The following is a 144,179-nucleotide window of genomic DNA, read 5'->3' on the forward strand; positions in this document are numbered from 1 at the left end:
CAGGTCAGAAATCACTGCCCCATAGAATTCCATGTGATGATGTAGGACCATGAATCAAGGCCCCTACATCTCAGCAACCCTCAGTCTCCGCAAAACCAATTTGAAATGCCCAAGTATGTATTGGGGATACCTCAAAGCCAAAATGTTTACTACACAACCATTCTTCTAATTTTAATGGTGAGTTTCTGTTTCAAGAAACAATCTACAAAATTTCAGACTTTTTATTGCATATTATTCCAATTTAAGGGGGGTAATACAGACACTACTACGCATTCACAAAATACCATTTTTTTTCCTCCTGAGCATATAGCTGGATTACAGTTAGGAGTGGTTATGTCATTGAATCTGGCCAATGAAATCTGGGTGGAAGCGATCTATACCACATGATGGACAGGGACTGGATCCCTGAAGGACTGAGTGGAGTAGAATCACCCACATTCCCTATCTGAGTTAGACTCTGACATGAACAATAAATAAACTCTCATCGTATTAAGGCACTGAGATTTTTGGAATTGTTATGACACTATCCTACCTCGACTCATACAGAGGAATAAAATAAAGACCCTGTCATAATAATAATGTTAAATTTTCAAAGAAAAGACAATTCAACTTCCTGCAATCTCAGCCATTTTGGGCTGTTACAAATTATGTAGTTTTAACATCAGTGGAAGACTAGCAAAAAGCTTGCGACTTCTTAGATGACATAAACATACTGTATTTGCTTTTCAAGTGCTGGAAATGTTTCTAACTAAAACATGAAAGCAATATTTTAACAGGCTGACTTGGGGAAAATGCTCAACATGAAAAGACCAAAATGTTTTTCAAAAAGGGAAACAACTCAATATGCTCCCAAAACCCTGCCCAGGCTTTAATCAAGGGACATCCAAAGGGAAGCAAAATGGCTGGACTTAGTCTGAAAGTTATGAGAAATTTTCTGGTAAGGGTAGGATACTATTTACTTATCATTTAATTTAATATTTACTTCTAAAGGTATTTTTTAAATTAAGGAGGCTATCCAAAATCTTTATCCTGAGAAGATCCTTATATCCTTAAAAAAAAAAAAAAATGCCTCATTGGGATTCATAGGATCAAATGCAATCACTCTTTAACGTGGCCACACTTTACCTATTTCTTGCTAACACTGCATATTCAGCCCATTATATCTTCCTAAAGAATTGGAAGACATTTCTGTAGAACTTCAGTTTTTCTTACGTTGACTTCATTTCCATATATTTAGTAATAATAATTAATAGTCATAATAGTATCAGTGCACATCAGAATTGACAAAAAAGCTTTCATAGCCATTATCAAGAGTTCTAGTGCTTGATAATACTGTAATCCATTTACTTCTGTATTCCATGTGTGACATTTGTACATTTCTAAGTTCCCAACTTCCTAATGTTTCCTGGACTACCACAGCCCTACACACTAATCATATACAGTAATTAGTATACATTACAATGTATTTTATTCATAAAATATGGATGTATTTTCCCAGAACAAAAGTATTAATTATTGCTAACAAAAATTTAACTAGTAATATCTTTTAAGAATACATTCACCACATTTCTGCAGTTTCAAAAAATCCTTTGTTGCACTTCTCACTTTTATTTTTTTCTCTTGTCCAGCAGTATCAAGTTTCCAGGTTTCAGGTCTCTGGTTTGAAATCCACAGCCTGCAAATGTTTTAAATAAAGCAGCGCCATATGAAAAGATTAAATGGATAGAGACAAGAAAGTTACCTTTGGGCGGTGTCATAGATTTCTGATTAGTGTTCATTTGGCTTTTCCAAATTTTTTGCATTGAGTTTATAATTTGTTTCATGAGTGAAGTAAAAAAATAAATAATTAAACAGAAAGCACTTCTTTTAGTCACCTATCTTTGGGTACACAGTTATATCTTAATTCATTTGGCTTCATTTGGTTTTAGTAATCCCTTATCCTCCACTCCTGCTGAAAACAAGTGATACAGTAAACTGCCCTGTGTCAAGCAGAATTCTTCTTCCTCTTTCAAAGAAGACTGTCTAGAAATGAACATTTTTTTCGAGGCACCTGTTTCCTTTCAACGGGAATGACAGATAAAGTTTGATTGAGAGAAACGCCAATCATGTCATGAGGCAGATGGATTAACTTTCTAATGTTTCTTTCCTGACAGTAAATCGCAAGTTTTACTCCTATGCTTAGCAAAATATTTTTAGAAATATCGTTTGTTCAATAGAGATGATGCATTTTACTACTTCTTAGAGCAAACCATTGATCCCTATCACCATGGCATTAGGTAGGCCTCACAAATCATCCAGGCATCTGCCCTCAGTCTCGAATAAATCACTGACAAAGCAGTAAAGAAAAGGGAAATGCCAATCGGAACTAGGCAGTCAATAGGACAAGATTTTTCAGTGTCTCTATTTATGACATTTCCTTTCACTTAAAGACATTGGTTATTCTAATTCTTTTTTTTTTTCTTTTTTGCAATTTCCTCTTGAGAACTTATCCCATAAACTATATTTTAGCACAGTACGAATTTTCCCAGCTGGCATTTTTGAGTTCTTAAAAAATCCTATAGAGATTCATACTAAATATCATCTAGAGTAAATTTTAAAATAATAGGTTATGGGTCAGGCACGGTGGCTCACGCCTGTAATCCCAGCACTTTGGGAGGCTGAAGTGGGTGGATCACAAGGTCAGCAGTTCGAGGCCAGCCTGGCCAACATGGTGAAACCCCACCTCTACTAAAAATACAAAAAATTAGCCGGGCGTGGTGGCGGGCGCCTGTAATCCCAGCTACTCAGGAGGCTGAGGCAGGAGAATTGCTTGAATCCGGGAGGTAGAGGTTGCGGTGAGCCGAGATTGCGCCATTGCACTCTAGCCTGGGTGCAGAGCAAGACTCCGTCTCAAAAGAATAATAATAAAATGATAGGTTAAGCAACTATAAAATGTATAAACTTTACATAAATGTGCAGACACACATATTGGTATTTAGTGATTGAATTTTGAAGTTCCCATCTTTAAAAAGTATCAATTCTCCAACTTAAAAATTCTCTACTTTGTTTACATTCATTTTACTATCAGGGAGGCCTGGATTAAATTCTTTCTGGGATATTTCATTATCTTGTTTATATTTTATGTGTTACGTATTATGTTATATTACTATATAATTTTATATATTTAACTTAATATTTAATTAATATTAATTTAATGGTAAGATAGTATTTCCTATTTTTAAATTCCAATCTCATATTTGATTCAAAGTCTTCATCCAAGCCAGGCTTATTAGTGGCACCAGAGGCCTGGAGCAGAGGTGAGACCAAAGTGAGGGGACCTTCTGTCTTCTACACTATCTTCTTTTCTTCTCAGACTCCTCTGAATTGAAGGTGGTGGAGAGGGATAAGAGAAAGAATTTTTGTTCATGTCTTCCCTCTGCTTTATTGGTTATAATTGCAATTATCTTAACAGTAGTGGCAATGGTGGTAAGGTCACCATCCCTTTTCTATTGGCGTCACTGTTGTCCTGTCTAACTCTGACTGCCCTGGGTTCCCTCTGTGAGGCAAGAATTAAAATGCTGGCTCTCTGAGGGGAAAGAGCATATTCATTCTTCAGAGGACCCCGTGGGAGGCCTCCCCTGAATAGCACCCTAGAATGGAAGATCCAGCTGAAGTTGGCCTCGTTCTTGCCCCTCCTCAGCACCCTCCCCATGGTGACTTGCTGGTGGGACTCCCTCACCAAGCTAGCAGCCCTCTTAGGGATATAATCAACAGAATATCATCTCTAGCCACCTTCTGTAGTAACCACTCAGGCACAGGAGACTCCCACACTCTGGCCATGCCAAAGAGTGGGAATGCTCACACATCTAGCACTCTGCCTCTCAGTTCTTAACACCTCACCCTAGATCGTCAGACAGGAGATAACCTTACTCCCTGATTTAGAGCAGAGGGGTTGCGACACTTCTCCAGCCTCAATCTTGTACAAAGGAGATAAATGAGTTCTCTTTGTCAACCGAAACTCTGACATCTTGAAACACTGAACTTGATTTCTGGCTGCCTAATCTGTGGGGTATCTCTAAGGGAATGAGAGCAATCCCTTATTAAAAACAACAACAACAACAACATAACTACTGTATTTTGTACAGATAATTCCTGCCATCCCATCCAGAAAAGTATTGCTGACCTTTTGGACATCAGCCCTGCAAAAAGCAGAACCCAGAGCATTTTTTGCTCACAACCTTTTATCTAAGATAAACACAGAAACAGCTATGTGTAATTCATGTAGCACATGCTTAGAAAATATCATCAAATTGAGCCAAATTATCTGCAAAATAAGAAGCTTTTAATTATTCTATATAACTTGATTATGACCCCCACTCCATAGCCCCTTGGGAAGAAACTTGCTAAAATATGTGTTAATACTTTGCTCCAGAAGTAGGTCTGGGAAACCCCAAAAGTGGTCCAAAATTTGAGATTCTTATCACAAGTGCTGTGGAAAATACCCATTTTGAAGAGTAACTTGAAGTGGGCTACGCAAATACGCCCTCCCCAACACACATATATTATCTATAGATATATACACTCTGTATATATAAATATATATATTGACAACACACACACTATATAGAGTGTGTGTGTATGTGGTATGTTTATTTACAACAGTTAATAATTTTCTGTTTATTAACAACAATTCTCTAATGGGATTCTGTGTTTTTAAATCTTTTTTTACACCATTGTATATTTTTCAAATTTCTACAATGAATATACTGATAATAAGATGAATGATGACATTGATTAAATTATTACATTTGGCCGGGCGCGGTGGCTCAAGCCTGTAATCCCAGCACTTTGGGAGGCCGAGACGGGCGGATCACGAGGTCAGGGGATCGAGACCATCCTGGGTAACACAGTGAAACCCCGTCTCTACTAAAAATACAAAAACTTAGCCGGGCGAGGTGGCAGGCGCCTGTAGTCCCAGCTACTCGGGAGGCTGAGGCAGGAGAATGGTGTGAACCCGGGAGGCGGAGCTTGCAGTGAGCTGAGATCCGGCCACTGCACTCCAGCCTGGGTGACAGAGCGAGACTCCGTCTCAAAAAAAAAAAAAAAAAAAAAAAAAAAAAAAAAAAAAAAAAAAAATTATTACATTTGCCAAGCACAATGATAAACTTTTATACATATAGCTAGTTTAAACCTCAAAACAGGACAATGAGATAGAAACTATGACTAACCTCATTTTATAGATGGAAAAACTACTACCTAGAGGTTCTTCATTGCACAGCGAGGAAGACAGAACAATTAACAGGTGGCAAAGCCACCGTGTAAGTTCATGTCAATCTGACTCTACATTTGTGTTCTTTCCACTATACCATGTGACATAACTGAAGTGAAAGATCCTTAGTGGGGCCACAGATCAGAAGTGGCTCAATCATAATCAGCACACCCAGGAGGTTTCTTCTCATGACATGGGATGTAAAATAGCGCTCTCCACTAGAAGTCGGAACAGGAAATAAGCAGAGGAGACGAAGATGAGGTGTCTGAAAAGTCAGCTTTGTTTCTTCTACAAAGCACATAAAGCAATGTACAGTGAAGGGAGGGGAGCAATTTGGGTATAGACTCGAGATTATACTAAAGCATGGCTGTGGAGAAAAGGTCAATTCAGGAAAGCCTCGCCAATCAGAGGTCCAATTTGCAGCTGCCTCAGTCAGCTGTAACCCAGGGAACCCCAAAATTTGTTTAAAGGACTTTCAGCAGCACATATGCCCCAAAAAGCTAGGAACTTAATCATATGAGAAATATGTAGTGACACCACTGGCCTCCTCCAAATGACTATGTTTGCAGAGAACAGCAGTAGATTAGAAATAGCAACACACTGACAACCAACGAAAGTCCACCAGGGCAAAGGAACATGAGATCAACAGAACAGGTGGAAGAATTGTTCAAGCAGAGCAGTTGGGCCGGGGTTAGCCATTCAGTGAAAGGACCACCTGAGTTCTCCATATTTTGGCAGCCCCTGAAGACATCACTGCAAGGCAGCACAATAGAGAAACAACATTAGAACAAGAAAGAATAGAAGTCACTGGAGGTATCCTAGATCCCACCTTGTTTTACAGCTAAATTGATGAAAGGAAAAAACTCTTGCCACTCATAATCACAACCCTGAGTCATTAAGAAGCAGTGATTTTGTCAAAATATTGTGTTTAAAATTGTTACAAAAAAAGTAAAAATAAGCCTAATGGCATTTACACACACCAACTTCTATTTTGTGAAAAAACATTACTTTGTAGGCCGGGCACGGTGGCTCAAGCCTGTAATCCCAGCACTTTGGGAGGCCGAGACGGGCGGATCACGAGGTCAGGAGTTCGAGACCATCCTGACTAACACGGTGAAACCCCGTCTCTACTAAAAAATACAAAAAACTAGCCGGGCGAGGTGGCAGGCGCCTGTAGTCCCGGCTACTCGGGAGGCTGAGGCAGGAGAATGGCGTAAAAACCCGGGAGGCAGAGCTTGCAGTGAGCTGAGATCCGGCCACTGCACTCCAGCCTGGGCGACACAGCGAGACTCCGTCTCAAAAAAAAAAAAAAAAAAACATTACTTTGTAAAATATCTTGTGCTCTGATGAGGTCAAACATATGAGTCTTTACGGTGAAACCTGGTAATAATATTAGTAGAGGACATTTAACTTTTTCAAAGAAAATCTCTTTTCATCGTCACACTTTTCATATGAGATTGCCAGGGCACGGATTTGATATAATTATCTTGACTTTATAGATTTGTCTCAGTGAAGCCACTTAAGATTGGCAGAGCCACTGTTAAAACCCAGGTCTCCTAATGCACAACTCTGGGCATTTTCTTCTGCGTTTCACTGCCCAATAACTTCTTTGAGTGGGTACAGGGGAATGCTAGGAAATTAAATGAGTATATAAGGACAGCTGGATATGCAATACTATGTATGCATTCATTCATTCAACAAGTATTCATTAAGCATCTAAATCAGTTAGCTATTGCCACAAAAATACCACTCTGCCAAAAAAACACCCCCAAACTATGTAGCTTTAAACAAGTCATTATACTCTCACAGATTTGAGTGTTTGATGAGAGTTAACTAATTTAGGATGGACTCAGCTGAGTAACTCTGCTGATCTCAGCTGGGAGTGAGCTGATCTGGCCTGGCTTGGCTGTGGTGGTTCAGCTCTGTTCCACATGTCTCTCCTTCTCCTCCTGGGACTAGAAGGTGAGCCCAGTCCTGCACCTCTTATGGCAACAGCAGAGGCACAAGAAGAAAAGCATCATTTTCAGGTGCTTTCTAAACTTTTGTTCTGCCTTTTAAGCCTCTGGCCTGCTAACATTCCATTGGCCACAGCGAGTCACATAGCCAAAGTCAAAACCAACAGGCAAGAACACAGCATCTGTCTCTTTAATGGGACAAACTGCAGAGTCAGATAACATAGGATGTGGATAGGCGGGAGTGAAGAATTGAGACTATTAATGCTGCCAACATCTACCATAGTCCAGGCACTGTGCAAAGCCCTGAGGAAGCCCCAACCATAACAGAAGCTGGCCTCCTGACGCTTACAGTCAAAAACAATGATTAAACATCCATGCATATGAATTCCACTGCAGCCTGCTACAACTGTAACAACATTTAATAATGAAAGTAAATCTGCTACCCCCATTATATTTTGCATTTCTGGAAGAAATATGTGCTTTGAGGGGTTATCCATTATTTTGAACTCTCTTCACACTGCTTCCTTTCTATTGTCATACATTATCAGGATGATCTCATATGATGTATTTGTTCAAGTGAATAATGGTATTTATTTAGAGAACCAATGACGTAGCACGTCTCCGCTGTTTTGGCTACACGTTAGTGTGAGATTCAGCAGGTAGGATGGAAAAATTCTCACCTTAAGAAGCTAAAGATCCACATTCCAGGGCTCCACCCCATATAAGCATCCTGACAATAATCTTGTTTGCATCACAGGAGTTGTTACTTAATTCAAAAACATTTACTGAGAGCCATCTATGTCCCAGGCTCAGAGATCAGGGTTTTTCCATCTAATGACTCATCTAATACTCGGGATAACCTTGAAAAACTAGTACAAGATTTATCCCATATTCAACAAATGGTTATTAAAGCACAATTATATGCCAGCCACTGGGTCTGCCAGATGAGAAATACATATTTCTGGCCCTCCAGAAGTACACATCCCATTAAAAGACAGACCTGTAAACAATACAATTAAAATATAATGAGGTAAGTGCCTTTATAGGCGATAATGTACTTTAAAACATTATGCAAATATAAGGCATTATAATTAAGCATAGCTGTAGGTCTCAAAGACCTCATCCTGTTTTCAGAAGTGCGTCATTTATCTACAAGGAAGTCTGTGGTACTGAGACAATTTGAAGTGGATGGAAGAATACCCTGATTCCAAAACCATATGCCATCACCGTTTCCACTTTCTGAGAAAACACGACTAAAAGGAAAAATAAAAGCATGATGCTTGCCAGCCAAGCAGATAAATGACAATCTTGAGGATTCAAGTGGAGACTCAAGAAACGTATGTGCCCAGGACAGGGAATAAGAAAAGAGCAGTGAAAATTTCAAAAAGCTCAGAGATTGAGAGAACCCAGGTCATAAACCTAAAAAGAAAAAGAAAGTGGAACATGGGGTGACCTTTTCTGGGCATCAGTTCTAACTTCCTTGATAGGAAATCAATGTCCATTCCAGACACAAGTAAGAGTTTATCACCTCCAGCACTGTACAAATAATTGTTTAAACAACTAACCAACCTATATATTTATCCCCCCTACAAATTGTTCCCTCCTCTACTTCTTTCCTTCCTTCCCCAAATATTTCCTAAAGGAAGCATGCTAATTGCTGGAAGATACATGATAACATCAGCCACTGAATCAGCTTATCTTATCAAAAACTTTCACTGACAAATATGAAATGTTTTTAATAAAACACACACCCTCGGACATAAAAGAAGTTATTTATCATAAACTTAAAACCCCTATAAAGCCCAATCGCTGATGATTAGAAATGTTACTTAGTATATCAGTGCCACAATCTCAGTACTGCTTTCATTAAATGACTTTGCCAAAGTTATGAAACCTTCATAATCCATGAAAAATGGGTGTTTCTAACAATACCATGTATAATTAAGCATACATTGCTGTGCAGTTGGAATATTCCATTGTCACCTGCATCAGCCTCAAAGATCAATTTGCATGCATGGATCAAAGAGAATCTTACAGCTTGCTGGTTCATTTAAAAGTGAACCGGGAGGATTTTAAGACCTTTTTACATCCTCAAATTAATAAAATAAGAATGTTTTTACTTGTAAACAGCCAAGTATTTCATAAGGGATTATATGGGAAATGTATTTATCTATTGCTTGAGTTTAAGTTTTCTGATAAGTGTACTTTCATTACTTATCTCTCTCAAGCCTCAATATTCTTAAATCTTCTTCAAATTAATGATATATTTTAAAGTCAAATCAAAATTACATCATTCCGGCCGGGCGCGGTGGCTCATGCCTGTAATCCCAGTACTTTGGGAGGCCAAGGCGGATGGATCACCTGAGGTCAGGAGTTCAAGACCAGCCTGGCCAACAGGATGAAACCCCCCTCTCTAGTAAAAATACAAAAATTAGCCGGATGTCATGGCAGGCACCTGTAATCCCAGCTATTTGGGAGGCTGAGGCAGGATAATAGCTTGAACCCAGAAGGCAGAAGTTGCAGTGAACCGAGATCACGCCACTGCACTCCAGCCTGGGCAACAGAAAGAGACTCTATCTCAAAACAAAAACAAATTATATTTTTCCATTCCATTTAACATACAAGGTTTCAGTGGGTCCTCCAGAAGTGCAAGACTGGAGAAAATACTGCCGACATGAAGTAGCAACTAAAGTCCTCTCATCTGCATTTTGTGCAACATCTTTCCCCTAATGGAAGCCAAGGCTTCCAATAGGCCAGACTGAATAGAACAGGCTGAATAGGCCAGGCAGAATAGGCCAGGCTGAATAGGAATGGAAAGTAGAAACTAAGGCAATGGACAAAGAAAGACCCACTCCCATTGGTCACCAGGCATCACTGCGATGTTCCATTACCTATTGTCTCTCAGCTCCAAGCCCACCATCCTATACTCTCCCCTGTGATCCTAGAGCTGGGACTCTGCAAGCCATGTTTCTCTGAGTCCCTTGCTTGCTGGCTTCCTGTCTAGTTCCACCATCAGGAGATTGAATGCATGTGGAGGATCTCCCAGAGGAGTGTGGCTGGACGGGGAAAGGGACTTCCTACTTCTTTCCCAGGTTCTGTCAGCATCTCTCTAATAGCAGCCTCACTTTACACCCTCAGAGGTGCCAGCAGCAGCTGGAGGACCAGCCATCTGTGCTCCCTAACTCACTGGGCCATGCCATCTGGGCTATTGGAGCACCCACTAGATCACCCACTCGTTGGCCCACGTACCAGAGGCAGGGCACCTACTCCACAAAGGTGCAGTCACCAGCCCCAGAAGGGCCCTTCCCCAAGCTCCTGGATTCTAAAACAGCACATCTTCCCTCTTGTTCTCCTAGCCCAGGGGCATTGCTTCCTGCAATTATTATCTCTGGTTCCCTCAGCTTCCCTTTTTGCTCTTTAGCCTTCCAGTGCTGGTGTAGCCAATTCCTGTGTTAAATCCCTTCTGTTTGAATTCCCAGTGTACCTTTTTTTTTTTTTTCCTTAACTAGATCCTGACTGATATATTCATCCAGGCAGTGATGCTCAATGAAGAAAAAGTGGATTTTTCCATTGCTGGTGAGAGATTGGGGAAAGGATGAATATGCTATTTTTAGAAGCTGTAGAGGTGATTCTGATAATGCTTCAGTTCCCTGCCATTGTTCTTTCTTATCCTTCAACTGTAACATGGTTTTCCAGTCATCTTACAAGGTCATACTGGGTACATCTAAAGGTGGCACCAGTGGAAGAAATACAGACAGTTTGACTTATGATGGTTCAACTTACGATTTTTCAACTCTATAATGGTGTGAAGGTGGTATGAATTCAACAGAATCCATAATTTGAGTACCCATATGACCATTCTGTTTTTCACTTTCAGTACAAGTATTCAATAAATTACATGAAATATTCAATACTTTATTACAAAATAGGCTTTGTGTTAGATGATTTTGCCCAGCTATAGGCTAATGGAAGTGCTCTGAGGACATTTAAGGTAGGCTAGGCTAAGCTATGATGTTTGGTAGGTTAGGTAAATTAAATGTATTTTCCCCTAAACGATATTTTCCACTTAGGACGGGTTTATCAGGATGTAACTTCATCGTAAGTTGAGGAGCACCTGGATATGACAGTCTACAAGGAGTCCCTTTATCCATTAACCCCCCAGGTAAATCCACCCATTGCATGTGTCAATAATGGTGATTTGAAATGATGCTAGACCAGGTACAACCATATCTCACTCACCATGCCTTTCGGAGGCTGCCCCCACCTGCCAGTTAAGGGAGGTGGCACATAAGGTACCAACCTTCGTAGGAATTAAAGGCCACCCATATAATCATGCTTATACTCTGACATGAGGACATAGTCAATACTACAAAGGGAAAAAATAAGCAGAACTTCAGCCCACAGCTTAGGAAAAGGTTCCCAGTCCTTGATCCTTAACAACCTCATCAGTAATTGCACTCCAGAAAATAGCACTACACACTTTCACCGCAGCATAGACCTTAGCCCAGAAATAAATTCAAGCTAAAAGAGTCATTTAGAAAACTGGATATTCTTTCAGGGTATTCACACAAGAATACCATAATTATTTGTTATATCTATAGAGTATCTTTATTTCTCTAGTGTGTTCGTTGTGTTGTATTTCAATTAAATATTAACCAATGAATCTTTCAAGAAATATAAAAAGATAATTCCCTAGGTAAGTAACTTTAGTTTTTTAAAAAAGATCACTTCTAAAAATATTAATGCAATGCATCAAAGTGAGCATTTGAAAACTAAACTCAGGCAGATGTCGACTGCAGCATTTAGCCCTCTTTCTGAGCATCACTAGGCCCCTCATGCCCAGAGCTAATATGGCCTCAAGAAAATGAAGCCAGTCTTTGGCTCAGCAATGTAGAGCTGGTAGGGGGAGTTGGGAATAAATGCTAATGGTTTGCAGTCAAACTCAAAGCAAAATACAAGCCAGCCAAAGTAAATATTTCTGTTTCTTACGCTTCCAGTTGACATTTGTACGTCAGGATAAGGCCTTACCCTGATAAATAATTTTTTGAGTTAACAGCCCTTGCTTTAGTTTACCTTTTAGTGGGGAAAAAAAACCATACATATGCATACAAAGGAAATGAAGCATAAGACAAATGTTTACAATAGTTCTATTTTATTTACCAGTTCCTTAGGCTAGTTACTGGTTCATCTTAAATTCTAGTCCTTACCACCCCACCCAGCCTCCACCGCGCACAACATGCATCCTCTTCACACATCTAAAGCTTTTCACATCAGTATTTCCTCCGGTATTTACCGCTATTCATCTCAACTCTTCTGTACAATACGCCTTTCAAGTAGGGTCAGTATCATAAACCCTAATTTATAGAGCAATTTGCATTCAGTGTAACAGCTCTTCAGTTATAGCAAACTATAGCAGGCAGAAAAAATATTTTTTGACAAATTTGTCAGTTTAAGTCTGTTTTTATCTTCCCTGTCAACTGTGGGAAAGTTGTATGTAAAGTACGATTGTTTACATACAATTGATTGTATATAAACATCGATTGTCCTGTGATATCTTTGACAGATTGTTAAATCTGTCAAAGATTGTTTGTGATATCTTTGACATTTGTTGAATCTTCCCCCCAAAATCCTGCCAGTTTATCTATAGAACAAGAAAGGGGCTAGTGTTGGCTGATATAACATATCTGTTTGCATACAGGCCACATTATTTCTTAATTCGTCTACTTGTTTGTACTTGTTGAAGATAAGCATGTGTCCCGAACATTTATTACATGTTATATGTCCTGTAGATCTGCCTGAATTGTCACTGGTTGGAACTGTAAGCCTCAAAGTAACAAATTTTGTGGCCATTCCTAGCATGGTGACAGATACACAGAGGTCCTCAGTATGGCAGATTCTGTTGGTGCCCTATCTACACCCTCCTGCTGCTCTTTGTTCTCTCAAACACTTAATGGCTTTTGAGAAAAATCTTTGTGGCTCTCTGCCTGAAGGTTCTGTCTAGCCGCAGGAACACGCTCCGTGTGCAAGTGGGGCAGGCTGAAAGGGCCAAGAATCAACATCCTTCCTCCAGCGGCTGTCAACCAGTGAAGGATGGAAGTGGATGGATACATACCTCAGCTTCCTCACCTCTTAGGTGGGACAACTCTGAAGCATGTTGTATACATCCCAGAGGTCCGCATAATAGGACTGACGGTCAGTCACCCACAAAGGTAACCCTATCGGTAATGTGCCTGTATTGGCTTCCTTCTCTTACCTATCTCACTTCCCACCTCTTTTCTCAGTGCTTCCTGGAATCACCTCCCAAGTAAAATATTTATATTCATGTTTTACCTCAAAGTCAGCTTATGAGGGACTTCATCCCACAACTACTCAACAAATGTTTTCAATGATGTGCATAGGTTTTTCTGCCCTACAAACTTAAATTTTTTTTGTTTTTGTTTTTGAGACAGGGTCTCACTCTGTCACCCAGGCTGGAGTGCAGTGGCTCCATCTCAGCTCGCTGCAACCTCTGCCTCCCAGGTTCAAGCAATTCTCCCACCTTAGCCTCCCCAGTAGCTGGGACTACAGGGTACACCACTATGCCCGGCTAATTTTTATATTTTTTGGTAGAGACGGGGTTTCACCATGTTGGCCAGGCTTGTCTCAAACTCTTGACTGCTGATCCACCCGCCTCCGCTTCCCAAAGTGCTCAGATTACAGGCATGAGTCACCGCACCCAGCCTGCTCTATAAACTTGACATATGAAAGGTCTGATATTTGGCAATGTGGCAACAAAAAATGACCTTGGAGCTTTATCTTCAAAACACACCACCAAATCCCTTATAGAAAGTGTAGGCAGGCACTAAAATTTACCACGTATTATTACTAATAAAAACACACTTTTGACCCACAGGCCAGTGAAGCATTTGATAATGAAAAACCTTAATTAAATTGGGACCTGAGCCAGTGGAATTTAGTCAACTGCCCCACTCCACTCCCCGCCCTCACCACATCCCACCACCCAACACAGACATTGGTAATGCGGCCTAGACAAATGGTCCCAGCTCCTCAAACCACGAATCAATTAATATCCAGGAATTTACACAGAAGCAGAGGAGGCTCACATAAACAACGAAGATTCCAACCCTTTCTGTGTGGGCATTTTGATGTTATTGAAACCACTGCGTAGTCCTAAGGCCACATAACAGGAAAGCACAATGAGGCCATAAGGTGGCAGAGAGTGACCACTTGACTGGATTCAGCACCAAGAACCCAGCTTGGAAGGGGACAGTCACTCAGAGTCCTCTGGGAAGCTGCCATTGGAATTTGTCCCCGGCTACAGACCGCTCTTGATTGAGTCTAGTACTGAAAAAAGAAGTGTCCTCCCTTGGGCTCATTCAACAAATATTAGCAAGCCAGTTAGGCACTGAGGATTTAATGGTGAACAAAACAGACCTATCTCACCTTTGTGGAGCTTACAGCATAGTGTGGAAGACAGATATTAAGTAATGAAATACCCACAAAACAGTAAATGCCTACAAAGATGAAGGGTGAAGGGAAATCTAAACAATATTAGGAATAAGAAGTTCTCAGTGCAAAAGGGGCAGGCCAGAAGAAATAGCATGTGTGAAGGCAGGGAATGTGAGATTTTTTAAGGAACAAGAAAATTAGCTAAAAACCTTAACCAATGTGGCTAAGGTCAGGGGAGAGAGAAAAGGCAGGGGGAGGACTTAGAACATTGTCCGACACATAGCTAGTGTACAATAAATATTGGCTATTGAGGGACGCTTTAGAAAAGCCTTCCCTTCCTCCAACGAAACTCCAACTCGGGGTAAATCTTCACAACTCCACTATTATTCTAGAAATGCTACTGCCTACTTGATGGTCATTAACTAAATTAAAATCGTCCACGGATTTAACAGTGGATCTCTAGCTTCTCATTAGAAATACATGGGGAGCTTTTTAAAAATACTGTTTCTTGTAAAGATGAATAGCCTCAACCATCCAGACTGAATGCAGGAGCAGATATGAGAATCCAGCTATCTTCCATTCAGCCAAACATTAAAGAAATTTGCAGAAATATAAAATGATACCACTCTTTTCACGACTTATTTTTTGTTTTGGAAAACACATTTTATAATAAATATTTATGTTAATATGTTAAAAAAATACTGCTTCTTTGACATCCCCGCTCCACCCAACCCACTAAATCAGAAACCTTAGGAGATGCGGCCTGAGTATTTAAAGTTCCCCAGCTGCTCTTACATGTGGCCAGCTTTGTGAACCAGGACAACATTTTAACATGAACTAGTTTATTAGTGAACAGCTAGCCAGCCTGTCACTAGGCCAGGCCCCAAGTGGGATACAAGAAAGGTAAATTAAAATTTAAGTCTGGGCTGGGCATGGTGGCTCACGCCTGTAATCCCAGCACTTTGGGAGGCCAAGGTGGGAGGATCACTTGAGGTCAGGAGTTCAAGACCAGCCTGACCAACATGGTGGAACCCCATCTGTATTAAAAATACAAAAAATTAGCTGGGTGTAGTGACATACGCCTGTAATTCCAGCTACTCAGGAGGCTGAGGGAGGAGAATCACTTGAACCCGGGAGGCAGAGTTTGCAGTGGGCCGAGATTGCACCACTGCACTCCAGCCTGGGCAACAGAGCAAGACTCTGTCTCAAATAATAATAATAATAATAATAATAATAAATAATAATAAAATAAAAAATAAAATTTAAGTCTGGATGAGTTTACTGAGAGCCTGCTCTAGGGTAGGCACTTTTCATTCACTGTGTTATTTGGTCTCCAAAAATTCTATAACGCATTTCATCCCATTTCATAGACAATAAACAATTGCTATCCAGAGAAGCAAGTTTCCTAGATCACACAAGAAATAAATGGGGGAACCAGGATTCAAGAGCTAGTTCTTTCGCATTCCAAATCCTACCCTCTATCTGCTACCTCAAAGAGCTTTCTAAGAAAGTGGTACATGGTTGCAGCCCTTGGGAAGTAAAAAAAAAAAAAAAAGGAAATTAGAGACTGAAAAAGTGGTGGGATTGAGAAGAGTCGAAGGGAGAAGTATCAGAAGACATAAGACAGACTTCACATAACCTGACATTTTCCTCACAGACACTGCTGCTAGGTATGGCAAATCTCTGGGTACCCATCCTCACCCAGAAACTTCTCTCCACGTTGCTGGGGAGTCATCCTTGATACTTTGCTTTCTTTTATGTCCCATATCTAATTCAACGGTAAGTACTCTAAAAGCCTCTAAACCGTCTCCAGAATCTGGCCACTTCTCACTATATGCACAGCTACAACCCTCGTCTTACAGATTAAATGTTTGTCCCCGCCCCCAAATTCACATGTTGAAGCCCTTTCCCCCAATGTGATGGTATTAAGAGGTGGGGCCTCTGGGAGGTGACTAGATTTTGATGAGGTTTTGAAGGTGGGAACCTCAGAATGAGATGAGTGTCCCTATAAGAAGCGGAAGAGACCTCAGAGCCCTCTCTCTCTCCATCAGGTGAGGAGTCAATGAGAAGGTGGCCATCTGCAAACCAGGAACTGAATCTGCCAGCACCTTGATCTTAGACCTCCCAGCCTCTAGAACTGTGAGAAATGAATGTCTATTGTTTAAGCCACCAAAAATATGGTATTTTGTTAGAGCAGTCCAAGTTGACTAGGACACCCACTCCAAGTCACCACAACTCCCCATTGGGATGACTGTCTTCACCTCCCTTGTACTCTTGCTCCCAGACAGTCTCTCCTCACACAGCAACAAGAGTTATCAAGGGAAAAAGAAATCAGAGCATGCTGATCAAGCAAGCTGCTTCTCTTCAAACCCTCTAACAACTTCCCATTTCAACCAGACCAAAATCCCTACTCCTCCATGGCCCTCTGAGCTCTGGGTCTGCCTATTGCTCCAGCTCCATCACCTGCCATGCTCCCTCTCATGCACACTGGCTTTCTCCCATCCCTCACTATTTGCTGCTATGTCAGGGCATTCCTACACTCCGTTCTCTCTAACTGGAGTGCTTTCTCCCAGATCTTTGCATGGCAGCCTGCTTTTCATTTTGCTCTCAACTCCAACTTCACCTCCCCAGAGAGGTCTTGCCTGACAATCATAGCTGAAAGAGACCCCCTTCCTCTGCTTGCTAGTCATGTGCCAGACATTCAATAATTACTTGCTTACTGGTAGGCTTTTTTAAAAGCGTAACTAACTGCATCCATGGCCAGAAGGATTGTGATTCTTTAGTTGGAAATTCTATTCAACACACCCTGACAGGCTCTTCAGCCTTGAACTCATGGCTAGTTCTCATTTCTGTTTGCAAAATGAGAATAATGATTAACATGAGTCTTGAGGTGACCTTCTGACTGAGGGCTCGATGTGGATTAGTAATTAGACTCCCAGTGCCCTACCCAGAAAGAGGGAGAACCCAGAGCCAAATCCTTTTCTTGCACCTTTTCCTTTGCATTTGATGTTGGCTTTTCATTTAGCACATTCAGGGAGGAGGCAAATAAATATTACATTGGCTGACACTGTGTGAATGCTCATCAGATCCAGTCAGGGCAGAAAGGCTGGGAGCAAACCATTATGAGAAACCCTCATAGGCTTGGACCAGACTCTAAGTCCATTAATCTCCTGCAAGATAACCAAGTCCACTGTCAATAAAAAATTAACGACACCATTTCCTGAACTTGACACTATCTAAGAGTCCAAACAGACCCAGGAAATGGAGTGTAGCTTCTACTCCAGATCCTTCATGAAAAAAAAAAGGGATATTGCCCAGGACAAATAACAGAACTGCCTCCACAGTTAGTGTCTAGTCTTCTGCCTGCCCTCCCTAATGGCAACACTGATCTGCTGTTATATAGTCCCCTCTTTTCTCCTCTCTGCAGCCAGAAGCTCTAAACTTGTAGACCCTCATGAGGACTGTGGGTAAAATTCAGGGGTCTCTAACTTGGATGGGAAAATTTTACTTTTTTTCCCTCTAATCTCTAACTGAAATTTGGCATTTCCTTTAAATCAACATAGGTAACAAACTGCAGCACTACTAGCAGTGCCTGTGACTTTGTCGCCAATAAAATTCACTGTTATTTTCATATCACATTTCAGTCGTTGCAGATATCTCAAAATCCTGTTAATACTCACACTACTTCAAAATTACTGCAGTTATTAGACCTGTTGTTAGATCTTGTTATTTAACGTGTCAAGAAAGAAGCACCTGTATTACTGTTTCACAAACCTGTTTTTAAGATATATTTTGATAGCTGTATTTTGATATAATTGATTTCCTTTGTTATCCAGTGTATTTTATTTTATGCTTTTAAAAACATCTTCTGAGAGGGAATTCATAGGCTTCACCAGCCTTCCAAAGCTGTACATGGCACCAGAAAGATTAAGAATACCTGCCCTAGTTCCCACCTTTGGTCACACAGTAAAGTGGCCAAGTCTTCTCACTGATGTAGAAGAGAAGTTTCCATCTTAGGCAACTTGCAATACAGACAAGGTTTGTCATCTAACCTGTCCCCACGCGACGCCCCACTCTGCCCTGCCTCACTGTCCCTAGCAGTGTTTCTTGGCTTTTGTAGGCCATGCTACCCTTTACTAAACATTTATGCCCACCTTTAATGCTCTCTGAAATGTAAAATAAACACTGTGATTAAAAACCACTCGACAGAAAGAATGAATAAGACCTACTATTTGATAACACAACACGGTGACTATAGTCAATAATAACTGTACATTTTTAAATAACTTAAAGAGTGTAATTGGATTGTTTGTAACACTAAGGATAAATGCTTGAGGGGATGGATTCCCCATTCTCCATGATGTGATTATTACACATTGCATGCCTGTATCAAAACATCTCATGTACTCTGTAAATATATACACCTACCATGTACCCACAAAATTTTTAAAATAATTTTTTAAAAAACACTAAGTAGGGCAAAGTATTTCTTTACTTTAAATCCCCACATGTCAACTTCACCAGAAATTTCGATTCCCCCATCTCACTAGCAACTGTGGCGGAGTGGCTGAGAATCACTTCTGAGTGAATCACTTCTTTTTTTTTTTTTTTTTTTTAGATGGAGTTTCGTTCTTGTCACCCAGGCTGGAGTGCAATGGTGCGATCTTGGCTCACTGCAACCTCCACCTCCTGGATTCAAGTGATACTCCTGCTTCAGCCTCCCAAGTAGCTGGGATTACAGGCATGCACCACCACGCCCGGCTAATTTTGTATCTTTAGTAGAGACGGGGTTTCTCCATGTTGGTCAGGTTGCTCTCGAACTCCCAACCTCAGGTGATCCACCCGACTTGGCCTCCCAAAGTGCTGGGATTACAGGCATGAGCCACCATGCCTGGCCTGAATGAATCACATCTTTTTTTTTTTTTTTTTTTTTTGAGACGGAGTCTCGCTCTGTCACCCAAGCTGGAGTGCAGTGGGGCGATCTCAGCTCACTGCAAGCTCCGCCTCCCGGGTTCACACCATTCTCCTGCCTCAGCCTCCCGAGTAGCTGGGACTACAGGCGCCCACCACCTCGCCCGGCTAATTTTTTGTATTTTCGGTAGAGACGGGGTTTCACCATGTTAGCCAGGATGGTCTCGATCTCCTGACCTCGTGATCCACCCGCCTCGGCCTCCCAAAGTGCTGGGATTACAGGCGTGAGCCACCACGCCCGGCCTGAATGAATCACTTCTAAATGAATTCTACTGAAAGGACAGTAGAAACCACCCGTGTTCTTGGTTACCTCCTAGGTATTTACCTGAATAACTGTCCCATTCCTACCAGTATCCGAGGCTAGGATGGGTTGACTTCTATTCCTAGCCTGAGATGTAAGGATGAGGGTCTCAGTGGCATGGGGTGGGCAATTTCCCTTTCTCTTTTAGTTATGAGATAACGAGGGTGGGGTTTCTGGAAAACAAGTTTACCAAGACACTAAAGGAAAAGGCAGAAACCATGTAGACAATGCAGAAGTCTGAAATCAAGCTTGTCTTCAGAGAACAGATTTCTTATCCCAGGGTGACTCCAGTCTGGCTTAACACTGGCCTGGCAGTCATCATTGGGCACTCAAGCCCCTGTTATTTTCTTCCTCTCTCACTGGGATGTGAGACTTGGCAACTCTAAACCCTACCCAGAGGGAGTTCATGGTTGGCACAGCTGCTAGGCCTGGCAGGAATCTCAGGCCCTTCCAATGTCAGCTTCCTGAATTCTCTCCAGGTGTGGGCAGGGTGAGAAGAAAAGAGGCCAATGGCAAAATCCAAGAAGAAACTAACATATGAAAGGTAGGGAGAGGATATGGATCCACGGAAGGGATAGAGAAAGAATGATAGTGGAGAAGAGCTACCCCAAAGAATCATGAAAAGAGCACTGTGTGGGGGCCCAGCTGAGTGGCCTTCTCTTTGGCTCCCCCTTGAGGGCATTTCCTAGTACTGCACCTAGCCCTGGACACCCAGCCTAGGCCACAAGTAACCCTGGCACTCCTACAAGACAAACATACACAAACACACATACACACACACATTCCTGCCTGGTCCTCCAAATACTCATTTCCAACCTCCTTCTCCCTTCTCTGAGAAGCTGAAAAAGCTAATCTTTTCCCAATGTCTCTTGAGTGTAGGAGTGGCCATGTGCTACAAGTATGACCATTAAGATATAAAAGGAAATTTACTAGAGTGGTTCTGGAGAAAGTATTATGTTTCCTTATTAAAGGAACAGACACAACTTTCCCCTTCCCTCATATCTTAAATACAGACCTGATGTGTCTAGAACTGTAACAGTTATATCTTGACCAGAGGCAATGACCATGGTGGGAAGGCCACAGGGATGGCAGGGATGCCAGCCCTGACATTTTTGAGCCATTGAACCAAGACCACCAGACTTTGGGCTATGCAGGAAAAAGCAATCCTTTTTTGTTAAAGCAATTCTTAGTTAGGTTTCATTACTTGCGGACAGAAGCATTCCTAACTCATACACCAGAATAGTCCTTTCATGCCAATATCTCTTCATCAGCTCAAAGTAGCCAACTACCCACTTCCCACACCCATCTTCTGTGAGATACCTCTCCATAGCAACCCCTTAACACACACACATACTGATGACTCAGGAGACACCATTTAGATAGCAATACCAGCTATCAGATTCAATGTCAAGCCCTTCTCTTCTGGCTAATTATATCTTGCTCTGACCATACTAGACCCCAAGCTTGTCTCATCACCAGAACTCCCTACAGAGAGTATCCACAATGCACAGGCACAAAGCAGCAAGGTCTGTGAAATTTCTGACATCAACTTTCACAGTTTATCTGAAGTCCAACTCCTCCATGAAGTCCCTCTTCATCACCGCAACATGAGGTGACCTCCCCATCTTTGAATGCCTCTTATGCCTGCACCCCTCTGTTAGTGCTGAACACTTATAGCACTGGTATACATTGGTCTTAGTTATCTTCCACCTCCACAAAGCCTCCATGTTCCCTCTCAGTCTGAGTTAGATACCCCTAATACCAATTCTTAGAATGCCCTGTGCTTCCCTCTAGTAAAGTCTTTACTAAACATTTGCCACCTTCTGTCAACTTCTCTACATCCTCCAGTAAACTATGACCTTCTTGAGATAAGGATGGATTATGGCTTACTTGTCACATGTATCAGTCCTTAGGTTGGGTCTGGAACATATTAGTTGCTTTAAAAATATATTTGTTAAATGAATAAAGAACATTAACTCGTCACCAAGATATCAAGCTCCTTGAGAACAGGAATCTGGACTTGTGCCTCCTTGCATCCCCCAAGTGATGCACACAGTGGGCTTATAATAAGTATTTGGTCAGTGATTTGTGTAAAGAGGAAACCATGTTTTACTTCAATAGCTTTCACTCGACACCTAAGGAACATGATTTTGTTTATATATACCATATAAAAAATCTAATCATTAAATATGTATTTATAAACATATACAACACATAATCAAGAGTGTCAAATGGAAGCTTGGCCTGACAATTTTCTCCCACCAAATGGCTCGGTGGTTTGACTTGACCCTCCAACTGGTCCTGCATCACGCTGACATAGCGTCTATTATTTTCTTATTAGATCTTTGCAACAAAAATCAGCAGTAATTAAAAGGAGTCACTTCTGAAGAAGCTATTAGACGAAGGAGAGCAAGATGGGTGTGGCCGTTATCATAGGTAAGAGCAAGGTGCCTTCCAAGGATAGCTTAATACTGATACATATATCCTGTGACATTACTCACAAAAAGTCTACAGTCTACCAGGATACTGCTGGTGATTTTCTCAAGAGCGAGCGAGCCTTGCAAAGTGCAATCCATCATTTACAGCAAGGGCTGATTATTCAGACATGATGATGCTAACCTAGGTGTTTAGGATACTTAAAAGGATGACTTTGGTCTCCTTTTTTCCAGGTGGGAAACAGTAGCCAAGTGATTCTCCCAAATCCAAATCCAAATACAAAGTCACGTTAGGGTAAGGATGGGATGGAGATGGCCATAGTGCTGATGGGGCAAAAGGATGTGGCAGTTAAGCTGGGAAACTAGGGCACATGTTTTCAAATAAAGGAGAAGAGAAGATTCTGAGAGGGCATCTGTTAGGTTAAGAAAGTGAAAATTCTTGCGAGGTGGGGAAAATACCTCCTATAGGAGAGAGCAGTTTTATACAAAGTAAAAGAAAATACCTGTGGGTCTTCTGACACAAAACTTCAAATTGGACTGGAAAATATATGAACACCCAAAGTATGAATATTATCATATTATAATCTTCAAGCCTAGAAGAGACCTAAGGCACCCTCCAAAAACTGTGACAATTTTGCCAAAGTTTGAGTTTCTCTCGGACCCCAAATATTAAAGCAACTTTTAGTCCCAGTCCTCTGAAATGTGGAAGAGATGCATCAAAGGGCATTAAGTAAAAACATAGAATTTTATGTTCCTGGCATACAGTTGACAGCAGATTTATACAAAACTGGATTAGTCTTTCTACTTTGCCCTTATCTCCACCCCAAAACATCCAATCAAAAGTGACTTTTGCCAGAGATCACAGAGACTGCTGGGCCTCTGTGAAGGTGCTATTGATCTCTTACCAGATGTTACGGGTTGAATTACATTAAACATTTATATTTATAAATTTATGTCCCCCCAAAAATGTGTATATTGAACTCCTTACCCCCAGTACCTCAGAATATAACCTGACTTGGAAATATGACCTTATTTGGTTCATTGCAGATGTAATTAGTTAAGATGAGGTCATACTGGAGTAGGGTGGGCCCCTAATCCAATATGACTGGTGTCCTCCAAAAAAAAAAGGGTAAATTTGGACATAGACAGGCACACAGGGAGAACCTCAAGTGAACATCAAGGCAGAGATCAGGTAATGAATCTACAAGCCAGGGAAAGCCAAAGTTCGCCAACAAACCACAAGAAGCTAGGCAGGTAGCGTGGAACAGATTCTTTCTCTCAGTCCTCAGAAAGAACCAATCCTACCCACACCTTGATCTCGGACTTCCAGCCTCTAGTACTGTGAGATGATCAGTTTCTTTTTTTTTAAGCCACCTAGTTTTTGGTATTTTGTTACGGCAGTCCTAGGAAACTAACACAACAGATTAACAACCAAGATCTCCAATGTTGCATTGCCATGGGCTCTCTTCCACAGATTATGTTACCACCACTGAAGAATTACCACTGCCCTGATTTCCAGAGTTATCTTAAGTTACCTTCTCATAACTCATGTTGGAAACCTCAAGTATGCATAATCAAATTTATCTTAACAAAAGCTTCTTTTTCTTATAGCCCCTTCTTATGTATGTACTTCTGTTCCATGGGTGGTAAAATCTGTGTTTACTAATTTCTAAAATGAGATTGATACGAAGCCATCTGTTCAATGGGAAATATTCCTGTATATATGAGATAGTCAACAAATATGGTTCCAATTAATGATCTTTTAATTAGTATTTAAATATTTACTCGGATGTGCCCATATGATGTCAAAATAACTGATTTACATGTGAATATTTCATCCAAACAAATAGCTGTTTGTCTACATAACACTAAACAATGTGGCTGACTGTTGTTCTATTAAAAGACTGACTGGATTGGCCAGTGGTTTTTGGCATCATGAAGCATAGCCTAGATTCCTTTATGAACACCAGGAGACCAAGCCAGAGAAATAAAAAGGTTTTTCTTTTCTTGAAACTCCCAAGTACTATTAATAATGAAATATTACAGTGGAGGGGATGTTTCACTTAGGAAGTATCACTTAATAATATTAGTTAATAGTCCTTCCTGTGGGATTTTGTCACTACCTTATTTCATCTTTATTGTTCCATAGGGAAGTTCATTTCCGTGGCTTAGGTGATACTAACTGCTTTATAGAGATGAAAAGTGTTCTCTCTCCGGATGAGGCAAACTAGTATGCCTACCAGACTGATAATAAATAGGGAGGCAAAGAAGTAGGGGAGGGGTCATGAACACGGTTGTTCTCATTTTCCTCTTTTTCCCACTCCCTACTTTTTCTCATCACTCACTGCCCACAGTGATGGGGACTGGATGGATAGACGTAGGGTGAAACCGAAAGAAGTAAGCTGGGAAGAGTAGCTTGAACTTGAGAAAGAGGATGACATGAATTGGACAAGTTTCCCAAGGGATCCAAACCAGACCCATGACTGTAACTCAGACATTGGCCTTCTGCCTACATCAAAGCCATAACAGTGGGCATGTTATGTCTTTGTGGTCTTTTCACAACTCTCTCTGAGTCTTCCACTTCCTTTTTGCTTCTACCTCCTTTCTTTCCCCTTCTGACTATAAGATGAGTGGTCCCTATAATCCATCTTTACCCCCTAATTAGAGATCCTATAGATGTGGGATGCCATAGCAAGATGTGGACATCGCAATCTGAAATTCAGGATCCCTAAACAAACAGCTTCTCATATCTATCTAAGTAATACATTGGTCTAATCCAATACATTTTCTAGACAATCTCACTGATTCTTATTAGGATAGTAAGGGGATTTTCAAGTAACATTTTAAGATTTTTTAAAATGTTTTTTACAAGAAGGAGAATTTAAAGATATATCAAGAATGATATTGCAAAGGTTTGTGAAACTAACATCTAGTAATAAGTAGAGAAAAATTTAGCATATATAATGGTATAAAAACAAAAACATAGCTGGTGGGAATATATGATGGTTCAGGTACTTTTGAAAACAGTTTGGCAGTTTCTTAAGATGTTAAGCATGGAGTTATGAAATGACCCAGCAATTCCCCTCCTGGGTATATATCCAAAAGAAATGTGGACTTATGTCCACATAAAATCTTATACACGAATGTTCATACCAGCACCATTTATAATAGGACTAAAAATACGTCATTAAAATGGTCTCATATTTATAGTGCCCCGACACAGGTGTCAATGAAAGAATGAGTGTCTAATACTATAAAACGTTGGTCCTGTTTTCTTCAATGTGTTTGCTGTGTAAATTAAAGCAAGCAAGTGTGTGTGTGTGTGTGTGTGTGTGTGTGTGTGTGTGTGTGTGTTTCCTAACAGAAGTATAAGCTGCCCTCAGGTAATAATAGGGGCCTTGTGTATAGAGTGCATGGTGTTTGATCACCTTCAGGGATGGATTCTAGCAGGTCATCAGAAGGAAAATCCCCAATCCCCACCTCTGCATTGTAAAGATAAAAAGAATCGAGATGAACCAAAGACAGGAGGTTTTCCAGAGACTCTCACCCACGAAAGCCAATTATTTCCTCCCCCTTCTCCTTCTCCTTCTTCCTCCAGATTTATCTCCTTTCCTTCTTCAAATGAAGTTGTCTCAGGTAAGCAACTGGCCCTAAAATCTAACTCAATTCTTTGAGAAGCAAGGACATTCATTAATCCACATGAATCTCTACACTGTGGATTTGACCTAATGAACTGTGGCCTCTACCCTGTGGACTCCTCCAGGCCACTTTCCAGGCTGCTGGTCCCTATTGTCCAGCTTTCATTCCCAAAATATTATAACCACCCCCTATTTGTCATAGTCTAGAGCTAAACATAGTCCACCTTTTTTCCTTCCTCACTCTGATAAGAAACTCTGTTCTTCAGTTGAATTTGGTAAAAATAAAAAATAAAATAATACTTCTGGGGTTGGATATGGTTTGGCATGGCTATTTGGAATGACGTCGTGTCATCAGAAATCACGATGCAGTATCTTAGCTCCATTCTTCAATCATCCAAGTCCTGCCAATTCTATCTCCCTAAAAACATATCAACTCTTCCCTTTCTCTCCATCCCACTGGCCTCTACCTTGCTTCAGGCCCTAATCCTTTCTTGTCATAGTTATGATCATGACTTCCTAATTGGTCTGTTAGCCTCTAGTCTTGTTTTCCCTTATCCACCTCCTATGTGGCCACCAGACTTGTAAAATATAAACAAACATAAACCTGACCACAAACTCTTTAAAGCCCTGAAATGGCTCCCTGTCATCTCCAGAATAAATACCCAGCTCTTTATTTGAGCTTAAAAGTTCCTTTTTAACCTAGTTCCCGTATACTTTCCCAAACTATTGCCTATCCATCCTGAGCTATTCATAGTTCTCAAAACAAGCTAAGCCCTTTATCCCATCCTTATAATTTTGAATGTTATTCCCGCTGCTTGGAATATTCTTTCTCTCCATAGGTGGGTTAGCTAACTTTTACTTAACAGCTTTACTGAAATATAGTTTACATACCAGCACGTTTACTAGGCTTAACTAACTGCTAACCTTTGAGACTCCATTTGGATGTCATCTCCTGTGTTTGGTTGGGTTCTACCAAAGACAGATCCTGAAATAAATATGTGGAAGCAAGTGGTTTATCTCAGAGAAGATTCCCAGAAAGCAGAGTAAGGGAATGGAGAAGGGAGACAGAGAGAAAAGTTTATAAAGGATGTGTTAATGAGCATGAATGTGTTATTGCTGTGGGCAACAAAGGTTCCACTCCATTGGAATTCTTTGAGAGCCTGTGAGAAACACATCTCTGAGTTGTCCCATTGCAAGACAAAGAAGCCTGGGTATTTATCCATTTATCTTACCCCTCATTAATTTAAGGTCATTTCTAGAGGTGTTAGCTCTCTGGCATTTGCAGTGTGTCTCATGGCCAGGAAATAGCTCAGACAGAGAGAGGCAGGAAGACTTCAGTGTAAATGGAAACCACCTAGAGTGAACTTCTGGGGGTGGGGGAGGGGATAAGGATGGAGCACCAGATGGCATCTGTGCACATCTTCTTGAAAACTTTTCCAACCTCCGCGCCCAACTCACCTGGCTCTGCTTCTCAGGCTAGGTTAAAGGAACCTTCTCACTGATTGCATAGCACAACAAAGTCCTTGCCACACTACACAACTTTCTTGTTTCACTTGTTGGCCTCACTCCACTGCACTGTGGACACCTTGAAGGCAAGGTCTTTACATCTCTTCATGCTCTGCATTTAGCAAAGTGCCCTGGACCTAGAAGGCCCAATAATGTATGTGTTTGTTTCAAAGCATTCTACATTTCTCATCAACTTTTACATCTGAAACCCTGCTTAGGAGGGAGACAGCATAATCATCATCTTTATTATTCCCATTTTAAGGATAGAAATCTTAACTGAAGTGACGTAACAGAGCTAGATGAAGGACCTTATCTGTTGATGACTAGGCCAGTACCCAAACTACTTTAGTTCCTGTTGCTTAGCACACTGCAGGAGGTAATGGCATTCACCTGAGGCTAAACCTTTCAACCCATGGCAGAACAGAGTTCTCCATGTCCAGAATAATCCCCTTTACGATACTCAGAAGATGCCTGAAGGTGGAAGCAGGGCAGCCCTAGAAATGCCAAGTTCTGTGCTTTGTCTAAAAAAGGAAGCTTTGATTTTTTTTGTCTTCCCACACTTAGCCTCTCCTTGGAGCTGCCTCCTGATTTAACTTTTCTACAATTTTAATATTTGTGAATATGTAAATCAGATTTTACTATTAATTAATTCACTAACATAATGCCATTTATGAGAAGGAAGTGATCAGCCATGGGGAACAGAATGCTTGCAGCTCTGTCATTTTTAAAAGTCAAAGCAAGAAGTACACAATTCTAATAACAGAAGGGATGAAGTGCTTTGTTCTTAGGTTAGGCTCTGGAGTACGAGTTTTAAAAGGATTAAATATATAAACATCAAAGAAGGATTGCCCCGAAGCTAAGAGTTGTATCAGGAAGCCCCCTGCTTTCCTATGTCCCCTATGTTCAAACATAAGACAATGGATCTGGTGATTAGAATGGTCTCTGTTCACTTTACACAGTAAAGGAAGAGAATTAAAGAAGCTTTCCCTTAGCAATATCATGACTACTGGTGAACCACTAAAGCAATGGAAAAATTTTAACATGCGTAAGGTCAGAGTCTATTCAGTTACTTTTTCTGCTATGTATTTTGGAACCACTTGACAGTTTTCCATTTTAACATTTTGAGGGATTTTTCTTGGTAGAATTCAGACAAGGACTGCAGAAGTTTTGCCATCTGCAAAAAGAGTGGGTTGGATTAGATTAGCAAACACTTTGGGTTCCATACAATATTTTTGTTGGTCCACAGAACTCCTCTAAAGAATACCAACATTAGAAATGAATCCAAACACTGAAACCCCAATTAATGGATAGGCCACAATATTGCCATTTTACAGTACTATTAAATGAATAGCAAATACAGAAATAACATTAAATTGTTTATAATATTCATGGCATATTATGTTTTCTGATTAGAACGTTTTTAAATCTAGTCAAGGCATTTTAGAAATGGAATCAAGTAATTTTTTGCTTAACAGCAGAATGAGTGAATGGAAAAACATGGATTTTGATATCAGATAGTCCTGCACTCTATTTATACTTCCATTATGGTGTAACCCTGCACAAGATATTTAATCTCCTTAATCCTCAATTTCCTCTCTTTAAAATGGGTTTGACAATGCTTAATAGCCCACAGAGTGATTTTGCAAATCATACAGGCTAGATATTTGAAAGTGTCTAGGGCTAATCTTGGCATACGAAATGCATAAAAATATTCTTTTCCCATTTTCTATCATTCCTGTAAATTTTCAGCACAATTACTCCTCAAATGCAAGAGATTATATTTTAGAGTCATTTCTAACATTTCTCTTCAAATGTCTCCCTCCTCATGCAAACATCACAAGGGTATAAAAGTAATGGACACACTTTGAAATATGATCATATTGGATTAGTGGCCCACTGATTTAAATTTATTTTCATCTTAATTGGCCTTGTTTAGAAAAAGATGATCAACCCCTGTATTATATTAGTTTATAAAACTTCTTTAGCTCTAAAAATTTTCTAAAACCAACTTACAAGTGATGGAAGCTGGAAAGGGTAGGGGTAGCTAGGTTGTTTCAGATCTGTCCCTGGTGCTGAAAGTGAACAATGTGCCTAAACTCTCCTCATTTAGACACAGTAGAGGGGAAACTAGTGCGATTTAATGAAAATCCTGAATCGTGCCTTGTTTGCTATGAAGAAAGTGACAATACTCAGGCATCTCCAGAATACAGTGATCATCCTCTTTGATCAAGTTAAAACTTTAAGACCACTCCAAGGGAAGAAAGAGAAAGGAGACACCAGCCCAGCCCAGTGATCAAAAGGCTGATGCATGCTGAAACACAATTACATGCTCATCCACTTGAGTTACAGATTAGTTTTTAAATGCATATGCACTTTGCTGCTTTCAATGTCCCAAGTGCCTCTAAGTGTTCCTTGTAAAACGTGTCTGAACCAGTATCCCATTCAGCCCAGTTTAGCAAAAAGATACTCATTTATAGTTAGCAACATTCCTTCGCATATTAAAATATGCACATTGGATTTAAAGGGTTTCTCTTAAATAAGCACTCCCCATCTATCTTATTTACAGCTCGAATTTCTCATGTGGACTAACAAATATTTTGAATATGTGAAATCAGAATTGTTAACTACTTTTTAAAAAATAACTGATCATTGGTTCTAACAAAATGATTTTAAAAACCATTTATCTGAATGTGGCAGCATCCTTATCTTCCTTGGGTGATTTGTGTATTTTACGCTAATAAGCCAGTAACATGCATTTACTCAAGCCTGCTCTGTGCTCAATCCTAGCACCAAAGGTCTGAAGGTGAAATCAAAAGGTAAGGTTCTTGGCCTGTAGGAAATCAAAATCTTGTTAAGAGAATAGGAAAAATATATAATATATATACATATATATGAAACATCAGACAACAAAGAAGCTCAAAACAGCAAGCAAGATGCTAACTCTAGGGTTAAAGGTATTCTAAGACCAGGGACCAGCCAGATATCATTTATGATTTCTCTGAATCCTACACACTGATGGGACAGGACTTCACTGAAATTCACCTTATACAGGTTCATATTTTAATCCTCTATATTTTTATTCAACCATGTTAGACTACAAATCCCTTGAGAGCAGGGAATTCTTTGCTCAATTTCTCCTAGTTGCCAAGCACAGTAGGAACTTGCTCACTGAAATAATTCAAATAAAATTGCTCAGAGTTAATAGAGTTAAATTAATCAATGTTGGTTGTGGCAATCAGAGAAGGTTTATTGGATGTGTAAGCTGGGATTCTGAGAGAACCTTGAAGGAAGGGAGCATTTTGAAAGGTAGAGAGAAGGTATGGCCATGCTTTCTGTTAGGAGAAAAAAGCAAAGCAAAGGTTTAGAGCTGGCCACCTCAACTCACCAGTGGCATTGTGAGCATAGACATCCAGAGAGTGTGTGCCAAAGTGTTTTCCCCTGAATCAGAATATGAAATATCTCTCTTTTGGTCCTGAGTCCTGTGTTTATTCAGGAAGATAATTTGGAATAATTTTTTTCCTTACATCATCACAGATCATTCTTCTAAAAGACTCATGATGCTATTGAGAGCATGCTGAGTTGGCAAAACATCCTGAAAGACCCAGACAGAACAATTAGCCCACTTTTCAGCAGGGATCATCTACACACAGCAGTGTGTCTCTTTATCTTAAGCAAACAATTAAGGTTTGCCACACATGTTTTCTCTTTTCAATTTCGAGTTTAAACTATCTTTAGAAATCTCTTTGGGTACCATTTCAAGGAGTACAGTGTTGTTGCGTGTAAAACAGCTTCTTGGTCAAAACATGGCTGAGACCCAGTAGATACTTCATGGAGACATCCCCATTCAAGGGAGCTCTGATGTTTGCCAGAGGAGCTTCCCCACTTTGAAAGGATAATTCTTGTTATACTTTTACCTTCTCTGCATGCACTTCCATTCTCCAAGAAATCTTACGTAGATCTTTTAGGATAGCAGAAACACCCACCACTTGGCAATATGTCAGAACTACTGAGATTGGGATGGTATAAAATAAGAAACACACTACACTAAGTGCCACCCTCAATTGCAGCCTCCCAAATATCCTTTGTATTATATCACCTGCCATGCATAGTGATTTCATGGGTGACATAGAACTGTTTAGATTTAAGACATATGCATGAAAATATTTTGTTGTTTCTCAGGCAGAAAATGGTGGTGTGATTAAAAGCTAACGCTTGAAACATTTGCTAGACAAGAGCAGGCCTCTTTTTGTAACCTTATCAAACCAAATAATCTTTTCTTTGGAATCCCTACTCCACATTATGATCAATCTCTCTGGCATATCTGAGCAAGACTGAGCCAAGAAACGGATTCCAAATGTAGCACAGGATAGAAATCCCTGTAAAGTAGGACTAAGTCGGTATTTCATCAAAGAATTTAATCCCTGTGAAGGAATGCCCTTGTCCCTTCCAATTTAAAAATTATTACAAAGGCATTTGTTAGGAGCTGTCTACTTAACATGTAGTGGCAGATATTTGATCCTAAGAAAATAAAGATACAGCCAGAGATTAATGTACAGGATGTTCATCTCAGTGTTATTTATAGTAGTAAAATTTCTAAAAACTAAATGACCAACAACATGGCATAAGTTAAATTATGGTTCAGCCGTATGATGGAATTCTATGCAGCCATAAAATCTTTTATAGCACTAATAATTGAAATGAGAAAATGTTCATGGGAAATATTTAATGGGAAAAAATGGTTATCAAACAGAATGTTTACTATGATCCTTAATTTTGGAAAAGAAAGTAAATAAACACTGTATATACATTGTCAGTGCCCTCTTGCCAAAGATCTGAGGACCACACCAAGTAGTGGGCCAAACTGGGTTTCCTTCTTGTTGCAGTGAGGAACACACACCATGAAGACCTAAGAGGTGTCTCAAGAAGGGGGTATTAGAAAGGACTTACAGGATTTGGGTTTGTGTTAAGTAATCTGGGAGAAGGTTGTGGGTTGTGTGTATGGGGGGCTTACACCAGATTGGGTGCCATTAGGAAGCAGGGGTAGTTTTATGTCTGAGTGTCTTAATCTTTTTTCTAGAGGGAGAAAAGACTAGAATGAGGCTAAAGCTGCAATTTTTTTTTTTTTTTTTTTTTTTTTTTTTTTTTTTTTTTTTGAGACGGAGTTTTGCTCTTGTTGCCCAGGCTGGAGTGCGGTGGCGCAGTCTCGGCTCACTGCAACCTCCGCCTTCTGGTTTCAAGCAATTCTTCTGCCTCAGCCTCGCGGGTAGCTGGGATTACAGGCACTGGCCACCACGCCTGGCTAATTTTTCTATTTTTAGTAGAAACGGGGTTTCACCACGTTGGCCAGGCTGGTCTCTAGCTCCTGACCTCATGATCCACCCACCTTGGCCTCCCCAAAGTGCTGGGATTACAGGCATGAGCCACCATGCCCAGTCGTAACTGGTTTTTAAAAGACCACAACTGTCCCCCATATTAGCCAGGATGACATACTTCGTCATTTTTTGTGGTTTGGACAGGGTTCATGTTTTGTCTGTTTTCAGATATGATTATGGAGTGGTCCTAATTTTATCTTAATCCATCATAGTTACAGAATGTGCTTATCTGACATTAGTGTTTCAGGAAATGGTTTATGTTGGGTGCGAGAACACCAAACTTAGTTGTGAGTGCCAGGCTAGCTTCTGAACACCAGGGACTGATTTTCTTTTCACACTTGTGTATAGAATAGGATTATAACAAATATCATTTATTATATGTCTGTGGTATTTCAGGCACTGTTTTAAGTGCGTTACATCTTCTAATCTATTTAATCCTCACAGCAATTCTATGGGGTTAGTACTATTGTTATTCCCATTTTCCAGAAGAGAAAAATTATGCCATAAAGAAGTAAAGTTATCCATTGCATTTTAGCTAATAAATAGTGGAGCAAGGATTCAACTCAGGGGCTAGAGAACCAAAAGCCTCAACTTCTATATTATATTGCCTATGTGTACAATAAACGATCAACAAAGGTTGAAAGGTAGTGTGAGTACACTGATACAGGTGTTTTTGTTTCCTTCTTTTTCTTGTTCTTACTTTCCAAATTGTCTAAAATTAATATGTATTAATTTTAAATAAAAAAGTAATAATTTATTAACGTACTGGTGAAAGCTCTGATCACAAAGTCATTGGCCCAAATGCAAACCCAAGTCGTTGGTGGAGGCAATGCTCCCCAGAACTTCTACAAAAAGAGAAGAAAAATTGGGGGGGTGGGAGGCAACACCCTTCCTGTACTCTTACATGTGGGCTCTCTTTCTCTTTCTCCCCTCTCTCTTCCCCCTCTCTCTCTCCTCTCTCTTCCCCCTCTCTCCTCACTCTCACTCTCTCTGCTGCTCCAATTCAATTTAAACAACACTAACGGGATTGCCTGCAGTAAAAGGTGGCCCAAGTCCACATTCAGTTGGTTCTGTCTCCAAATTGAAACATACAGGGTAGAAGCTCCTCCAAATATACATAAGGACAGTTAGGAATAGAGTTGGGAGGACTAGGAGAATGCCTTGGTCCCAAAGGAAAGGCCTTTTCTGTGTGGGGGGACAACACTCTCGCCCTGGCCAGCTGAGCAATGCAGTTTCTCCCGCTCTAAGACTCAGCCCAGGCGCTGAGGGAGGGCACTCTGTTCTTCAGCCCTTGTGAGGGCTGACATTAAAAGGCCGGAAATTCTAGGGATGAGGGCGAACCGAGGTTGGGAGGGAGCCACTGGGAGGGTCAAAGACTTCAGAATGAAAAGAGCTTGGCCAAAATGTTAAAGGCGCCCAAGCAGACGTGACGGCTGGTTTTCCTTCTCTTACTTTTATCCCTGCGCTGGCATCGGGGCACATGAAACAGCTCTGTTCATTCCCTGTGCAGCGACCGATTTTAGGCCTCCTGAGAAGTGCCCACCCACTAGCTGCCGCTGGCTCAGTCGCAAAGAGCTGGGATCGCAGTATTTCCCACCGCCACCCCGCCTCCCCGCCCTTCCATCTTTCCGTCTGCCCGGGCTGAGAGCCACGCAGGGCATCCACCCTGTCATTTAGCACCTCGGCTACGCAATGGTGGGTGGTTTCCCAAAGCGCGTGCCTTCGCAGCCACTCGCTCTCGCCTCGCCGCTTGCAGGGGCACAAGTCAATGAGGCTTTTCCCTCCGCGATCATGGTGAATCAGCAAAGCGCTGCAGAGCAGCGGCATCTCCACGAGCAGAAATTAAGATGCTGGGGGAATGGCACGAGTTGAGTGTGGCATGGGAATTTCTAGCCCCTTCCAATGTGTCCCTCACAGGGATGGCGATACTGGAGGAGGGGAGTAAGCTGGAAGCTGCTGGGGAGCCTCTGGAAACAGAGCAGTGTAGGGAATAACGAGGATGAGCACAGAAAGTGGATGAGAAATGGGTGGAAGGATCTAGGGAGCACAAGCAGAGCAGGGCAGGTGCGCCCCCGGGGTGGGCAGCGCAGCAGGTGCAGGTGTTGCTGAGGAAAGGTACGAAGAAGGGTCCGGTATGGGGGAAGGGAGGAGATAATCAAATAAGGATTTCCCAAACCGCGACTTGCTGTTTCCAACTGCAAGTTCCCAAGTTCAGTTTGAGAAGTGAAGGGCCGCTAGGTGTAGGGGAGTCTGGAATGGGAACGTTAGGGAAATGCCTCCCCGAGGCGCATTCTCCTACCCATTCTCCGCTTTCTTCCCCCACCACTCCCCTTCCTCCTCCTGTCCCTATTCCGTCTTCCTTCAGCTTTGATTAATATGCATGTCTATGCTCCGTAGTGCGGGCCACCGCCTCCCGTTCGACCCCTGGCACAGGGAGGCTGAGCTGTAGCGACCAAAGCCTTAGGATGGGGAGGCTGAGCGCTCAGAGCGCGGAGCCTGAGGACCCCTCGCCGCGCCCTGTACCCCACCCCCCTGGCTGGAGAGAGCGCTTCAGTGACCCAGACTCCGAGATCCCGCCCGGTCTGCGTTGCGGTGGACAGACCCAGGAGCTTGGAGCGCGAAATGAAACGCGCTAAATTGTACCTGTGCGTGGCCGTTCCCGCCGCCGCCGCAGGTCTATCCCGGGGCCGAAGCCGGCGCCCGCCTTCTCGGGGAATTCTCCGGAGGGGGAGTGCGAGGGAACCACGGTGACTGCCTGCTAGCTCACGGCTGGCGCGCACACGCACACGCCCAACTTTGCCAAGCCGTCGGCGCCCCCCGGGCTCCCCCGCGCCCCCTGCGGCTCAACACGCTCGGAAACCTGTATCTCTCCTGGTCTGAGATAAGGTTCCCTCCACTCTCACACCTTCGCGTGTAGGGGAGGAGAGGGCGGAGTGAGGCAGAGAAGGGGGTTAACGCTACTGACTCCCTGGCCAGCCTTTCTCAAACACTCTACGCCCGCAGGGGCGCCCGCGCCAGCCACGCCGCACCAGGTCCCCCAGACCTGCTGGTGACGACAGACCGAGGAGGAGGAGGAGAAGGCAGGGCGAAGAACCGGGAGCCCGGGAGCCCCGGAGCCCAGGCGACCGACAGTTCCATCGACTGACCGTCATTATCAGCACTTTTATTACTGAAGGACTGGGTGGGGAGGTTGGGGGGGTGTGCAACAGAGCTGGCCAGCCCCAATCCACTCTGGAACGACCCTAAATTAGAGCCAGAGAGAAAGATTCTCCACGGATACCTTTTGAGTGGACGTGCTCCAGACACACACCCGGACCCCGTGGTCCCGCCGAAGCTGCAGTGTTGGGGGTATTTTAAACGGTTCTTATTTGGGAGGAGGCGTGATTTCCACGTTCGAGCGTCTTCGCTCCCCACCCCCTCTCGGCACCAGCCAGTGCGCGCCACCACCTGAGCCTGGCGAGAGCCGGGACGCACGCAGTCTTCAGCCTGCTCCTTTCTGCCTCTGGGGAGACTCGGCTCTGAGCGGGTCCGCCCGACGCCCGCCCCCTCCCCCCTCCGGAGAACTCTTTACTTTTTGTTTGGAAAATCGGGGCCATTTCTTTATTTATCTCTGGGTCTTCCCGGAGGAGGGCAAAGAAGGGGAGAGCTAGCTCAGCGGGCCGGGCCGGGGGAGGGGAGCGCGGGGAGGGGAGGGGACTGGGTGTAGCCTGGAATTCTCCGTCCTCGTGTTCCTAGGCTGGCGCGCAGAGTCTCCTGGCTATACCGCCGTCGCCGCTCCCCGCGCCACCCCGTCGTTGGCCTTGGGGGTCGGGTGAGTGGGGTCATGACGAGCCGCGGGGGCTGCCCCGGGCCCAGCCAGCGCTGAGAGGGGACGCGGCCGAGCGGCGCGGAGCCCCCCGGGCGGGGAGGCGGCGGGGGGTGGGGAGGGCGCACGCGGTAGGGCGGAGTGGGGGCGGCGCAGAGGCCGCCAAGCTGGGGGGCTCTCCGGGAGGGCGCGGCCGCGGGCAGGAGGGCGTGTCTCCGGCCCGAGGGGACCCTCCCGAGGCGTGGCGCGGGACTCCCCGATGGTGGTGCCGCGGCTCCGGGAGAGCTCAGGGTCTCGCCTCCGCCGCCGCCGCCGTCGCCGCCGCCGCGGGCGCCACTGCCGCCGCCGCCGCCGCCGCCGCCGCCGCCCGAACCCGCGCCGAGCGTGCGCCTCGCCCTCCTCCCGCGCCCGCTCTGCTCTAGGATGCTGCGGCAGGTTCTGCACAGGGGCTTGAGGACGTGTTTCTCCCGGCTCGGCCACTTCATTGCCAGTCACCCTGTCTTCTTCGCCTCGGCGCCGGTGCTCATCTCCATCCTGCTCGGCGCCAGCTTCAGCCGCTACCAGGTGGAGGAGAGCGTGGAGCACCTGCTGGCGCCCCAGCACAGCCTGGCCAAGATCGAGCGCAACCTCGTTAACAGCCTCTTCCCGGTCAACCGCTCCAAGCACCGTCTCTACTCGGACCTGCAGACCCCCGGGCGCTACGGCCGGGTCATCGTCACCTCCTTCCAGAAAGCCAACATGCTGGACCAGCATCACACCGACCTGATCTTAAAGGTGAGAGGGGGGCGGGTGCGGGTAGACTCCACCAGCGCCGCGGCCGCGGTCGGGCTGGCTCTGCGCTGGGGTCCCGGCTGAGAGCGCCACCTCTCCTAGCCCAGGCAGCTGTCGCAGGGGCTCTCCTGCACCGCGCGCCCCAGGGCGGCCGACTGGAGCCTCCCAGCCTCCTGGACAGGGAGCGTCGGGGTCCGGGTCCAGCCCTGCCCGCGTCGCCTCTGCCGCCACCCCGCAGCTGCTGCAACAGTTGGGGCGGCGGCGGCCACAGTGCTGTGGTCGGTGCGCTTGTTTTGGTCGCAGTGGGCTTGGGGGTGGGGAGGCTTTGGGGTAACTGGGCCAGGAAGGAGCAGAATGAGAGAAGACATTCTGGAAAGTCCTACTAGAGAACAAAATACTATGCTTGGAGAGGATCCCGAGATACCCCTCCCTGTCCTGTTTTGTTTCTCCCTTTTTCTGGCCCCCCGGAGTGTTTGGGGAAAGGTTGTTGGTGGGGGAGGTTGGGAAAGGACAAAAGAATGTGAGGCGGAGGGGTGAGGAAAATGCCTCCCACCCAGCCAGAAAGAAATGTGGTCTCTGGCGAGAACAGGGGGCTGCCCTGCTGCTCTCTTCTCTGGAGCGAGGTAGCCATCTCTATCTTCTAGGGTATGAAATTATGTTTGTAATTCGCAGTTACTTCGTCTTTCACCGTAGCTCCTCAAGAAATGCCAAAACTTTGGGAAAAGAAGGAACCGATCAATCCACTTTTATTTGGGTGCATCTGAGCGTGGGGGTGAGGGGCAAAGCCAGAAGGGTGAGAACAGAAGCCGGGCTGTGTGGCCCCGAGAAGAGCACAGGAAACCGAGCAGCTGGTTAGAGGGTGACACTCGCAGAAACCGGTTGTGCCATCAGCTTGAGGTGGGAATTTGATGTGGAAAGTGAGGTTAATGGTGGTAACTTTCAGGAAGTTCCTAAGAAAAGCCGAGGAGTGAGGACTAGAGATGGAAAAGTGGAGACCTCAGGAGAGAAAAGTAAAAATAGGTGAGAATGTTCCATCTGAATTCCTGATGGGGATTGTGGGGCTTGTTTACTTAAGGTTCTCCTTTGGGGAGGGCAGACAAGAACCAGTCCCAGCTGGGACTCTGGTGCAGAGGGATGGAAGGTGATGGTTTTGTGTGAGTCTCTAGTCCCGATCTGGTACTACAGGCTGGTTAGATTTCTAGTCTACTTATCCCAAGGGGGAGTCTGTTGGGAAACCTGGGGAACTCTTTCCTCTTCTTTTCCTCTACAGGTAATAGTTTGTCCCTAGAGACAAGCTAATTTTCATCCATTATTTCCCTACGTCTGTTTGTTGACATGTTATCAATCAGCAATTAGTAATGAGGGGAATCTGACTAGGGGCTCGATGGAATTAGGATCTTCCCACACTGAGTAGCTCATGATATTTTTAATGGCACACAAATCACACAGTTACTCATCAGAGAACCTTAATAACATTAATCCCGAGATGTTTGTTTTTCTCATGATTAGACTTCCAGCATCAAAGTGTTTTTTGTTTTTTGTTTTTTTTTTCTCAATACTTTAGTGACTATATTTTGGGACACAGATAAATACTGCTCCAAAAGCTTTCCCAAGAAAACACGTAGTAGATTCATCATGGGCACAAGGAAACTATAATTTAACCAGTTCTGACAGTTGGAAATGCCCCATCTTTCGATTGATGATCTACTAAATGATATTTCTCTTTTTGTGTTTTTTTAAGGTGATGTTTCCATTGGCTTTTTCCCCCCCTCACAAACCATCACACCACTGTGACAGGCAGTCACCAGTTACAGTCACTCTCAAGGTTAATGAGACATCAACAAGCGCATCAGATCTCTTTTCAGCTGGATTACTTCCTCCCTATTTGATTTTGATCAGTTCAGGACAGAAAACAGTGTGATAGGAGAAGGATGAGACTGGAGAGAGGGAGGCTTGTCTTTGCCTCCATATCTAAAGGGCAACTTTAAAGGACAATGGTCAAATCAGTGGATTGTTTTAAGAAGTGGGATGGTTTTTCATCTTCTAGGTGTCTGAGTAAAGTCAAAACCAAGCCTAATAGTGGTCCGAACTTATTTCTAGCTGATGACTCTCTGGTCAAGTGAGTTCATACAGCTTATAAAAACCCAGACTTACGAAACCAAGGGAATTAATTGTCTTCAATTTTAAATTATATATTTAATTTTTTCTTTCTGCATCCAGCCCCTACTTTTGGTAGGTATGGAGCCAGGGGACAGGAAGATGGACCTTCATTAGTCATGGTAATGTAAAGTGTGGGAGTAAGCACTTATTTTTTTTAATGTTTTTCCATTTAGAGACATGATGACTTGTCCTTTACAAAAGGTGTCAGGAGTGAAAGAATCACTGTTATTGTCGTTACTAGTGTTATTCTGATACTTTGTTACCGGCATCAAGGATAGCATTGACAGTTAACACTACACAACACCGAATGGTCCCTGCTGGTTTTATGGCATCACATTTGAAATGAAGTGAAGTGGACAGATCATAAGCAGGTCTGAGGCTTTTTCAGACTCCAGTACAAAACTGAGGAGGTGACTTGTAGGATGGTGTAGGGTGTTGCTTCAAGCATGAAGAGTAGCCCCATTCTCTCCTCTTAGTGTTTTGGGATTGTACCTGTGCAGTGAAGGAGATCCTTCTTGCGATATTGGTCCCACTATTTGCTGACAAAAAAAAAAAACAGACTGGGAGGGAGTGATGACAGAAAACGAAAAGCCAGGTTGACATTTTTAAATGTAATTGAGAGTATTACAGAAAAATATCTGTGTTTGAAAATCCAGCTGATCTGGTTTGGAGGAGCTTTCTCGAATTTGCGCAAGTGATATGATTACCATACTCTGACCACTATAGTTGACCCCGCACTTTGAGGCATGACAGTGAGGCACACTGTGAGGCATGACTCCCCCTAGCATCGGTTTCCCCTGAGGGCTACAGGGCAAAGATGCAATATTAGGCAAAAGTGGGTAGGACCTGGTGGTGCTGATAAGGGCTCATGCAGTAATTTCTGAACCTCTTTAAATAAATGCTGCTCTTCAAACGTCTTCCTTTTCCTAGAAAATTAAATTTAGCTGATTATATCTTTTAACAGAAAATCTATGATGTTCATCTCAAAGCAAATTTCAAAGTAGGGCCTCACAAGCTTTTACAGATACGTTTCTTTGCGATCACCTAAAATGAAGTGTAAGTAGGTCCCTTTGATAACTGATGCAGGCTGTTAACAAAACAATTCTTGATTTATTCCAGAATCATCTCTGTAAAGTGAAGAATCAGTACAGCCCAGTACTTATGATAATGACATCATCTTTATAGGACTTTATAGGTTATAAACATACAGTATGTTTAAATACAGCAAATTAGGAAAAATGCTATATCCCGTTTTACATATGAGAAAACTACTTCTTAGAAGTTAAGTGACTTGTCCATGGGAAAAAAAACAAGGCTAGAACCAGGACTGGACTGGACCCAGGGTTTTGGACTCCAAGCCCAGTGTTCTTTTCATTATAATTTACTTTCATATGATACACTACTTGAATGATTTAAAATATACATTTTTGTTATCCAAATGAAGTACAGTTGACCAAAGTTTTATATCCCATCCCATCCAGTTGTTCTAATAGTGGTAATTGGATCATAAGAATATTTTTCTTGACTGATTCTGTCTAGTGTCAATTAAAATCCACATACAGAAACTCCAAATACCCAAAGTAAAGCATAAGATATTTATAATTAATAATATACAAGAATAAAAAGAAGATTTTATTGGAAAAAAAATCTCTGGATGATTGAATGTAGCTGCTTCCTGATTGAGTGCTGCTCATTGGTAGGGTCCAGGTTGATTGAACTTTAGTTCCTTACACAGTCCCTGGCACGTAGTAGCTACTCAATAAATACTTGTTGAATAGACCTCCTTAGTTTACTCAGACATTTATGTGATGAGTTAAGGAAGATTCCATAAAAACGAATTTGAAATGTATTTGCATAGTGAGATTTTTATTTTTACAACTTTACATACAGTTTCTAGGATTCTTTGTTTGCAAGATATCATTCTTCCCTCCTTGATAACCTCTGTAGTCATATCAAAGCATATTTCAGTTTGAAAATTGGGTAGGGGCATTCATTGCCTTTGTACAAAGTCCTCTTCTTCAGGGGAAGCTCAGAATGGTTTGTTCCAAACCACGGGAAGGACGCATCGTCACTTAGCAAACATTCTTCCATTTACTAGGAGATCTCATTTCTTTCAAATATCAAGTTTCTGTTTTATTTAAACCTTTTATGTTTAAATACATTAAATAGAATTAAGTTGCAGACAAGATTAATAAAATCTAACTTGAAGTTATTTACTTCAGACTTTCCAAGAAGGGCAGCATAACTGCTAGCTCAGGGTCACAAAGACTGGGTAGCTAGATCAAGATCATAGTTTTTCCAAATACTGTCTCCACACTTTCAATCATTATGGGAATCACCATCATTTCTTCCTCTACAATCTAAGGATCAGCAAATTTCAGCCTATTTTTGAACGTAGATTGACTTTTTACAGTTTTGAAAGATTATAAACACAACAAAACTAAAACCAAGAAGGCTGTATAGCAGAGACTGTGGCTCACAAAGCCTGAGGGATTTGCTCTCTTTATGTTAAAGGTTCCTATGTTGTATTCTAAAATTTCATTACTAGAGCACTTTCAAGAAGTTAATACTGTTAACCTGTATGGCAGTAGTTCTCAACTGGGGCTGACTGTGCACACACCCAGGGGACATCTGGCAATGTCTGGAGACATTTTTGGTTGTCACAACTTGGGGAAGGGGCTTGTGCTACTGGCACCTAGTGGGTAGAGGCCAGGTTTGCGGCTAAACATCCTGGATGCACAGCATAGCCCCCACAACAAAAAATTATCCAACCCCAAATGTTAATAGTGCCAAGGTGGAGAAACTCTCTGCCTTGCATGTTTCTTTTGTTTTTTAAAGATTCTTTTTTGCTACATTGATTATATAAAATGAAAAAATGCCAAAGAAAAGTTCATAGAACTCTGGGGACAAATATTATGACCTCTGAAGTGATGCTCTCTTGGGCAGTTGAGCAGAGACCAGATTTTCCAGATTTTCCCCAAAATGCAGTTCCCTCGCTCTCTTCGATACTCTGTCCCTTCAGGTCTAAATCCCACCTGCTGTAGAAGAGCCCAAGAAACTGAATACAGTATAACTGCTTGAATGACAAAGTGGCTAAGTTGACACTGGCCTTTGAGACTTGTCAGTTACTAGAGTGCCCATTATTTGCATGCCTTAAGCATCAGTCGGTAGCAGTTGCCCACTTAGGTTGGGCTTCTTCTCACTGTGTAAGACCCCACTGTGAGCAGTGACCTGATGAGGCAGGAGGCAGTGCTTTGTTGCCTATTCCAGCCTCTGCTTTTCCAAGTATAAAATGACAATAGAAGAGCTTGGATCTAAGAAACACGGAATCAAAGAACCTTGGGTTTAGAAGGCACCTTAAAGGTCATCTCCACAAAGGCTGATGCTAGAATCTTCTCTTAGCATCTCAGGGTGCTTTGTTTGGTGACAGGTACTATGAAGCCTTGGGCAGTGCAGTCCCTTCTGGTGAGTTATCCAAGTGGCAGATACTCTTAGAAAAGATTGAGCCTGGGCCTGAAAGGGCAGCATTTGTGCATTTGCTGGGTCAATTGACTTTTACTCTTTATTTTTGTACTAGGGGAAAATTAAGGAGAGACTGAGATAGGTTTTCATTCTCCTTTCATTTCATAGGTAGTGTATCCAAATAATCTGAGCACAATCTCATCCTGGGGTTGTCTGACTTTTTTTTTTTTTGAGATGGAGTCTCTCTCTGTTGCCCAGGCTGGAGCGCAGTGGCGCAATCTCAGCTCATTGCAAGCTCCGCCTCCCAGGTTCACGCCATTCTCCTGCCTCAGCCTCCCGAGTAGCTGGGACTACAGGCACCCACCAATATGCCCGGCTAATTTTTTGTATTTTTAGTAGACACGGGGTTTCACCGTGTTAGCCAGGATGGTCTCGATCTCCTGACCTCGTGATCTGCCTGCCTCGGCCTCCCAAAGTGCTGGGATTATAGGCGTGAGCCACCGCGCTCGGCCATGTCTGACTTTTAAGTACCTTTCATTTGTGTGATTAGTATGTCAAATGCCCTCTTGTCTCATTGAGATTTGGGGAGCAATCTTTCAATTCTCCATTTAGGTACACATTTGAGACAAACTTTGGTTAAACTGAAATTTAGATATAAAGCCCCAGTGGGAGAGGAAGCCCACCTTTGTAATGACTCATGACATCTTGATAGATGCCATATTAGAGTTAGAGAAGGATGATTATATTTTAAATGGCCACAAAAACTGTGCCACTCAGGATTCACCAGACCTATAAACCTCACAGGACAGTCAAACACTGAACTGGTGACTCCTTGTAAATATGAGAAGGAGGAATAAGCTAACAGAAGTTATTTGTTTTCTACCTGAGTGGTTCCAGTCCCTTGGCACAAGAGACAGGGAAATGTGAGATGCTGGTGAGCTGATCAACTTTGACTTTGTGAGATGTGCCATCTGGTACCTGATTTCGGGGCTCAGTGTGAGCCCCAAGTGATACTTGAGATAGGCTTAAAGCAGACCTTTGAAGTCACCTGCTTGATAGCACATCACAGCAAGCAGGCCTGTCTGCAGCGCTGCCTGTGTCTCCGCCACATACCCGGAAGGCCACAGAACTACCAAGGAATCCTGCCAGACTGATTTAATGACCAGCAGGGGAGGTGAGTAATCTCTAACCTTTAAAAAGGAAATCAACACCAGTTGTTATTTCTTACGGGAAGCCCTGAATAATATGTTGTGCTTGCAACTTCTGAGTTCATATTTTGAACAAAAGGAGGCAGTGAGGACATAGAAAAAGCTCTTTTTATCTTCTTGCTCTCTAAGAAATCCTCTTGAGAATATTGTTTCTGCTATTTTGAAAGATCCCCATTGTTAGGTCTTCCACTTTAGGTTTAATTCATAGGCTTCAAGTACAGTTAAGATGATTTATTTAAGTGCAGTCAGGTATCTTGGGAGGTGATATCAGAAAAGGCTGATAGGGGAGTGGGGAAGTAAAACAGTGAGTAGCAGGAAGCCAATCAAGAGAGTATTATTAAGCAAGTGTCTACTGTGGGCAACTGGGGCTCAGTCTCACTAGGGAATTCTGGGAGACACTGTAGAATGTGTTGGAGAAATCTCAATTGTGGATAAAGAAGCTGAATATTTTTTCCCCAACTGCAGCCATCATTGGTTAATTCAACTGCATTTAGGAGCATTAAGTTTCTGGCATTTTCTTTTTTTTTTTTTTTTTTTTTTGAGACGGAGTCTTGCTCTGTCGCCCAGGCTGGGGTGCAGTGGCCGGATCTCAGCTCACTGCAAGCTCCACCTCCCGGGTTTACGCCATTCTCCTGCCTCAGCCTCCTGAGTAGCTGGGACTACAGGCGCCCGCCACCTCGCCCGGCTAGTTTTTTGTATTTTTTAGTAGAGATGGGGTTTCACTGTGTTAGCCAGGATGGTCTCGATCTCCTGACCTCGTGATCCACCCGTCTCGGCCTCCCAAAGTGCTGGGATTACAGGCTTGAGCCACCGCGCCCGGCCTTTTCTGGCATTTTCATATGCTGTGTTTCTCTATATAATTTTTTTTTTTTAAGAGAATTGGGTACAGAGCTACAGGTGTTTGTAGCAAGCAACCTTAGCATGGAGAAGTGAGTGTGAGCTGAGACTATATGGGTGGGACCCTGAGAGCATCTGCCCTAAGGGTCTTATATTCATCTAGAGTTATACATCTAGAGATTTAGGGCCCTGTTTCTAGGGAATGGATATTCATCCCTTTACTCAACAAGATGGCTATGACCCTGTCTCTTTAAAGCTTACAGTTAAGAATCATCCAGCATAGCTATTTAGTTATTCTCAAGTTTGACAAGTGCCAGTGGATGCTGGTAAAGATGATTCCAAACAGGGCCTAGACACCAACAGGATGTGTGGTTTTAGATGCCAAACCTCCACATTTGAGAGGCACATATTCATTCTCACCTTTATGAATACAGAAGTCTGCAGACGCCATCTTCACACATTTACTTCTGTTGTTCTCCCTAAAAGTGCCCTCCCTCTTCTCTTTAAGGACCAGTTCACATGCCTCTTACTTCATGAGGCTTTCTCAGATTCATGGCTTCTTCTCACCCTTAAATCTATTGGGCTTTCATTCTTATCCACATTCTTTAATGCGGAGCTGTAGACTCTTATGTAATTTGCTGTATTGTCATGTGATAGTTTCTCTTAAGCAAGATAACGAACTCTTCAGGGGCAGGAACAATGTCTGAAACTGCCACATCTCTCCTAGAGCCTAGCATAATGTGGAGTGTGCAGCAGGTGCTTCATAAATTGTTACTGGTTGATAGCTTATAAGATGGAAAATGTGCTCTCCCTCCCTATTGATTTATTTTGGTCAAATATAATTTTGCCTGGTAGCATGACCATGTGATTTCTTTTGCTCTATATTCATTTTTCATCCTTGACAAATCTTGGTTTCAAACTTGTCAATAAGCAATAAGCATCCATTCTGTTTCCAGATCTGCTGCCATTTATATAAGGAGAAATTCTTTGAAAACCAAATATCTGATGACCTTCTCTGGTCCAAGTACAGTTTGGGAGGGTATAAACTTGACCTCAGTCCCCATTCAGTGGTCCATTTCCATGTGGGAGGGTGGAGCCCTGTGCAGTTCCCAGTGAGCAACCTGGAAATCGGGTCCCCACACTACACATTCCCTTATTTACTTGAAGCAAAGTCTCAAAACATTGGCCACACCCATACTCAAATGTAAATAGGACACACACTTAAAAGAAAAAAAATCAAGGACAAGTGGTTTTTCTGACCATAGCACCAGTGTTCAAGAGATCACCATTCTGATGTTGCTCATTCCCACTCTCCTTAAAAATTAGCCCAGAGTAACATAAAGAATTGTTCTAAAAGACAAACTCAAAGAAAATGATACTGGTACAAAATCAGCACATTTCTGTGAGTTTAATGGAAACACTAGAACTGCTAATTTTTCAGCGTGGAAGATACAGATTCCTTTACCCATTCTTCCATGAGGCTCTCCTGCTGTGACTAAAACCATGGCTTTGTCAATTCTTTCTAATTGTCTCAAGAAAAAAAATGCATCTCTGCTATAGAGCTGTCATTATAAATGCTCAAGAACATTTTGTGATATTTATACCTTAATTGTGTGAGGGTTGAGTTGTTGGATTTTGTTTTCGTTCTTGTGGTATAGGCAAGTAGTCATACTGAGTAAAGATTGTTTCATTGCTCTCAGACTTTTTAACATGCATACACATCACCTAGGCATCTTGCTAAAATACAGACTAATTCAGAGGGTCTGGGGTGGGACCTGCAAGTCTGCATTTCTAACAAGATCTGAGGTGATGTTGATGCTACAGATCAGCAGAACACACTTTGAGTAGCAAGGCTCAAATTTAACTGTTGTAAACAGAAAACTGGATTTAGAATCAGGAAAGCCAGGCTCAAGTCCCAGTTCTCCTAAGTATGTATCTTTGGGCAAGTCACCTAACCTCCCTGAGAAACAGGTTCCTTATTTGCACTGGGTGTAATAGCATCTCCATCACCCACTTAAGGTAAAGACAGAATGAGATAAAGTATGTGAAGGCACTGTGTAACCATAGCCTTCTGTAAGGTGTGTTATCATTATTACTATTTACTTTGAAAATGACTGCTATTTCCTCACATGTGCCAGCTCTTTCAAAGCCATTATTGCCTGTTGAGTAAATACACATGTAGCCACTTTTTTTTCTTTGATCCAACAGGCAATAATGGGTGCTCAATCTACATTCAATACTCATATTGCCAATTTGTTGGTCTTTAATGACTCCATCTGAGTCATTACAGACAATTGGATTCATCCTACTGCTGAGCATGCAGCTCCTCTTCCTGCAGAAAGTTCTTAGGCAGGCAGAGCTGCAGATGGGGATGGGTGCATTGCATTCCAGCACACCAACGTGGTTTCTCTGGGCTCAGAACCTCCTCTTCATGCCTGATGGGGCTTTGCACACAAAAAAAGCCTTTACTTCCTGCCCAGGGAAGTGCCTTTTGAATTAAAATTTCTGAGAGGCTGCCTGCTCTGGTTTCAGGGCTCTTCTCACCACATCTCACAGCACAGCATGCCAGAGAGGGATTCTCCAGTAATTTAGGTGAGAACGTTGATCATTCTCCTCTCTTACTGAATTTACATGACTACAGTGTTTCCCTGGGAAATCTTGTCCACATAAGTAGACCTGCAAGCACTTCACAGGGAAGAGTGTCATCAGAATTGCCAGAGATCAGGAGCGCCAGGCAAAGTGATAATTGTAAAGCCCTTTGAAACTGGAATGTTGCAAAATTTTGCTGACTGTGAATTTTGATCATTTAGTTCAGTGTGCTTCCCCACCTACCCCTTTAGAAAATTTCTTTTTATAGGATCCTAAAAGAAATTCACAATTATTCAGGCTCCACATCAAATCCACCAAAGAAGATTCCTCTGCCTATCTGGTTCTCTATCCGTAATCTCTTCAAACAAAATTAACCTCTGTGTAAGTGAGGGTTAGCAGTACTTCTCAAACTTTGTGCTTCTAAATTCCCTGGGAATTTCAGCATGCAGATTCTGATTCAGTAGGTCTGAGGCAGTAGCCCTGACATTCTGCACTTCCAGCAAGCACCCAGGGATGTTGATGCTACTGGTCTGCAGACCACACTTTGAGTAGAGCAGTGGATTAGTGGATCTAAGGAACCCTGCTGAACCTTTGTATATCCTGACTACTCAGTTCAATTTAATTGCCTCTATAAGCTAAAGTAGTGGCTCTCCAACCTGAGCAGATAGCCATTGGAGAACTTGTTCAAAACAGATTGTGGTCTCCACCCCACAGAGTTTCTGAGTCAGTAGGTCTGGGGTGGAGTCTGAGAGTTTGCATTTATAACAGGTTCACAAGGTGATGCTGTTCTTGCTGGTCCAGGGACCACACTTTCAGAACCACTGCTATAAAGTATCCTAGAAATTAGCTACCAGGACTGCTTCCAAAAATGCAGTCTCTCTCTGTGGAATCTGGCCAATAAGATACAAGCAGAATGAAAAAGTTGTTTGCTCAGCACTTAATTCTGAATGATGCTGTAATAGGTCTTCTACAAAGGGTATTACATAAATCTGAATATTTGAAGTTTGCACTGTAAGGCAAGCATGTTGAACATAGGGCCATACTCCACTGCCTGTCTCCTGGTGTTGGAGTTCAGGAGAAAGGGGCTGAGTAGAGGAAAGGACACCCTGAGATGGAGGAAGAGAGATACACCTCCCCCTCAGTACACACACACCATGGGTGTTGTTGCTACCATCTCCACATATGGGATTGCCAAAGCTTTCATTCTTCCAAAGACTTCCCATACGGGGTCATCTGCCATTTGTCTTTTCCAGAACTTTCTTTATAGCAAACCAGATGGTATAGCAGGCACAAATAGGAGCTACATGCTGCATTTCTGAGACAGGGTCCTAGTACCGTGGTTCTGTTAAAGAAAAAGTTACTCAGAACCCTTGGTAAAGAATGGTAAGGCAGAGTTTATTCAGCAGGAGCCACTGACATAGTATAGAGACTACTGCAGTGGGGTTTTGCAGTAGGGGAGAGATCCGACCCACTCTGAATATGACAAGGAAGAGTGGGAATTTATAGCCAAGGAGCAGGGTGGGATCAGTGGATAGAACATTATTAAAAGGAAACATCACGGGGAAGGGGCAGATTCTGGCTAAACCAATCTGACAGGATTCTTGCTGAAAGCTGGCCAGGATGATCAGATATCATCTGAGAGATGGTCAGAGATAAAGAATTTGGTCAGATATCTAGAATGATCAGATACAAAGGGTGGGGGATTATGGTTAAATGGATTTAGCAGAAGTCTTGCTAAAATTGTATGATGTAAAGACAGAAAAGGAAATCTGAATGCTGAGGGTTAGTTGAGAAGAAGGTTCAGAGGAGCCAGACTAGAGTTTGGTAAAGGAGAGTCGTTGTCAGAGGTGAGGTGTCCACAGGGAGGGCCCTGGCAGCTAATATTCAGTGTCAATTACTATTTGATGTCAAGTGCTGTCAGAGAGAGGTGACAGTTGCAACCAAAATTCAGTGGATACCAGTTTGGGCAGAGTGGAAAAAGCATTGCTTTAGACCCCAAAGTTTTGTGTTTGAGGTTGTGAACTATTAATGTGTCCTTGATCAAGTCACTTAACCTCTCTGGGAGGTCTCAATCTCTTCATCCATACAATGGGATCAGCAATATTATCATTGTGAAATCTACCCAGTGTTCTCCATTAACAAATGCTTACTCTCCAGGAGAATGGACTTGCCAGAGCACGATTCTGAAACTTTATCCTAGGTTCTTTCCCATTTCAGCCCCCTTCAGCCTTTCTGCCTTATCTAAGAGTTGGTGGGGGGAGAGTCAACAGGGGTCAGGGATTCAAATAAATCAATTTGAAGCACTACAGCCAGGGAAGGGAATGGAAGACAGGAAAAAACTATACCACTAGAGAAATACTTGTGAAGGTCACAGGTCTACTAAACGACTGAGATTTCATTGGAAGATTATATAGCAATTTCCCCTTACCACACTTTACTACCACATCAGCAGAGCTCCAGTTTAATAATAGTGGATTACAGCTGAAAGAACAAAAAGACACAGACCCTTTCTGAGGAGAAGTATGTGGGGAAATCCAACGTCAACAAAGACAAAAACAAGGACAGTAGAGAAAATTAAAGCTTCTGGTACCTATAGCTACAACAAACATTAAATACATTCTGACCCCTAGATTAACATAAATCTTCCTTGTAAAGTCCTATTATCTTAGTTCCTATTAACTGATATAACATGTCTAGCCTTGAAGAAAAAATTACAAGGCAAGCCAAAATAAAATGCATATAGTCTGAAGAGACAAAGGAAACATCAAAACCAGACTCAGATATGGGAATTTAAATTCAATACCAGACAGAGAATTTAAAGTAACTATGATGGCCAGGCAAGGTGGCTCATGCCTATAATCCTGGCACTTTGGGAAGCCGAGGTGGAAGGATAGCTTGAGGCCAGGAGTTCATAACCAGCCTGGGCAACATCGCAAGACCCCGTCTCTACAAAAAAAAATTTTTAAATATTAACAGGGCATCGTGGTACATGCCTGTAGTCCTAGATTCTTGGGAAGCTGAGACAGGAGGGTCATTTGAGACCAGGAGTTCAAGGCTGCAGTGAGCTTTGATCACGCCACTATACTCCAGCCTGGGTAACAGAGTGAGATCCTGTCTCAAAAAAATAAAGTAACAATGATTAATATGTTAAGGGCTTTAGTGGAAAAAGTAGACAACAAGACCACATGGGTAGTGTAAGCAGAGAAATGGAAACTCTCAGGATGAATCAAAAGGAAATGCTAGAGATAAACACTGTAACAGAAATGAAGAAAGGCTTTGATGAACTCATCAGTAGCCTTAACTGCCAAGGAAAGAATCAGTGAGCTTGAATATAGGGCAATAGAAACGTCACAAACTGAAACACAAAGAGTTAAAAGAGGAAAAAAAAAACAAACGGAACATCTAAAAATTGTGAGACAGTGTTATCAAAATATATGACATACACATAATTGGAATACCAGAAGAAGAATGAAGCAGAAGACTTTTGAAGTAACAATGGCCAAACACTTTCCAAAATTAAAGACACCAAACCACAGATCCAGGTAGCTCAAAGAACACCAAGACAGATAAGTACTCATAAAACCACACTTAGGTGTATCATAATCAAACTACAGAAAACCAAAAACAAAGAGGAAATCTTAAAGACGCCAGAGTTGGGGGGACACCTTATATATAGAGGAACAGATGATAAGAATTACATTAGAGTTATCAGAGAAAAAAATTGCAAGGAGAGAATGAAGATAAATAGTTAAAGGGTTAAAAGGAAAAAAAAATCAACCTAAAATCCAATATCCAGCAAAATTACGCTTCAAAGTGAAGGAGATATAAAGACTTGCTCAGACAGAAACAGTGAATTCATCGCCAGCAGTCTTGTCCCACAAAAAGTGTTATAAGAAGTTGTTCAAGAAAAAGGAAAATTATATAGGTCAGAAACTCAAATCTATATAAAAAAGAGTATTAGAGAAGGAATAAATGAAGCTGAAGTAAAATATTTTTATTTTTCTTTTTTTTTTTTTTTTTTTTTTGAGACGGAGTCTCGCTCTGTAGCCCAGGCTGGAGTGCAGTGGCCGGATCTCAGCTCACTGCAAGCTCCGCCTCCCGGGTTCACGCCATTCTCCAGCCTCAGCCTCCCGAGTAGCTGGGACTACAGGCGCTGCCACCTCGCCCGGCTATTTTTTGTATTTCTTAGTAGAGACGGGGTTTCACCGTGTTAGCCAGGATGGTCTCGATCTCCTGACCTCGTGATCCGCCCATCTCGGCCTCCCAAAGTGCTGGGATTACAGGCTTGAGCCACCGCGCCCGGCCAAAATATTTTTATTTTTCTTACTCTTAATTGATCTGAAACAACTTCATTTAAATCAATAATAGTAACAATATATTGTATGATTATAACATGGATAAGTGAAATGAATGGCAGCCATGTCACAAAGCATGTGAGGGAGGAATTGGGAATACCCTGTTATAACTGCACCACATATAAACCAGTATTATTTAAAGGTGAACTTAAATTAGGTATAAATGTGTATTGTAAGTGCTATGGCAACCACTAAATTTTTTTGTAAAGAAGTAAAATTGATATACTAACAGAGAAGATAAAATGCTCAATTAAAACCAGAGAAGGCAGAAAAAGAGGAGGTAAAAAAAAAACAAGAACAAATGCAAAAAAAAAAAAAAAAACACAAAACAGAGAACAGTTACCACCATGGTAGATATAATAGATACTAATTCTATCAATAATCACTTTAAGTGTGAATGGTATAAATATGCCAAGTAAAAGATGATGACTGTCAAAGTGGATAATGAAAAAAAGAGACCTAACTCTGTATTGTCTATAAGAAACCCACTTTAAATATAAAGAGTCATACAGTTAAAAGTAAAGGGATGGAGAAAGATATACCATGCTAATACTGCTAACCAAGAGAAAGCTAGAGTAGCTATGTTCATTTCAGATGAAGCTAACATCAGAACAAGAACAATTATCAGGAATAAAGAGGGGTATTACCTAATTATAAAGAGATCAATCCTCCAAGAAGATACAACAATCCTAAATATGTATGTACTTAACAACAGAGCATCAAAATACATGAGGCAGGAACTGATAGAGCTGAAAGGAGAAATAGACAAATCCATTATTATAGTTGGAGACTTCAGCATTCCTCTGTCAGTAATTGATTAAAAAAAAAAAACAGGCAGAAAATAAGTAAGGATATAGATGATCAAGACAGAGTAAGGGACAGCATGTCTACTACTCTGGGAAGATTCATGATCCAACTCTAATAAGGGTACCTGTTGCAGAGTGGAGGGGTTAAATTAGAGAATCAAGACACTGGAGATAGGGAGACGCCTTTTGTGCACCCAAGGAGCTGTTGTAAGTCTGCAGGCAGAAGGCTTGGAATAGAAGAGCTGTAGAAAGAGAAGAAAGGACATAGATCAGACCACCATTTCCCAAAATGTGTTCTAGGAAAGCTCCCTTTAGTGCTGTTAAAAAAAAAAAAAAATGAGCTCTGTGGCCAAATAGCTTTGGCAAACAATAGATGTGGTACCCCCATATCAGATCCTCATATTGCATGCACATTATCATAGTAAAGGCTCTAAAAAGTTCCTCTGTAAAGAAACCTATTTAAGTCTGTCCAGTTTGGCATTTCTCAAATCTATTTGATATGAATATTTTTTACTTTTTTGGTGGCCCCTATCAACATCCCAAGAATCTAATGTGCTTCAGAACATACACTAAAAATACCAGCCCAAAGATTGGGTGATAGAATTAATAAGACTTGAAGATCATTGGCTCTGGGAGTCATCAAAGGGAAAAGGGTGACGTTGGCTTAGAAGTTTCCCAGCTGGGTGAGTAGAAAGAGGATGATACTGTGTTAACCATTACAGGAAACAGGTGGAAGAACAAATTTGGAGAAAAGGATTCAGCTGTTGTATATATGCCAGTTGAAATACTCCCATAGCATTTATTTGCAAATCTTCAGGAGGCAGATGGAAATTAAGATCTGGAGTTTGAAGAAAAGGTGAAGTGTTGATGTGAACTGGTGATTGGTCTGTGTAAAGGTGACAAGTCAAACCATGGAGGTGGAATTCATTGCCTGTGAAGAATATATTCTGTTATAACAAGATCAGAAGTGCCAAGGACCATCTTGAGTAACATCAAATTTACAAATAGGCAAAGGTAGAGAAGTCAGATAGAAGAATACTGAGAAAACTAGGTCGAAAGATAGCAGGAGAGGAAAGAGTTGAGTCATGTATTCGTTATGGGAGAAAGAAAGGGTTTCAGTCAAACTACAAATATTTACTGAGTACCTTTGTTTGCTGGGCATATAGTAGAGGATGCAGCAGTGAAGAAAGCATGCTCATGCCTTACCAGAGCCTACTGGATTCCCATGAAATTATGGATTCCATTTTCATGGGACTCTAGTAGGCTCTGTCTACTTTTCCTATCCTGATTCAAATGGGATGTCAGTATGACAACTCCTATGATTTGCCATGAATGGGAAACCAAGTGCCATCTTCAAAATTTCAGGTCTTAAATCTATAGGAGGAAGCCAACATCATTTTGGAGCCATGAATATTGTCCAAACTCCATCTGTTGCTCAGAATGGAATTTCGGGGGAATCATTGGACAGTATGGCTCAGCAGACTCCTGTAGGTAATGCTGCTGTATCCTCAGTTGACTCACTATGTTCACACAAAAGATGTTGGACAACTTATACAATTTTACTTCATCGTTTGCTGTCTCTCAGGCCCAGATGACACCAAGCCTATATGAAATGTTCATTCTGGAAAATGTGTTTCTGAAATGGTATGAAAACTTTCAAAGATGACTAGCACAGAACCCTCTCTTTTGGAAAATATAATTTGAATAAAATAATTTTTAATGGATTCTGAAATTTGCCATGTTTTGAAGATAACTGACTCCATTCAAAAGTATGAAGTCAAAGAATCATGAAACCTAGGTTTAAAAACTTAGTGACTGAAGCTTAATTAAAATCTTTATTAAAAATTAAAAACATTGAAAAATGAAAAAAATGCTTAACCATCTCAAGATATTTTTAAGTACTCCCTTGACTTTTTATTATTGACTTAACTGTGTGCCTCTGCTCAGAGTTTAAGGAAATGAAAATTTAAAAAGTAGCCATTGAATTTATCTTCTTAGAAGTCATTGTTGAGTTTTGGTTGAGTGCTAGGATAGAATCTAGACTGTAGTGGTTTGAGAAGTGAGTGGGAGGTGAGAAAATAAAGTTAGCAAGCACAAATCACTCTTTGAGGTATAGTTGGAGACATCAAATGTAAAGGGTTTATTAAAGAAGGGGAGGTGTGGCAGAAGGTGGAAAGGACATGGGGTTAATGAGGCCTTTTTTAAAATATGGGAGAGACATGAACATATTTTAAAGCCCATGGGAAAGAATTAGTAGAGTTTGAGGACATGGGAGAAGAAGGAATAAACTGTACTAGAAAGAAGGAAAGGAATCGTTTGTAGGGACATGGATGCAGCTGGAAACCATCATTCTCAGCAAACTATCGCAAGAACAGAAAACCAAACACCGCATGTTCTCACTCACAGGTGGGAACTGAACAATGAGATCACTTGGACTCGGGAAGGGGAACATCACACACCGGGGCCTATCACGGGGAGGGGGGAGGGAGGAGGGATTGCATTGGGAGTTACACCTGATGTAAATGACGAGTTGATGGGTGCTGATGAGTTGATGGGTGCAGCACACCAACATGGCACAAGTATACATATGTAACAAACCTGCACGTTATGCACATGTACCCTAGAACTTAAAGTATAATAATAATAATTTTAAAAAATTAAAAAAAAAAAAAGAAGGAAAGGAAAAACAAAACCCAGTGAAAGCAATTGAACTTAAAGAGAGAGACAGAGCCATGGCCTTGATTTTCACAGGAGGGCAAGAAGGGAGCAGGCTTAGGTATTTATATGGTGGCAGCAAGTTGGTAATTCCCATCTGGCTTGGGTTTGCTCTGGAAGATAAAAAACAAGGTCAGCAGCTGAAAATGAGTTTTGTCGAGTACTAAAGAAAGAACATTCTAATATCTGTGAGCTTGGCGACCAATTGACAAGGGAATGAGAAGAGCCTAGGTCCTAATGTGGAAGCAATCTCTTACAGAATTTGAGTATGAAAGCAAAGGGACAGTCTCTCCTTCCCTTTTATCTCAAGATGAGCAAAAGTATAGAGAAGAAATTGAAGTGGAAGTATGTTGAGAGAGTTCACATAGGGTATATTTAAATTTCAGAAGAAGAATATGGATTATAAAGTAAGAAAGAATTATTAACTCCAAGAATTATTTGGCATTTGAATAGCTCATCAGAGGAGACTGGAATGACCTAGAATGGTTTAAACAGAGGTTGGGATGGTGTGGCCTCCGAGGATCACACAGCCTTTCAATTTCATCACATATCTCAGTGGTTCTCAACCCTGGCTACATATTAGAATCACCATAGTAACTCAAATATACTGTACCCAGGCCTTAAACCCATGGATTCTCATTTCATTGGTCTAAAAACAGTGGCCTACTCCAAATACAGTCCCACAGACTGGCAGCATCAGTAGCACTGTCAGTCACCTGGGACCGTGTTAGAACTGCAGACTCTCAGGCTTCACCCAGAACTACTAAATCAGAATCTGCATTTTAACAAGATCCTTAGTTGATTTGTACACATCTTAAAGTCTGAGAAGTGCTAGACTAAAGCATGGTCTGAAGTGGGGCCAAACTTTGGTACTTATTTGAAGCTCCCCTAGGAAATTCTAATGTGCAGTTAGAGTTAGGAACTGCTGCTAGATAGAAAAAGAGATCATTTTAAAACTGTATTAAGCGCATGTGATAAAATCTCATTGTATTCTATATACACACAAAAAAAGAATGAATGTAAAAACTGGTCAAAACCAAATAAGGCCTGTCACATTGTACCAAAGTCAGTTATGTGGTTTTGGTAATTTACTATAGTAATGAAAGATATTAGGGGAAGCTGAGTAAGGGATACATGGGAACTCTAAACTATATTTGCAACTTCTCATGAGTCTTAAATAAAAAGGTTTTTTTTTTTTTTTTTTTAAATTTAAGCTAGGCCGGGCACAGTGGCTCATGCCTGTAATCCCAGTGCTTTGAGAGGCCAAGGCAGGCGGACCACCTGAGTTTGAGACCAGCCTGACCAACATGGAGAAACCCCGTCTCTACTAAAAAAAAAAAAAAAATGCAAAATTAGCCAGGCGTGGTGGTGCATGCCTCTAATCCCAGCTACTCAGGAGGCTGAGGCAGGAGAATTGTTTGAACCTGGGAGGCGGAGGTTGCGGTGAGCAGAGATCACGCCATTGCACTCCAGCCTGGGCAACAAGAGCGAAACTCTGTCTCAAAAAGAAAAAAAAAAAAAAAAAGATTTAAGCTAAGAGAGCCTGCCTAAGATGAAGAGTAACTGTTTTCCATCATCATCTAAGATGTACATGGGCTCCATCATTTATTCGTAGGGGAGCCATTAAAGGATTTAAAGCAGAGGAAAGACAGATTTGGATTTGTGTTTTAGAAAAACAAGTCTGGTGGCATATGAAGGGTTGATTGAAAGCAAAAAAGCTAAGTTAAAAAGCTGTTTCTGCCATCCACATAGATTATAAGGGCTAGAACCAAATCAGGAGCAATGGAAATGGAGTAGGAGAGGATGGATTTGAGAGATTTGGGAAGCAAGGTCAACAAGATTTTATGAATGATGCAGGGTTTCTCAATCTTGGCTGTGTGTTATAGTCTCCTGGGAAGCTTTTTAAAATACAGATACCTAAAACCTCGCCAAGAGATTCTGATTTAATGGTATGAGGGTGGGCCCATGTATCTGAGTTTGTAAAGTTCCTCAGGTGGTCCAAATGGTCAGGGTTTAGAGGGGCTAGATCAGAGACTCGGGCTGAGGAAGCGGGAAGTACAGCCTCATAGGTTTTTAATCAAGTATTCCAGGAACCAGCATGGATGAGGAGGAGGTAGCAAAGGTACAGCCTGGGAAAATTAGAGAGGTAGCCCTTCCTCTTCCATTTGTTTTATGTTGAGAAAAACCACAAAACTTTGAGATAACATGTGTAAAGCTATAATCCTTCCAACCTATCTATCTTCCCATGGCCTGTCTAGACAAACAGATTTAAAAAAAAAAAAAAAATTGGCCGGGCGCGGTGGCTCAAGCCTGTAATCCCAGCACTTTGGGAGGCCGAGACGGGCGGATCATGAGGTCAGGAGATCAAGACCATCCTGGCGAACACGGCGAAACCCCGTCTCTACTAAAAACACAAAAAATTAGCCGGGCGTGGTGGCGGCGCCTGTAGTCCCAGCTACTCGGGAGGCTGAGGCAGGAGAATGGCGGGAACCCGGGAGGCGGAGCTTGCAGTGAGCTGAGATCCGGCCACTGCACTCCAGCCTGGGCGACAGAGCGAGACTCCGCCTCAAAAAAAAAAAAAAAAAAATTCAGTTGTTTGTGCCATCTAAACATAACCTCAGCTTGTTTTACACACACAGAAACACACAACTTTCTTGTCAATCCCAAAATGTGAAGTACATATATCTATAAAGAAATCGTCCGGAAATCATCAGGAAACTGGGCTAGAATGGTTTGGGAACAAGGTGACATTCTTTTTTTTTTTTTTTTTTGAGATGGAGTCTTGCTCTGTCACCCAGGCTGGAGTGCAGTGGCACGATCTCAGCTCACTGCAACCTCTGCCTCCCAGGTTCAAGCAATTCTCCTGCCTCAGCCTCCCAAGTAGCTGGCACTACAGGCACGGGCCACCATGCCCAGCTGATTTTTGTATTTTTAGTAGAGATGGAGTTTCACCATGTTGGCCAGGATAGTCTCGATCTCTTGACCTCATGATCCGCCCACCTCAGCCTCCCAAAGTGCTGGGGTTACAGGCATGAGCCACCGAGCCCGGCCAAAATTCTTGTTTTTGTTTTTTTTTTTTAACTGCTGCTAGCCATTCTGCATATTTCGGAAAGCCCCTCCCAAGTTGTCTCCTAAAGTCCACCCAAACATTGTTCCCATCTTTCTCCAGGGAAATCTTTGATTTTGTGTAGGTTTGCTTTTATTCATGTAAGGCTTTTTTTTGGTGTGGTCGGGGGGGAGCCAGCCAATTGATGCAACAGGTATGGAGTGTGGTTGCTCCTGCTCCCTGCCCACTGGGGCAGCAGGGTAGCAGGCACAGCAAAGCTTCCTCAGGACTCACTGCTAATAGACCCCGAGCTTCCATGGAAAGTGTCCTGTGAGTATGCACCCTACCCTCAGATTCACACGTTGAAAGCAGCCAGTGGCTGACAGATTGTCTTTTACAGGGTGATCTGCCAAAGCCACCAGTCTGCCTGATAAAAACAGAGGTTTCCCTACTGAGAGTTGCTTGCCGCCTATTGGGGTCTCTCTTTATAAATTTGTGTGCAAAGCACCATGAAAATGTTTCCACCTCAAAATGGTCTGCTCTTTAGCATTTCACTTTTCCCTTTTAGGACGTTTTTGCTCCTTTTCAACTGAAAAAAGTTACAAAGCCCAGTAATAGCCATTATAATAATGCATAAGCACATCACAGATTTTAACAATTATTTTAAGTGGTTAGTGTGAGAAAACATTAAGGTGGCATTTCAGGGCTACTGCTATGTTCCAGGTTCTTCTGTTATGTTATGTCTCAGCTTCTATGAGCTATGTTATTTACAAGGTAAAAGAGTAACACCTAATCTCATTCATTTCTTAAGTGAACCCAAACTTAGTTTGAGATCTGTAGGCTGGTTTAAATTGATTCTGGTAAAGTTACTTCAGCCTGGAAAAGGAGAAAAGAAATGATAGACTGAGAATTTTTAAATGTTTTATTCTCATTCCAATGTGCTAGCCGTTCTACAAATGCATATATTAATATCTGCCTGTGTATTCCCTTGAGAGCTGGGCTGCAAAAGCGTTGCTATACATTTTGGTTTGGTTTTGTTTTTAAACTGCCACAGTATCTTTACTTTTACAAACATAAAAGTATATATACTTATTTTAACAATCATCCTTTCCCACATGTTCTGTTTCCTCTTGTTTGCTTGCTTTTTTGTTTGCTTGTTTTGCTTTTTTTTCCCCTGAGTCTTTCAGACTTAGCTAGTACTTTTGCTTAATCACTTCTCAATATTTAACAAGGTTTCAGGACATGCAAGGGGAAGCTGTTTAATGCATGCTGGTGATGCCAAGGAGATTGTACAACAGTATGTTGGCTTGTCCAAAATGTTTCTATCTTGAGTATTGTGTGCCTACTCTCCACATGCACCGTGCTGGGAGCGGGGATGTAACAAATAACAAGATTCAGCTCCTTTCTTCAAAGAGCTGAAAGAAGATGCCATTATAATATTTCAAGTGATAAAACAGATGTGTATACACCCTGGGGACCAGGGAGGATCTAAACTGCATTTCTAGGGCAGGCTTCCTGGAGGAGGTTATGCCTGAGCTAAGCCCATCACTTCTCACAAATCCAAACTCTTACAAGGGAGGGCAGAGGACTACAACTTGACTGCTCACTCTGCAGCCCTTTCAGAAACAGCCCCAGTTTCTTATTAGTGCTGATTTGCACCAGCTTCTTCCCCAGAATAGAGGACAGGGCTCTAAAAAGTGCCCTGTAAATCCCTTCCTGCCTCACATCAAATCAGTCACTGCAGAATATCACATCCAGTAAACGTTGCCATTGTACCTCCAGCAAAAAGAGAAGTGCTGCTTCTCAAAAAGAATACCACCCTCACATCATGAGAGAGGCAGTTGCTCTATGACAACGCCACTAGACAGCCAGGACAAATACGGGATTTCCAGGCATTAAATTAAAACCATCATGCACTTCACAAATAGCAACTTTTGGGTGAAGGTGCCAGCTACATTTTCTGATTGAGATGGGGAAATGTTTCTCAATGCACAGAAGAGTACTGAACACCTGTGATGGGCTTTTCTGCCAGGCATTTCATCTATGTTGTCTCATTCTGGAGTCAACAAGACAGTAATCCCATTTTGATGATCGGGAAGCTGATGCTCAGAAGGGTGACTTGCTCAAGGTCGTCAGGAAGTGACTAACGTAGTTTGGTATGAATACAAGTCTGTATGACTTAAGTGTCAGACTCTTTCTACCATACCAGGCTGCCGCTGGGACTCTTCTTTCTTGCAGTATTTACAGTTTAGCTCACTGGTCTTGAAGTTAGATACTCTCTCACAGAACAGTAAGGAAAAGACAAAGCAGCCTAATACCCAAGGGGCAAAAGGCTTCATTAGGTACTTTGGAAAAGAAGATAGCCACAGGGGTAATGAGCATGTGGAAAGTTGCCTAGTTTCAGTCATCATGGAAATGTGAATTAAAATCAAAATGAGATACCAGTACACACCCATCAGAGTGATAAAAATTAAAAAAGACTGACATTACCAAGTGTTGCTGAGGATATGGGGTAACTGGAACTCTCATATATTGCTGGTGAGACTGTAAAATGTTATGATCACTTTGGGAAACTTAAACTAAATATATGCCTACTCTGTGATCCCAAAATTCCAGCCCTGAGTCTATATACCCAGTGATGTGCTGGGGCTGGCTCCTACTGACTCCTGAAAGCTGACTGGGTGCATCTTTTCCTAACTCCCACCCCCTTGGTAGCTGAAAATTGGCCATGGTGGGGTATTCACAAACCAGAGCTATTATTATTATTATTATTATACTTTAAGTTCTAGGATACATGTGCACAACATGCAGGCTCATGACATAGGTATACACATGCCATGCTGGCCCGCTGCACCTATCAACCTGTCATTTACATTAGGTATTTCTCCCAAAGCTATCCTTCCCCCCGCCCCCCACCCCACAACAGGCCCCAGTGTGTGATGTTCCCACCCAGTGTCCAAGTGTTCTCACTGTTCAGTTCCCACCTATGAGTGAGAACGTGCGGTGTTTGGTTTTCTGTCCTTGTGATAGTTTGCTCAGAATGATGGTTTCCAGCTTCATCCATGTCCCTGCAAAGGACATGAACTCATCCTTTTTTATGGCTGCATAGTATTCCATGGTGTATATGTGCCACATTTTCGTAATCCAGTCTATCATTGATGGACATTTGGGTTGGTTCCAAGTCTTTGCTTTTGTGAATAGTACCACAGTAAACATACGTGTGCATGTGTCTTTATAGTAGCATGATTTATAATCCTTTGGGTATACACCCAGTAATGGGATCACTGGGTCAAATGGTATTTCTAGCTCTAGATCCTTGAGGAATCACCACACTGTCTTCCACAATGGTCAAACAAGTTTATACTCCCACCAACAGTGTAAAAGCATCCGCATTTCTCCACATCCTCTTCAGCATCTGTTGTTTCCTGACTTTTTAATGATCGCCATTCTAACTGGTGTGAGATGGTATCTCATTGTGGTTTTGATTTGCATTTCTCTGATGACCAGTGATGATGAGCATTTTTTCATGTGTCTGTTGGCTGCATAAATGTCTTCTTTTGAGAAGTGTATGTTCATATCCTTTGCCCACTTTTTGATGGGGTTGTTTGTTTTTTTCTTGTAAATTTGTTTAAGTTCTTTGTAGGTTCTGGATATTAGCCCTTTGTCAGATGGGTAGATTGCAAAAATTTTCTCCCATTCTGTAGGTTGCCTGTTCACTCTGATGGTAGTTTCTTTTGCTGTGCAGAAGTTCTTTAGTTTAATTAGATCCTATTTGTCTATTTTGGCTTTTGTTGCCATTACTTTTGGTGTTTTAGTCATGAAGTCCTTGCCCATGCCTATGTCCTGAATGGTATTACCTAGGTTTTCTTCTAGGATATTCATGGTTTTAGGTCTAACATTTAAGTCTTTAATCCATCTTGAATAAATTTTTGTATAAGGTCCATTAATTTTTGTATAGGGATCCAGTTTCAGCTTTCTACATATGACTAGCCAGTTTTCCCAGGACCATTTATTAAATAGAGAATCCTTTCCCCATTTCTTGTTTTTGTCAGGTTTGTGAAAGATCAGATGGTTGTAGATGCATGGTGTTACTTCTGAGGCCTCTGTTCTGTTCCATTGGTCTATATCTCTGTTTTGGTACCAGTACCATGCTGTTTTGGCTACTGTAACCTTGTACTATAGTTTGAAGTCAGGTAGCATGATGCCTCCAGCTTTGTTCTTTTTGCTTAGGATTGACTTGGCAATGTGGGCTCTTTTTTGGTTCCATATGAACTTTAAAGTAGCTTTTTCCAATTCTGTGAAAAAAGTCATTGGTAACTTGATGGGGATGGCACTGAATCTATAAATTACCTTGGGCACTATGGCCATTTTCACAATATTGATTCTTCCTATCCATGAGCATGGTATGTTCTTCCATTTGTTTGTGTCCTCTTTTATTTCACTGAGCAGTGGTTTGTAGTTCTCCTTGAAGAGGTCCTTCACATCCCTTGTAAGTTGTATTCCTAGGTGTTTTATTCTCTTTGTAGCAGTTGTGAATGAGAGTTCATTCATGATTTGGTTCTCTGTTTGTCTGTTATTGGTGTGTAGGAATGCTTGTGATTTTTGCACATTGATTTTGTATCCTGAGACTTTGCTGAAGTTTCTTATCAGCTTAAGGAGATTTTGGGCTAAGACGATGGGATTTTCTAAATATACAATCATGTCATCTGCAAACAGGGACAATTTGACTTCCTCATTTCCCAATTGAATACCCTTTATTTCTTTCTCTTGCCTGATTGCCCTGGCCAGAAATTCCAACACTATGTTGAATAGGAGTGGTGAGAGAAGGCATCCCTGTCTTGTGCCAGTTTTCAAAGGGAATGCTTCCAGTTTTTGCCCATTCAGTATGATATTGGCTGTGGGTTTATCATAAAAAGCTCTTATTATTTTGAGATACTTTGCATCGATACCTAGTTTATTGAGAGTTTTTAGCATGAAGGGCTGTTGAATTTTCGTGATGACCTTTTCTGCATCTATTGAGAAAATCATGTGGTTTTTGTCGATGGTTCTGTTTATGTGATGGATTACGTTTATTGATTTGTGAATGTTGAACCAGCCTTGCATCCCAGGGATACAGCCAACTTGATTGTGGTGGATAAGCTTTTTGATGTGCTGCTGGATTCGGTTTGCTAGTATTTTATTGAGGATTTTTGCATCAATGTTCATCAGGGATATTGATCTAAAATTCTCTTTTATTGTTGTCTCTCTGCCAGGCTTTGCTATCAGGATGATGCTGGCCTCATAAAATGAGTTAGGGAGGATTCCCTCTTTTTCATTGACTGGAATAGTTTCAGAAGGAATGGTACCAGCTCCTCTTTGTACCTCTGGTAGAATTTGACTGTGAATCCATCTGGTCCTGGACTTTTTTTGGTTGGTTGGCTATTAATTATTGCCTCAATTTCAGAGCCTGTTATTGATCTATTCAGAGATTCAGTTTCTTCCTGGTTTAGTTTTGGGAGGGTGTATGTGTCCAGGAATTTATCCATTTCTTCTAGATTTTCTAGTTTGTTTGCATTCAGGTGTTTATAGTATTCTCTGATGGTAGTTTGTATTTCTGTGGGATTGGTGGTAATATCCCCTTTATCATTTTTTATTGTGTCTATTTGATTCTTCTCTCTTTTCTTCTTTATTAGTCTTGCTAGTTGTCTATTTTGTTGATGTTTTCAAAAAACCAGCTCCTGGATTCATTGATTTTTTGAAGGGTTTTTTGTGTCTCTATCTCCTTCAGTTCTGCTCTGATCTTAGTTATTTCTTGCCTTCTGCTAGCTTTTTAATTTGTTTGCTCTTGCTTCTCTGGTTCTTTTAATTGTGATGTTAGGGTGTCAATTTTAGATCTTTCCAGCTTTCCCTTGTGGGCATTTAGTGCTATAAATTTCCCTCTACACACTGCTTTAAATGTGTCCCAGAGATTCTGGTATGTTGTGTCTTTGTTCTCATTGGTTTCAAAGAACATCTTTATTTCTGCCTTCATTTTGTTATTTACCCAGTAGTCATTCAGGAGCAGGTTGTTCAGTTTCCAGGTAGTTGTGTGGTTTTGAGTGAGTTTCTTAATCCTGAGTTCTAATTTGATTGCACTGTGATCTGAGAGAGTTTGTTATAATGTCTGTTCTTTTACATTTGCTGAGGAGTGCTTTACTTCCAACTATGTGGTCAATATTGGAATAAGTGCGATGTGGTGCTGAGAAGAATGTATATTCTGTTGATTTGGGGTGGAGAGTTATGTAGATGTCTATTAGGTCTGCTTGGTGCAGAGCTGAGTTCAAGTCCTGGATATCCTTGTTAACCTCCTTTCTCGTTGATCTGTCTAATATTGACAGTGTGGTGTTAAAGTCTCCCATTATTATTGTGTGGGAGTCTAAGTCTCTTTGTAAGTCTCTAAGGACTTGCTTTATGAATCTGGGTGCTCCTGTATTGGGTGCATATATATTTAGGATAGTTAGCTCTTCTTGTTGAATTGATCCCTTCACCATTATGTAATGCCCTTCTTTGTCTCTTTTGATCTTTGTTGGTTTAAAGTCTGTTTTATCAGAGACTAGGTTTGCAACCCCTGCTTTTTTTGCCTTCCGTTTGCTTGGTAGTTCTTCCTCCATCCCTTTATTTTGAGCCTATGTGTGTCTCTGCATGTGAGATGGGTCTCCTGAATACAGCACACTGATGGGTCTTGACTCTTTATCCAATTTGCCAGTCTGTGTCTTTTAATGGGAGCATTTAGCCCGTTTACATTTAAGGTTAATATTGTTATGTGTGAATTTGATCCTGTCATTATGATGTTTGCTCATTATTTTGCCCATTAGTTGATGCATTTTCTTCCTAGCATTGATGGTCTTTACAATTTGGCATGTTTTTGCAGTGGCCGGTACTGGTTGTTCCTTTCCATGTTTAGTGCTTCTTTCAGGAGCTCTTGTAAGGCAGGCCTGGTGATGACAAAATATCTCACCATTTGCTTGTCTGTAAAGGATTTTATTTCTCCTTCACTTATGAAGCTTAGTTTGACTGGATATGAAATTCTGGGTTGAAAATTCTTTTCTTTAGGAATGTTAAATATTGGCCCCCACTCTCTTCTGGCTTGTAGAGTTTCTGCTGAGAGATCTGCTGATAGTCTGATGGGCTTCCTTTTGTGGGTAACCTGACCTTTCTCTTTGACTGCCCTTAACATTTTTTCCTTCATTTCAACCTTGGAGAATCTGACAATTACGTGTCTTGGGGTTGCTCTTCTCGAGGAGTATCTTTGTAGTGTTCTCTGATTTCCTGAATTTGAATGTTGGTCTGCCCTGCTAGGTTAGGGAAGTTCTCCTGGATAATATCCTGAAGAGTGTTTTCCAGCTTAGTTCCATTCTCCCCGTCACTTTCAGGTACACCAATCAAACGTAGATTTGGTCTTTTCACATAGTCCCATATTTCTTGGAGGCTTTGTTCATTTCTTTTTACTGTTTTTTCTCTAAACTTCTCTTCTCGCTTTATTTCATTAATTTGATCTTCAATCACTGACACCCTTTCTTCCACTTGATTGAATTGGCTATTGGAGCTTGTACATGTGTCATGTAGTTCTCATGTCATGGTTTTCAGTTCCATGAGGTCATTTAAGGTCTTCTCTACACTGTTTATTCTAGTTAGCCATTCATCTAATCTTTTTTCAAGGTTTTTAACTTCCTTGCAATGGGTTCGAATATCCTCCTTTAGCTTGGAGAAGTTTGTTATTACCAACCTTCTGAAGCCTACTTCTGTCAGCTCGTCAAAGTTGCTCTCCGTCCAGCTTTGTTCCATTGCTGGTGAGGAATTGTGATCCTTTGGAGGAGAAGAGGCATGCGGTTTTTAGAATTTTCAGCGTTTCTGCTCTGGTTTCTCCCCATCTTTGTGGTTTTATCTTCCTTTGGTCTTTGATGTTGGTGACCTACAGATGGGGTTTTGGTGTGGATATCCTTTTTGTTGATGTTGATGTTATTCCTTTCTGTTTGTTAGTTTTCCTTCTAACAGTCAGGACCCTCAGCTGCAGGTCTGTTGGAGTTTGCTGGAGGTCCACTACAGATCCTGTTTGCCAGGGTATCACCAGCGGAGGCTGCAGAACAGCAAATATTGCTGCCTGATCCTTCCTCTGGAAGCTTCATCCCAGAGGGGCACCCACCTGTATGAGGTGTCAGTCGGCCCTTAGTGGATGGTGTCTCCCAGTTAGGCTACATGGGGGTCAGGGACCCACTTGAGGAGGCAGTGTGTCTGTTCTCAGAGCCCAAACACTATGCTGGGAGAACCACTGCTCTCTTCAGAGCTGTCAGACAGGTACATTTAAGTCTGCAGAAGTTTCTGCTCCCTTTTGTTCAGCTATGCCCTGCCCCCAGAGGAATCTACAGAGGCAACAGGCCTTGCTGAGCTGCGGTGGGCTCTGCCCAGTTTCAGCTTCCTGGGCCGCTTTGTTTACCTACTGAAGCCTCAGCAATGGCAGACGCCCCTGCCCCTACCAGGCTGCTGCCTCACAGGTCGATCTCAGACTGCTGTGCTAGCAGTAAGCAAGGCTCCATGGGCATGGGACCTGCCGAGCAAAGCGCGGGATATAATCTCCTGGTGTGCCATTTGCTAAGACCATTGGAAAAGCACTGTATGTGGGTAGGAGTGTCCCGATTTTCCAGGTACAGTCTTTCACAACTGCCCTTGGGTAGGAAAGGGAAATCCCCCAACCCCTTGCGCTTCCTGGGTGAGGCAATGCCCTGCCCTGCTTCAGCTCACCCTCCATGGGCTGCACCCACTGTCCAACTGGTCCCAGTGAGATGAACCAGGTACCTCAGTTGGAAATGCAGAAATCACCTGTCTTCTGCATCGATCATGCTGTAAGCTGCAGACCGGCGCCGTTCCTACTGGGACATCTTGGAACAGAAGTCAACCTATTTTTTTTAGAGAACTGATTGTTCAGCATTTACCAACACACCACTATATACACCTGAGAGAAGTGAGTGCATATGTCTACCAAAGGCTATCTAAAAGAAAGTTTATAGCAGTTTTATGTATTAAAGAAAAACCAAACTGGAAATAACCCAAAGGTCCACCAACAGGAGAATGGAAAAGTAAATTGTGGTCTTTTCACACAGTGGAATACTGCACAGCAAAAATAAATAAAAATAACAGAGTACTGATAAGCACAATAATGTGGATAAATCTCACAAGCCTGTTAAGTAGAAGATGTCAGACACAGAAGATCGCATTCTACATGATTCTATTTTTAGGAAGCTGAAGAACAAGCAAGACTAACTGAAGTTGATAGAGTCAGAATATCTTTCCTCTGGGGATAGTGGCGGTATTAACTGGGAAAGGACATGAGGGGGCCCTCTGGGTACTGTAAATATGCTATGTCTTGATCTGAGCAATGTTTATGGGTATGTATATATAAAAATTCATTAAATATGCACTTAAGATTTGTACAATGTACTGTATATAAATTATACCTTAATTATGAAGAGTGTAGACACTCACACTCACACACACCAGACACCACACATACACACACAAACACACACACATATCCTATTCAGTGACCCTGTCAGTAAGGTGGAAGAGTTAGACTACCATCCCAGCAGTGTAGAACATCCAACAATGGTGAGTACCAAGAAGAAGAAAGGCAGCCTAAATCTTGGCAGACAAATCAGCCCAGTTTTACTGACATCCAACGCACTGCCATCATGGAGACTTTCAGCACCTGTACTGGCAGCAATGCCGATGCATGGAGAATTTGTCTCCATCAGCACATATTCCCCAGGCACATCACTGCCTGGGAAGGAATCCAGTGAACACATCAGCTGTCTCTCCCACACACCTACTGCCATAACAGCAGAAATCCAGAAATGTAAAGATAGGGACTTTCATCCAACTTGGGCAATATTCCAGCATTTGCTGTCAACAGAGAACACTGAAGCCCGAGACCTTACCTGTTGAGATGATCCGGAAGGTTGCAAAGAGGCTTCTAACTATGTCTCTAAGCTTTTATTCCAAATAAAGTAAAAGCCAAACAAATGCCTGCTTCCTTTATCATCAGCAAGAAGAAAAATAAGAGATCATGCCATCTCACAGCTCTCCATTCCTGGCAGGATGCAGGTCTAAGCCCTTCTTGAAGAATTATGGTGCATTCTCATCACCAGTATACCCTAGACCCAACATGTGATTGGCTTTAAGCCTTAACGAAAAGATTGGACTGTGTCCCAAATGAGGGTGAAGTGCAGTTGATAGCATCAGGCCATCTACACTCGTGAACTTGTCTGGGCCACTTGGAGAAATATTTATTGCATACCTACTGTGTTCATCATCATAAAAATGTGCCTACCATCAAAAGACTGAGTATGAAGAGAAGCTCACAAGATCCTAGCTTTATGCCCTAAGGGTTGAGTGTTGTGTATTCAAATATGGCTGTGTGAAAATAATACAAGACTTTGGGGAGTTGGTTTTAGAATGGTTTAGTGTTTTGAGGACACTAGGAAACTCTAATTCCAGAGGCTATGAGCATTATTGGACATTGTCTTAGTTTGGGTTCCCCCAGAAGCCAATCCGGAAACAAGAAATCAAGTAAAGGCAGCTTACTCGGGAGGTATAGGGCAACCAGAAGGGAGCAGAGGGGAGAGACAGAAAGAGGAAGGAGCCTAAAAGGGCCTGTAATTAAGCAGGCCACTTCTGTGGGCAACTAGAGCACAATCACACTGGGGGAAGCTCTGGGAACCAGTTTAAAACACACCCCAAAGTGATCCCACCCATGGGGAGGGAGCTGGGTATTTATAGGCCAAGTCCCATCTGTCATTGGTTGAGGGATGCTCCTAAGGAGTGTTAATTCCCCAGCACTTCTGGCCTGCCAAGCAGATGGTGAAGTGGGCTCTGTGACAAAGAAGTGTGGGTGCTGGCATTTGAAGTCGGGCAGGTGTGCTCTCAAGAGATAAGGGCTAGAGGATATGAGCAGAGTACCAGCTGCATCTGCTGCAGAGGAACTTAAAGCAATTGGCCAGGAACTTCTGTGCTTGTATAGTCTATGACTGCACTTTAGAAGTATGCATACAGAAAAGTGAAAAGCCACACATCAGCTAAATCTACATATCTATAAATCTACAATTGATAGATGGCACATTAAGATCCAAACCTGGGAAATGCAGCCCAAATGTTTAATCAGTACCATGGAGCTGAAAGTTGTCATCCCGTTCTATTACCTGGCTTATTGCCTTGGCTAAGCTGTCCAAATCTATAAAAAAGTAAAGGCATAAACCTTCTGTCTCCTTCAAGCTAGTATGACCCCCACAGTTCAGACCTTCATTTCATCAGTGAACTAGTTGTTGCATTTGTGTCTTATTTTGTCTCCCTGGTTACACTCTTCATCCCTTCCAATCTGTCTACCACACTGCAGGCAGAGTGATCTTCCCAAGACACACTTCTGATCATTTCATCCCCTGACTAAAATCTTTGATTGACTCGCAGTTGCCCACAGGACAAAATCTGTCTTCCAAGTTCAACTAACAAGGCCTTGTGTGATTGGGACCTTGCCTGCCCCTCTGGCTTTCCTCTCCGTTTTCCGACCAGCCTGAATTACTTCCATTTCCCCTGACATCCTTTTTGTGCCTCTGAAACTTTGTCCATGCCTTAGCTTCCACCTGAAATACTCTGTCAACCAGTTCCACACCCTGAGCCAAACCTCTGCCCAGAATTAACTTTTCCTCATTCTTGGGTCCTAATTTAAAAGTCAGTTCATCCTAGAAATCATCCTTGATGTCTGCTAGGCCAGTGTGGGTGCCCTTCCCTTAATACTCTGCACTTCTTTTGTCTTAGAACTCCACAAAGGTTTTGTAATTGCCTCGTTGCTTGTCTTTATCTCCCACAGTTTGAATTTTCTGTGAGGGCAGAACCATGTTTGTCTTGTTCACATGGCTTGAGGTAAGATTTACTAATAGTTACTAATAAACTTCAATGAATGAATGAATGAGAAGATCCTCCCTCATCTGGCCCCTGTCTCCTTTCCAGCTTTTATTCCGTTGCACACTCACCACTGCTACACACATGCTCCTGGTACACACACACACACACACCCCTGCATCCCCCTCACATACGCATATATCCTAGACAGCAACATACTAGACTCCCTATACCTCTTTAGCCATTCCTGTCATAGCACTGTAACACTCACTGCACTTTGTGGTTCGCTTGTGCTAACCAATTCTGAGAATCTGCCTGAAGTCCCTCCACTAAACTCTAAGTTACTTGAGGATAAAGTTATGTCTTAATGTTCTTTATCTCTCCAGGGCTTACATAATGCCCAGTATGGTAGAGACCCTTAATATATGTTGAGTAAATGCATCATTGCTATCATTGGTGATGAAGTGCAGAAGACTTTATCAGCATGACTTCTAATTCTCAACAAAGCAAAAAAGCCCTGGCCTCCCACCTGCCCAGTGTCTGAGACCCATCACAGACTTCACATCTGCGAGCCTCGCAAATTTTCATTAGCCAAATTAGCAAGCCATTGTCACCATTAAAGCAAGATAGAATCACCCAGAGTGACATCTTTGAACATGAAAGCAATCTTTGCTCCTGGCTGGGCAAATCACTTCCAGAAGCCACATGCCAGTGAGACAGCTTAGTAGAAGCTATCTGTCAATTTCAGTAGGGCTGGTGTGCTCAGGGAAGGTAGGTGAAATGTTCTGAGGGTCCTATGGATGCACTCCACCTCTAAAGTAGCAAGCAAAACCAGGCTGCAGGATAACTGAATCTTGCCAATACATCAGAGTCTTCACATGGAAGGAAGTTGCAATAGTGGGAGCATAGGTGTGGTTGGAAGTGGTTACAGACAGAAGTTTTTCCAAATTCTTTTCCTGGAGACCTTTATGATGACAGGATAGGGTTACATGCAATATTCTAGGTTCCATCAGCAGCAATGGGCTGCAAACCAAAGGACTGTCACCTCAGGTCTGCTGTGAGGCATAAGCAGATGAAGTTACATCAGTGCTTGCATCGTCTGAGACATCCAAAGATAGGAAGGGTATACAACCTAGTTTGCTTGTGATAGTCCCATTTTATGCCTATTGTTCCTGTGAAATTAACACTGCCCTCTTGCACTCCCAAAAGTGTTCCAGTTTGAATGAGAAATTATATGGTCACACTACCCATCAACAGCATGAACAGGAGGACATGGCATTGGATGGAAGGTACACAGAAATTCTTACAATAGGCTCCAGACTTCTGTATTTTAAAAAAACAAAACAAAACAAAACTTTCTCTTCAAAATAAAAAGAAATACAAAAAAAAAAATACACATGAAAAATTCAAACTACCCTATAATTAAGCATAGCACATAATTACTTCAGTCCCCAGTTGCCTACCTAAATTGTTTCTCTGCTCTTATTTTTTTAGATTATAGTTTAACCATATCCATTTGTCTAACGAGACCAGCCATTTGACTGCAGCATGTAAGCAACAGGACCAAATTCAATGTCATCTGTTTATTTAAGATGTAAATGATATGCATGTAGCACAGTAGCCTTTGGGTACAAATGAAGTATCATTCAATGTCACCAGAGAAATATAAATCAGCAAGAAGGAACAAACACTGAAGGTTTCATCAGCACATCTTTGTTGGGCTCCTTTTATGTGCCAGGCACTACTCTAGGTAATTGGAATAGGATTGAGCGAAACAGACAAAATCCCTGCCCTCGTGAAGCAGGTATATTCTAGTGTTAAACTGTTTTTGGGGAGAGATGATACCCAAGTCCTATAACAGCCCTAACTTCAATCTGATATTTTCAGTAAATCCACAAACTGCCAGCCCTTTATACAAGTATGTTCTGTAAAGTTTTGTTTTGTTTTTTCTTTTTCCTCGTGTGTGTCTGAGGTCAAGGGGTTGTATAAGAAACATACATGGCCGGGTACGGTGGCTCACGCCTGTAATCCCAGCACTTTGGGAGACCAAGGTGGGTGAATCATCTGATGTCAGGAGTTCGAGACCAGCCTGGCCAACATGGTGAAACCCCATCTCTACTAAAAATACAAAAAATTAGCCGGACGTGGTGGCGATCACCTGTAATTCCAGCTACTCGGAAGGCTGAGGCGGGAGAATCGCTTGAACCCAGGAGGCGGAGGTTGCAGTGAGCTGAGATCACGCCATCACACTGCAGCCTGGGCAACAAAAGGAAAAACACTCCGTCTCAAAAAAGAAAAAAAAAGAAAAAGAAACATACATGATGCAAAAGATGCTATTTTGACTGATGAAAGTCTTCTCTCTTCACATCTGTTTTCTTCATCTCCAGCCGTTTGCGCATGCTTGTCATTGATAATGGGCTTGTGGCTTCTCTCTGAAGTTTCTGTTGTAAATATCTGGCATTCACTGGTTTTCACTGTTTAGTACTGTTTAGAGTCTTGTTACTTTTCCTAGGCTGTTTTATCATGGTTGACCTCCGACTTTGCTACCTCATCACCATCTCATGCTGTGAGTTGACCATGTTTAAGCCTAATGCCAGAAAGCAAATGTATCAATATCCACATGTCCAAAGCACAGAGATTAGGGGATAAAGTCTTTACTTTTCCAGAAGAACTCTCCTTAGGGGACAATTTTCTGAGCCCAGGATTTAAATCTGGGCTGATCCATTACTAAATTTGTGGCCAAGGACAAGTTATTTAAGCTCCTAGAGGTTCAGCTTCCTCACCTGCAGATGGAGGTGTAATATCTACCTCCCTGATTTGCTGTCAGGCTTATATAAGATGATAGATTGTAGCATTCTTTGCACAACGTCCAATACTTAGCAAGCACTTAATACCTTTTAGTTTCCTTCTTTTACCCCCACCATCTTTTCCTGCCTAGACTGCATTCCCTTAGTTGATGTGCACAGTAATCTAACTAGAGAGCTAACCTGCAGATGACGGGACAATTTTCAAGCTTGGAGCTTATACTGGGATTAAGAGTGCCAACTTTAAACACATACTACCTAGCCGTTCTCTTCAAATATTTATACTGATCCATGCTTCTAACCCCATTTACCCCTTAGTCTTTCAGCAAAGATGTGAGCAAAAATCTGTCACCTTTACATTTCATTGAATATACTTTTCAAGAAAAATGGAGGAAGTTTCACTATTTAAAGGGAAAAAAAGTTGAATTAGACAAGACACAACAGAAAGTAGAAATGGGGTTTTCTGTTTGTTCATTTTGTCTTTGCTATCAGACATTTACTGGGTACTACGTGTGTGTCAGAGACTGTACAGAGCAATTTACATTCAATTTCTCATTTATCCTTCAACAATCCTAATGAGATGGGTACTATTATTGTCCCCATTTTACAGATGAATAAGCTGAGGCAAGGGATAGCTATTACATAACAGCTTAGTGTCCAGGATCACACATCTCCTTAGTGCCAAAGCTGGGATTTGAGCCTAGGCAGTCTTGACTCCATCATGCCAAACCACACCACCAACATCAGCACCTCCCAGAAGGGTCAAGGTCTTAGCAAACTGAATCACAGAAACTATCATAGTTTGACCTTTTGCCCTGTGAGACCTCTTTTCAGATCAGAAAAGGGAGGGCAGTGGCTGAAATGCTCCTGTGATTTTTAAGGGCAGTAGCTTTGTATGAGAACCTTGAGAACAGAGAAAAATTATTGTCAGGAAAAAATGCACTGTCCTGTAATACATTCTTTTATGAATTACATCGAGTACTCATCCTTGGTAAGGCCTATGGTCCATCATTCAGGAGAGCTGTTACCATATCATTAGGTGGAACTTTCTTATTTTTTCTTTCATCAGCCATAATTTCCATTGTTCTCAAGTTCAGTGCCCATTAGAAACATAGCAAATCCTTTCAAGGAAAAAAAATTGCCAAAGAGCTCATCCGATGAAGACATTTATATATTTTTTGATTTACCAGTATTATTAATTATTCAGTTTCAATATCTTGGGGATGTAGGTTATATGGCATTTTGATTTTTTTTCATAAGTTGAAACTACTAAAATTTTGAATTCCAGTCGCATGTGGGGACTCACGCTCACAATGTGTGCAGCCCTGTTTTTGCTTGTGGAAAAGGGAATGAGAAGATTTGTGAGATCCTTCCTAGCCCAAAACTGTTGTCTTTTTTCTAAAATCCTGCCCTGATACCACCAAACTGTCTCTTGGCAACAAAACAAAATTGTCTGATAGCCCCTCAGAAAGCTCAGGTTCTGACAGGACTCTTGGGGAGAAGGAGAGGCAGGAGGGGAAAGAACAAACACTGACGAAAGGTCAGTTAAGTGACTCACATAAAATTGCCACGATTCAACTACTTTTTAACCTATAGAAATGGCAATTTCACACGGTTTAACCTAATACTAAATGCCAGGCCAGACACCTTTTATAGGTTATCATAATGACTTTATGAGGTAAGGATTATTCCCATAATTCAGATAACAAAAGTGAATTAAATACCTAAAGTCATTGTCTTAGTTTGAGCTCCCCCAGAAGCTAACCTGGAGTCAAGCACTTCATGAGAGTAGAATATTTGGAAGACAAATCCCAGGAAGCATTGAGAAGAGAACAGCATCATGAGGCAGGGAAGAAAAGCCGTTGGCTATGGAGGCATTGTCAAGTCAGCTACTGTGTGGGCAACTGGAGCTTAATCCTGCTGGGGAACTCTGGGAAACAGTGAGGAACACATGTTGCAGGGTTATCCCATTTAGGAGGACATGTGAGTTGGGCTGTTCATACACTAACTGTCTTTAGTCATAGGTCCAGGCTGCTTGGAATTGAGATAGTATGTTAGTATTTCCACATCAGGCTGGAAATAGGTATGATGTGCACTGAAGTGGTAAGGATGAGGGGATATGTGCAGGGCCCAGCTGTGTTATGAACAGAGGCAGGATTTGAACTTGTGGCATTCTAACCTCATAACCCATGTCCCTCCCACAAAAGCATAAGATATTGTCAAGTCGGGAAGGATTAGGGGCTCCAGGACTCAATTGTAGATTACATTTGGACAGCTGTAAGACCACTCACCAGAGGAGCTACCATCCATGCTTCCTGCTGTATAATAATACAATTTTATTTGTGTAGCTCTCAAGAGTTTACAGAATGCATGCACATTCATCATCTCATTTGGCTTTCGTCATGCCCATGATGAGACAAACTAAAGTCCCTTTACTTATGAGATTATTATATTCATGTGTTTACTTCACAATTGTTATGTGTTCCAGGCACTGTTCTAGTTAATGGAGATGAAGAGGTGGACCAAACAGAAACACATTCCGGCATGACAGAATTCATATTCTAATGGGGGCAGCAGAATAAAAACAGAGATGATGATAATGTCATGTCATGATTGGTGCCATGAAAAAATTAAAACAAGAAAAAATGATGGTGATGGGCAAAGATGCTAGTTTTGTTTTTTTTTAAATTGGGGGTGGGTTCAGGAAAGATGATTGCATTTAAGCAGGGAAGTAAAGGAAGTGAGAACACAAGTTTTGTAAGTGTCTGGAGGAAGAACGTCCCAGGCAGAATCAAGAGCAAGACGAGCACTGCAATGTGAGAATAGTGAAATAGTAGTCCAGAGAGGTCAGCAAAGACAATGTTTCGTGTCAGGGGCCACAGTCAGTGCTCTGAGCATGATGAAGAACTCTTGGGGGATTTAAAGCAGGAAAGTGATGTGTTTTCATGGGTTCATTTTTTTGTTTATCTCTAAGTCATGTGGTCAGCAAGACCCAGAACCAGGACTAAAATTGAAGCCTTCTGACTCCTGATACAGTGCTCCTCCCATTCAGGTCCGTGGTTGGTCATTCTCTAGACCTGAATGTCCTTGGCATCCTGTTTTTCCTGTTCCTTGCATGGTTATTTGTGGTCTGCTAATCAAATCTTATAACAGCTGTTGCCTGTTCCCAAGCCCAAGCATTTGGCTCCTTGGGACTTCCCTTTGCCATTTGCCCAGCCAATCAGCTTTAACATTCTCCCGTTTCTGTGAGCATCGGGTCCTCTTAGAGCTATCCAACAAAACTCTTCACCCACAAACTAGCTCAACTACAGTTTAAGCTTGATCATGAAAATCAAGTGAGGATTTAGGGAATTTAAAAATAGCCACTCTATCAGCCACTCTAAACACTCTAATCAGAAAGTTCAACTTTACAGCTTGCCAAGTATCTTCATAATATGAAGGATTTTTTTCAGAACTCAAGACCAAGTGAAATTTTCTCCCAGACTATGGGAATAAAGAGATTGTTGAACCGGTGGTTCACTGTACTGACTGTCTTATCCATACCAATGTGGAATCAGGCAGGAGTTGCAATGAGATACTGCAATTGCATTTTCCTTCACCATCACTATTTTTTGTTTCTAAAATCTCAGATTTCTCTGCTTCAAATCCAAAGCTGCCTTGTTTTTTCAGCCAAGCCTGCGAAGACAAACTCAGCTTGTTTGGAGAATTACAATAGGGGCTGTCTTGGCTGCTTTTCAGTGTCAACACCCGCAATAAGAGTGTTTACCACCCTGTAGAGTAAGGAGCAAAACAGAAGTATTCCGCTCTCCCAGACCTGCACTGGCATTGCATTACTGACGGAGGTAACCATTTGTCTTTTGTCACTGGAGCAGGTGAGCATGGCACCAGGCACACATGTGCAGAGGAAGTGTGTGGATAGATAGTCACTTGTTTGGCTATATCCACAGCTTAAATTTGGTGTCCTCTGGAAATGTAATATTTCAAAGGCAGGATGATATTTCTGTTCACTTATTAAGGGATGACTAACTTGCTTTTGGCTGCACTACAAATGAATCACGGTAACAATCCCTAACTTGCGACTTCTGGTGTTCTGATGTAATGCATTTCTATTAAAAGAAGAGGAAAGAGAGTGGGTGAGAGTGAGATCATGCAAAGACAGAACATAACACCAAGGGAGCTAGCGTAATTTATGAACTGCAGCAGACAGATCCATCCACTTCAAGGTGTTTTTTTGCGTCCTGAGTGAGGATACCTTGCCAGTTAGCACCTACCCATTTACAGTTGCAGAATATAGACCCAGATCAAGACATGTAGTTTGGAGGGATTCGGTGAAGGGAACATTTCATTTAGGGGTGAAAAACAGATATTCCTTGAAAGCATTTTTAAGCACTTTTGATTTAGTGTCACTTGGAAGGTAATATTTGGGGACGGATGATGTATGTTAAGAAGTCAAATCATAATCTTCCTTTTTACATTTTTTAATGTATGCAGCTTATTTGGGAGTAGAAGAAGTGGGAAGGGGGTGGAAACGTGAGACAAGGAAGGGAAGGCAGCCTATAAAGGGGGCATCATCAGGCTAACTCCCACTGGAGGTAACTGGAGCTCCATCCTGCTGGGACATGGGGAACCCATACGAAGTCCGAGTCTTCCCTCACAGATGAGATTGCTTGGAGACTGCTTGAGGCTGCTCCCAGAGCGTGTTAATTGCCCTGCATGGGCAGAGTGGCCTTCCTGCCTTCCCTCTTCCCTTTTCAACAAGAAACAAATACAAAAAAAAAAAAAAAAAAAAAACCCTGCAAGGTATTGTATAAGATCCTCTAAACCCACCGGTATTTTTCCTGTGTTAATCACCACTCAGGAGCAGATACATCCTTCCTCCCTTCTGTACTGTCCTCTACAAAGTGTCCCTGCTGTCTTCTGAGGAAGATCTGAGTGTGCCAAGGAGAGGGAGAGGAAATTAGACTGGCCTGTCGTGACCAAGCAGCCCACACTGGCTTTGTCCCAGGATCTGGCAGAAGGGGATTATAAGAGCCAGCACCTCCCCAGAATGAGAAATCACTCAGAGAGGGAAATCTTTTTTTTTTTTTTTCTCCCAGTAAACCTATTTTCTTTACCCTGTTTTCCTTCTGGGTTTCATCTATTAGATCTGATTGCCTTAAAAAGAACTTCTGTGTGTCAGAAAAGCATACTTCAAGTAGCTGTAATAATGTTTAAATTGATATTTATTAAGTTAACTTTCTCTCACCTAGTGTCTGATTATGTAGTTTGTGGATATCACTCATCTTAGAATTATGTAGTGTTAAAACTGGAAGGGTCTGTCCTTAAATATTAGCTAGAGCAACACCCTTTTTTACTGATAAATATGAGACCTGAAGTTTCAGACTTAAAGAAGCAGAGTGGCATACCTGAGGTTTCTGACACTCTTAAGGTAGGTAACAGAAGCCACACTGGAAGCCAAAACTTCTTATTACTGGATTCCACTGTGCCCCAGGACCGCTTTTCTTAGGAAGTCTGTCTTTGAAAAGTTTTTTGTAAAATTTTTTATTATACTTTAAGTTCTAGGGTACATGTGCCCAACGTGCAGGTTTGTTACATATGTATACATGTGCCATGTTGGTGTGCTGCACCCATTAACTCGTCATTTACATTAGGTATATCTCCTAATGCTATCCCTCCCCCTACCCCCACCCCATGACAGGCCTTGGTGTGTGATGTTCCCCTTCCTGTGTCCAAGTGTTCTCATATTGCGGCGCTATTCACAATAGCAAAGACTTGGAACCGACCCACATGTCCATCAATGACTGACTAGATTAAGAAAATGTGGCACTTATACACCATGGAATACTATGCAGCCATTAAAAAGGATGAGTTCATGTCCTTTGTAGGGACATGGATGCAGCTAGAAACCATCTTTCTCAGCAAACTATCGCAAGGACAAAAAACCAAACACCGCATGTTCTGACTCATAGGTGGGAATTGAACAATGAAAAGTTTTATTTAGCAACATCAGAGGCTGGATGGAGATTAAGAAAAATTGTTAAACTCTAAACCCATCCCCTTTATTACCTGTTAATACTGCCATGTAACGTTGCTGCTGTCTGAACATGAGTTTCGCTGTTTGGATTATTTCTGATCTCTCTTATTGGATCCCAGATCTCCAACTGTGGCCATCCCATAGCTCAGTCATATCCACTGCCAGTTATTTGAAGCAGGTGGGCTGACATTTCTTTATCCACCGCCAGGTTGTCTTCATGCTCACTGCTGAATTTGTTGGTCTATGCTAAGTGTCCTGCTGTGAAGTGAGACTTGAGAATCAGGTCTGTCCTTATTTACTGGCTCATCTTAGGTAAGCTATTCAAAGTCACTAGGCCTTAGTTGCACCAGCTATAAAATGAGGATTATAGTGTCACCATTGCCATAGAGTTGGTTTTAAATACATTTTTTAACTGTATAGAAAGCACTTAGAAAACTAATTACTATTATCATTATCATTCTTAACCTGAAGGATGATGAGAGCAAAGAAGCTAATAATTTACATGATGCATTCAGAGCTTCAGATTAAAACTAATCTCAATTTAACATTCAGTTTTGGCCTCTTTGGCAGCAAATACAATTAATAATCAAAAATATTGTGATTGAAATTGACACTGGATCGGGCTTTACTAGTACAAAGCACTTGGCGTTGTTTACTGTTAGGATTTTCCCTTTGTTTTGGACATTGCATCTCATGTGATTTTTTTCCATCTGCGAGTGCAAGCACGCTAAATTCAGGGAAATTATGCTATTATTGACAACATAGTAGATTTGATAAGTACTTGTTGAATGTGTGTTGAATGAATAATCTAGAATCTATACATAGTTATGGAAACATGGATTATATGTTATTTCACACGACAGATTTAGACCACATTAAGGGTCAGGATGATTAGTTTGTGTCATTTTTCCCTTCTTTTTATTTTCTGAGAAGAGTGTCTCTTACCTAGTTCGATAACAAGCTTATGTGGATTGCAGTTGTTCATTTTGTGGTTTATCTGAAGCATAGCTTCAAACCCTAGCTTCCTTTTCCTCCTGTGAATATATCTGGTACTACAGTTTAGAACATCCACTAATGTTTCTACTGCCTTGAGTGGGGTTCTTTTAGGAAAGTAAATCAGGACACGCTAAAACTCGGTACAGGCAGATGTTCAGGTAGCATGTGCAGTATATCTGCCCATGGCTATGTGGATTTCCAAGAGTGGATTGTGTCTGTATTTCATGTGTATTCATAAGCACCAAAGATCAGAACTGAGCCACTGCAGAAGTCATGGAAGGGAGTCTCAACTCCTTGTTATAACCCTTATTATCCCATAGTAGAATCCTACGGATTCCCCCTGCTGGGTGGGTGGCGTCAGCCAACACCCTCTCTCTGGCTGCTTTGTCACTCTGCAGAACTCTGCCACTCAGAAGCAAGAGTGACATGTTCTACCCACCACTCTATCGGAACGTCAAGGCAGTTTCATCTTACAGCAGCTCTGGAACTGAGTTAAGAAACCTTCCCTCTCAAACTTCATTAAGATTCTCATTTTCCAAGACTCCCTCCTATGGTCTTGTAGTACGTGGGTTAACATGGTATCTGTTTTCTTCGATGTATGGTCCTAGGGGTCATAGCAGTAGATCTGCAGAGTTGGAAGATCACTAAATAGTTTACAACTCCCCACCCAGCAGGGCATAGTCGTCATAGAGAATGGATGGAAAATATCCCCTTGCTATAATTGGGTTCAGCCCTGTGGCTTAACACCATCTTATTTGGCAATCTTTTTCTCTTGACATATTTAGTAATCACTTTAAGGGAGATTTATTACACTGCCCATGGGAACAAACAATGCACTAAATATTACACTTAGGCATGCTTTCAATACCACTCCTTTTCTAGCCTATTCTGAATCTTTTCCCAAAGTCTTTCTTCAACGCTTATCAAAACTCTCTCTTGTCTTTAAATTCCTCTAAGTTCTTCTTTCTTCCAAAATAACCTTTTATAATTTGAAATATTTTGTAACTAGGAGTTCTTTTAATCAAAATTCACTGGGCCATGCTTCGAGAAGAATTGATAAAAACGCGCTTTCACAGCTTAAAATCATTGAAGACATTTTTCTCACAATTAATCCCAAAGCATCAAAACAAACATTTAGCATATGATTAGGCTGTGAAAGTAGCCTCCTAGGGGTGTGTGTGTGTGTGTGTGTGTGTGTGTGTGTTTACATATTTATGTAAAGGAATTCAAATTATTTCAGCCAAACATAATTCAATGAAATGTTTTCTGATCCTGTGGGCTGGTACCCATGAAGAGATGTGGGGCAAGGAGCCACTGAGAATTAGGATTCTCAACTCATGCTCTGTGCTAATGAAAGGACTTTGACAGCTGGTGCCCCTCAGACATTTTTTTAAAAGCATAATATCCCACTCATCCAAGCACATGCACAGCAAAGTGTCTTAACAGATAATCTATTTAGAACAGATTTGAGAGAAAATATATCAGGATCATGGAGAAGGTAGTGAGTTGTAGTGGCACAGCTACAGTATAACAACTGTGTGAATGTTAAATTCTAGCTTCTTTACAGATGACATGTCCTTCATTCATCAGATATGTCATAATGGCTATCTATACTCTTGAGAGAGTCCACTCAGTGCTAAGCACAGTCATAGATGTACTAGTTTACTTAACACTCGACTACATATTTGTCACTGGCCTCAATTTGCACACAGGCCACATTTTATACAGAGAAAGCAAAGCCACCATGAGGATAAGCTGCTGGTGAGTCAAAACTAAGGACCTGTGTAGCTACCACTGAAACAGTACCATGATGCCATTTTTAAAAAGACAGTCATGAGCCCCGCCCTTCCTCCTACCTACATGGTCTCCCTGAGCCCCAGTTTTCTTATCTGTAAAGTGACTTGTTGAGAGAATTTAAGGCGTGAAGCCCTGACACGTGGTAATAGCTCATTTAAGTCCCTTAGTACAACCACACCCTCGACTGCCTTGTTTTCTTATCTTACTAGATTACACATACTTGTACATATCTGACATACATTACACATTACACATATTTGTACATATCTGAAATTGAGCATTGGTGACTTTTAGGGGTGGGGCAGTAAAAGCACAAATTCAGAAATTAGTTGCTAACAAGAACCTAGTCATTCAGATGCCTAGAGGTGTATGGTGAGGGGCCAAGAGCACAGGTTCTGGAGCCAGACTGCCTGGTGTAGCCCAGCTCTGCCTATTACTATGTGTGTGACACTGGGCAAGTGACTTGACTTCTCTGTATTTCCTCATCTGTAAAATGAAGCTAGTACTTATACCTACTTTGTAATTTGCTGCAAGGATTAAATAAGTTTATCTGTATAAAGAGCCTAGAATTGTGCCTGGCATGTAGTAGGGGCAGTTAAATTAGTGCTTGTATTCTCATGCGTATTTTGATGACAAGCATTCAGCACCTGGGCACAGCAAATTCAATATGGAGCAAGGTGTGTAGAATAAATCCCATTGTTCTGCTTTAGCATGATTCCCATATATCCAAGCCAGGCTCTTACAGTTATAGCTCCCTTCCCATACATGTAGGCGAAGAAAGCCAGAGAAAACAAGGACCCTCAAGGTAAACCTCTTGTCTTTTATGGTAGAGAGTGATTTAATTGGATAAAGAGATCATTTAGCTGCCCTGCAAATCAGCATCAGAGGAGGAGTCAGCAGAGGATATCTGCATTTGGAATTGCACCTTAGTTCACTTTTTATGTTACATTTTCAAGAAGGAAACTGAACAGGGGACCTATATAAGATTTCCCAAAAGTATAGACCAATTGGGTCACAAATAAAGAACACGTGGAAAGAACACTGGTGCTTTAATGCAGCATTTCTCAAACGTCAGCTGCATCAGAATTCTTAAGAGGGCTTGTGAAAACCCAAATTCCTGGGCTCCACCCCAGAAATTCTGATTTACCAGGTCTGTGTGGGGCTAAGAATTTTCATTTCTGACAAGCTCCCAGGTTGTGCTGCTGCTGTTGTTCTAGGGGCCACATTGTGAGAACCACTGGTCAAATGTGTGTTTCACATTCCTACTACCTATTTCTGATCTAGGTTTATAACATTTAATTTGAACTGTTTAGCTTACAGATGGAATGTCTACCCTCTCCAAAAAACAAAAATAGAAATATTTGATTAATAAATACTGTCATTTTTTTCCCCACAGTTGCATGCTGCTGTCACCAAGATCCAGGTTCCAAGGCCTGGTTTTAATTACACGTTTGCCCATATATGTATCCTGAATAATGATAAGACTTGCATCGTGGATGACATAGTGCACGTCCTGGAAGAGCTAAAGAACGCTCGGGCCACCAATCGGACCAATTTTGCTATCACATACCCAATCACTCACTTAAAGGACGGGAGGGCTGTGTACAATGGGCACCAGCTTGGGGGCGTCACTGTGCACAGCAAAGACCGGGTGAAATCTGCAGAGGCCATCCAGCTCACCTACTACCTGCAGTCAATCAACAGTCTAAATGACATGGTGGCCGAGAGGTGGGAGTCCAGCTTCTGCGACACTGTCAGACTGTTTCAGAAATCCAACAGCAAAGTCAAAATGTACCCTTACACGTCCTCCTCACTGAGGGAAGATTTCCAGAAGACCAGCCGCGTATCAGAACGTTACCTGGTCACCAGCCTGATCCTGGTGGTTACCATGGCCATCCTTTGCTGCTCTATGCAGGACTGCGTCCGCAGCAAACCCTGGCTAGGCCTGCTCGGATTGGTGACCATAAGCCTGGCCACTCTCACTGCAGCTGGGATCATCAATCTTACTGGTGGGAAATATAATTCCACCTTCCTGGGAGTCCCTTTCGTCATGCTAGGTAATTACTACCCTTCATTTTTCTGTTTCCTCCTGCTGGTGGTGTTGACTGGGTTCCTAAAAGGCCAGGAATAGCCATCTAACAACTTTGTTTCATTTATAGTATCTTCATTTTGCCCAAAAGTCCTGGGACCAACTCTATAAAGTGCTGGTAATCAGCCAAAAACAACCTAATCTGGTAAATGTGCCAGAAGTTCAAAGTCCTGGGTTCTAGCACTGACTCTCCATTGAGCAGCCATGTGGTGTTTAGCAGGTATTAATCTTCTCTGTGTCCCAGTGGCTTAGGTTGGGCTTCCCCATAAGCAGGGCCCTGAGACAAAGATTTGGATACAAGTAGTGTATTGGAAGGTGAGCCCAGGAAGCACCAATATGGGCGTGAGGAAGTGAGACAGGAAGGCAGGCAGTTGAAGGTATGTTAATGAGCCCAAGGTATATTACATTCTGCCCATTGCTGTGGGCACCTGTGGTTCAGCCCCACTGGGGACCTTTGGGAGACCTTGTAAAACACACTTCAGAGAGGTCCTCCCCCGGTGTGAGGAATTTGGGCTATTTTCCCACAGACAGCTTGTGATTAATTGAGGGCTGCTCCCCAGGCCAGTTAACTCCCAGCACTTCCCAGGGAAGACCGGGCACACTCCTGCAGCCAGAGAAATCCTTCAGGTGACTTTGTAGTCAAGCCTTCAGCAAGCTCAAGAATGGGGAATGGGAGGGCATGCTGAGAGTGTCTGCTACTCTCAGTTTCCCCACCTTATAAATAGAGTGGATGTGAGCATCACACAAAAGGACATGATAAATGTATAAGAACTTTGAGAGTGACATGTGAGAAACCATTAGGAAGTAACTTTTTTTCCTATTCTTACTATGAACTCAGGAGAATATTTTAAAGCGATGCTGATGGTGACAGCGTGCTTCCAGTGTGTTCACTCATAGGGGCTGCAGGAACTCCCTGATAGAGATTAATGGTCAAAACAAAGCCATAGTGGCCATAACATCGGTTGCCCTGTCCATCTGTTATCAAAAATGGCATGCCCAGCAAGCCTGATGGCAGGGTTCTTGCGGGCCAAGGATTCAAGAGGTTCACTTTCCCCCTTTTCTATAGCAGCTTCTTATCAATTCCTTTAACAAAATTAAAATGTCATTTGGAATCATTTTTAACATGACAAATGAAGTGGCACTTTTTTGTTAACTAAGAAATAACCACCGTTGAGTTCATTAGTGTGCCTTATGCCCTGTTTTAGAGTAGTAGAAAAGAATTTCCTCAGGAAATCTCAGCTGTGTTATGGGCACATGATAAGCAGGGCTGGTGGGGCTGCAAAGCCACAGAATTACATTCGGCCCTCGATTCTCCGTGGCCTGAGGAATTGAAACCTAGTCAATAAACATATACTGGTAGCTTTTGTGAAAAGCTGGGCACCGTAAGGAGACTGAGCAGCCTGATGATTTGATAATGTACTTGTCACTGCTGAAAACAACAGAGAAGAAGGCTGCTGTACCTCCTCCTGAATTCAGTCTATTAAGAAAGCAGCATAACTTGCCTCTTTACAATAACCCCAAGACCATGTGGGTTGACTGTGGAATACAGGGTGGTTCCTTGAAGAGTGAGTAGGACTGAGTATTAGTAGCTTCCACAGAGGCCTGTATCAAGGTTGAAATTAAGATGTTTTGCTCACGATTAGTCACAATCTTGAATGTTTTGGGGGTTACGGGAAGGGTTTTCATTTCATTTGTTTTTTAGCTTTTCATTTTCTTGCTGCTTTTGTGGGAGGAAGAGAAATAGGAGTAAGAAAAGAGTGGAGAACTGAAGGGAGATCGTGAGGTTCTTAAGGTGAGGCAAAAGGACGCTGGAGCTAGAAAAAGGACAATCAGTGCTGATTTTATGACATTCCAGGTTGTTACCAGTGAGCTCAAAGCATGTTAGAATATTTAAAACTTCTGAAAAATTAATTTACTAAGTAAAATAAAATTATAATATTTAAAGTTTCTTAAAATTAATTTTAAGTAAAGTAAAATAGCAGTATTCAAAACTTAATTTTATTAAAAATGAAATTGTAATATTCAAAACTTCTTAAGATTAGTTTTATAAAGTAAATTGAAATATTTAAAATTTCTTAAAACTTACTTTTTTGTACTTTTTAAAAGAGGTTTTAAATATTGTAAGGGAAAGTCAACACAAAACAGACTATGGCAGATAGTATTGGTGCAAGGATGAAAGAGATGGTAGGATGGAAAGATGCTGTTAGCAGGGAAGTGTCTTTAAAAAACAAATCCAGAAATAGTAATGCCACAGATCCGCAGACTGAGTATCACTGAACTTTACATCAGAGTTCAATTCAGAAAAAATCTGGCATTTGCAGTGAAAGAGACCATGCACCACAGGTGCCCAATAAGCCCTTGTTTGCAATTTGTGAGGAATGTTATGTGCATTGATTTGATGGCAGTTTTCCCTGCTGACAATCAGTGTGCAACCTTTCTGTACATTCTCAGCCCAAAGCGTTCTCAAATTACTTAGTCATAACATGAAAGGAAGCTACATGTTTTAGTAGCTAAGGCCCATTTGCAATAAATACTTTGCACGATGTAATGGGTGCTTAATATGCTCATAAAGCTAACAGTGCCTGGATTTAGGATGGTCGCCCTCCTGTATTTCTCAGATAAACTCTTCATTTTTAAGAGTTTATAAAATGAAATATAAGCAAGAGCCGCTTCATAAATGTTGCATTCAAGGCCATCGCTTAATTCTGGGTTTTTTTGATGACCATTCCTAAAATACCAGTAAATATTTCAAATGACTAAGAAGAAATTCAGTGCTAAGGGTTTTGGCACTACAAAAAACTGTCCGGTATTTAAATTTTCCTGTCTATAGCTTAAAATGGCTATGCTTAACCTAAGTAGATTTAGGCAAAACTTGATTTAGTATGTTATATAAATACAATATCAAATCAAAAAGCCTCATTTAAAAGGTAAAGTATCTTAGAAAAAGTCTCAAACAGACATTTCCTTGGCTGTCAGTAGGTCTACAATGTGATAAACATTATAGATTTAAAATTCAACAAACTGAACATTGTCAGTGTGATTCTGGTCACATAGGCCAAATCCAGCCAAATGCCAAAATGACACTAGATTTAGAATGGAAAAATTTAAGATCACGTGTGAAGCAGTATTAACCTGACAAAATTCCAGAAGAGGAAAGAATTTGGATAAACTCTTAAGAGTTCACCATAATGGGATGTGACTGTGTGTTTCTAGCCAAGATGATATGTGACAGTTCTGGCAATAAGAATATATCCTACACAGATGAATCATTTTGGCAATGATGTAAGCATAGATACATCATGATTTAGAATGTTTTTAATCAGTGTTGTGCATACTAGACAATCCCACTTCTGCCAAAACCTCTGTCCAGATGAGTCATATCAGTTTATTTAGAGCTGAAATCCTAAAAGGTCTACAGTATTATAAATGTTCATCGACATTTTTTAGTTACTCTAATTTGGAGAAGAGTTTATTTGGTCTATACCCTTATCGTGCATAAAATAATATCCCTTCTTTCCAAATATATTGATAACAAGTAGTGAGTTACTTGAATTGCTATTTGTGAATATATGATGCTAATTATTTTAATCTGTTATAGAATTTCCTTTAAAGGATGAAGATTTACACCATTATTCTCCAGTTGGGTATGATTTTTAAAATTGGCATAGGTTTTCTATGTGCAAGCTCTCCTTACAGACTTAATGTTTCCACAGCTTTGCTGATCAAATACAAATCAGGAAAGGGATAGAATGTTAGAGGATATAGAAGGGAACCAAAGGAAAGTTTTCTCCCTTCTGCATCTGGAAGATTTGTTGCTTCATGTACATCCTGTACAACTAAAAAGGAGAATTGAAGTCATAGTGAAAGACTTTGGATATTAGTTTCTACATGTAATCTAGTTTATAAAGGTTGCTTTGCATTTATCAAGATACAAGAGCCCCAGAGATTTATGAGATGAAAAATACTCTTTAAGCCCTTTTTCAGATGTTTGGGATTTGAGGTCAGCGGTTAGATCCAGGGTATCCTCTTCCTTTTGAATTATCCAACCAGGCCACTCAGATTCAAGGATGTGAAAGGAAGAAAGAATTAGTGGATTATTTCTAATTTGCGGATTAGTGCTAGGAAAAGAATAATAGCAGGGAAGTTTGGCTTCTTTCAGCTGTGTATTTTAAGATTATTCATATGTAGCAGAAACCAGAAGATTGGGTTCCATTCTTCAAAAATTTGTTCTCATATGATGCCACTTGAAATGTAATGCAGTACATGGAGCTCATAAAAAGGGAAGGGTAAAAATACTCATGCAAAAAATTTAGTTCCAACTGAAAAATTGTAATTATTATTTTTGCTCTAAACTTAAGCAAACCTGAAAGGTTTTGCTTTCCTGATGAGTATTCTGATATATTTCTAAAGTCACGAGAAAATGGGGGAAAAATCAGTCAGATAATAATAAAATTTAAGCCATATGAAATTGCCAATATCCAACCATTTTTGGCCTACAAACTTGGTACCACTATCTGGTCATTTTTGAACTACAAAAATGGTAATTTTGTGTGGTTCAGCCTAATACATTATTGTAGAAATTCATTATTTGTAACAAAATCAATTTACCTGATGGAGTAGAAGTATATTAGAATGCTGTAGAAATTCTTTGCTTAGATATAAATCAGTAATAGGTTCAGCATGTTATAGAGAAAAAAACTGATTGATAAGAGTTTTGTTGTTCACATTTTTGTGTACATCTATTTTTTAAAAAGACATTTTATTTTACAGTATTTCCAAAGTTTGTCTCCCGAATATCTTTTTTTTGTAATGGCCCATGGTCATTATGGGACTAATTTCCAAGGAGATTATGTAATTTAGGCTTGTAATTTGTTCTTGCCCTTTTATTCTTATGCTCCACCAATCATACTAGGGTGAGAGTAGGTGGAAAGAAATAGATTTAGGGGAATGGAATAAAACAAGTTTTATTGTTCTATTTTTAACCATAAAGTAAGACAAGAACAGGACTTGGGGGCACAAATCCAGGAAGGCAGAACTCAGGCAGAGAAATACAAAAGGGCTTTGTCTTTGACCCAGGATTCCCAGATATCCCCTGGGTGGTCTCTCTACCCGGTCTTGCCCAGGGAATGAGGGAGTGACAGACCCTGTAAAGCTAGGGCAGCAGGAGGCAACATGAGGACACTGAACTAAACATAGACCCTGAGGAGGAATACCTAGCATCTACATTTGGACTGGACACCCAGAAAGTCACAGCTGGGCAGTCTTGACCAGATGGATATACAGAAGCTCACAACCCAAACAGGTTCATAGTTATTGTCAAGGAAACCCTGCATTTCACCAAGGCTATTTTATTACTCAAGAACCAAAATATAGACAGATGGAGCCCAAGAGAGGGATTCTATAGCCCCTTCTCTACACTGATTGGTGTAGCAACACTAACATTATTTTGCCTCATCAGTAACATAAATTTCACATCAGCCTACTATTCATCTTGTGTGTATGTGTGTCTTTATAACCTATATGCATAATATATATTATATATCACATTAGCTGTATTATATATCATATGCAATATGATATGTAGTAAGCTCATGTTATGTATTTATATGTATACAATGTGTTTATAACACATATTATGTAATATATATTGCTTGAATATTTAAATAGGAGTACTATATATTTCTCTGTATATATTATCTGGTATATAGAGTCCAACATTTTATATGTAAATATATAAAATATATTTGAATAAGATATGCCATATATACATGTTTATATATTACATCTGTATTCTATATGAAAAGAAATTACACAATGACCATAGCATATATTATGGGCCACATTTATACACACTGGTCTTATATAATGTACATACACACAATATTGAAATACTTTATCTTTAAACAAGGAAGAGCTATAAGCAAATTCATTTCTAGGGCTCTCTTTTGCAGCTATCTAGTGAAGAAAAATCATTTCTAAGACTAAAACCCAATGCTCTGATTAGAATTTTCAAAATGTGACAAGTATCTGGTACAAAGAGTAAGATGTGTGTGTTCCCCCTGATGTGAGCATCTGTCTTTACTTAAACAGAGTACACCTTTATTCTTACTCTTAACTGTGAGACAAAACAGGCTGCGATAAACCAAACAATTCACCTTAGAAAGTAAATGTTTATAACTGGCAAAGTGTGAATGTAACCCAATTAATGAACTTCTCCCTGAAAATAGATGTTACTCAACCCAGACATATATACACTTTAAATTTCTTCTAAAAAAAACCACAAAAATCATGAATTTATGTGGATGTCATTGAAAAACAGGCATCTTATAAACATGAGCTACTTAGTGAAGTTTTTCTAAGAATAAAATAGGCTTTAAGCAGATTCTGCTTACGGATTATAGTCTATGAATTTTTGAGAAGAATATAGTAATTTTATTTCCATATATGAAATTTAGCACTGCCCAGGCATGCTATAAACAGCTTCATTGACTCATGACATTAAATGTTTTCACGTTGAAACTGAAAGATCATCCATCAATCAGCAAGCCATCCCATTTCCTCCTTCTTAGCCATTCCTTACTTTGAGGAACTCAGGATGAAGAAATCCTGCTAGTGTGGAAAGGATTAAAATGTGAGTAGCACCCAAAGGCATCTATCAGCTGCTGTGTTGTGGCTATGTACATTGGGACAGGTGGGAGAATCTGGGCCTGAAGAAAAATCTGACTTACAAAATCCAGAAGTATTGTACAAAGTAGATCGATTTGCCTATGATTATTCATTGAAAACAAAACAACAACAACAACACCAACAACAAATCACCCAGACTGTCTCCAATAGCAAAACCACTAAATACATTTAAAATATTATTCACTTTATGAGCAACTTTCCAGAAGTATATCTACTGGGTAAAGAAAGGTTAACTCTCAACTATTTGTTAGTGGATTCTGTCTTACTGAATTATAAACAACCCTGAAGGCTTTGATCAGGCCCCAGAAAGTTCTGGGTGACAGTAAGATTTAATCTCGAGGGTGCTTGATAGTCACCCTCAGTGATGGGAGGATTGGCCAGTTGAGTTTTTTTCCACCATTAGTGTTATTTATCATCTGTGCTTCTTTTTCTCTTCATTAGCTGCAAAGTCTGAGAGTTAACAACACATTCAGATATAAAAATTCTTTTGAAAAGAAGAAAAATTATTAGCCTAAATTTTTTTTTTTTTTTGAGAGGGAGTCTCACTCTGTTGCTCAGGCTGGAGTGCAGGGACGCGATCTCACTGAAAGCTCCACCTCCTGGGTTCACGCCATTCTCCTGCCTCAGCCTCCTGAATAGCTGGGACTACAGGCACCCGCCACCACACCCAGCTAATTTTTCGTATTTTTAGTAGAAACGGGGTTTCACCGTGTTACCCAGGATGGTCTCAAACTCCTGACCTCATGATCCACCCGCCTCGGCCTCTGAAAGTGCTAGGATTACAGGCATGAGCCACCGCACCCGGCCTAGCCTAAATTCTTTAATATTTTATTTTATTAGATGACAACCCCAAAGTTTACTGCAAATAAAATTAATAAAAGCAGTTTTCTTTTTAAAATCACACTCCTGGCCCAAATTTTGCCTCAGCATTAGTGAAGAACCCTACTGGCCTGACTAAAACCTCGAGCTGCCTCAGAGTATTCACTCATGAATAATTAGAACTTGGCGCTCTCTTCTTTCTCTCTCTCTCTCTCTTTATATGTGTGTGTGTGTTTTCACATACTAATATGCATTTGTTCTTATGCATGTAACAATACAGACCTGCAGTGTAACAAAAATAGAAACAAACATCTTGAATATGCTTTTAAAGGACAAGAGAATGCTTTAAAAGCATTTTTATCTTCAAAATCTGATAGAATCAAGATGTGTTTAACAGTTCCCGTTGGCAACTCCTCAGTCTTACACTGTGACTGTAAAAGAAGGAATCCCCTGGGATGTTGTATCATCCAGGGTAATCCTTAGAATGTCAGGATGTCAGGATGTTGAGGTTCCTGATATCCTCACTATGATATAGTCTTTTACCTCAAGGTCTCAGGCTGTGACCTGGCCCTCAAATGATGAGTCATGACTCCCATTACCACCACAGGGTCCCTAGTGACCAAAATCAAAATCTGTATTTAGGTAGCTCCGCCCTGCCCCCACCCCATGAGTTCTGTCACCAGGGAGTCCTTGTGAACAGACTTGGGATTTTGGAGATGGGAAATTGTTACTTGCCAAAGTTATGCTTTATGCCAATGACATAGGCCCACTGGTCAGATTTCACAGAGAAGCTTATAGAACTCCTACTTTGTAGAGAAGTTTTTAAACCTAGAGTGCAAAGCAAACAGCAGTACTTTTGCTTTTAAAATACCTTTTTAAAAAGTAGGAAACAATCGTCAGACCTCTGAAAAGTATCTTCAGTCCACATGCAGTATCTGTTTGCCCACGTCTGCAAGATTTGGTGTTAGAGTTCCGCTTGCTGGACTACAGCCCCAGAATTAAGAGAGTGGGCTGGGCGCAGTGGCTCACGCCTGTAATCCCAGCGCTTTGGGAGGCCGAGGCAGGCGGATCACCTGAGGTCAGGAGTTCAAGACCAGCCTGGCCAATATGGTGAAACCCCGTCTCTACTAAAAATACAAAAATTACCCAGGCATGGTGGCGCGTGCCTGTAATCCCAGCTACCCGGGAGGCTGAGGCAGGGGAATCACTGGAATTTAGGAGGCAGAGGCTGCAGTGAACCGAGATTACGCCACTGCACTCCACCCTGGGAGATCGAGTGAGACTCCATCTCAAAAAAAAAAAAAAAAAAAAAATAGAGCAATGAATGATGGTGATGCTAAAGAATGGAGCCATCCACTGAAAGAGGAAAGTGGAGAGGAACAGAACCTACCAAAATCTATCTTCTCTGCCTCTCCTTGACTCCAAGTGGCTCAGTTTCTGGAGTGCTAGTAAAAGATAAGGTCAGACCTGACTGGAGGAAAAACTGAAGAAATTCATCTCTGTGAAATTCTCCTACCTGCCATTTCCTCTTTATTCCATCCCCACTTCCATTCTCTGTCCCATTCCCCAGACCTAAGAGAAGCTGCTTCAGTAGACCACTGTCTCAGAGAAGTTTGCATTTAAAAGGATACCCTTGAAAGTTCCAAGGGGAACTCAGGTATAGTTCCAGCATTCTGGAGGGCAGGATGGGCCTCATGTCCTAGGGCTTTTGGAATGTGTCTCCCCTTGAATCCAGGCCAGAAAACAGCGTCCTCACTGATGGGCTTTCCTATAGGATAACAGGCCAACCTCTTCGGCAAAAATACCCAGCTGTAAGCCAGGACTACTGCCAGCCAGGCACTCCAGGCTGCTAATCCTTAAGAGGTGACCACAGCTGTGTTGGCACTTGTCCCTCCTTTGACTGACAAAGCTTCAGGAAGGAGGCCCAGTTATGGTGTCAGCAATTGTTCCAGAAATCCAAAGGGCTCTTGTAAGATGCTGTGGAACTCCAGTTTGGGGTTTCGGGTGTAGGAATCTGCTAGAGAGGTGTGGCTTGAGAAAGAGAAATCTGACCTATCAGGAATGGTGGTAGGGGCCTTTGGAGGCAAAGCCAGGGATAACTAGCAATAAATGCTGAGTGATCAGTTAGAACAAATTCTTTCTCAGGGCCTCTTCTGATTTCTGTGAGTGGCTGCATGTACACACCTGTAGCAAGAAGAACTAAGGAAAGGCATTGTTTCCAAAACCCCAAGAATAAAATTAGAATTCTCTTTGGAGCTGCCCCCAAACCAAGAACATATGCAAAAAGAGCCAGGACTCAGTATAAAAGATCAAACTATAGAAGGACAAGGCATTTAAAATGCAGCAACAGAACTCAAGAGAGAAGCCAACAGCCTACTTCCACCTTTCCTTGATTTTGATTACTTTCATTCTGGGCCCTGGAGTCTCAGTCTTGTCACCTAATATCTCTGTTAATTCAAATTCCTTTTCTCAATTAGCTTCTAAGATTATTCAACAGCAAGGTAAGAAATTGATTCCTATTGTATTTTCCAAGAATCAGGGTCAGATAATGTCATTATAAAACATCACACTGATTTTTAAAAGAACTGCAAAACAGATTTAAGTTCTATTATATGGCTAATTCTAATTCTGCTACATGCTTTATTTTCTTGCCATATTTAATGACTCAGTACTAAAACCCTGTTTTAATTTTTTGTGTGTTTCTGGCAAGTAAGTATCATTAAAAAATTATTTCCCATTTAGAGTGACCCCCTGAAGTGTGCTTTGCCCACCAAAGCTTACTTGCTCTACATGGCCCCAGAAAAAAAAAAAAAAAGTCAATATTACTTCTTCAGGGACAGTGCCTCAGAGATACTCTCTTTTTACCCTCATTGTCAAGGGAATGGTTACTTAATCAAAGGTCAGTGGGTCCATCTTGAAAATATACTAGAAACAGATTTACTCATGTTCCGTCTCCAGACTAGATGTTAACTACCTAAGCATAATTAGCAACAGGATGCCAGTCAATGAGTATACTTTTTACTTCATGTCTGGGGAGTTTAGGTGCCTTCATTTTAATAGGGGCCTTGGTGCTAGTTATCAAATTGACAGTCTTGACCTGACTTCTAAAAGTGGCTGTAAAACGATGCCTAGTAAATTAAGATAAATGCCAAATTCCTCTGAGGAAATAGGCCTAAATCATTACTGTGAAATGGGCATTCAGGTTTGGGGCCAGGACTTCACAATAAGGATATAAATACTAGCCTGGGCATGAGGGAAGATGTGCACTTAGCTATTGTACACACAAGATAACAGTGACTCACTTTATTCAGCATTATGCTTGGCTGGAGATTTTAAATTCCTTTTTAAAAACAAGACTGTTGTACCACAGGGTAAAGATTTTATTATCCTCAATAATGGGATTGAATATGCCAAGGCATGGAAACAGGAAATTCAATCTGCTGATACTCAGTGCCAAGACAGGGGTTATCGAAATCCACAATGGGTCACTTTGGTGGGCTTTCCAATGTTGCAGTGGCCTGGAAACACAGGGACCTGAAGTAGGGAAATGTCTGACTCCAACTAGGAGAGGTGGTAGAAGTCATGCTAGATCAGGTTCCAGGCAGTAGTATGGAGTCAGAACATGGGCATTTACTGTACCTCTGCTATTTCAGTATTGCTGAAATACTAAACCGGGAGGCGAAGGCACTAAGCAGTTATGCAGAGGGGTTACTGATCTGGCTCTTTCCCACAGATGCCACTATCAAATAGTGCAGAGAAGCTAGCAGAGTCACTGCTGACGTATTATATCACTGCTTGATAAGTCATGTATGAATAACCAATTGGTCAAACAGATCCCTGAAGACAAATTGCAAGTCATAAACCTTCAACCTGAATCCTAATTTTTATCAATAACCAGGAGAGTTCATATTTATCTTATTTTTTCTGTGTTTTCTTCACTGAAACTTCTTCACTCCTACTTATTTTGCTTCCCTCTTTCTCAGATTTATTGCTTCCTGCCCTGATATTTGGGGAGGGAAAAAAGAGGGGGCTGTGATTTAGTTTCCTGTCAAGACTCAAATTAAATACACTGCCTATTTATCACTAAAACCCGCCAGTTGGCCAATTTTAAATGAGGTGACGAGACATTAACTCAGAACCCTCTGCCCACTGTCTTCCTCTGCACTGACCCCTAGCCAGACTTGTGGGAATGGAAAGCAAAATGATGAGTGTCCAGACATCTTCTCTTCTCTGGAATGTTCCACCAACCAGACTTCACCAATAACCCTAAGCTATTAATGGGAAAAATCCCCAGGAGACATATGCACAAGTTTAATCAGCTTTTATTCTTTTTAGAGTCAGGGTCTTGCTCTGCTACCCAGGCTGGAGTGCAGTGGCACAATCATAGCTCACTGCAGCCTCCAATTCCCAGGCTCAAGAGATCTACCTACCTCAGCCTCCCGAGTAGCTAAGACTACAGATATGAGCCACGATTCCTGGCTAAGTTCTTTCATTTTCTTTCTTTCTTTCTTTTTTTTTTTTTTTTCTTGAGAGAGGGTCTTGCTACATTGCCCAGGCTGGTATCAAACTCCTGGTCTCAAGTCATCTTCCTTCCTCAGTCTCCCAAGTTGCTAGGATTACAGGCATGAGCCACCATGCCTGGCTCTACTCAGCTTTCTATAGGCAAAAGTTCATCTAAGTGCAGTTTGGTTGGTGGAACACTCCAAAGAAGAGAACTTTCTTAAGCCAGAGGGAATATGAAGATCTTTGCTTCTCTAGCTGCCCTTTCATTATCTATTAACATTTATGATTCATCAAAACATGGGTCTATCTCCCCATAGGAGAAATCATTGGCATTCACATACCCATCACCACTAGGGTTGGTTACGTTTGCCTTGACCCAGTAGTCCCTCATAATCAAGTTGATTTCCCTCTTAAGAGATTAGTCCTTTAAACTTATGCTCTGGTCTTTTTCTGCCCCCTTAGGTCATGGATTATATGGGACTTTTGAAATGTTATCCTCCTGGAGGAAAACTAGAGAAGACCAACATGTTAAAGAGAGAACTGCAGCAGTCTATGCAGACTCCATGCTCTCCTTTTCTCTCACCACTGCCATGTACCTGGTCACCTTTGGCATAGGGGCCAGCCCTTTCACAAACATTGAGGCAGCCAGGATTTTCTGCTGCAATTCCTGTATTGCAATCTTCTTCAACTACCTCTATGTACTCTCGTTTTATGGTTCCAGCCTAGTGTTCACTGGCTACATAGAAAACAATTACCAGCATAGTATCTTCTGTAGAAAAGTCCCAAAGCCTGAGGCATTGCAGGAGAAGCCGGCATGGTACAGGTTTCTCCTGACAGCCAGATTCAGTGAGGACACAACCGAAGGCGAGGAAGCGAACACTTACGAGAGTCACCTATTGGTATGTTTCCTCAAACGCTATTACTGTGACTGGATAACCAACACCTATGTCAAGCCTTTTGTAGTTCTCTTTTACCTTATTTATATTTCCTTTGCCTTAATGGGCTATCTGCAGGTCAGTGAAGGGTCAGACCTTAGTAACATCGTAGCAACCGCGACACAAACCATTGAGTACACTACTGCCCAGCAAAAGTACTTTAGCAACTACAGTCCTGTGATTGGGTTTTACATATATGAGTCTATAGAATACTGGAACACTAGTGTCCAAGAAGATGTTCTAGAATACACCAAGGGGTTTGTGCGGATATCCTGGTTTGAGAGCTATTTAAATTACCTTCGGAAACTCAATGTATCCACTGGCTTGCCTAAGAAAAATTTCACAGACATGTTGAGGAATTCCTTTCTGAAAGCCCCTCAATTTTCACATTTTCAAGAGGACATCATCTTCTCTAAAAAATACAATGATGAGGTCGATGTAGTGGCCTCCAGAATGTTTCTGGTGGCCAAGACCATGGAAACAAACAGAGAAGAACTCTATGATCTCTTGGAAACCCTGAGGAGACTTTCTGTCACCTCCAAGGTGAAGTTCATCGTCTTCAATCCGTCCTTTGTGTACATGGATCGATATGCCTCCTCTCTGGGAGCCCCCCTGCACAACTCCTGCATCAGTGCTTTGTTCCTGCTCTTCTTCTCGGCATTCCTGGTGGCAGATTCACTGATTAACGTCTGGATCACTCTAACAGTTGTGTCCGTGGAGTTTGGAGTGATAGGTTTCATGACATTATGGAAAGTAGAACTGGACTGCATTTCTGTGCTATGCTTAATTTATGGAATTAATTACACAATTGACAATTGTGCTCCACTGTTATCCACATTTGTTCTGGGCAAGGATTTCACAAGAACTAAATGGGTAAAAAATGCCCTGGAAGTGCATGGGGTAGCTATTTTACAGAGTTACCTCTGCTATATTGTTGGTCTGATTCCTCTTGCAGCTGTGCCTTCAAATCTGACCTGTACACTGTTCAGGTGCTTGTTTTTAATAGCATTTGTCACCTTCTTTCACTGCTTTGCCATTTTACCTGTGATACTGACTTTCCTGCCACCCTCTAAGAAAAAAAGGAAAGAGAAGAAAAATCCTGAGAACCGGGAGGAAATTGAGTGTGTAGAAATGGTGGATATCGATAGTACCCGTGTGGTTGACCAAATTACAACAGTGTGATAATGTCTGCTTGGTATATTTTCACCTTAGGTCTTATCAAGACCAAAGAGATTATGTTAATGAAACAATTAAATTCAAAGTTGTTCCCTTTTTTAAAGATAGGAAACAGGCATTGCCAAAAAAAAAAAAAAAGTAAGAGACAGTGGGGAGAAATGGGCATGGCATATTTTCAGTCTTTAAAACAAAAGAGTTGTTATGAGAATTCACACACACACACACACACACACACACACACACACACCCTAGGAGACCTATAGTCTCTTAAACTAAGATCAAATAGAAGAAAGCTTATTAACAAGCAGGATCCTGTCTTATCCAAACTGCAGATGTTGCTGGCATTGTGACAAAACCCACTGATAGAAAGGTCAACTGCCAAGGCAGAAACAGCTTTTAAGCATTGTTCAAACAATAAGGCTTCCAGAACTTCTGTAGAGCAGTAGCTCCAGCCATGGTCTGTGGTTTGAGGTTTTAGCTGTCTCACCTAGCTCCCTAACACCAAAGGAGATGCTCTGAAAGTTCTGACCAGCAAAAGCAAGCCAGAGCCTTGGAAACTGATACGTGGTAGAGTGGCCATCACTCATGGACTAAAATTGTTTCACCCCTAAATTCACCCAGGTGAAGCAGTTTTGTTGTCTAGAATGAAATTATCATATTCCCCCATTGGTATGCTTTTAACATTTGTATAGTTTGGTTTGGTTAAAACACCTTAAAACCAATGACAGCTCCAGCACTGCAGAACTGGTGTGATTCTATTTTGGAAGAGCTTGTCACTTGTCACCAAATGGGTCTGCTTTATTAGTTACAGCTCTTGGCAGGAGGATCCAGGGACCCAAAACCACAGAGCCAAACCCAAATACCTGGCATGATGGAGCAAAAGCAGGTGTCTACTTGGACCCAGATATAGTGTCTCCATTTTAACAACGACAACAAAATAGCCAGCTGGTACAGCTGTTTGTGGTTGGCCCTACATGCATTTTTTGCATGGATACCCAGAAACATCTGCCCACGCATGACTGAGGGTAAAAAACGAACACTGAAATAGTAATTTGCTGTTGCTTCCAACTTGTAGTGCCAGTCTGCCTTTGCTATGAAACACACCTGCTCAGAGACAGAGAGGGGAAGATCTTTGGTAAGTCTAAGTCCTGACACTGAGAAGCTTTGTAGAAGTGCAGGGAGATAAAGGGCCAAAAGGGAGACAGATGGAAAAGACTGGACAAAGTATTCACTAATACAAATCTATCAATGATGGCAGTCCAATTCTCTTACTAAACTGGCTGCACCTCACCTTGCTGGTTCCCCACACACCTTTTTTGATGTCCTTCTACTTCATCATAGCAAGGCCCTTCTGTGTATTAACAAGCCTAGATATTTACACTCTTGACTTCCAGTATCTACAGAAGAATGGTTCATAGATCTAAACAGAAATGGGTTAGATCTAAAAAGGCTGTATACGTTGTCCAGGCCCCTGCATTTCTTTAAATTTATAAAAATGAAGCTAAAACCTGGTTACATTTATAGCAAATATCTACAGTATTTTTCCCTTTTGGAGATGTAGCTTATTTAGACATCTATAGTGGTAAGCATTTCCCAAAAGCATCTTACCTTTCTGAACCTTAGCAGACATGCTGTGCAAGTTACCCATCTTCTGCAGAGGAGGAAACTGAGACCTAGGAGAATAAAGTGACTCACTCAGGTCACACCACTAAAGGATTTTCATCATTTCAGCATACCTAAGACAGGGCAGGCCAATTTTCAGTTTTCTCATAAGATGGCTATTACTCCTCTCAAAATGCATTTCCAAAGAAGGAACATAGGACTTTATTGGCCACAGGGCAGACATGTTTTTAGTGTCTGGGATTAAAATGTTTGAGGTTTAGGTTTGCCGTTGTCTTTCCAAAACAGCAAAAAAGCCCAAATAATTCAGATGTAACCATACCAAGTGCAAACCTATGCTTTCTATTTCATGTACTGTTGTCCATACAGTTCTAAATACATGTGCAGGGGATTGTAGCTAATGCATTACGCACTTGCTCAGTCTCCCCTGCAGACACACTAAGTGATAATACAAGTGTTATGCACTCAACTAGAAGATAATAAGCTTTAATCTGAGGACAAGTACAGTCCTCACAAAAGGGCAAGTTTGCATAATAGATCTTCGATCAATTCTGTCTCCAAGGGGCCTGCAACTAGGCTATTATTTATAAACACAACTGAAGAGGGGATTGGTTTTATTCTTAAATCATATGTTGCTAAATCATTTTCTGAACAGTGTGTTCTAAATCAGTCATTGATTTAGTGTCAGCCACGTGGAGCACCTCGACTTAAAGCGACTCCACAAAACTGACACAACACACACAACAATTAAATGGATTTTGTTGAGAATTTAATCATTCAATTTGGTCAACCAGAATGACTTACTGTGGAACTTTGTTTTATGACAGATAGTAGTTTTCCAAGTTGATTGAGTCTCTGTATACCCTGGGATATTGTATTTTTTAATGAAGGGCATTTTCAAACTTGTCAACTTCTCTTTTCAGCACTTGAAATGAAGGCTTATGGAATTCTGACTGTGAAATGAATTTTTCTATTGGGAGATTATGCATGCCAAGCTTTATTATTTATTGTTAGATAATTATTATTTATTTGTTAATACTGATTATTGATTATTGCTCTGCCTCATTGGTTTAGCCCCACTGTGGAGAAGACACTTTAGAAGTAACTCAGAATCACATCCCCATAAAATCTAAGTCTTTACTTCATCAAGTTTTACTTTTTGAATTACTATAAAGAGGGAAAAATTGATCCCTGCAAACACTTGAAGAAGCGGTGTTTTTTCCTTTCAATTAATTCCAACCAAGACATTAACGTCCACTTTACCAAAGAAACTTATTTGATTGGTTTTGAGTTGGTGTTTGTTGTTTGTTTACCAAAGAAAATATTCCATTCATCAAAAATATTTCTCCTGGTCAACTAAAAAACTGTCATACTGGGATTTTTTTAGCCATTCATAAAGAAAATTTTTAAAAGTCAGGGTAAGGGTGGTATTAGTGAGTGAAACTCAGAAGAAGATGTAAATTCACAAGGAATGTGGTGTTTGCAAGAAAAAAAGTGATACTTGAAATAGGGCATTATTGTTTAGCCTACAGCAACATTCCAACAAGTAGCATCAGGGCTCCTCAGGTTAAAAGAAGTATAGTTTGTTCCAGAGAAAAACGAAGACAAACCCTCATGAAATGTTTCTCCATTGTTCCAGCTCATAAGTTTTACTTTGTGTTGGGTTTTGGAGTCTTTAGTTTCTTTGATGTCTGTTTTGCTTTAATTTGGTTTGTGGTTTGTGTTTGTTGTGTTTGCTTCTGCCTTTCCTACCACTTTCACTCCCTCAGTTTTCAGTCAGAAGTGTGATAATCAGATGCCATCCTCCATGGCCACGCTTTTTGTACAATATACTGCTCCAAATGAGGCCCTTGGTAACCCTTATGACCCTTTAATTCTAACTAACCATCAACCAATCGTAAGTGGCATTCTGAAACCATGACACCACTTTTCTCCAGTGCCAATGACGGGGTTCAGCTGTGTCCATCACAAGAAAAGGTGGAATGGGCAGCTGTCTTGGGGGTGTGGCATGAGGCAGAACCTCTTGGACACAAATGTTACCTTCCTCATAATGGCTTTATTCTTTTGGATCCTATTAAAGTACCCCTGTAGCTTATAGTAGTGTTTGACCTCTGACTGTTTTCTCATCTGTAAAATGGGGATAATATCAGTAAATATCTTTACATTCAGCAAATACTTATTGAGTGCCAAATATTGCCCAGATACTGTTCTAGAGACTGGGGACACAACAGTCAACAAATCAGATTTTTAAAAATCTGCGCTCGTAGAGCCTACCTTTGCGTGACATTGCAGTTATATTGTGGGGATTGAGTGAGATGAGAGATGACATTTGGAAAGCACACTTGGAAAGGCCTGGCAAAGAAAAGAGACTCAAGACATTATTTGTAATTCTTCATTCTCGCACAGTAGCACTAGGGCTCGGGATGTAAAGCTACTGAGAAGTACATTTGAGCCTGAGATTAGGGCTACAAATACAGTGAGTTGCCACAGAAGGTAGTTAATTACCAATCATTTTAGGACATTCAGAATGAAGCTGGTCACCACTTAGTGGGGCCACTGGAAAGGGGCTGCAAGTCCTGGATGTCGACATCATACTATGATCTTTGAAAAAAACGGATACAGGCACTTGCTTTTGGGGATGGGGAAGAGACACCACTGATTACTGAATAACTGTGCCTGGCTTGTCTGAGGGAATGTAAACACTCCCTTTAGGTAATTTGCTTTCAATTTTGTGTTAAAAGCACCAGGTATTTAGAGACATAAAGTTCCTATTTTTTAAAAGCATAGTAAAGCTGTGATACAAAGAAAAATATTAAGTTAGTGGATTCGCTGGCAAAGAACTAAGAATGGCTGCAGCCAGCACATTGCAGAGTTCCTCCCTGTGGTGGTTACAACTGTTTATTTCTGTTTCATGCCAGTCCAGGAGAAAGCAAAGAGGAAAGTGGATGAGCTATAATCCATTCACCTGAATAGGCAGTGCCAGGATGTTCCCGCCAGCTTGCTTCTAACCCGCCCCGCTTCTGTCCAGGTGATTTGTTTGAAGTCCTCTTTGATAACTATGAGAGCACTGTGGAAGGAAGAGGAAGTGAGGCGACCGGAGAGCTATGGCCTCTGTGCAGATTTTTGAGTTACATTAAAATTAGTGCCACCTGATTAGGAGCCTACTTGGTGAGGAAAGAAGCCTTCTTTTCGAAGTACAAAGAAAGCAATGTGTACCAAGGAGGAAACCAGCAGAGAAACCTTGGTGGAAGAAGTGATGTTCCTGTGGAATATGCCAGCAGCTTCTCCTTCCAGAATGCTGACACCAGATGAATCTTTGGTTAGAATTAAGCCTACCCCTTTGTTTTTCACATGAGAAAACTGAACCCTGGAGTAATGAAATTATATTCACAGAGCTAATTAGAAACAGATATGAGAATATAATTGAAATCTAGTTCTTAGCCTCAATTCTTTCTCCATTCTGCCACTTTACTGCCAGATTCTATTCATCTAAATTATTGGGGTCTTAACCTGGGGGCCAAATGAGTTCATGGGAGGGGTCTCTGAGCTCCCTAAAATCAAATTATATGCAAAAATGTGTGTATATATTCAACATGTGCATTTTCCTAAAGAGGGCTCACAGTTGTCATCAGATTCCAAAAGAGGTCTATAACCCAAAAAGGGTGAAGAACAACTGTCCTAAATTAATAAAGACCTCATTGGGAATGTGACCCTGGTGTCCTCATTTTGGCTAATGAGCAATCAAGAACTTTTGAACTATCTTTTCTCTAAGGATCCAAAAATGCTTCAAAATAGTGGTTTCTTCATCCCAAGCCAAGTGCCTACTTCTGTTCATTTATTCTTCATTCATTCTTTCATTCATTCATTTATTCTGCAAATGTATTTTCAGTGCCAATTCATGTTCTAGCAGCAGCTAAATATGCCCTCCACAGCAGGACCAGGAAAGGAGCCCTCTGTACTGTGCTCTTGTTGGCAAGAGGAACACCAGGTTGCTACCACATTCTCACTGTTGCAACAAAATATATATAGCCTCAAAATTTCAGTAACCATCCCACACACATACACACATAAAGGCAGCAGCCAACAAAGCCAACATATAGAAATGTGCCCTGTCAAAGAACCAGGGAAGAGCAGCCTATTTCCAGGTTATATATAGTTATATGCTGCTTTGCAACTGCATACCACATCCTTGGAAGGGCTGCTCCCAAATGAGCCCTACTCTGAGATGTCTACACTAGGCATGCTTTCACACATGTGCAGTACCCTACTCTCAAACAAGCATGGAGAGAATAAATCTCATTCATTTTGATAATATTCATAGTGGGCAAAGAAGCAACCATGGCCATGGACAGATGGGTGCATTTAAGGACAGGTGTGGCCAGGCACGGTGGCTCATGCCGGTAATCCCAGCACTTTGGGAGCCGAGGCAGGCAGATCATGAGGTCAAGAGATTGAGACCATCCTGGCCAGCATGGTGAAGCCCCGCCTCTACTAAAAAATACAAAAAAATTAGCTGGGCGTGGTGGCACATGCCTGTAGTCCCAGCTACTCAGGAGGCTGAGGCAGGAGAATCACTTGAACCCACGAGGTAGAGGTTGCAGTGAGCCGAGATTTCGCCACTGCACTGCAGCCTGGTGACAGAGTGAGAATCCATCTCAAAAAGGAAAAAAAAAAAAAAAAGGACAGGTGTGTTTTATTCACAAATATGCAGAAGCCCAGTTCTCTTGACTCCAAGTCAGAAGCTAGATAAAATATAGGTTTCTGGAGGAAGTTGGAAAATAAATGACTATACTGCACTTGTTGGCTCTGTGGCTACTGATATAACTTTAGGCACAATGGAATTCACCTGGGTTGACCTATGGGAAAGGCTGGGTGAATCATTACTTGGCCTTGCATGAAGCACAAAGGAGACACCAATGGCTGATCAGTGCCCCTTCCATCATCTTCTGCCCAGCCATGATAAGGAAAGCCTTCTGTTGAGATGGAGGAATATTAGTTCAACTTTGTAACATCTGATGTGAAGTTTGAGGGCTTTGTTCACTGGGATCCACAAAGTGCATTGTCTAATTCCTGCCAAATGGCAAAGACCCAGCCCATTTCCATTACTCATTCCAGGCTCATGCTTGGGAAAACTAATAACGTTCTCTGACAAAACAATTTCCTTAATTTTCTAGGATGAATCTTGAACATGTTTAGCTCAGCCTTTCAGATATTTATTCTTTAAATTACCACCCTGTCAAAATTGCCTTTGCCCACTGATCCAGAATCACCAAGGCAATTGCCATGATGCCTCCCAGGACTGTGGATGACTGGGCAAACTGGTAATGACCCACTGGCTCTGCTTCACACACACACATACATATTGACACACATATGTACACATGCATATATGTGTGTACAACTATAACATAGAAACATATACCTAGACACATGCACATGTTTACATACACACATCACAGATGTGCATGCACACATACACATGCACACCACCTTTTACAATATGCCTGACACATTTGAGGCACATTAAAAAGCCTTGGCAAGCCCAGCCCTATAGTTCTGTAAGGTTTGGCAGGCCGAAGGCTTCAGACGTCTGCAGGATACCATTGAAAAAATGTTATCTTCCCCTTCTGTATGTTTCTTGTGCATGAGCACAGCTAAGAGCAGCCAAACAGTATGCTTTAAAGAAAAGAAACCTGGAAAAGTGAATGTGCCTTGCAATTTAAAAATTGCTAACTGTTTCATAGTGGGAAAACTGCATTTGTTGGAATTTTCTAAGTTATAAGCAAGAAGAATAGCATAGACCCAAAACCACAGAGATCTCTCCCAAGGTATGGAATTGTGGAAATTTATTTAGAATATTTGCTTGGTGATCCAGCGAAGGGGGAAAGAAGTGGTGAGGAAGGACATATGGGGTGGTCCCTTCATCTTGCCAACTCCTTGTCTTAGGAAGAAGTGGGCAGTTTCCATTTATCCCTAGCATCAGTTTGATGGGAAAACCAGTGCATTTCATCCACCTCAAGGAAAGGAAGTGCCATGCACAGAGGCCTGGTGATAGGCAACATCCATTTAGGAGAAAAGTCACACAAGCAACAGAAGAACTATCCAAGACTAGAAGCTTAGAAGCTTATACCAAACTCTCTGTCTCTCTCTCTCTCTCTCTCTCTCAGACACACACACACACACACACACACACACACATACAGTAGTTGGGAGTGGACATTAAGAGGAACCCTAGTGCAGTTCCCCAACAAAATCTTGGCATACGGTATAACGGGGAAAACGTAATTATTGGGAAGCTGAAAACAATCACATCTGTGAGGAATGACTGAATATATGAGCTGAGGATAATGTAAATTGTTCTGGATTGTCTATAAGGTAAAGACACAGAGCCTGAATCTATGCTTTTCTAAATAAAGGGACCCCATATTTTCTTTTGAATTATTGACCTGTAATTCCTCTTCAGCAACTTAGAATACACTCAAGTTCTCTTCCTATTGTTTATGATCCCATAATACAACCACCCACTATTTGTTGTGCTTTACACTCCAGCTTAGAACCCATGAGCAAAATTACTGAATTATTGAATGCTAGGCCCAAACAAAAGAAATTTCAGCTTGCTTTTAGTAATTTCTTGATCAAACTTCTCTCACTCCTCTAAATGTGCAAATGTTTCAAAATTGTAAAAAGTATGTCTACATAGCCAATGCTCTTAGTATTTTTAACAACAAAAATAACCTCTGCCAATAATTATTAATGACAAAATAGTCATAACTGTTCAGTGTTCCTTTAACAGTCCAATTGTAGTAGGTGAGAAAACAAAAAAGAGAAGCTATGTTAAATATTTAGTAATGTTGGAAAAGATCCTCACCCTAGACATAAAATAGTTTAAACATTTAAACATGGCCCCTCTCCTATTGTCATTGCTAGTGAAAGAAGTTCCTGAAATTGCATCTTATTTTGCAAAGTTTTGGGCTAAATCACAATTAATTTTTAAGTTGCTTCCATGGCAATAGATCTAAGACCACAGCTTGTCAATCAAAGTAAGCACTAATTCAGTATTCGGAAATCTTATCACCTATTCCTCCAAAAAGACCCCATAGTTACGTTGTGTTTCCCGGTATTTTAGTTGGGTTTCTGCACACTAGGCAAGTGGGTGATTCTGGTCATAATAAACTATTTTCAAACTAGGAAAAAGTATCCAAATGCTAGAGCAAATAATGAGTTCAGCTTGGTCAGTTTTGAGACAGATAAGCATAAAACCCTACTAGAAAAAAATAATAGTCAAACCTAGAGCTTTACAAAGTGTGAGTCACATCACTTTTCTCCATGACAGGCAGCATGTGCTCAGGTGGAATTTAATCAAAAATGTACCCAGAGCAATTTCCCGCAAAGAGCTGTAATACTTTGCAACAAGGGGCATTAATAAACTATAATTTTTACCTAAAGTCAGGAGACACACAAATCCTTTTTAGTGCCCCTCTACATCATCATAGCAAGGCCCTTCTGAACATTAACAAACCTAGATGTTTATACTGCTTATTTGCAGTATCTACAGGGCAATGGTTCATGGATATAAACAGAAATGTTTTATCTGAAGAGGCTGTGTATGCCACCCCAGACCCCTGCATTTCTTAATATCTAGAAAAATAAGACTAAACTTGTTACATTTGAGGCAAATGTGTACAGTATTTTTCCCTTTTAAAGATAGTTTAAAAAATCAATCTAATAAAAAATGGCCAACTCTTTCAGGAAAAAAAAAATCCTGTATTTTGTACTACTTGAGTTCCTCTAATGCCTAAAATATGTATTTACATCATCCCACACCTACACAGAAACAAAATCAGCAGGGAAAACCATCCCACTGATGATTGGCAATTCCACGGTTCCTCTCCATCTGACCAGCTTTCACCACAGGGCGATCTTTCATGCTTGCACATGGAGTTTATACAATGTAGAAGCCCCCAAGTCACTTAGCACACTAAACCTGGGAAATGGCTCATGCCAAATACATTGAGTCCTTAGTTGACTATCTTTTCATATTAAAATCCCATCTTCCATTGAAGCATCCTGTTTTCAATCTTGATATCAAATTTCAAATGTAAAGGAGATTTCAAATGTATTGCTTTCACCTTTTCTTTTTTATTCATTTATTTTTAATTGACATAAAAATTGTATATATTTATGGGATACAATGTGATGTTTTGATATGTGTATGCATTGTGGAATGATTAAATCAAGTTAATTAACATATCTATCATCTCACATCTTTCTTTTTTTGCTTTCACTTTTTCGGGTATATTTCTAATCCTCTACTAGACACACAACAAAGAGTGAAATGTCAGTGGGCCAGGGGAATATCTCTAGTTTTGTTTTGTTTTGTTTTGTTTTGTTTTTGAGATGGAGTCTCACTCTGTCACCCAGGCTGGAGTGCAATGGCATGATCTCGGCTCACCGCAACCTCTGTCTCCCGGGTTCAAGCGATTCTCATGCCTCAGCCTCCCAGGTAGCTGGATTTACAGATGTGCACAACGCCCAGCTAATTTTGTGTTTTTAGTAGAGACAGGGTTTCACCATGTTGGCCAGGCTGCTCTCAAACTCCTGACCTCAAGTGATCCACCCACCTCGGCCTCCCAAAGTGCTGGGATTACAGGTGTGAGCCACCGCGCCTGGTCGTTTCTTTCTTTTTTTATGTCCAGGTATTTCATTTCTCTTAAGAGTAATTAGTATGTGTTCTTTTTTGTTGTTTATGTTTTGTTTTGTTTGTACCAGATGAGCAATCAAAAAAAAGTGTATATGACTCAATATCCTACAGGCAGAAGTTTGGGGTTTTTTTGTTTGTTTACTTGCTTGTTTGTTTGTTTAGCAGCAGGTGTCTTTTTATAAAACCTTGTATATGGTGCCTTCTTTGGCTTAACAGTCACAATGTTACACCTCTGTCTCTGAAGAAAGAAAAGAAAAACCAGTTCCTGGCCTTAGTTTAATATATAATCACAAATGCGGAAATAAAATTGTAGTGGGAAGCACCCTATATGCCTGCCTGCCTGGGCTTACGGGAAGTCAGCAGAAGCCTAAGAAAAAATATAAGCTTGGCCTCTTCTTTCTGTAGAATTCTGGTTTTCCCTGGGTATTTAGGGTTGGGGGAGAGGAAATGTTGGGTGTATTAGTTATAGGTCATCACCTGTATGGAAAGAAAGGAGAAAAACCTAGGAGGAAGGTAACAAAGCAGTATATATACACGGGGTGTCAAAACAATTGTCGGGAGTTGCTGGGTGAGTATTCTTTTTTAGTTCATTTCACAGGACTAAATAAATGGATGAATGATTATCACTGTCACAAAAGAAAGTTTGAATCTAAAATTATATGTTACAGGTACCAAATTACAATATCATAATGTAAAGAACTGGGATGATTTCAGATTTTGTTTCAATAGTACTGAGCTGGAACCCAGCAGCTGGGAACAGCTAAAGGAGAAGTAGCACTCACTGCTGTCTGCTAAAGTCCTTATTTAGCCCATTTCCATGGAAACTGAAATCAGATCTCTCTCTCTCTCTCTCTCTCTCTCTCTCTCTCTCTCTCTCACACACACACACACACACACACACACACACAGACACACACACACGATGGTGGGGAATGTCTAGAGTTTGTGTGTGTGTGTAAATATACATAGGATAATTTCTGCATGAACATTCTCTCATCAGAGAGAACTCTCCAACAAATGGAAGAAGGGTCAGCAATCCAGGCTGACTTCCTTTTTTAGAAGCCAAACCTGTAATGCAGATGAAAAACTCAGGTTAGAAAAGTAAATATATCACACCAGACCTTTGCTACCAATTCCTTGGGGCATTCCATTTCATAACTGCATGTTCAATTAATTTAGCTAACTTGGAAATATTTTATGGTGAGAAGACAGCCACTGAAACTAAATTTAATCCCTTGGATTTTTGCCCACTTTGCTTTACTCTGAAGCATTGACATTTCCCTATATAGCCCGGAAAATAAAGGCTAAGGGAAAAGAGAAAGTGAATGAGTTTATTTTAATTTTTCAACATATACTTTGTTAAGTTTCTATCCTAATGGAAAAATGATAGGTGCATATTCCAGATTTATGGGGACATTTTATAATAAATGATTCCATCTTAGTCCACATCTCCCTTGAAGACAGGCCAACACTCAAGTTGCTGCCTATAAAAGGGTACTGAAAAAACCTCCCCGTAAGGGTGGAAGAAGAATGAATACTGTTCCTTTCAATGAGGTCACCAGGCAACCTGGATGCCTTCTATACATGGAAAATTTTCGATAGGGGAAAATATTTTACTTCCCATTTCTGTCCTTTTTTTTTTTCTATGAGAAAAGATAAAAATAGGATTTCTTTTTAAAGAATTTTCACTTTAAAATGGACTGTAGATGATGATTTTGGATCTTAAATTAGGTTATTTTACCATACCCCTTTGCAAAATTGGTTAGTATTGCAGTTCGTAAAATATTTAGCTTTTGCTGGAATCTAAAATAGGATGAAAAGCTGTATGTTTCAGCTGACATAGATCAACAGGACAATAGGGCTTGATCGTAAACATAAGTGGTTTATTTTATTTTTTTTTTAACTTTTTAAAATTATACTTTAAGTTCTAGGGTACATGTGCACAACGTGCAGGTTTGTTACATATGTATACATGTGCCATGTTGGTGTGCTGCACCCATTAACTCGTCATTTACATTAGGTATCTCTCCTAATGCTATCCCTCCCCCCTCCCCCTACCCCATGACAGGCCCTGGTGTGTGATGTTCCCCTTCCTGTGTCCAAGTGTTCTCATTCTTCAATTCCCACCTATGAGTCAGAACATGCAGTGTTTGCTTTTTTGTCCTTGTGATAGTTTGCTGAGAATGATGGTTTCTAGCTTCATCCATGTCCCTACAAAGGACATGAACTCATCCTTTTTTATGGCTGCATAGTATTCCATGGTGTATATGTGCCACATTTTCTTAATCCAGTCTATCATTCATGGATATTTGGGTTTGTTCCAAGTCTTTGCTGTTGTGAATAGTGCCTCAATAAACATATGTGTGCATGTGTCTTTATAGCAGCATGATTTAGAATCCTTTAGGTATATACCCAGCAATGGGATGGCTGGGTCAAATGGTATTTCTACTTCTAGATCCAGTAGAATGGTATTTCTACTTCTAGATCCAATAGATTGCTACACTGTCTTCCACAATGGTTAAACTAGTTTACAGTCCCACCAACATGTAAAAGTGTTTCTATTTCTCCACATCCTCTCCAGCACCTGTTGTTTCCTGACTTTTGAATGATCACCATTCTAACTGGTGTGAGATGGTATCTCATTGTGGTTTTGATTTGCATTTCTCTGATGACCAGTGATGAAGAGCATTTTTTTCATGTGTCTGTGGGCTACATAAATGTCTCCTTTTGAGAAGTGTATGTTCATATCCTCTGCCCACTTTTTGATGGGGTTGTTTGGTTTTTTCTTGTAAATTTGTTTGAGTTCTTTGTAGGTTCTGGATATTAGCCCTTTGTCAGATGAGTAGATTGCAAAAATGTTCTCCCATTCTGTAGGCTGCCTATTCACTCTGATGGTAGTTTCTTTTGCTGTGCAGAAGCTCTTTAGTTTAATTAGATCCCATTTGTCAAACTTTGGCTTTTGTTGCCATTGACTTAGGTGTTTTAGACATGAAGTCCTTGCCCATGCCTATGTACTGAATGGTATTGCCTAGGTTTTCTTCTAGGATTTTTATGGTTTTAGGTCTAACGTTTAAGTCTTTAATCCATCTTGAATTAATTTTTATATAAGGTATAAGGAAGGGATCCAGTTTCAGCTTTCTACATATGGCTAGCCAATTTTCCCAGCACCATTTATTAAGTAGGGAATCCTTTCCCCATTTCTTGTTTTTGTCAGTTTTGTCAAAGATCAGATGGTTGTAGATGTGTGGTATTATTTCTGAGGGCTCTGTTCTGTTCCATTGGTCTATATCTCTGTTTTGGTACCAGTACCATGCTGTTTTGGCTACTGTAGCCTTGTAGTGTAGTTTGAAGCCAGGTAGCATGATGCCTCCAGCTTTGTTCTTTTTGCTTAGGATTAACTTGGCAAGGGGGGCTCTTTTTTGGTTCCATATGAACTTTAAAGTAGTTTTTTTCCAATTCTGTGAAGAAAGTAATTGGTAGCTTGATGGCAGTGAATCTATAAATTACCTTGGGCAGCATGGCCATTTTCAGGATATTGATTCTTCCTATCCATGGGCATGGAATGGTCTTCCATTTGTTTGTGTCCTCTTTTATTTCGTTGAGCAGTGGTTTGTAGTTCTCCTTGAAGAGGTCCTTCACATCCCTTGTAAGTTGGATTCCTAGGTATTTTATTCTCTTTGAAGCAATTGTGAATGGGAGTTCACTCATGATTTGGCTCTCTGTTTGTCTGTTATTGGTGTATAAGAATGCTTGTGATTTTTACACATTGATTTTATGTCCTGAGACTTTGCTGAAGTTGCTTATCAGCTTAAGGACATTTTGGGCTGAGACGATGGGATTTTCTAAATATACAATCATGTCATCTGCAAACAGGGATAATTTGACTTCCTCTTTTCCTAATTGAATACCCTTTATTTCTTTCTCCTGCCTGATTGCCCTGGCTACAGCTTCCAACACTATGTTGAATAGAGTGGTGAGAGAGGGCATCCCTGTCTTGTGCCAGTTTTCCAAGGGAATGCTTCCAGTTTTTGCCCATTCAGTAAGATATTGGCTGTGGGTTTGTCATAAATAGCTCTTATTATTTTGAGATACATCCCATCAATACCGAATTTATTGAGAGGTTTTAGCATGAAGGGCTGTTGAATTTTGTCAAAGGCCTTTTCTGCATCTATTGAGATAATCATGTGGTTTTTGTCTTTGGTTCTGTTTATATGCTGGATTATGTTTATTGATTTACATATGTTGAACCAGCCCTGCATCCCAGGGATGAAGCCCACTTGATCATGGTGGATAAGCTTTTTGATGTGCTGCCGGATTCGGTTTGCCAGTATTTTATTGAGGATTTTTGCATTGATGTTCATCAGGGATATTGGTCTAAAATTCTCTTTTTTTTTGTTGTGTCTCTGCCAGACTTTGGTATCAGGATGATGTTGGCCTCATAACATTAGTTAGGGAGGATTCCCTCTTTTTCATTGACTGGAATAGTTTCAGAAGGAATGGTACCAGCTCCTCCTTGTACCTCTGGTAGAATTCAGCTGTGAATCCATTTGGTCCTGGACTTTTTTTGGTTGGTAGGCTATTAATTATTGCCTCAATTTCAGAGCCTGCTATTGGTCTATTCAGGGACTCAACTTCTTCCTGGTTTAGTCTTGGGAGAGTGTAAGTGTCCAGGAAATTATCCATTTCTTCTAGGTTTTCTAGTTTATTTGCATAGAGGTGTTTATAGTATTCTCTGATGGTAGTTTGTATTTCTGTGGGGTTGGTGGTGATATCCCCTTTATCATATTTTATTGTGTCTATTTGATTCTTCTCTCTTTTCTTCTTTATTAGTCTTGCTAAAGGTCTATCAATTTTGTTGATCTTTTCAAAAAACCAGCTCCTGGATTCACTGATTTTTTGAAGGGTTTTTTGTGTCTCTATCTCCTTCAGTTCTGCTCTGATCTTAGTTATTTCTTGCCTTCTGCTAGTGTTTGCTCTTGCTTCTCTAGTTCTTTTAATTGTGATGTTAGGGTGTCAATTTTAGATCTTTCCTGCTTTCTCCTGTGGGCATTTAATGCTATAAAATTTCCCTCTACTGCTTTAAATATGTACCAGAGATTCTGGTATGTTGTGTCTTTGTTCTCATTGGTTTCAAAGAACATCTTTATTTCTGCCTTCATTTCGTTATGTACCCAGTAGTCATTCAGGAGCAGGTTGTTCAGTTTCCATGTAGTTGAGTGGTTTTGAGTGAGTTTCTTAATCCTGAGTTCTAGTTTGATTGCACTGTTGTCTGAGGGACAGTTTGTTATAATTTCTGTTCTTTTACATTTGCTGAGGCGTGCTTTACTTCCAACTATGTGGTCAGTTTTGGAATAAGTGTGATGTGGTGCTGAGAATAATGTATATTCTGTTGATTTGGAGTGGAGAGTTCTGTAGATGTCTATTAGGTCTGCTTGGTACAGAGTTGAGTTCAATTCCTGGATATCCTTGTTAACTTTCTGTTTCATTGATCTGTCTAATGTTGACAGTGGGGTGTTAAAGTCTCCCATTATTATTGTGTGGGAGTCTAAGTCTCTTTGCAGGTCTCTAAGGACTTGCTTTATGAATCTGGGTGCTCCTGTATTGGGTGCATATATATTTAGGATAGTTAGCACTTCTTGTTGAATTGATCCCTTTACCATTAAGTAATGGCCTTCTTTGTCTCTTTTGATCTGTGTTGGTTTAAAGTCTGTTTAATCAGAGACTAGGATGAAACTGCTGTCTTTTTTTGTTTTCCATTTGCTTGGTAGATCTTCCTCCATCCCTTCATTTTGAGCCTATGTGTCTCTCTGCACGTGAGATGGATCTCCTGAATACAGCACACTAATGGGCCTTGACTCTTTATCCAGTTTGCCAGTCTGTGTCTTTTAATTGGAGCATTTAGCCCATTTACATTTAAGGTTAAGATTGTTATGTGTGAATTTGATCCTGTCATTATGATGTTAGCTGGTTATTTTGCCCATTAGTTGATGTAGTTTCCTCCTAGCAACGATGGTCTTTACCATTTGGCATGTTTTTGCAGTGGCTGGTACCAGTTGTTCCTTTCCATGTTTAGTGCTTCCTTCAGGAGCTCTTGTAGGGCAGGCCTGGTGGTGACAAAATCTCTCAGCATTTTCTTGTCTGTAAAGGGTTTTATTTCTCCTTCACTTATGAAACTTAGTTTGGCTGGATATGAAATTCTGGGTTGAAAATTCTTTTCTTTAACAATGTTGAATATTGGCCCCCACTCTCTTCTGGGAAGTAGAGTTTCTGCCAAGAGAGCCACTGTTAATCTGATGGGCTTCCCTTTGTGGGTAACCTGACCTTTCTCTCTGGCTGCCCTTAACATTTTTTCCTTCATTTCAACTTTGGTGAATCTGACAATTATGTGTCTTGGAGTTGCTCTTCTCGAGGAGTATCTTTGTGGCATTCTCTGTATTTCCTGGATTTGAATGTTGGGGGTGTCTTGCTAGGTTTGGGAAGTTCTCCTGGATAATATCCTGCAGAGTGTTTTCCAACTTGGTTCCCATCCCCCATCACTTTCAGGTACACCAATCAAACGTAGATTTGGTCTTTTCACATAGTCCCATATTTCTTGGAGGCTTTGTTCATTTCTTTTTACTCTTTTTTCTCTAAACTTCTCTTCTTGCTTCATTTCATTCATTTGATCTTCAATCATTGATACCCTTTCTTCCAGTTGATCGTCACGTACTTCTCATGCCATGGTTTTCAGCTCCATCAGGTCATTTAAGGACTTCTCTACACTGGTTATTCTAGTTAGCCATTTGTCTAATCTTTATTCAAGGTTTTTAGCTTCTTTGCGATGGGTTGGAACTTCCTCTTTTAGCTCAGAGAAGTTTGACCATCTGAAGCCTTCTTCTCTCAACTTGTCAAAGTCATTCTCCGTCCAGCTTTGTTCTGTTGCTGGCGAGGAACTGTGTTCCTTTGGAGGGGGAGAGGTGCTCTGATTTTTCAAATTTTCAGCTATTCTGCTGTTTTTTTTCCCATCTTTGTGGTTTTATCTACCTTTGGTCTTTGATGGTGGTGATGTACACATGGGGTTTTGGTGTGGATGTCCTTTCTGTCTGTTAGTTTTCCTTCTAACAGTCAGGACCCTCAGCTGCAGGTCTGTTGGAGTTTGCTGGAGGTCCTCTCCAGACCCTGTTTGCCTGGGTATCAGCAGCAGAGGCTGCAGAACAGCGAATATTGCTGAACAGCAAATGTTGCTGCCTGATCGTTCCTCTGGAAGCTTCATCTTAGAGACATACCCGGCCATGTGAGGTGTCAGTCTGCCCCTACTGAGGGGTGCCTTCCAGTTAGGCTACTCAGGGGTCAGGGACCCACTTGAGGAGGCAGTCTGTCTGTTCCCAGATCTCAAACTCCATGCTGGGAGAATCACTAGTTTCTTCAAAGCTGTCAGACAGGGACATTTAAGTCTGCAGAGGTTTCTGCTGCCTTTTGTTTGGCTATGCCCTGCCCCCAGAGGTGGAGTCTACAGAGACAGGCAGGCCTCCTTGAGTTGCGGTGGGCTCCACCCAGTTCAAGCTTCTGGGCCACTTTGTTTAGCTACTCAAGCCTCAGCAATGGTGGGCGCCCCTCCCCAGCCTTGCTGCCGCCTTGCAGTTCAATCTCAGACTGCTGTGCTAGCAATGAGTGAGGCTCTATGGGCGTAGGACCCTCTGAGCCAGGTGCGGGATATAATCTCCTGGTGTGCCATTTGCTAAGACCATTGGAAAAGCACAGTATTAGGGTGGGAATGACCCTATTTTGCAGGTGCCGTCTGTCACAGCTTCCCTTGGCTAGGAAAGGGAATTCCCTGACTCCTTGCACTTCCTGGGAGAGGTGATGCCTCGCCCTGCTTTGGCTCATGCTCAGTGGGCTGCACCCACTGTCCTGCACCCACTGTCCTGCACCCACTGTCCGACAAGCCTCAGTGAGATGAACCCGGTACCTCAGTTGGAAATGCAGAAATCACCTGTCTTCTCCATCACTCATGTTGGGAGCTATAGACTGGAGCTGTTCCTATTTGGCCATCTTGGAACCGCCCCCCCCATTTTATTTTATTTGAGAGACAGAATTTCACTCTGTTGCCCAGGCTGGGGTGCAGTGGTGCAGTCATGTAGCCTCGAACTCTTAGGCTTAAGCAATCATCTTGCCTCAGTCTCCTGAGTAACTAGGACTATACGCACACATCCCCATGCCTGGCTAATTTCTTTTCTAATTTCTTGTAGAGATGGGAGTGTCCCTATGTTTCCTAGGCTAGCCTCAAGCTCCTGGCCTCAAGATGATCCACCTGCCTCAGCCTCCCAAAGTTCTGGAATTACAGATGTGAGCCACCACACACAGCCCATAAGAGATTTAAAAACAAACAAACAAAAACAAACAAACAAAAAAAAACTTCACTATAGCATATTCTCATTTATGCTTCATACTTGAATAGGCAGTCTTGTGAAGGGATGAGGGTGCTGATAGTCTATATTCAAAACTAGGCTGGGGGAGGCAATTGTTGTATTTTATGAAATTTAAATATTTTTAGAATTAGAAAATTGATGAAGGGCTAAAGGCTATTCAAAACCACCATGGTGGGCAATGGTTTTACTTTACAAAATGGAAGAGTCATTTCTTAGAATAAAAAATAATCAAGAGTAAAGAGTGAGGGGTGAGAAAACTAAAATTCCTTATACTAAGGCATGGCTCCAGATGCCAGCCCCTGCCTGCCCTATTGGAGGCAAGTGCTATCTCCCCACAGGTGTTACACCGAGATGACATTTCATCTTCTACATGAACATCTTCATTTCTGCAGAGAGCATCACTAACTCACAGAATATAAAAACAAAAACAGAAACAAAAAACCTTGAGTCACAGGACCTAAACCAAGTTCGAAAACATCCATTGGGAGAGACCCCTAAAAGAATGTATAAGTCCCCTTCACTATAGCTTGAACAGCAATACAGATGTTGAATCCGTAAGAATAGAGCCCTAGAAGCCATCAAATAAAGGATTCCAGGCTGTCATATTTGTCTGCATTTATATGAATTAAGAAATGTATGGTTGTTAGAAAAAGGGGCCCACGTAATTTTTCGCTTGACCTTGCGTTATAGAAAAGTAACAGAATGACCAAAAAAAAAAAAAAAAAAAAAAAACCCAAAACCTGGAAGTATTACTGAATATGGTTAACAGACCTTGGCAATCGCTGTTCCATGGCTAAAATGTAAATTTTAGAATCATCTAGTACTACTGAATAATTTCTGTATATAAACACACTGAGTCCAAAGCTTAAACTTGAAATAACTGTAGTTGTGGGATTTGTATCCCAGCATTTCTTTTGTGGGTGTGAAAAGAAAATCTGGAAATTCAGCAATGTTATTAAATACAAATTCACAATATAACTTTACTTTCAATCCTTCTAGGGTCTGAGCATTTCCTTTCCATTACTAAAGAAATGGGAAATCTTAGCAAGTGAAAATATTTTCATCATTGTATTAATTTGAATGTTTTTTTCTCTCTCTAGAAGTGTTCTTCCTCCTCCCTTGTTCTTTTACTGTTTCAGAATACTCAAAAAACAATCCATAGACTTCAGCTAGTATGGCCGAATGTTTCCCAAACTTTTGCGATTGTAAGCACTCCTGGGTTCCACTAAAGGGTGGCTGATGCAGCTTCCAGATTAACTGTATCCTAAAAGTTATAGAATTATGTACCAACAGCTAAAGGACACAATTACAAGCTGAAATATTGTGACATACTGTGTAATATCATGCAATCAAATGCAGTGTTTAAAAAACAGACACCTCTGTCATTTCATATTTATACAGATTTTAAAATAAAGCACACAACTGAAAACAAGTATATACGTATCCCTTTTGCATTACTTTGATCATGGCAAAGGGAAAACACAACAAACACTACTACAAAATGTTTGGCCATCACACAGCTTTAAAAATAAAGCAGATGCCGAGTTGAACATTTACTAGTGTGTGATGTGTCAGCCAAGAATCTTCTTAAGGTGTTATAACTCAAGCATTTTTCAGAATTTGGTTCATAAATGTCTTACAATCTGTTATTGACATAATGATAAGGGAGATGAGTGTCTCAGGCTGGGTCTCCCCCAGAATCAGACTAGGAGACAATGTGTGCATGCAAGTAGTTTATTTAGGAGATAATCCCAGGAGTACCAGCAGGGGAGAGGCAAAGTGATACAGGGACTGGGAAGAAGACAACAGGGGATGTGTTAATGAACAGGTTACTTCTATGGGCAACTGGAGCCCAATCCCATTGGAGGCTTCTGGGAGATGGTTATGGAACATACTTCAGAGTTCTATCTGGGTAATCTGGGGTATTTAACTTCCACTTGCCATCAGATACTGGATAAAGGTTCCTTATTAACTCACCATTATTAACTCCTCATTAACTTGCCAGCACCTCCAGCCTGCCTGCCCCATCTGTAACCTGAAGAAGAGGCCTCAAGGAAAGAGCTGCAGGTGTCTGCAGTAGATGCTCTTGGCATATAGTAAAATGGTAAGTGTCAAAGGATATGGACAGAGCATCAGCAGTCTGGTACAATGAGGGATATTTTATATATATATATATATATATATATATATATATATATATATAGACACTGAACAGATTCTTTAGCTCTCTGAGACACCATGAGGTTGGGGCTGCAGGGATCTAAGCCAAGACTAAAGGCAGGTAAGCTAAGGTCTGGATAAGGTCTCCAGCAGAATAAGACCACCAAGGAAAAACTAAAAGCTGGTTAACAATACCAAAAAACTAAGGCCATAGGCATAGTAGACGCAGATAAATATCATAGCTCATGAGGTACTCTGAAGGCTAGGTCATTCTAAGGTATGAACAGGATTAAGAAAATAGATGACTGGAGAAAAACTGGGGTATAGTGTCAGCACCAAGCAGAGCTCTAATTCTAGTTTATCTTTGTTTGTACCAAAGGCTTCATATCCAATTATGTGCTGATAAACTTTAACAACTAGCTGCCTGGGGAAGAGGGGTGGCATGGCCTATTCCAAGCTACTCATGGTTTAATGATTGGCTTGCAAAACTCCTGAAAATTTAACAATTGACTCTCACAAATTGGAATGAGCCAGCTTCAGCATGCCATTGCCTGCATCTCTCCATCCAACATCCAGCCACTTTTTAAGGGCTACTGACTACCACTAAAACATATCCAGTTCCTGGTGTTTAAGGTTATGCCTGTAACTACCTCAGTACCTATGTGGGTGGGTAACAACATTGATTTGGGTCTTGGTGATATTTAGTGGAGGCTGACCTCTTGGAAACCTCTGACTCTCCTTCATCATTGTCTTCCTCGGAGCCTTCGAAATTCCTTGAGTCTGGAATTATGATTTTGGAAGAAGTGCCTCTGGGTCAGATTCTGGAAGTCCTTTACCACCTGCACATTGGCATCTGTAATGTGTTTTCTCCATTCCATATCTATTCCAATGGCTTATGCACTAACATTTGTTCCATGTATTTATAGGTAAAATCAAATTATACTCATATCCAAAAGCAAAAGAACCTGGAACTGTCATACTTCAGTTAATGAACACATCACACCACAGTCATATACTCAGCTCTCCTCCAGATATCACAGTTAATGCAGATTATGTCAGCCCAAGCCATGAACAAAATGTTGCACATGAAATCAACAGAAAGGCATGTTCAGTTCATACATTGGGCTTCGTCTCCACCCAGAGTTCAGGGAACCCTGTATCTCCCCCATTAAATCTTAACAGAGGTAATTGTCAACCATACTACAAGAAGCCACTCCTTCTCTGCAAGCAAGCTACTCACCATTAATCAGCATTTACCATGACCTTCATATTTTTAAATATTAACTGCTACATTTCTATAACCTCCCCAATAGCCACACAAGTTCTACTCTGGATTCATGCTGAATTGTGTTCCATTCTCTTGATTGTTTCTTCTATGTTCAGAAAGAATGGTAGATCCATTTTCAAAGTAAAATATCCCCCTTTCCCTGTCTTCCTCTGGTCATACATAAAGAAGTTATTAAGACATCGCTCATGTATTCTTTGAATTTCTTTTCACTTCAGTGAAACTTCCCCACAACTTGCTGGCCCTCTTCACTGCTAAGGTGGCAAATTTGAGTTGGGATCTTCTGTGTCTATGTTTTATGAAAAGAAGTTCTTAATTATGTCAATTATAGAATTAGAGTAAAAATGAGTATAAGGTTCCAATTATTTGGACATGCTACTCTGGAAGTTCTTGTATTCAGAAGGCATCTCAAGGAAAGTCTGGAGAAGAAGAAACTATTTGTGGCTTAAAACTTGTTCTCTTTATAGGGCTTCTCTTTGTGGTAGGTACTCCTTGGCTCTGATCAAGGCTATGATTTTAAACTCCTTTGTTCAATTTTACACTGTCATCTGAAGACTAGTAGCAGAAAGTAGCAATTTGAATAACAATAGTCTTTCAATGTAGTTCCAATATTTCTTCAAGAAGTATTTAAATAGAAGCATTTCTTTAATATTTTCTGACAGGTTTTCCTTTGAAGAAACTGTAATCCATACAATATTTTATTTTCTACTATAGCACATCCCATCCTTCTGTCCACAGCAGCCAGATGGTACTTCTTATTAGCTGAAGAAATAATCAGACAAGAAAAACTGGCCATTGAACAATTAGGAATACTACCTGATATATTATTCCCAGGTATACATTCTTGGTTCTCAGTAGCAAGAATGTGCCAGCTTTCAACAACAAATGCTGGCAAGGATGTGGAGAAAAGGGAACAGGGAATCCTCATATGGAATGTAAATTAGTACAGCCACTATGGAGAACAGTTTAGAGATTCCTCAAAAAACTAAAAATTGAGCTACCATATGATCCAGCAATCCCACTCCTGGGTATATACCCAAAAGGAAGGAAATCAGTATATTGAAGAGATATATGTACTCCTATGTTTGTTTCAGCACTGTTTACACTAATTAAGATGTACACTAATTAAGAGAAAGAAAAGAAAAGAAAGGAAAGAAAGGAAGAAGGGAAAGAAAGGAAAGAAAAGAAAGGAAAGAGAAAGGAAAGAAAGGAAAAAGAAAGGAAAGAAAGAAAAGAAAGAAAGAAATTACCATGAGATTAGAGTAACTGAACAGGTAAGAGGTAGATGAGATAGGAGATGGGGGTGAGAAGGGGAAGAATGGAGTGCCTAATCTGTATTTAAGTAAACTTCATTTATTTAACACAGGTTTCTTTTCATAAGGTGCTTGGCTGTTTGGAACTGTCATTTCTAGCTATCTTAGAACTTGTCAATGGTAGGAGTATACCTCTTTCTTTAAAAATCATATTATAAAAAGATACCTAAATGTACTTTTTTTCTGTTGCAACCCTAATTTATATTATCATTCCAGAAAGTTTTTCTTAATTTCAAACTAATTTTTGTTAAATTAGTTTTAGGTTTAAATTGTTCTGCTCACCAATCTTTGACTAATGATTGTCAAACAAAGTCCTGCTATTTCAAAGAATCCCTTAGTCAAATGGTATCACAACATATATCACTGTGAAAGAGAGGATTAAGGAACAAGGTTATTTCCTCAACTGGCAAAAAAAAAAAAAAAATTGTTGATTTGATTATAAATTTTATATGCTGAATTGATCGGTGTGAAAAATGGTATTTCTGGCACTGTGATCCTCTATAAGGAACAAACTTGATTATTAACTATGGCACACAAATCATGATGTTCTATTATTATCGATTGTCAATTATTCATTTCCTTGCAACCATTTTCCCTTCAAATATTCCAACAGCTTACATAAAAGTCACCTAAATTTTCCTCAAGTCACCTGCCAAAGGAAACAGAGGATATTCAGAACATACAAGACAGGTGAGGAAAGTGGTTGGAAATCGGGTGGGATTTAAATATTTCCCCTGCCCATGCTGACCTCTAATTCACTACTAAGATAAGTTGCTTCAGGTGATGAAAAGTGGGAAATAATTTTATGAAGTCAAAGACATTTCAATATCTCATAGAAAAGGATATTTGTAAATGGTTGCCACTACTTGGAAATGACTCAAGTTTTAGCTCATTTAATTGCAGTAATGTTATCTTTTATGTATGTCATCATTTTTGGTACATTTGTATGTAACTATTGGGTATAACATGAGAAATCAAAATAAGCAAATTAGAGGCTAGGCATGGTGGCTCATGCCTGTAATTCTAGCACTTTGGGAGACCGAGGCAGGCGGATTACATGAGCTCAGGAGTTCGAGACCAGCTTGGGCAACATGGTGAAACCCTGGCTCTACTAAAAATACAAAAATTAGCCAGACATAGTGGTGCATGCCTGTAATCCTTGCTACTTGGGAGGCTGAGACATGAGAATTGCTTGAACCCAGGAGGTGGTGGTTGCAGTGAGCTGAGATCGTGCCATTGTACTCTAGCCTGGGCAAACAGAGTGAGACTCTTGTCTCCAAATAAGTACATAAATTAGAACAAACAAATCATTAAGAATTTCATTTGAATATTGTATTAATGCTTTCTCTGTTTTGTTTCATAAATGGTTTCTCTTACAGACAAGAAAATTTATTAAAACTTCAAATCACACAGGATTGCGATGGATGCCATATATATTAAAAGTCTTTAAATTGTTGATTACCTCTAACCTGATGATTCCGTGAGATAGATCACATTCATTGCAGCCTTAACTAGATGGCCTATTATAGAGTCTGTTTTAGAAACAGATACTAAGTAGATTGTTTTTAAAGGCAAGTATACTCAGATCAACTGTTGACCCTACATTGGATGGGCATGAATTGTAATGGGACCCATGATGGAGCCAAGAAAGTATGAAGAGTAACATGGGACTCCCTTCCTCAAGAGAAATACCTCTCAATCATCCTACTGGCAAGTATGTACCATCAGCTTCCTTTGTGAATGAACAATGTGTTATTTGTTCTTGATTACATAAAGTGAAAGTTCCTTGACATGTACTCATTCTAGAATAATAAGTATATGGTACAAGTAACACTGAAAGATACAGAGGTCAATGCAGCTTAGAAAGAAACTGAAGAGGGCAAGGGAGTGTGAAAACATTTTGGAGGCAACTGCACAAATAATAAAGGCTTAATTTGTGCTGCCTGCCCTTCCTGTGTTCTATGGCACTGTTTCCAGTGTCCTGCAAAAGGCCATCACCCATAATCCAAAAGATCCACTCTTCACTAAAAGGCCCAAAGACTCAGGATCTGATGAACTGTGAAAATATGACCTCTTTATGACACTAGCAAATTTACCAAGAAGTGAGTGGAAGAAGTATACATGCTTTCTCAGTAGTATAACATTGCTTTTATTCAATTGGATATGACAGTTATTAAGTACCTGCTCAATATTATGCAGCTATGGCAGAAACTCAACTTACTGAGGGACTTGGAACTAGACTGAAAAAGAAGATAGGCATGTCAATACTGGCATCCGAGAGACTCCCTTATGTCTGCAATGCCTTCCACCTATCTCTGAATTCCACGACCTCCCAGAGGTCTTATCTGCTAATTTGAAAATATGATGGAAATTGTCTTCATTTAACCACCCCCCTCAAATGCCATTTCTATTCACTGTATTTTTAGGGTGAATTAGGTTGTAAGTAACAGAAAAGCCAACACAAAATAGCTTAAACAATAAAAGGCTAAGTAATTTGAAAGTTTAGGGTTAGGGCAGGGAGGTTTTAGGGTAGATTTGATTCAGTAGTTCAACAATGAAACAGAAGGCCCAGATTCTTTCCTCCACGCATCAACTTTATCCTCAGGATGTTTCCCCTTTCTGGTCTGAAGACAGCTTCAGTGGCTCCTAGAGATACATACTCTTCAAGGGAGGCAGAGAATCAATATAGCTTTAAAGATCCTAGAAGCTTCTTTCCCATAAGTTGCTAGTATTACTATTATATCACAAATCCATCCCTGAACCAATATGTATGGTCAAGGAATGGGATTACCCTCAGAATCTCAGGCCTAAGAAAGAGATCTCACTTCTAGAGCCATGGGTGGGATCAGTTTTTCCAAAAGCAATTGAAGGAATGGAACCAAAACCTCAAGGTTGAAGAAAAGCTACACAGAAATACACTTGTGATTACTAGGCCGGAGAAAGAAGACCTCAGAGGAGCAATTTTTCCCTACAAGGAGAAGCCACCATCCATACTCCATCCTTTGTCATTGCTCTTATGGCACCATAAGGTTGGGTGTTTTGCATTCTGAAAAAGAAGAAATAGGTGAGGGCATGACACATATGGGCCTGAGGTCAGAAATATTTCTTTCCTTTTCAACAAAATGAGCCACTTTTTAAGCTGAACAATTTTAGCCAGTGGTGATCAACAGGCTAGACAGTGTCATTTGTCTGGAGCTGTAGCCACAACAGGGCTAAGATCAACATATCCATCACACCAGACAATTATATACACTAGTTATTTGAGGAACATGAGCACACAAGAAAAGAGCTGCCCAATAGAATGGCTGTCAAAAGACTTAAGAACTGTTCTATACCATAGCCAAGGGTAGAGGAGAATACCCTTGAAACATAACTCCCAAAATGCATGGCTTATCTGAGAACCATCACTTCCATTTGTGGCCATCACCTATTCTCTACCTCCTTGCCATCCCCACCTCTTCCTGCTCCTTGGATTTCACCTCTCAGCAGCAAGGAGGACAAAAGCACCCAGATGAACAGAGCAAGCATCATTCTTCTATCTCTTTTCTATCTATCATCCTTCTATCTATCTCTTCCTCTCTAATCAGCCACGGCACTGCTTTAGACATTTTAATTCTTGCACTTATTTTTAAAGCAAAAACTGGGGGATCTATAGGTGGCCCATTTTACCAAAAGATTAGGTAATCGAAGAGTAAGTTATAAGAATATCTCATTGGCAAGAAGGGCGAAGTTTTCTGCCCCTTACTATCATTTCTCCAGTGTCCACAGGCCTTGCTTCTGAGACGCTTCCCACTGAAAGGAGTTAAGTCAGCTGGTCCTGAGTATTCGGGCCATAATTTATGCCTGTAATTCTATGTCCTAGCCCTAGAAAAATGAATCAAATGGGCTGTCCTAGAGTAGTGAGTGGGTCACCAACAGTATCTCTCTACATGGAGGCCAATATGTTACAAAGCCACAAGATTCCTTCCTTTAGGGGATTTTTTTCTATGCTTTTTGTGTGCATCACTCCATATCCTCACTTGCCTTTCACATTTCATAAACGGAGGAATTTGTGGTCAGAATAGTCATTTGCCATCAGCAAAGTTTAATAACACTCAGTTAATTTCTAGGAAATAATAGGCTTCATTAAATGCTGAAGTCTGCCAGATCCTTCACCTCTTCAATAGAGGTGTGCTTGGCAACTGACGGGTTGGTTTTGTTTTGCTGCATTGTGACATGCTGCCCTGACATTACATATTCCACCAAAGGAGTGAAAGCTAATTCAAGAATTATCTGTACCATGAAAGTTCAATATGCTAGGCATTTACTTAGTTCTACTCAGAATTATTTATCATTTCTGAGAAAAGATTTTATATTATGAACTATAATTCTACAGTTTTCAATTAAGTGTGGATTTAAAGAGAAAAAAGTACAGTCATATGTATGTGTACAATTAGTCATAAAATCATAAAATTCATCCGGCCAATATTGAAGACAGTGATTCTCAGACTTATGAAGTTTTGGCATCCTTTTATTTGTTTCATTTCCAATGGTTCCATATTCTGCCCCAGAATGTCATAGTTTTAAAAACTACATTAAAACTTCTTTTGTTTTGAGGGGTTTATTTTTTAGAATTCCATGACATCCTTCAAGGTTACTGAAAGATAGCCCCAGGGTTGTAAAAAATATATATAAAGTGAAGAATAAGTGATTCAGGGCTTCAAAAATTAAACAGTACAAATTGTAACTTAGCCAACATTTTTTGTTGGTGGTGTTCATTTGTTGTTATTGTTTTCTTAGAGAAGAATCTCGTTCTGTCGCCGAGGCTGGAGTGCAGTGGTGTAATCATAGCTCACTGTAACCCCAAATTACTGGGCTCAAATGACCCTCCTGTCTCAGCCTCCTGAGTAGCTGGGACTACAAGCATGTGCCACCATGCCCAGCTAATTTTTTAAAATTTTTCCTAGAGACAGGAGTTTCACTGTGTTGCCCACGCTGGCTTCAAACTCCTGGTCTCAAGTGATCCTCCTGTCTCAGCCTCCCAAAACTAATGCCTGGAATTGCAGGCATGAGCAACTGTGCCTAGATTGAAGCCAACCTTTTAAAATTTCTATGCCTAAAAGTAGAGTTTGCCTCTTTTTTAAAGCAGTTTGTTACAAGTCATTCAGAATTTGACAAGACTCTAGAGAGTTGGGCTTCTCAAACTTTGGCACAAGAATTACCTGGAGGGTTTCTTAAAACACGGATAGGTAGGCCTAATCTCCAGAAATTCTAATTAAGTAGTTCTAGGGTAGAGCCTCAGAATTTGTATCTCTATCTAGCTCCCAGTTGATGCTGATGCTGCCAAGGCCACAGATCACAGACTATAGGGTTTTTTTTCACAAATCCGAGGTCTACATTATGTAGAAAGACAAACATTCAAACTCCTTACTGTTTCTTCATGGAGAATAAGGACCAAAAAAATCAACCTCAATATTTGATCTTATTGTCTTGAAAGCTATAGGGATGCTTCTGGAGACAATGTCCACATCCACTGAGGATTTGGAAACAACAACAAAATTAAAATCAGGTTTCAGAATCAGCCACTTAGGTTAATTCCATAGCCCCAGGGAGCAGCTGACCATTCAATTCTGGTTGATCTGACTACCCATTTTGCTGCCTCCAATTCACAAATACCTATTCTTTAATTTAGGGCAGGAAATTCTGTGTACACAAGAATATTACTTGGGAATGTAGATGGTCTCTAGGAATAAGTAATCCTAGACAATAATGCAAGCAATGTGAATCCAGGCTGCAGAGTGAAAAAATCAACCAGCTAGGTGGTTCAATCTCCAAGATGCTAAATACACAGGTTGATTAATTTTTTTCTTCACCAAAGTTTTGCTGAATTAACTAATTAGCAGGGTTGGGAGGTGATGTGAAAGAAAATATTAGTTTGATTAAAATAAGCAGTAGTTATTTTTATTGATAAGTTAGGGAGGAAGAAAATAAATATTTGTCAGCACCTCCAAGTACCAGCCTTGTGTTTATTCCCTAGCAGTTCAGCCCAGAAGTTAGTATATTTATTATTATCTCTATTTGCATATTAAAAACTAAAGCTCAGAAAATGTAAGTAACATGCCCAATATCACTATGCTACAAAGCTGCAGATATGGGTTTCAATAAAATCATGCTCTTTCCTCTACACATGCTAGTCCTACTGATGTAGCTTCTCTAGCTTCTCTTACTATTTAATACTAATAACTAACATTTACTGAACGCTTTCTGAGCATTTGATATATAGATTGTCTTCAATGCTTACAACCCTATAAGATAGGCACTGGTAACAAACTATAGAAATGATCCCTGAGGAACTCAAACAACTCAACAGCAATCTCATTAAAAAGTGGGTCAACCCAGGTGCAGTGGCTCATGCCTATAATCCCAGCACTTTGGGAAACCGAGACAGAAGAATCACTTGAGGTCAGTAGTTCAAGACTAGCCTGGCCAACATAGTGAAACCCCATCTCTACTAAAAACACAAAATAAATTAGCTGGGCATGGTGGTGCATGCCTGTAATCCCAGCTACTTGGGAGGCTGGCAGGAGAATTGCTTGAACCCGGGAGGAAGAGGTTGCAGTGGAGCCGAGATTGCGCCACTGCACTCCAGCCTGGGTGACAGAATGAGACTCTGTCTCAAAAAAAAAAAAAAAGTGGGCCAAGGACAAAAGTAGACTTTTTTTCAAAAGAAGACATACAAATAGCCAGCAAGCATATGGAAAAAAAAATGCTCGTCGACACTAATCTTCAGAGAAACGCTAATCAAAATCACAATGAGATATCATCTTATACCAGTCAGAATGGCTGTTATTTTAAAAAGACAAAAATAACAAATGTTGGGAAGGATGCAAAGAAAAGGGAATGCTTATACACTGTTGAGGAGAATGTAAATTAGCACAACCTCTATAGAATAAAGTTTGGAGATTTCTCAGAGAACTAAAAATAGAACTACCATTTGATACAGCACTTTCGCTACTGGATATATACAAAAAGGAAAATAAATTATTATATCAAAAAGATACCTGTACTCATGTTTATTGCTGCACTATTCACAATAGAAAAGATATGGAATCAACCTAAGTGTCGACCAAAAGACAAATGGATAAAGAAAATGTGGTATATATACACAACAGAATACTATTCAGCCATAAAAAGAATGGAATCATGTCACTTGTAGCAACATGGATGAAACTGAAGGCCATTATCTTAAGTGAAACAATCCAGACATGGAAAGGCAAATGCCACATGTTCTCACTTATAAATGGGAGCTAAATAATGTGTACACATGGACATAAAGTATGAAATGATAGACAGTGGAGACTCAGAAGTATGGGGGAGGTTGGGGGAATGAATGATGAGAAATTACTTAATGAGTACAATGTACATTATTCCAGTGATTGATACACTAAAAACCCTGACTTCACCACTGCACAATATAACCATGTAACAAAATTACACTTATATACCTTGTAAATTTGTACCAAAAAAAAGGTAGGCACTAATATTATCCTCATTTAACAGATGAGGAAACTGAAGCGCTGAGAAGTTAAGTAATTTGCCCAAAGTCACACAGCTAATCAGTGGTAGGGCTGGGATTTGATTCTAGGCAGTTAAAATTCAAGCCCATGCTCTCAACTATTATCACCACATTGGACAACAGAAAAGATGCAGCTTGGGAATTATTTTTAAAACAACCACTTATCAATAATACACCATCAACTTAAGATTTGAGACTTAAGAGGACTCTGAGTTTGGCAATAATAGAATATAGAGGAGGTTAATCTTGAAAGAGTTTTTGTAAAGTTAAGAAAAGGTAAGTTTTCAACCAGGTGTAAGAGAGTTGAAGAACGTGATGGGGTGGGATAAGGCCCAAAGGCAGAAGAGGGAGTATATTGCATTTTGAGGAATATTAAGAAGGTAAGGAACCATGGTTAAATGGACAAGAAAAATCTGGGAGAGTTTTGTTTTCATCTTGTCTTCATCAGAAAGGTACAAAGTGAACTGAAATACTTTATTGCAGCATCTGAGGAGGAAATATTTTAAGACTACTAACATAGTTTGGATGTTGTCCCCCATAAATCTCATGTTGAATTGTAATCCTCATTGTTAGAGGTGGGGCCTAGCAGAAGATGTTTGGGTCATGGGGGCAGATTCCTCATGGCTTGGTGCTGTCCTCAGGATAGCAAGTGAGTTCTCTCAGTTACCTGGTTGTTTAAAAGTATGTGGAACCTCCCCACTACTCTCTCTCTTGCTCCTGCTTTCACCATGTGATGTGCCTGCTCCTGCTTTGCCTTCTACCATGAGTTAAAGCTTCCAGAGGCCTCACCAGAAGTCAAGCAGATGCTGGTGCCATGCTTGTACAGCCTGCAGAACTATGAGACAATGAAACATCTTTTCTTTATCAATCACCCAGTCTCAGGTATTCCCTTACAGCAATGCAAGAACAGCCTAATACAACTACCAACTCTCCTGAAAAACATTTTGCGGACATTCTATTGAGATGTAGCCTACTCAGTTTCTACATTGCAAAGTGACCTTTCAATACAAACAATAGTTTACTGGGAAAGTCAGCAATTCAACTTGTCTTTCTAGAGACTTTCTTTCTTCTCCTTGGGAGCTACTTCAATGAACCTGCATATGTTAAGAACAGAAGCAAACTCACACTAAATGTTCAAAGCTGAAAAGCAATTTGTCAGAAAGCGCATCAATCAGATGTCACTGTCTATCTTTGGGATCTGTACTTTGTTAAGAGCAGTGATTTCCATATGTCATTTTTCTCCATTGTTTGTCATTGGTTACCAGTTTACACTGCATGAATGCGGCCTCAAATTTCATTTCAGTTATCATGAGACAACAATCTTTTCACTTGTAATATTTGCATCCCCTCACCTGGAATGTCCAGCTTCATTGTGAGAGATTTGATGACCATAGTCCCAAATGGTTGGATCAGAATATCAAATTCAATAAGGCAGAATAAAGCATAAAAACATTATGCAATGCATACTGGAATAAAGGCAGGATGGGTAGGGCAGACCAAACACCTAGGGGAGACACTTTCGTTTAAGGACAAACCATTAACACCAGAATTCAGCCCTACCAGCAGCCTCACTTACAGTCCTTCTTCCATGCTAATTACCGCAGGACATAATTTGTCCTGCCCTAAAACTAGTTTTTGCCCTTAGGAAAGCACATATAGCCTTTTGGCTGTTTAGTTATTATAGCCTTATAATATATTTTGAAGTCAGGTAATGTGATGTTTCTGCTTTGTTCTTTTTGCTTAGGATTGCTTTGGCTATTTGTGCTCTTTGTTTATTTCATTAAAATTTTAGAATTTTTCTAATTCTGTGAAAAATGACATTGGTATTTTGGTAGGGATTGCATTGGATCTGCAGATTGCTTTGGACAGTATGGTGCTTTTAATGATATTAAATCCTCCAATCCATTAGCTTGGGTGTTTTCCACTTGCTTTTGTTCTCCACAATTTATTTCATTAGTGTTTTATGGTTTTCCTTATAAAGATCTTTCACCACTTGGTGAAATTTATTCCTAAGTATTTTTTTCATATTTATTGTAGTAGGGATTGTCTTCTTCATTTCTTTCTCAGCTAGCTAGTTATTGGTGTAGAGAAATGCTACCAATTTTTGTATGTTGATTTTGTATCTTACACCTTTATTGAATGTATGTATCAAATCTAGTAGTATCCTTGGGTAGCAGGTTTTTTATTTTTAATTTTTTAAAATTTCAGCACCTTGAATATGTCATCCATTCTCTTCTGGCCTGTAAGGTTTCTGCTGGAAAACTCCCTGTTAATCTGATGGGGATTCCTTTATGGGTGACTAGATACTTTTCTCTTGCTCTTTTTAGTATCCTCACTTTTGCTTTGACTTTAAACAGTTTGGCAATATGTGGCTTAGAGAAGACCTTTTTGCCTCATGTCTAGGGATCTTTGGGCCTCCTGTATCTGAATGTCTAGGTCTCTTGCTAAACCTGGGAAGTTTTCATTTACTATTTCATTAAATAGATCTTCTAAACCTTTCTTTCTCTCTTTGCCCTTGGGGACACCAATAATTTTAATATTTGGTCACTTTATGTTGTCCCAAATATCATAAAGGTTTTGCTCATTCTTTTTTATGCTTTTTTCTTTATTTTTGTCTAACTGGATTATTTCAAAGGACCTGTCTTAAATTTCTGAGATTCTTTCTTCTGATTGATCTAGTCTATTGTTGAGGCTTTCAAGTATATTTTCTGTTTCATTTGATGCATTCTTTAGCTCCACAATTTCTGTTTGTTTATTTTTCAAATATCTATCTCTTTAGTAAGTTTTTCTTTCATATCCTGAATTGTTTTTCTGATTTTTCTGTGTTGGTATTCAGAATTCTCTTATATGTCACTGAGCTTCTTTAAACTCAGTTTTAAAAATTCTTTATCTGGGGATTTTATGAATTTCTTTTTCATTGGGATCTGTTGCTAGAGAATTATTGTCTTCCTTTGGAAGTGTCATATTTCCTTGCTTGTTCATGTTTTCTGTGTACTTACATTTATATCTGTGCATCTGTTGTAATAGTCACTTCTTCCTATTTTTTTAGATTGCTTTCATAGAGGAAGACTTTTTTTCTGAAGATCTATATATGTTGTTGTTTAAGTAGGGCACTTTGGCTTTTATTTTGGGTGTATGCAGTAGTGTGATTTCTGTATGATTTATTCAGCTGTAAACAGTGTCAATGGTATCTGTGATTTCTTCAGTGGCTTAGTGTGTTCTTATTAGTGGAGGCTACAGTGAAGTTTTACTGGGGAATAGGATGCCAGGTGGGCCAGTGTTTGGGCACCAGTGGTGGCAGCAGTAGGCCGAGTGTGCCCGTCTTTGGCCTCCAACATGACTTACACTAGTACCAATGTTAGGGGGCCTAGATAATTCAATTCTTAGGCTTTCAGATGGCTTGTTTGAATCTGGTAGTGGCAGTGGTAAGCCTGGCATGTAGATAGGTTCCCAGGTCCTTGGGCAGCTGGTATGATATGGGCGATGGCAGTAGCAGTGGTGGAGCAACCTCCTGGAACCCAAGCGGTCCATGCTAATGCTGGTGGTGGCTATGACAGGTTGGGTGGCTCTGACATATTGGCTACGGCCATTGGTGGTGTATGTAGGTGGGCGCCAGCTGTGGTAGAGTTGGTAGGTTGTATCAGCCTGACTGGAGATTCCAGGAGGAGTATTAGGTACCAACGATGGTGGACTGGGCTGAACAATTTCCAGGCTCCTACACAGTATGCTCAATAACTTGGGGGAGGGGGATGGGGGTGCCGACTGGGCTGGCCCCCAGGTAGTGTGTTCAGGTGCTGTTGCTGATAGGCAAGGGTGAGGTGACCCCAGGCCACTGGAAAAATTCTCAGGTGTGGGCAGTGGTGGCTGTGCTGTAGGCCTGCCACCAGGTAGGATGAGGCCACTTTCAGTGGTTTCAGTGTAGGGGGGTAGCTGTGGGATGTGCATTTTTCTCACACTTCATTCCCACAGTAGCCTGCAGCAGCACTGGGATTTGTCCTCAAAGTGCAGTAAAGTGCCTGGTCTCCCCTCTCCCTTCTTGGCCAGGCAACAGCAGCAGCAGTTTCAACTCTAACCCCTTGGCGATACAGAGACCTTTGGAGGTTAGGCTCTAAAAATCTACATAAATAATTCTGAGTTTGACTTTTTTCTTACTAAGCATTACAACATAGCATTTTACCATCATGGTGGTTTTAAAATATGTCCATAAATTCTTTTATACTCTTCCATTCAAAGGGTAGAGCCTAACCACCCTTCTTCCTATATTTAGTGACTTTCTTCCAAAGAATAGAATATGGCAATACTAGAATATATGACTTCTGAGACTAGTTCATAAAAAGCATATTAGCTTTTTGGCTTATTCTTTCACACCACTGGCTGTGGAGGAAATCAGCTGCCATGACATGAGGACACTTAAGCAGCTAAGTGGAAGTCTCCTGACAACAACCAGCACTAACTTGCCAGGCATGCAAGTGAGCTATGTTGGAAGTATGTACTTCAGCCCCATTCAAGCTTTTAGATGACTATAACATAGGCCAACATCTTTACTTCAACTTCAAGAGAGACTCTGAGCCTGAACCACCCAGCTAAGTTGCTCTCAGGTTTCTAGCCCACAGAAATTGGGTTCAGTAATAGATGTGCATTATTTTAGGCTACTACACTTTGGGGTCATTTGTTATATAGCAGTAGATAACGAGCACAACTATATTATAAATTTCTCACAAACATTATTTTAATGGCTATAGTTTACATATATTTTTATATATGCATGTAAGCATACATATCTATTTTAACAGGAAGTAATCTATGTTGACAGGTGTAATGTCAACAACATGAAAAAGTTAGAGAAAGTCTCAGTTTTTCCTAATAACTTTTATGTTTTATTCAAGTCAAAATAATGAAGAGGTACTTTTCTAGATATTATAAAACTCAGGTTGAGATCTTTAAAAGTCTCTTGTTTCTCATGCTATACTTAACATATAAAGAAAACTACATTCTTCATATCTACATGGAAGAAAAATTAAACAATTTATCTCTTAAAACCTTTCCTTTATGTTAAAATCAGAGAAATAATCTATTCCTTCTGTTCTCCTTCAAGAGCTGAGGATATGTGTGGCTTTTCTGATAATTGCACTGTAATTTCAATATTCAAATGATCCTAAAGAAGAAAAAGTATGGACCATATAAATACACCATTTCTGGAATTGCCATAGATGAATATCTGTCACACAAACTATTGGGATAAACTATTATGCATTCACACAATCACTAAATATTTTTGAACAATTATTTATATAATAAGCACAGGGATATCGTTGTTAACATGGTAGACGTGTTGTTGCCATCACAAAGCTTACAATTCAGCATAACATGCAAACAAGCAAACAGGTTATTAAAACAGAGTGCTCAAACTATAAAAATCCTAGAAGAAAACCTAGGAAGTACTCTTCTACACATTGACCTAGACATTCAAAATCACTAATCATTGGAGAAATGCAAATCAAAACCACAATGAGATACCATTTCACGCCAGTCACAATGGCTATTATTAAAAAGTAAAAAAGGCTGGGCGCAGTAGCTCATGCCTGTAATCCCAGCAGTTTGGGAGGCCGAGGCAGGCAGATCATTTGAGGTCAGGAGTTCGAGACCAACCTGGCCATCATGATGAAACCCCGTCTCTACTGAAAATACAAAAATTAGACAGGGGTAGTGGCATTCACCTGTTGTCCAAGCTACTTGGGAGGCTGAGGCAGGAGTATTGCTTGAATCCAGGAGACGGAGGTTGCAGTGAGCCAAGATCGCACCACCACACTCCAGCCTGGGTGACAGAGCGAGACTCTGTCTCAAAAAAAAAAAAAAGAAAGAAAGAAAGAAAAAGAAAAAAAAAGTAAAAAAATATAATAGATGTTGGCAAGGTTTAGGAGAAAAGGAAGCACTTATATACTGTTGGTGGGAATGCAAATTAGTTCAACCTCTGTGGAAAGTAGTTTGGAGATTTCTTAAAGAACAACAGCAAAAAAAGGGAATTACCATTTGGCCCAGTAGTCCCATTACTTGGTATATACCCAGAGAAAAATAAATCATTCTACCAAAAAGACACCTGCACTCATATGTTTATTACAGTAGTATTCACAATAGCAAAGACATGGAAGCAACCCAGGTGCCCATCAATGGTGAACTGGATAAAGAAAATGTGGTACATATACACCATGATATACTACACAACCATAAAAGAAGAATAAAATCATGTCTTTTGCAGCAACATGGATGCAACTGGAGGCCATTACCCAAAGTAAATTAATGCAGAAAAAGAAAACCAAATAGTGCATGTTCTCATTATAAGTGAGTGGGAGCTAAACATTGGGTACACATGGACACAAAGATGGGAATCATAAGCACTGAAAATTCCAGACTGGGGGAGGAAGGGAGGGAATAAGGGTTGAAAAACTACTTCTCAGGTATTATGTTTCTTCAGGGGCTTAGTGTGCTCTTATTAGTGGAGGCTATGGTGAAGTTTTGCTGGGGAGTAGGATGCCAGGTGGGCCAGTCTTCAGGCACCAGGGGTGGCAGCAGTAGGCTGCTGTGCCAAACCTCAACATCAGACAACATACCCATGTAACAAACCTGCACATGTACCCCTTGAATCTAAAATAAAAATTTTAAATATTTTTTATAAAACAAAATATAGAGTGTTGAGTATTACAATGTGGAAGGAGTAAAATGCTATTAGGGCACACAAAAGATGAACTCTATCCAGGTTTGGCAATAAGGTAAGGCTTTCTAAGTGAAATGACCTATAAACAGAGGTTAAATCCAGTGGGGTACTAGTAAAATGACTTTCCAAAAAAAGGAACTAAAGTCTTTATTTGCAATGTTTGCCAATTTCCATAACATAAATGTTCCCACGATGGACAATTTTAAGCTACTGATATGAAAACACTGATCATGAAATTTGGAAGACAAGTAAAGAATCAACTCTCACAAGCTAGTACAAGCTAGCTCCAGCAAACCACTGGACATGCCTCATGAATTGTGATATACTCTCTTTCTTATCCCTCCACCCTAGCCTTTGTTTAGGTCTGTATGATGCCTCATGCATGTTAATACAATAAACTCTAATTGACCCACCATGGCTGACTGACTCCTGGGTCTTCTCCTAGCTCCCTCCCAGTTACATGCACATCACACCTCTTCTGTGCATAAAACTTTCAGTGATGTACCATTGCCTATAAAATCAAAACTTTATAGTCTGTCTTGCCTGCCTATTCAACCTCAACTTACAACACCTCCTTCCATGCCTGCTATACGCTAGCCATGCTAAATGGTCATCACTGACCTGTTAGTCCTAGAATACACCATCTGCCCACACCTCAAGACTAATAAGATGTGGGACTCAAGGAGGAATGAGACAGTTGAACAGAAGCCTTCACTGATCGGTCTCCCTACAGGAACACCAAATAGAATAACTATCCACACCTCCATAAGAAAAACAGCATCTTCATAAAAAACAAAAATCAGGTGAGCAATCATGGTACCTGGCTTTAATTTCATATCACAGAAACAGGCACTGAAGAGGGTAGGAAAGGCAGTCTTGGATTGCTGACGCCACCACTCCCCATCCCCTATCAGTGGCATTGCGGTATTAAGAGAGAAGCTGTGCACTTGCAGGAGGGAGAGCACATGATTGTGGGACTTTGCATTGAAACTCAGGGCTGCCCTGTCACAGTGGAAAGCAACACAGGGCAGAATCCAGCCAGCATCCACAGAGAGAGCATTTACACCAGGCCTAGCCAGAGGGGAATTATCCATTCCAGTGGTCAGAACCTGAGTTCTGGCAAGCCTCACTTCAGTGCTCCAACTAAAGTGCTCTGGGGTACTAAATAAAGTTGAGAAGCAATCCAAACCACAAAGGACTGCAATTCTTGGCCAAGTCCTGCTGCAGTGCTGGGCTTGGAGCCAGTGGACTTGAGACATCAGCCAGGGCAGCCAAGGGAGTGCTTGTGTCACCCTTCCCCCAACCCCAGGCAGCACAGCTCACAGCTCCAGGAAAAACTCTTTCCTTCTCCTTCTCAAAGAGAGGAGAGGGAAGAATAAAGAGGACTGTCTTGAACCTTGGATACCAGCTCAGCCACAGTAAGACAGGGTATTGGGAAGAGTTCTAATGCACCCATTCTAGGCCCTAGCTCCTGGATGACATTTCTATACACACCCAGGGCCAGAAGGAAACCCACTGTCTTGAAGGAAAGGACTCAGTCCTGGCAGGATTAATCACCTACTGACTAAAGAGCCCTTGGGCCCTGAATAATCAGCAGCAATACCACGGCAGTATTCATCATGGGCCTGGGATAAGACCCAGAGACGTGCTGGCTTCATAACCCAGCACGTTCATAGCTGTGGTGGCTAAGCAAAGAAACTCCTTCTGCTTGAGAAAATGAGAGGGAAAAGTAAAGGGGACTTTGCTTTGCAGGTTGGGTACCAGCGCAGCTGCCGTGGGTAGAGTACCAAGTGGATTCTGGGGGTCCATGATTCCAGGCCTTGACTCTTAGATGTTTCTACATTTGCCCTAGGCCAGAGGGGAACCCACTGTCCTGAAGGGAGAGTCCCAGGCCTGACAGCATTCACCAAAAGCTGACTAAAAAGCACTTGGGCCTTGAGTGAACATTAGCAGTAGCTACACAGTACTTGCAGTGGCCCTGGGGCAGTGGTAACCACAGGAAGAGATGATTCTACTTGTGGAAAGAGGAGAGAAGAGTAAGAAGGACTTTGTCTTGTGCCTTAAGTGCCAGCTCAGACACAGTAGAACAGAGCCCTAAATAGATTCCTGAGGTTTCTGATTCCAGGCCCTGGCTCCCGACAGTATCTGGGGGCCTGCCTGGGGCCAGGGAGAACTTGTAACACTGAATGTAAAGACACAAGCCTGGCTGGCTTTGCCACTGGCTGATTGTAGAACCCTAGGGTATTGAGGAAACAGGCGGTAGCCAGGCAGTGGTTACTGTAGATCCTAGACAAGATCCAGTACCATGCTAGCTTCAGATATGGCCTCAGTACAGTCCCGGTGGTGGTGACTACAGGAGTGCTTCTGTCACCACTGTCCCAACTCTAGGCAGCTCAGCACAGAGAAAGAGACTGTTTGTTTGGGACTAACTCTGCCTGGTAATCCAGAGATTTCTTCTAGATCTTACCCAAGATGACCAAGGTAGTACCTCTCCAAGTCTGCATGAGCCACAGCATTACTGGGCTTGGGGTGCCCCCTAATGCAGATACAGGTGCAGAGACCAAAAACTTAGATTATAACACTGATATGGTTTGGATATTTCTCCCTGACCAAATCTCATGTTGAAATGTAATCCCCAATGTTGGAGGTGAGGTTTGATGGGAGGTGTTTGGATCACGGGGCCAGATCCCTCATGAATGGCTTGGGCCATCTCCTTGGTGATAAGTGAGCTCTGGCTCTGACTTCACATGAGATCTGATTGTTAAAAAGTGTGTGGCACCTCCCCCCAACTCTCTCTCCCTTGCTCCTGCTTTAACCATTTAATGTACCTATTCCTCCTTCACCTTCCACCATGATTGAAAGCTCCCTAAGTCTTCACCAAAAGCTGAGCAGATGCTAGAACCATGCTTCCTGTAAAGCCTGCTGAACCATGAGCCAATTAAACCTTTTTGCTGGCCAGACATTGTGGCTCATGCCTTTAATCCCAGCACTTTGGAAGGCCAAGGTGGGAGGATCACTTGAGCCCAGGAATTCGAGACCAGCCTGGGCAACATAATGAGAACCTGTCTCTAGAAAAATAAATAAATAAAAATGAACCTGTTTATAAATTACTCATACTCAGGTATTTCTTTATAGCAATGCAATGACTAATACAGACAATTGCCACCAAGGAGTGGGCCATTGCTATACAGATACCTAAAATGTGGAAGCAACTTTGGAACTGGGTAATGGGCAGAGGTTGGAAACTTTGGAGGGCTCAGAAAAAGGATGATGAGGGAACGTTTGCAACTTTTTAAAGCCCGGTTACATGGTTGTGACCAAAATGCTGATGGTGATATGGACAGTGAAATCCAGGCAAACAAGGTGTCAGATAGACGAACTAATTGGGAACTGGAACAAAAGTCACACATGTTATGCCTTAGAAAAGAACTTGTCTGCATTCTGTTCATGCCCTTGGGATCTGTGGGTGTTTAAGCTTGAGAGTGGTGACCTAAGGTATGTGGCAGAAGAAATTTCCAAGCAACAGTGTTCAAAAAGTAGGGTGGCTGCTTCTAACAGCCTATGCTCAGACAAAGAAAGGACTTAAAATTGGAATTTATATTTAAAAGGGAAGCAGAGAATAAAAGTCTGGAAATTTTGCTGCCTAGCTATGTGGCAAAGAAAGAAAAAGCTTTTTGGGGAGAGAAATTCAAGCAGGCTGCAGAGCAACCACTTGCCAGAAAATTTTGCATAGCTAAAAAGGAGTTAAGTACTCTTATCTAAAACAATGGGGAAAAGGCCAGGAAGGCATTTCCAAGACTTTTGTGGCAGCAGCCTCAGGGGCCTGGAAAGGAAGAATGGCTTCTTGGGCCAGGCCCAGGGCCGTGCTACTTTGTTCAGCCTTGGGAGGCTGCTCCTTGCATCCCGCCATTCTAACTCCAGCCTTGGCTCAAAGGGGGCCAGGTACAGCTCAGGCTGCCACTTTGGAGAATGTAAGCCATAAGCCTTGGTGATTTCCACATGGTGTTTAGCCTGTAGGCATGCAGAATGCAAGAATGAAGAACACTTGGCACCCTCCAACTAGATTTCAGAGGATATATGGAAAAGCCTCGGTTCCCAGACAGAGGCCTGCTACAGGTGCAGAGCCTCTTCAGAGAACTTCTACTAGGGAAGTGCCAAGGGGAAATGTGGGATTGGAGCTCCCATACAGAGTCCCTACTGGGACATTGCCTAGTGGTGCTGTAAAAAGGGGGTACCATCCTTCAGATCCCAGAATAGTAGATCCACTGGGAGCTTGCACCCTGCATTGGGAAAAGCCACAGTCATTCAATGTGTGAGAGCAGCCATGGGGGCTGTGTCTAGCAAAGCCACAGGAGCAGAGCTGCCCAAGGCCTTGGGAACCTACTCCTTGCACCAGTGTGCCCTGGATATTGGACATGGAGTCAAAGGAGATTATTTTGGAGCTTTGAGATTATTTTGGAGCTTTAAGATTTAATGACTACCCTGCTGGGTTTCAAACTTTCATAGAGCCTGTAGCTCTTTTCTTTTGGCTTCTTTCTCCCTTTTAGAATGGGAATATTTACCCAATGCCTATGTCCTCATTGTATCTTGGAAATAAATAACTTCTTTTGATTTTACAGGTGGAAGGGACTTGCCTTATCTCAGATTAGATTTTGGACTTGGGACTTGAGTTAACACTGGAATGACTTAAGACTTTGGGGGACTATTGGAAAGGCATGATTGTATTTTGCAATGTGAGGATATGAGATTTGCCAGGTGCAGGGGCAGACTGATATAGTTTGGATATTTGTCTCTGCCCAAATCTCACGTTGAAATGTAATCCCCAATGTTGAAGGTGGGGCTTGGTGGGAGATGTTTGGGTCGTAGGGCCAGATTCCCTCGGTCTCACATGTCTGTATGAAGAGACCACCAAACAGGCTTTGTGTGAGCAACAAGGCTGTTTATTTCACCTGCGTGCAGGTGGGCTGAGTCCAAAAAAGGAGTCAACAAAGGGTGGTGGATTATTATTAGTTCTTACAGGTTTTGGGATAGGCGTGGAGTTAGGAGCAATGTTTTGCGGGCAGGGGGTGGATCTCACAAAGTACATTCTCAAGGGTGGGGAGAATTACAAAGAACCTTCTTAAGGGTAGGGGAGATTACAAAGTACATTGATCAGTTAGGGTGGGGCAGAAACAAATCACAATGGTGGAATGTCATCAGTTAAGGCTATTTTCCCTTCTTTTGTGGATCTTCAGTTGCTTCAGGCCATCTGGATGTATACTGCAGGTCACAGGGGATATGATGGCTTAGCTTGGGCTTAGAGGCCTGACATTCCTGTCTTCTTATATTAGTAAGAAAAGCAAAACAAAATAGTTAAGTGTCGGAGCGACGAAAAATTTTGGGGGTGGTATGGAGAGATAATGGGAGATGTTTCTCAGGGCTGCTTCCAGCGGGATTAGGGGCGGCATGGGAACCTACAGGGAGTGATTCAACTGAAGAAAGATTTTGGGGTAAGGGGTGATATTGTGGGGTTGTCAGTGTCAGGCCTTTGAGCTCAAGCTAAGCCATCATATCCCCAGTGACCTGCACATATACATCCAGACGGCCTGAAGCAACTGAAGATCCACAGAAGTGAAAATAGCCTTAACAGATGACATTCCACCATTGTGATTTGTTTCTGCCCCACCCTAACTGATCAATGTACTTTGTAATCTCTCCCACCCTTAAGAAGGTTCTTTATAATTCTCCCCACCCTTGTACTTTGTGAGATCCACCCCCTGCCCACAAAACATTGCTCCTAACTCCACCACCTATCCCAAAACCTATAAGAACTAATGATAATCCACCACCTTTTGCTGACTCCTTTTCCGGACTCAGCCCGCCTGCACCCAGGTGAAATAAACAGCCATGTTGCTCACACAAAGCCTGTTTGGTGGTCTCTTCACACGACCACATGAGACATTTGGTGCCGAAGACCCGGGTCAGCGGGACTCCTTCGGGAGACCAGTCCCCTGTCCTCACCCTCACTCCATGAAGAGATGCACCTAGGACCTCGGGTCCTCAGACCAACCAGCCCAAGGAACATCTCACCGATTTTAAATCGGGTAAGCGGCCTCTTTTTACTCTCTTCTCCAACCTCTCTCACTCTCCCTCAACCTCTTTCTCCTTTCAATCTTGGCGCCACCCTTCAATCTCTCCCTTCTCTTAATTTCAATTCCTTTCATTTTCTGGTAGAGACAAGGAGACACATTTTATCCTTGGACCCAAAACTCCGGCTCTGGTCACAGACTTGGGAAGGCAGCCTTCCCTTGGTGTTTAATCATTGTGGGGATGCCTGCCTGATTATTCACCCACATTCCATTGGTGTCTGATCTCCGCGGGGACGTCTGCCTTGGTCATTCACCCACATTCCCTTGGTGGCAAGTCAATTGCGGGGACGCCTGCTTTGGCTGCTCAACCACGTTGCAGCCCGGGGCTGCTCCCCGCCCCCCTTCTCCGTGTCTCTACCCTTCTCTTTAAACTTGCCTCCTACACTATGGGCAACCTTCCACCCTCCATTCCTCCTTCTTCTCCCTTAGCCTGTGTTCTCAAGAACTTAAAACCTCTTCAACTCTCGCCTGACCTAAAATCTCAGCGTCTTATTTTCTTCTGCAATACTGCTTGGCCCCAGTACAAACTCGACAGTAGTTCCAAGTGGCCAGAGAATGGCTCTTTCAATTTGTCTCTCCTACAAAATCTAGGTAATTTTTGTCAAAAAATGGGCAAATGGTCTGAAGTGCCTGACGTCCGGGCATTCTTTTACACATTGGTCCCTCCCTAGTCTCTACTCCAGGTGAGACTCATCCCAAATCTTTCTTCTTTCTCTCCTGTCTGTTCCTTCAGTCTCCACCCCAAGCTCTGAGTCCTTTGAATCCTTCTTTTCTACGGACTCATCTGACCTCTCCCCTTCTCCCCAGCTGCTCCTCGCCAGGCCGAGCCAGGTCCCAATTCTTCCTCAGCCTCTGCTCCCCCACCCTGTAATCCTTCTATCACTCCTGTCCTCACACCCAGTCTGGCTTACAGTTTGATTCCATGACTAGCCCTCCCCCACCTGCCCAACAATTTCCTCTTAGAGAGGTGGCTGGAGCTGAAGGCATAGTCAGGGTACGTGTGCCTTTTTCTCTATCAGACCTTTCCCAAATCAGCCAGCGTTCAGGCTCTTTCTCATCAGACCCCACTAAATATATACAGGAATTCCGATATCTAACTCTGTCCTACAATTTAACCTGGAGTGACTTAAATGTCATCCTCATTTCTACCCTCTCCCGAGATGAACGGGAAAGAGTTTTTTCTCTGGCCCAATCTCACGCTGGTAACTGCTGGCTCCATGAGCCAGCCCTCCAGGAAGGCATTAGAGCAGTTCCCCAAGAAGCTCCCCAATGGAACTATCAGGCAGATTCCCCACGTATAGCTAGGCGAGATTACATGGTTTCCTGCCTAGTTGAAGGGCTTAAAAAGGCAGCTTACAAAGCTGTTAATTATGACAAACTTAAAGAAACTACCCAAGGTAAAGAACCCAGCCCAGTTCATGGCCCGTTTGGCAACAACCCTTAGACGCTTTACTGCCCTGGACACAGGGGCCAGAAGGCCGTCTTATTGGCTATGCATTTTAGTACCTAATCCCCTCCTGGCATTAGAAAGATGTCCAAAAATTAGATTCTGGCCCCCAAACCCCACAACAGGACTTAATTAACCTCGCCTTCAAGGTGTACAATAATAGAGAAGAGTTGCAATTACTTGCCTCTGCTGTGAGAGAAACCCCAGCCATATCTCCAGCACAGAAAAACTTCAAAACGCCTAAGCCACAGTGGTCAGGCATTCCTTCAGGATTTCCTCCCCCAGGATCTTGCTTCAAGTGCCGGAAATCTGGCCACTGGGCCAAGGAATGCCCGCAGCCCGGGATTCTTCCTAAGCTGTGTTCCATCTGTGTGGGACCCTACTGGAAATTGGACTGTCCAACTGGCCCAACGCTCTGACTGACTCCTTCCCAGATCTTCTCGGCTTAGCAGCTGAAGACTGACACTGCCCGAT

At 41.3% G+C, this 144,179-nt stretch overlaps 1 protein-coding gene across 3 annotated transcripts; it reads left to right on the forward strand.

The window, feature by feature from the left end:
• Nucleotides 1-32,621: 32,621 nt before the first annotated feature.
• PTCHD1 (patched domain containing 1) lies at nt 32,622-108,244 on the forward strand. Of its 3 annotated transcripts, XM_077988387.1 has the most exons (5): nt 32,622-36,401; nt 36,611-36,686; nt 37,103-37,454; nt 83,564-84,224; nt 96,728-108,244. In XM_077988387.1, the coding sequence occupies exons 3-5, from the start codon at nt 37,104-37,106 to the stop codon at nt 98,380-98,382; spliced, it is 2,667 nt and encodes an 888-aa protein (XP_077844513.1). In that variant the 5' UTR covers nt 32,622-36,401; nt 36,611-36,686; nt 37,103; the 3' UTR covers nt 98,383-108,244. The 3 variants fall into 3 exon arrangements, with proteins under 3 accessions (XP_077844513.1, XP_077844512.1, XP_001088008.1); XM_077988386.1 differs by having other exon boundaries at nt 32,622-36,686; XM_001088008.5 differs by lacking the exons at nt 32,622-36,401; nt 36,611-36,686 and having other exon boundaries at nt 37,077-37,454.
• The last annotated feature ends 35,935 nt before the right edge of the window (nt 108,245-144,179 follow it).

Source organism: Macaca mulatta, chromosome X (genome assembly GCF_049350105.2).
Source record: "Macaca mulatta isolate MMU2019108-1 chromosome X, T2T-MMU8v2.0, whole genome shotgun sequence".
Classification (NCBI taxonomy): Eukaryota; Metazoa; Chordata; class Mammalia; order Primates; family Cercopithecidae; genus Macaca; species Macaca mulatta.

Coding starts and splice junctions, on each gene's coding strand:
- PTCHD1 (XM_077988386.1), top strand. CDS start 37,104: ATGCTGCGGCAGGTTCTGCACAGGGGCTTGAGGACGTGTTTCTCCCGG. Junction 37,455..83,563: donor ACACCGACCTGATCTTAAAG/GTGAGAGGGGGG, acceptor TTTTCCCCACAG/TTGCATGCTGCTGTCACCAA. Junction 84,225..96,727: donor AGTCCCTTTCGTCATGCTAG/GTAATTACTACC, acceptor CTGCCCCCTTAG/GTCATGGATTATATGGGACT.